We start from the raw sequence: 108,568 nt of genomic DNA, 5'->3' as shown, positions 1-108,568 counted from the left end.
AAATTAACTTTTCTGTGAGGAGTTCAACATTTGGCGTGCCTGGCACGGTTCTGAGACCGGTAATGTAAACGGGCCAATTTCTGGAAATGTAACGCGGCCAAGTGTAAACAGGGTTATAGAGTCAAGTGGCATGGTTTCCATCCCAATGGTGTAGGTGACAAGGAGCACGGTCACTTGTCCAACCTTGTGCTGCTCTGGGTTCTTCCCACTGCTGAAGGTTCATAGTGCAAGTGAATTAAAAATTGTAACATATTATGTTAGTCCATAAATGACAGTTTGTGTTGAGTGGATGTTAAACCCTATTTTTCTCTATCAAAGTAACAACAACAAAATTATTTTATAAATTTTTTTTTTTTTTTTCTACACGACTGTATTATAGTAATGGTAATAAAAATTAATGGTTATTTATTGACTATGATTTAATGATGAATTTAAATTTCTTTTGTTTTGTTTGTTGAGATCTATGTACATGTAATGTAACAAACTATATACAATGTAACGTCTAAAAATACTTTAACCATTTCTGGTTATATTTATGATATAAAAATTAATACCATTTATAAGAATGCAGAAAAATAACAATTTGTTTTTGTGCTGAATTCTGCACACTAAAAAATACCGCAAACATTATATAGACTCTGTATAGGTTAAATAACTCAACCACGAAAATATTTTTTATACTTTTCTCTTTTTCAGTCACACTGGCCTTCGAAAGCATGCATCATATAGAATACATTATAATGATAAGGTATATATTATTTAAATTAAATCCATAATGGATGACTATCCTTTAAGAGTACTACATTATTGATAAGATTAGTTGTATTAATGACAACATTTATTTTATATGTTATAAAGTTAATATGTAATACTAGAATAATATAGTTTACGTAATAAATACCTTTTCTAATTCTGGACAACTAGAATTGAAGAGAAAAACAGGCTATACATTTGCTTTAACGCTTCGGTTTATTTGCAGTTGAATCTAGGTTTAAATGTGGTTAATTATTTAGCTTTGTTTTAGCAGCAAGTTTCATCAGAGCTGAACTTATGTCATTAATGACGTCAAGATTCAATAATGGTGGTCAAATGACCAGAAATGGACATTTTGTGTTAATATGGAATGTTTTCTAGTTGCTCTTGGCAATACACATCAAATTTTGGCAGCAGCAACTTTCTCAGTTTGTCTGATACAACAAGAAAGGCAATATTATCGATCTTCTGATCACAATCTGAAGAACGTAGAAAACGGTCTGAAGCAACTCCAGATTAATTTACAAAGTATCTTTGTAAAATTTTAACCATATAATATGATTTCAACAACAATAATAATAATAATCAGGGAAAGAAACAGTACCTCATTTCATTAGAGCCGTAAAAATAAATATATATACTTAGTATTAAACTATTAATGGGAGATATATCAATCTACCAAATCATTACATTAAGACAATAATATAACAATTAAAAATTCATAAAAAATAAAAACAGGGTCTTTTTTTATATCGGGTTTAAGTAATTAAAAATTTAAAACAAGAAAATAAATCAGAGCAAGCTCATCGTCTTAAAGAACTATTCCAATTTCAGAAGAATTTAGAAATCCAAAGATCATGAAGGGGGATATTTATGATAAAAGGTGCAAGATTTCAAAGCCTGATAAACATGTTGAAACATTTTTCAAATATTTCAAATAAAATAATTGAAAACCGCTCCTTTACATGATTATAATAGTTACAAATGTCAGTCTACACAGACTAATATATGGATGTATTATCTTTTTTTTTTCCCAAAACTCTAGGGAGGTCTCTTCAAACTGAAGATTAGTCCAAGATTTTTGTATATTAAATTACCTTTTACAATTAAAGGCCACATAAAAACTGAATACCAAATAATATGTTAAATATGAACTCTGATTTAAATTATCTATGGATATACATAAAGATTGAATAAAAATTTAAGGTTTTTTTTGTTGTTTTTTTTCATTTAAATCTGAATGCTAGCATCTGTACAATCTAGAATATAAAACCAATAAATCATACTTAGTCGAACTCTCAGGAGATGTAAATAACTCTTTAAATACAATCGTAACCTCTTCAATACATGCTTTAAAAACCTCAGAATATGTAAGTTGAATAATTAATAGTACAAAGTTGAAACGTTTAGTATACTGGACAAAGATAGGGGTATTGGAGTTACTACACAAGAAACAAACAGAAAAAATAGCACTATTTAAAATGGCTACCTCACAACTAAAGCCCTACAAAAGCCAATTCAGACATGCTTGACCACAGTTTTTTGATTAGTTGAAAATTTGGTAAAGATTGCTTAAAATAAATTCATTACTTGACTGATTAAAATGATCGAATGAGAATTAATGAAATGATTCAACCACTATTGAATGATGTGATATGAATGAAATAAAGGATTATCTTTATTGGGGTGTGGTGAATTTCAGTCATCGAGGTAGTAACAAATGATAAACATAGCACAAATAAAAACATCTAATCACTGACTACTATCTTTAAAGAGAACTGGGCTTTGCCGTAGTTCTTCAAACAAATTTTGATTTTGATATTTAAATAAAGCACTAGGAGCCATAGAGGTAGCCATTTTAATTTTCAGTACCAAAATTTGGAATAAAGTTCTGAAGAAAAAAAGCACTGAAAAAAATCCCAAACCAACTCAAGAATTTCCCTTTTCAAATTCACAAAGACAGAATAGAAATATTAGAAATAGGTAATGACATTTTTTTTTTTTTTTTTTCAACAAAAAAATTGATATATTTAATATTCTTGCGATCACATTTTTTTCAGGATTTTTTATATTCAAAAATACAAAATATTCTATGAAACTAGTACTTTGAGCTTTTTTCCCTGATATATATATATGTATATATATATATATATATATATATATATATTTCGGTTTTTTTATGTTGAATTTATATAAAACTACATCTTTATATATATTTCACAATATGGAATTAATAATATATGGACGTGATAACTAGAGTTGAATAAAAATTTATATATCGCTGTTCCATCATGACTTTCCTTTTGGTGCCATTCTCATAACCATGTTAATAAATTGTCCATTTTATTAGACTGAAGAACATTTTCCACATCTTTTAATAAATCATTACTGATAGCTTCCTGAAAATAATAAGTTTTAATTAATATGAAAAGACAATAATATTTTATTAGTTTAAGAGCCACTTTCTGTAAGATTCAGGCAAGGCCCTTAAGTGACCACCTTCAAATTCTTTAATTTTTCAACATTATGTACCATTTAGTACTAAGTACTACTATCACATTTCTAAATAAAAAAATCATTATTTTTTGTCGGTTGCCGATATATGGGAGCTTGAAAATTGACACAAATTTTCAAAAATAGCTTTTGGAGAACTTTAACTGAAAAATTACAACAAAGTACATGGTTACCCATAGGTTATTTGGTTGGTTCTTGTTAACTGCTAGGAGTAGAGATGAAAAATAGTGAAAAACCTGTGGGATACCTTTGGCTTACCAAAGTGTCGTGGCTCAAAAGTACGCGAAAATGAATTTTCGAGCTTTTTCAATGGTCATTTTCTCCAAAAGCCATAGGTATCCCATAATTTTCTTTTGTGATATTGCAAGATTACCTACATAATGTCTCTAAAACACAAAAACATTCATGGGACACTAAAGGCTTTTGGATATATTTCAATTCAAAAATAATTTTTGTGTCCATTTTAACACTTTTTGTGAACCCATAATGGCTGATGCCCCGCGTTTATAAAAAAAACCCCAAAAAACACTAAAATTAAACCTAAAACATAAAAATATTATTTTTTAAGGAGAAACCTATGGGATATTGACCCACTCCTTTAAAAAATTAATCTTTTGTAACATGTTTTTACCAAAAAAAACTTTACTTTGACCTTGAACTTGACCCTGTGGTCCACATGACCTTTTATTAAAAAGTTAGCCCTACACAATATCAAAAATTGAAGGCATAATTTTAATTATTTGTCTGTAAAATCAAGGACCATTTCAATAAGGCTAGTCTCTGGATCCACTCAGTTGATTTCATATTTATACTTTTGCCATTTTATGCTTGCAATGTCTGTGGGTTTCTGTTTGTGTGTGGCATGGACCTCCTACATTTACTATAAGGTAAAACGGGGTGACTGACTTTGACATGCTTGTTGTTTTAATGTCAATTTGGAAAATTGTCAGCGCCAATTAGTCATATTATGTTTGTATGGCATAATGACCCATTATCTATGGAACTATGGAAGAATAACGTTGCCAATATTATTTCAATGTTACCAGTGCAAAATGCAAATGTCAGCAGTTCAAAATAACTATTTTAGTTTTACAATTTGCAATTTCTATTGCTCCACAATACCAATGTCAGTGTTAAAATTCAGAATACACTTTTCAATAATACAAAATACGGTATAATTGTTATTTTGCACATTACACGTCTCCATTCTGCATTTTGAATTATAGACAAATGCCTTATATGGAATCTCATTTGAATACAGAAAGAAGTCTGGATTAAGACGGAAACTAATAATTTAAGGTCAAGGTCAGTAGATGGAGGCCGAGATCAGACTGGCATACAATAAAGTCACCAATCATACAATAAGCTGACTTTCCATGTAACAGAGGGCAGCTGTCTAGTCATTCGGATGGTATAAAAAAACAGGTCCTGTGTACACATTGGTGTGCACATAAAAGTTCCGCTGGAATTCAATATAAGAGTAGGCCATAGCGCTGGTGCTCAAAGTCAAAGTTGGGTGGTACGAAACTCTTATTAAATGACGGGGTAAAATACCTGCGGGGCAAATATATTGTGTTCCTTTTCACTAAAAAGCAGGTATGTAAATAATTTTCTGGCGCATTTATATTTACATACCTTGAAAAAAAGATTAAAGTTGAAGTGAAGGGGTGGTATGAAGTAAAAAAACAGGGCTTATACTATAATAGAGGCGGATTAGCTATACTGGGAGCGAGAGAGAGAGAGAGAGATGGGGTTTAACGTCTAGTCCACTCGACACAAACTAGGTCATTTCGGGACTAACATATGGTTTAATTTTATTTCAATAATTCGCTTGCGCGTAGGGGTCTTTAGCAGTGGGAGGAAACCGGAGGACCCGGAGAAAACCCACGAGGTTGGACAGGCGACCCTACTCCTTGTCACGTACAACCGGGGATTCGAAATCACGCCAGTCGACTCAATGACAGACTTTATGATACAGCGCGCGCACGCTAACCATTCAGCCATCCACCCCCCTATACTGGGAGCATGACTTCATTGAAGTCATGGTCATTTAATAAATGCTAGCTTGACTTGCCCTTATTGCATGGCAAGTAGACTTATTGTATGGTGGTGACTTACATATTCCTGAAGCAATGGCCCGAGAAATCCCTCTTTGCCCATTGCTGGATTGGCTTCTGATACTTGAGTGTGCCTGTTCTTCCTGTTCAATCAAATCTATCTCAAGTACAGCAACTTGACAGCCGGTCGTTTAATCTGGGTCTTCCCTAAAACTTTGGACAGTGATTTAAGGTATTAAAAATGGTGAATGTATTGTTCGTCTCCAAACAGTATTGTTTACATTGTATCTGTGTTGATAGCCTCGTTTGTCACGCAATTTGTTTTTCTGCAATATTCTGTGATACACTGGTTAATTGAGCATAAATAAAATCGTGAGTTATGACGTGATGTTATGTAAACATATTTGGTCCAATTTGGAGCTCTGTTTAAAGTGTAATGATATTGTAACACAGTTAGCTATTGGTTGTTAATCGGACAATTGACCAGTCATAATTTGGAACAGAAATTTGCTTCCATTACAGCAGTGTTAAGTGGGATTAGCTCTAACCAAACAAAACACTGCGAGGAGTATGGGTGGCTTATTGTATGCCTGCTTGATCTCGACCCCCATGTACCTTGACCTTGTAGATTGATCGCGTAAATTATTAATTTCTGTCCTAGTCCAGGCTTTTTTCCGTGTGCGAATGAGATTCAGTATAAAGGCATTTGTCTATAATGCAAAATGCAGAATCGAGAAGTGTAAATGTGCAAAATAAGTATTATACCGTATTTTGTATTATTGAAAAGTGTATTCTGAATTTCAACACTGTGACATTGGTATTGTGTGGAGCAATAGAAATTGCAAATAGTAAAACTAAAATAGTTATTTTGAACTGCTGACATTTGCATTTTGCACTGGTAACACTGAAATAATATTGGCAACGTTATTCTTCCATAGTTCCATAGATAATGGGTCATCATGCCATACAAACATAATATGACTAATTGGCGCTGACAATTTTCCAAATTGACAAAACAACAAGCATGTCAAAGTCAGTCACCCCATTTTACCTTATAGAAAACGTAGGAGGACCATGCCACACCCAAACAGAAATCCACTAGACAAACCCACAGACATTGCAAGCAATAAACGGCAAAAGTATAAATATGAAATCATCTGAGTGGATCCAGAGACTAGCCTTATAAGCTAAAATTAAAAAACCCACGTTGTAATAAAATATAAAATATTAATTATTAACGAAGTAGGTCAATATTCAAGTAAGTTTCTCCTATTGAAATGTCCTTGATTTTACAGACAAATAAATAAAAATTATGCCTTCAATTTTTGATATTATGTAGGGCTAAATTTTTAATAAAAGGTCATCAAGGTCACATGGACCACAGGGTCAAGTTCAAGGTCAAAGGTTTTTTTTTTTGGTAAAAACATGTTACAAAAGATTTGTTTTTTAAAGGAGTGGGTCAATATCCCATAGGTTTCTCCTTAAAAAATAATATTTTTATGTTTTAGGTTTAATTTTAGTGTTTTGTTTTTTTTATAAACGCAGGGCATCAGCCATTATGGGGCTACAAAATTTATTTTTGAATTGAAATATATCCAAAAGCCTTTAGTGTCCCATGAATGTTATTGTGTTTTAGAGACATTATGTAGGTAATCTTGCAATATCACAAAAGAAAATTATGGGATACCCATGGCTTTTGGAGAAAATGACCATTGAAAAAGCTCGAAAATTCATTTTCGGGTACTTTTGAGCCACGACACTTTGGTAAGCCAAAGGTATCCCACAGGTTTTTCACTATTTTTTCATCTCTACTCATAGCAGTTAACAAGAACCAACCAAATAACCTATGGGTAACCATGTACTTTGTTGTAATTTTTCAGTTAAAGTTCTCCAAAAGCTATTTTTGAAAATTTGTGTCAATTTTCAAGCTCCCATATCTCGAGTTATGAAAACTCCTGAATGCTATACTATACAGGACAAAGTTCTTGGTAAAAAAAAGTTTTTCATTTGTTTATTTGGGTATAAGGAAAACCCTGATTTTTGATTGGATGGTTCATCGGGGCCTAACCAGAAGGCCTATCGTAATTTCAAATGCAATTTGGTGTATTATCAGTTCGAATGTAAGCACAAAATTATTCAGAACAGTGATGCATTAACTGCTTTTTATACGCCCACATTGAAATGTGGTCGTATATTGTTGTCAGCCCCATCCGTCCGCCTATTGATTTTCAGCGATTTCCGATAATTACTGCCAGAGGTATGGCCCTTGATCACTTCAAAATATCTTGTTGACGCTCTAAAGGACAAAGTTAATATCCGATTGACTTTATAATTTATACACAGTGTTTAAGGTCATGAGACGAAGAAGCCTATTGATTTTCAACGATTTTCGATAATAACTGCCTATGTTATGGGCCTTGATCACTTCGAAAAATCTTGTGGACACTCTAGAAGGTCAAAGTTAATATCCGATTGACTTTACATTTATACACAGTATTTAAGGTTATGAGACGAAGAAGCCTATTGATTTTCATCGATTTCCTATAATTACTGCTGGAGTTATGGCCCTTGATCACTTTGAAAAATCTTGTGGACGCTCTAGAGGATAAAGTTAATATCCGATCGACTTTAAATTTATACACAGTGTTTGAGGCCATGAGATAAAGAATCATATTTATTTTCAACGATTTCTGATAATAGCTGCCAGAGTTATGGCCCTTGATCACTTTGAAAAATCTTGTGACGCTCTAGAGGCTAAAGTTATCATCCGATTGACTTCAGATTGATTGAATCTTTATGACTGGAACAGCTAAATCCATGATGTTAAACGTTTTGTATACCAAATGTTAGCACGGGGCAGAACTTTTTAAAAACCAAACAAATTCTAATGGTTTTCTGATAATTACTTAATGAGTTGTTACTCTTAATCAGATTTGAATGTTTCATTACCGAAAAAAGTAAAAATATGCGACAATTCTTGTTGACTGCCCAGACGATATAGTTGCTGTGGGCGTATGTTTCGTTGCCTGGCAATGTTGACACTGAAACCACCGTTGTATACCTGTGTAATCCACAGCATAATCAAAAATAGGAATTTATTAATTATTGTTTTGTTTCTTTCCTGAGTTCTCATGACTGTATTTTTCTATCGAAAACACAAGTCGGCATTCATTCAGTCGTACCATGGAACGTATACTACGTCCATTGTCATACGCCTACTCAAAGGGTTGGAAGTCAGGTAGCACTAGCAGCCAATTTTATAACAATTATGAATTTCACACTGACCATCTACGCATGTTTTCACCTGTTTGTCACTAGTTTATAGCATTATGAAGTATTTATATCTCAATAAATAAAACACGTATTCCCCCAAGTCATCTGACCTAATTCTACCTTAACGTCACATGCTGGGAATGGAATGGAGATGCACACAGCTCGTTGACTGGTTTATTTAATCATTTAAAAAGTTCAAAACAATTTCCAGAAATAACGGCTATGAATAATTTATTGGAAAATATGATCAAATCAAATAATTAGGTCGGGAAAATATATCATATAAATTAATATAATATAATTTTAACGTAAATAAAGACGTGACGTTAGAAAGGAATTCCAGGGGGCGTTACATGTCTGCCGCACGAAGTTCATGTAATATAATGTCATGCACGTGAAATCGTCTTTTGATAATCAAATTAGGTTACAGTATTACGAATATTTTATAATCGGAATTCAACACCTCAATGGCAAATTCATTTAAAAAGCAATGTTGGGTACCATGATACTTATATTTGGTGGAATTTACGTGGATACGGATTATAGAATTGCACGAATCTATAAAAATAGTTTAAATAGCAAAAATAGTCATCTGCTAGTGCTATTTTTAAACAATAACGGTGCAGTAGGCTTGTTTAACCAGTCTTGCTAGTTACATTGCGCTGATGTGACCAGTTAAAAGAGTCTAAATATCAGATAACTCAAATAAGAAATCGAAAGTAATATATTTCGTCGCAAACGAACGTTATATTTAGATGTCTATGATACGAGGTCAGTTTGACACGAGTCAAAATTTTTTAATTCAATTTATGAGGTTAAAAGCAACAAATAAAAACGCTTTTACCAATTTAGATTATCTTTATTTATAAAAAAATGGAGGTGGGCGGAAATCTACTTCAAGATATTTTTGCCAGGCGGACAATATTGGTGCCGGGCGGTGCCGCCCGGTAATTGTAATAGTAGGCACATCCCTGAATGTGATATCTCCTTTTTTTTATCTGATTATGTTGGAATTTAAAATGTAAGTTTATAACCCAAAGATCTTGGTTCCTTTCGATATTTGCGCATATCGGACGGTAGCTTGTGGACCCTATGGAAGTCACAATATTATTCTGATTTAAAAAAATGTTTGAATATATCACCATTACACCTTAACAACGGTTGAGTTTGAATTTTGTGAAAATCGGACCAAAAATGGCGGACAAAATGGCCGCCCCTCGTACGCTAATAGTGTAAAAATATGGTATATCAAGGCTGTGGACTCTCTAGAGGTCACAATTTTCACCCGATTTTGATGAAACTTGAAATGCATGTTTATTTTAACCCAAAGATCTTGGTTGCTTTCGATATCTGATCGTACCTTCCTGCATTATGGCCCTTGATGTTACGAAAAATCTCTTTTTGTTTAGCTTATTCTCTATCCATCTCTTGTTATACTTTTTGTATGTTTCGAACTGGTGTCCTCTAATTGTCTCACATAACTATTCTTTGCAGGAATTACCGTGAGTATAATATTGGCTGCATCCTTTTTGTTACTCTTTACTACAGTCCATAACTAATTGCCTTTTTTTAACGTCACTTTAGGAATCTTTTTTTTCAGATTCTTGGTGTGAACTTACATTTAAACTAGGCACCAAATCCTCACTTTCCATATTGCTATCACCACCATCTCCGCTGCCAACATTAGATATGTCCATATTACCAAATTCACTTTGACCTTGCATTTTGGGTCCTACAATAATAAATAATATGTTATTTTCATTCCAGGTAACAGGCATGTAGAACTCGTATAATGGCATTTTGTTCTAGTTTTATGATGTAAACTGGCTGAAACATTGAAACCCAAAGGCTATATTTTGGAAAAAGTCGAGAGAGAGAGAGGTCATTTCAAGACTAATATATGGTTCAATTTTATTTCAATAATTTGCTTGTGTGAAGGGGTCTTTAGTAGTGGGAGGAAACCAGAGGACCCGGAGTAAACCCACGAGGCTGGACAGGCGACCCTACTCCTTGTCATGTACAACCGGGGAATCGAAAAGAGTCTATAGAACCTGTAGGCTATGCTGTAGTGTAAGACACAAGGGAAAACTCGTGCACTGTTTGACAAAGCTTACAAATACACTTAGCAGCACTTAATCACATTTTCAGTATTTTACAAACAATTCTTTCTAGATCACCTTATGCCATTTTTTTCAATGTGTTCACATAGTTAACAAATTTTAGATGTTCTGTTGTATTCGACAATGATGTAGCGCCAAATGCATCTTCTATTTTTCATGACTAACAAAAACAACCTAGCACATGACACCATCATAATAATTCATAAAGTGCACATAAGATGGGCTTGGGGACTTTTCGATACGTGTAGCCAATTGATGGTTACTATATCAACTTTACGGCAAGTTCACACCAATCTGATTGAAATTAATTCAGTTATCTTCACTCAAAGTCGTAAAAATAGACCTCTCGTAAAAACGACTTTGACAATTATCGAAAACACTCTTAATCCCCTCAGACGCCAGTGACCGAATGCATATTCGGAATGTTTATTCCTTAATTACCTACATACAGCCGGCGTGTGTATTCATTAATGCCTGACTGATTCCTTAATCCCCCTAATTAAATAAAACAATTGACTACAGAATAATTTGTTTTGCAATTCATTTTTATTTAAGATCCAATTTAGAATTTGTTTCATAATATACGGTCGCTCTCGTTTCTCACGACAGCAATTTTAATACCCTCTAACATCGTGTGCAGTCCAATCATATCGAGATACATTTTCGTTAAAAGAGTATTGTGGTTCTAATTTAAAAGAGTTCAGGAATAAAAAGATGCGGTCATGCAAAATGTATCATAAAAGTCAAACATGATTGAAAAGCGATTTTTAAATGACGATCCGTTATCATCGTACGGCGGATTTGACATTATTACTCTGAAATAGACCCAAAAATTGAAATACGAAAAAATATCTCAATAAGCTTATACGTTAGAATTAACAATACAAATAAATTTTGTTGGTAACCATCTAAATGGAATAACAGACAGATTGAGAAGGGTCATCTAACTATTTTTGTGTATTGATAATAATATGGCAATCCGAATAAAGTTATAAAGACTTGGGGTCATAAATTAATTTACATCAGTGTTAGCAGTGATTGTTAGTGGGATTAAGAATGCTGATTAGGTAATTATCTTTTTTGCGTCAGCCAGGTCAAAGACATCACTCTAGGTGGAACGTGTGCGTAGTATCCACGAATGGTAGAATCGTAAACACACACATATTAATTGTATAAAATAATTAAGTTTTACTCATCAGTTGTTTATAATTATTATTTACCCAATAATTATTGCTCACCGGTGTTTTTGTAATCAGGTAGCCTCATATTATTTGTTGACTGGCGTTTAAACAACACTTAATTGACTCGATATGAAATCTGAATATAAATTATTCAAGGAATAAACTTTTGTGATACTATTAGGTTATCTTCTTTATAATAAAAGTATTTTACAATTGCATTGACAGTTTAATCACTCACCAAACGGCATCAGGAACTCTGCGTATGATCAAGTGTATTTGATATTCATGTCCATGAATCCCATGCAATTTTCGCGCCAAAGTTTAACCTCAGTTATTACGCCCGTAGTGCATGGAACCGTACATGGCAATAAGATTCCCAGCGTTGATTGGCTGAGAAATGAGGGCGATCTATGCATGGTCATCGGAAAATTCCATATTCGCTGTGAATTTCAAATGGAGTTCTTTGTGTATAGAAATGATTATCATTATTATATATAGCAAATAATGAATATATCGACAATTGACTGGCACCATTTGTATTTCTGTACTTATAGAGAATAGTTTGGGATATCAAGTATTACGGGGTTACCGGTAAATGCGCTAATTGCTTAGGTCGTCTTCAGTTGTCACGGGGCCTATTTAAACAATGGCACCTTAAATGGATCTACGGCATGATACAGCATTTTAAATTCACTCTAAAATATTCCAATCACAAATGTGTAATCTATAACAACGCAAGACGATAATTTGGTGATTATGATTATGCCAGTCACATGTTAATTGGGCTGACACGTACACACTTGTCAACTGGTGGTGTGTTTTGTATAGATAATGTATATAATATGTGTAGTGCCTGTGACGTCACCAGCCAATCAACCGGATTAAGGTTGTAATTGAAAATTTTAAAACCGTTTTTGGCTTTTGGATACATAAACCTCAATAGCTGAATTAATTTTAATCAGATTGGTTTGAACTTGCCGTAAAATGGATATAGTAACCATTGGCTACAAGTACATTCAATTAAGATTTTTAATCTTTAAGCTAGGTTAGCAATGGAAGAACCCATAAGTTACATATGAAATGATACCCTAACCTATACTATTCAAAAAAAGTAGGGGATATTTGATTTTTAAGTGTTATTAAAGTCACCTAATGAAACTGACGAAGAAACAAATGACAAAATGAAATGAAGTTCACATTCATCGATTTATTCCAAATGATCGTTAGACTAAGTAAGGCACAGACTGACCATTATAAGGGTAAAATGATACCCGGGGTCAAACAGCAAAGTTACCACAGCATCACAACCAAGTCAGTAACGGGTAAATCCTTCTCTGTTTGCCAAACAAGCATTGATCCGACGTGGCATACTCCTAATGAGACGTCTAAGGTCATTTTGGTCCAGATTGTGCCATTCCTGTTGCAACGCAGCAGCAAGTTCTTGGACATTGGCAGGACGTTGTTGACGTTGACGTAACCTCTGTCCAAGCATGTCCCAGACATGCTCGATGGGGGAGAGGTCGGGACTCAGTGCTGGCCAAGGTAATGTGGTGATGTTCTGTTGTTGGAGGTAACCTGTAACGATCCTGGCCCTGTGACATCTTGCGTTGTCATCCTGGAAGATGAAACGGCAGCCATGACGTCGTGCGAACGGCACAACATGGACTGCCAAGATGTTGTCCCGGTAGTACTGGCCTGTAACACGCCCTGCAACAACATGTAAAGCCGTTCTTCCAGCAACAGTGATGCCTCCCCACACCATAACAGAACCACCCCCAAATCGATCATGTCTGATGACGTTAACGTCTTGGAAGCGCTCGTTTCGACGACGCCACACCCTCCTACGTCTGTCCAAAAAATCAACAGTGAACCTTGACTCATCTGAAAACATCACATTGCTCCAGCGTCGATTATCCCAGTGTTGACGATCCCTACACCAACGACGTCTTGCCTGAATGTGATGATCTCTCAAACAAGGGATCACGCGAGGACGTCAGGCGCGAAGGTGACCCCTATGCAGTCGATTCCGAATCGTCTGGCCACTCACTCTCACACCAGTGTCTGTTTGAAGACGAGCGCTGATCTGATTTGCTGTGATGACACGATTTCTCAAGGCCAAGGTACGGATAAATCGATCCTGGGCTTGAGTTGTCGCCCTTGGTCGACCTGAGCGTGGTCTGTCCTGTACAGATTGTGTATCACGGTATCTGGACCATAGCCTGCTTATGACAGACTGAGAAACATTCATCGTCCGCGCCACAACCGCCTGTGTTGTGCCGATCTGTAGCATGCCAAGGGCACGTAACCTTTCATTTTGGGTAAGCCGACGCATATCAAAATTTGTTTTCTGGTCACTAAAACAATTAAACTGATGTTTCCACCCTGGAATTCAATGCCACAATGACTGTAACATTCAAAGTCCGAGTCGTGCAAATCTTGGGTTGGACCCCCATGATGATCCCAAGCATCACCTGCATTCCATGCGGTAGCTATTGGTGCGTTTGGGCGTCACATGTAACTGAAAATGTTTCTTCTGTTAGGTTCTATAGTGACTTTTTTCGTAGTCATTTGCATATTTTAGTATTATGCCCCCAAAATCAAATATCCCCTACTTTTTTGAATAGTATATAATCGTTTTACAAGATTTCAATAACAGCAGCAATAAATCTCAAATTTATCAGGGTTTCTCCTGTCTCGCTGAAACGGCTCACCAGTAGAGTGATAGCATTTCCAGCTAGGTAAATTTTCCTTGTCAACCCTTCAGGCATCATCCCTTACAAGTGAAGGCCCAAAGACAAAGGGAACATGAATTTTTAATTCTATCCATTATTGAATTCACCTAATAAAATTCATTATATATACAAACCTGTTTACAGGTTAGCAGTTCCATTAAAGAAAGAATTGTTTAGGCAAACATACAAAAGTCATATTTTATAAAACAAACAATGAATGAAGATATTTTATGCAGTTACAATTAATTTAGTATTTAAATACATGTAATTGTTTGCTGATCTTCAAAAAACGTCAGCTTTAAATTGCCCATATCAAAATAGAAAGCTCTCTTTTCCACAAAACTTCTAGATTATATCCTTTATATATTTAAAAATATTGAAAAGATTTTGCATACCCCCATCTTGCGAATCCATTTCTTCCATATTGCCAAGGAAATCATCAGGAGTTCTTGAAAGGCTATAACTTGTCCCCATTCCACCTATAAATAAATAGATACAATCTTTAAATGTTTATGAGGCTGGTATGCATCAAGGAAGAATAAGGGTTAAGTAATTCCATCCAGAGCTGTAATTATATACACGTAGGCATACTAGCCATAATTCATATGTGCATGTCATCATATTGAACAAAGTATCTTTCAAGTATGTGCAATGCAAGATACAAACAATACAGTGGAAATATTTATATATGGTAGTCAGTTATGATGACATTGTTGTATAACTTTATGTGTCTATCTAGAAGACAAAATTTTCTATTTTCAGTCAGAACTGAGATCAGCAAACAGACTTACCAAGCCCACTGTCGGAACTTTCTTGCCTCGTGTGATCGGACGTGCCCGATTGACTCAAAAATGGATCAGTAACAGAGGTCATCTCACTGGCCTGCGAAATCACGATATCACCACCGGTGTCATTAGGTTGTATGTTGCCAGTACGGAGCATCAATTCCTGAAAATTATAAAACATATTCTGTTTGTTCAACATGAGGTATTAGTACCCACTTTACGTTGGCACAGTTCAACTTTACTTTTCTTGAATAACCTATACATCAAATTTAATAAGATAGGTTGCCAGGCATCAAAACATACGCCCACAGCAGCTAAATTGTCCGAGCGGTCGACAAGGCTTGTCGCATATTTATTCCTTTGTTGGTAATAATCAGATCAGATTATAAATTTTGTCGTTTGAGGGTTTACAAGGTTCTACAACTGAAACAAGGGTCTCAACTCTGGAAGTAATCTACAGAAATTGCTGAAATTCAATAGACCTGTTTCACAAATTTAAATGATGCATAAAAATTTCATACATATCGGATGATAACTTTCATCAATCGAGCATTAACAAGGTTTAACAAAGTGAAACAAGGGCAATAACTCTTAATAGTCCGAGCGGTCGACAAGGCATGTCACATATTTATTCCTTTGTTGGTAATAATCAGATCATACATACAGATCACATGATCACTTTTGTCATTCAAACGTTCACAATCGCCATAACTCTAAAAATTATTGACGGAAATTGCTGAAATTCAATAGACCTGTTTCACAAATTTAAATGATGCATAAAAATTTCATACATATCGGATGATAACTTTCATCAATCGAGCATTAACAAGCTTTAACAAAGTGAAACAAGAGCAATAACTCTAGAAGTAATTATTGTAAATTACTGAAATTCAATAGGCTTTTTCGTTTCACTAATTTAAATCATGCATGTAAATTTCACAAAGATCGGGCCATAACTCTAGACGTAATAAACGGAAATTGCTGAAATTCAATAGGTTTCTTCGTCTCACTAATTTAAATAATGCATATAATTTTCAGAGAGATCGAATGATAACTTTTGACGTTAGAGCGTTCACAAGGATCAATAAAGTGAAACAAGGGCCATAACTCTAGACGTAATAAACAGAAATTGCTGAAATTTAATAGGCTTCTTCGTTTCAGTAATCTAAATAATGCATATCAATTTCAGAAAGATCGGATGATAACTTTTGATGTTAGAGCGTTCACAAGGATCAATAAAGTGAAACAAGGGGCATAACTCTAGACGTAATAAACGGAAATTGCTGAAATACAAAAGGCTTCTTCCTTTCAGTAATCTAAATAATGCATATAAGTTTCAGAAAGATTGGGTGATAACTTTTGGTGTTGGAGCGTTCACAAGGTTCAATAAAGTTAAAAAAGGGCCACAACTCTAGACGTAATAAACGGAAATTGCTGAAATTCAATAGGTTTCTTTTTCTCACTTATTTAAATCATGCATATAAATTTCACAAAGATTGGGTGCTAACTTATGGCGTTAACCGCGTTCACAAGGTGCAGTAAAGTGAAACAAGGGCCATAACTCTAGATGTAGTAAACAGAAATTGCTGAAATTCAATAGGCTTCTTCGTTTCATTAATTCAAATAATGCATATAAATTTCAGAGAGATCGGATGATAAATTTTGGAGTTAGAGCGTTCACAAGGTTCAATAAAGTGAAACAAGGGCCATAACTCTAGACATAATAAACAGAAATTGTTGAAATTCAATAGGCTTCTTCGTTTCACTAATTTAAACATTGCATATAAATTTCACAAAGATTGTATGTTAACTTTTGGCATTAGAGCGTTCACAAAGTTCAACAAAGTGAAACAGGGGCCATAAGTCTAGACGTAATAAACGGAAATATTGAAATTAAATAGGCGTCTTCATCTCACTAATGTAAACAACATATATCAATTTTAAAACAATTGGATGATAACTTTTGGCGAAATTGTGGATGATGGACGGACGGACGGGGGCGACGGCAATATACGTCCCTATTTCAATGTGGGCGTATAAAAAATGCTAGGCATTATGGTTTTATTCTTACACATTGTTAGGCTAATGTGAACAGCTGTTTAATTTGGTCAACCAGTATTTATTGCATAATTAAGCCTTAACAGGAATTAATGACTCTTATATCCTTAAAGATGTTTAATCACTGCTTGATACAATAAGAACTGAAAAGTTGACCTGTGCCAAATTTTGATATTAATTAGAATTATTTTTTTTAAAAATAATAACAGTATCATGGCATCCGAACCAAGTTTCAGTCTCATGTTTCAGATTTTAAATATTATTTGTACACTTCAATACTTCAGGCTGTTCTAAACGGGCTTGTCAGTCTTAGCACCCACATATCTTGCTAAACTGATAAAACGTTATATCCCAGACAGATCAAATCTTAGGTCATCGAATACAAATTTTTTCTTCTTCAGAGAGAAGATACCAGACATACCAATAAAACATATGAATGGCAGGCCTTCTCCATTATTGCCCCCTATTTATGGAATAGCCTCCTCTCTCATATTCGCCAGTCCAACAATGTGCCTTCTTAATAGTAGCTTAAAACCTTATCTATTTAAAGGCAGATAATTCTTGTTCCTGAATAAAGTGTGGTTAATTTTAGCGAAATTAAATAGTATAATTTTAAACAACCACATGGAGCTTATATTATGTATATCCTATTTAATCCTGTTGTTTATTCTATAACTACATGCAAATACAAGCAAATATCACTGAATACAGCCATTGAATAACCTATGGTTGTATTCAATGGCTTGTACAAATACTACTTTTATCCAGAATGACGTCACTTCAGAATTATGTCAAACTGTAATGTCAACACTAGCAACCACAATTTTTGTAAAAGAAAGAAAAAAGGGCGGAACCTATGATGAATTTTAACGTTATTGGTGATTTTGTTTTTGATAATCTGGATAGTACAGTGTATTTTGAGATTTACATGTACATGTAGTTATAGAATAAAAACAGAACTCAATGACCATTGAATAACCTGAATAGCTTGTGGAATACTTGCGCAGTGATACACTCTCTTGAACCATTGAATGGTCATTGAGTTCTATCTATCTGTTCTTTAATTTTTTTGTTTTTATATTTCACTTTTTGTGCTATATTTCACCTTTTATGTACATGTATCATCCTTGTTTAATTTTTAATATGCCATTGCACAGTGATTCTAAAATGTATGCATAGAACGCTTTATAAAAATAAAGTTATTACTGGTATTATTATTATGAAATGCAAAAAACATTTTACATACAAGTCTTTAAATTTGCATGTGTTAAGAATATTTTTTTTTTCCTCCTATTCAAATGTTTAATTTTAATATTCTATCTGTTCCACACAAAAATTCAAAAATTAATGTAAAGAAACTGCAAACCTGAACTGAAAGTTCACGTTCAAATGGATAATATTTGTAATTTTGGTTGATAATATCAATAAGTTTAGGCAAGGAAATAAGCGTAGGTCATTGTAAAATAATACTGTAATTAATAATTGCGGAGAACTATTATTTTTTTTTGTGCATCTATGAACCTGTGTGAGAAGAAGAAATAGTGAACAAAACAAAGGTGAAAATGAGAATCATGTGGACGAAACATAATAATTTACAAAATATTGACTCCAGGCAAATGACGTTAGAAGGAAACATTGATAATTGGAAGGTTTGAATCATGTGGGTCAAGAGGCTGAGTATATCTACAGCAGAAGTAATTACTTGTCTCGCTAGCTCCTCCTCACGTTTCTTTAACCTCTCTCGTTCTATTTTCAACTGCTGTAGTTGTAACTGTCTGTGCCTATCAGCGTTATTGACCTGGCACTGAGCCACATTTGGTGATGAAGCTGGGCTATTCACCTGCATTGGTTGCTGCTGCTGTTGCTGCTGAACAGTTTGCTGTAAACGCATCGTTGGACGTTGTAAATGTGCAGCTGAAAGAAACAGAAATTCAGTGTAAATTGAGCAATCTTTGAAATTAGATGCTGACAAAAGTTTGGGAGATACAAAATATTTATCAATTCAGTGTTATCAAATGTTTTAGATTTCTTCAGGGTCACTATTAAGGCCTTACTGATGTTGTGCCTAAGGTAATGTGGGGATACTATGAATTCAGCTTTATGTTAGAAAACAGGATCAGTTCTGAGTCTGAGGTGAGAATGATATAAGTATTAAGTACTTACGAACAGAAGGGTGAAACCAGCTTGTTGTCCTCTCCACATGATGAATATAATAACATTCCCCTTCATTAGTAAATGCCCGTTCCCATCCTGGTGGTAATGGGATTTTATCCACATTGATAATTTGTGGGGGTTGATTTGATGAACCGCCTGCGGCCTGCTGTTGTTGCATTGCATGTTGTTGTTGTTGAGCAGGTGCTGGCTGCTGCTGTTGAGGATTAAGAAGATTTGTTGTACTCTGTGTTTTTCTTGGATCCTGCCATGTTGTTGTCTGTGTTTCATGACTGAAATGAGAAAAAGTAAAATATTCAACCTATGTATAGAAATTTATTACCGCTAGATACTGTACTTTTTTTTTTCTTAATGATTGACATCCCAAACCTATCTCATGGACGTAACCTGCTGATTTAAGCCAGTGAACACATATTATTCTCCTCAGAAATGACTTACAAAATCAACCAACAGCATTTTTGGGACGGTAAATTCCACCACTGCGCAACATAACAATCGTTACTGTGGTATAATAAAGTAGGAGCATAACAAAATATTAATCACAGAAGCACTATATACAGTTAGTTGAAAAGACAAGCTGGATATTTTAAAGTAATGGACTTGTGATGTATGGGAGTTCAGTTATTGTCTCTCTCTCTGAATAGTTATTTATATGATTTGTCACTTGTAGCTACAAGTTTCAATAGTTTTCCTAAATTTACACTTGTCTATATCATGATTTATATATATGATATATATATATACACACACTTGTCTATATCATGTTTTATATTTTTCATGATTTATACTTTTCTATATGGTGATACAAAGTTTAATACAGGTCTGAAACCTTGTAAAATCCTAATTTCTATCTAGGGTGAACTTCAAAAAATTACAGTACATGTGCAGTGTAGAGGTGTAAATATAACAGCTATACAATGTATATTTATTTATACAATGAATGAGTCATTAACCTAATTGATTAAATGTTTATGATTGAGTACACATATTACTACAATAATTATTCTATTTAAATGGCAAACATAAAATTGCATGGCTTTTAACCAACAGCCTGGGTTATAAAACAACAGCACATAGTTTTAAATGAAAATCTATCTTCAAATTAGAACCAGCGACTGCCAGGCAGGATACGCCCACATTTTTTCGAGAGATGGATAGAGAACAAGCTAAATACGCGATTTTTGTACAATCAGGAGCCATAAGTTTTTTTAAATCGGATAAAAATTATGACCTCTATAGGGTCCACAAGCTAACCAGCGGCTGCCAGGCAGGATATGCCCACATTTTCGAGAGATGGATAGAGAACAAGCTAACAAGTGATTTTTCCTACCATCAAGGGCCATAATTCAGGAAATTTCAATTCAATATGCGCGAATATCGAAAGGTACTGAGATCTTTGTGTTATAAACTTACATTTCAAGTTTCAACAAAATAAGATAAAAATTGTGACCTCTATAGGGTCCACAACCTTGATTTTTACGCTATTTGAGAACGAACGGCGGCCATTTTGTCTGTCAATTTTGGGTTGATTTTCACGAAATTCGAATTCAGTTGTCCTTAGGGTGTAACAGTGATATAATAATACAGTTTTTTAAATCAGATAAAAATTATGACCTCTATAGGGTCCACAATCTAAAAACGCGATTTTTCGTACAATCAGGGGCCATGCGCGAATATCGAAAGGAACCGAGATGTTCGGTTATAAACTTAAGTTTGACCTGTATAGGGTCCACAACCTTGATATACCATATTTTTACGCTATTTGAGAACGAACAGCGGCCATTTTGTCTGTCAATTTTGGGCCGATTTTCACAAAATTCGAACTCAGCCATCCTTAGGGTGTAACGGTGATATATTAATATGTTTTTTTTAAATCGGATAAAAATTATGACCTCTATAAGGTCCACAAGCTAAAAATGCGATTTTTCGTACAATCAGGGGCCATAATTCAGGAAGTTACGGTCCGATATGCACGAATATCGAAAGGAACCGAGATCTATGGGTTATAAACTTACATTTCAAGTTTCAACAAAATCGGATAAAAATTGTGACCTCTATAGGGTCCACAAACTTGATTTACCATATTTTTACGCTATTTGAGAACGAACGGCGGCCATTTTGTCTGTCAATTTGGGCTTAAATCGGATAAAAAAACGCGATTTTTTGTACAATCAGGGGCCATAATTCAGGAAGTTACGGTCCGATATGCGCGAATATCGAAAGGAACCTAGAAATTTGGGTTATAAACTTACATTTCAAGTTTCAACAAAATCGGATAAATATTGTAACCTCTATAGGATCCACAACCTTGATATACCATATTTTTACGCTATTTGAGAATGAACGGCGGCCATTTTGTCTGTCAATTTTGAGCCGATTGTCACGAAATTCAACCTCAGCTGTCCGTAGGGTGTAACGGTGATATAATAACACGTTTTTTTAAATCGGATAAAAATTATGACCTCTATAGGGTCCACAAGCTAAAAATGCGATTTTTCGTACAATCAGGGGCCATAATTCAGGAAGTTACTGTACGATATGCACGAACATCGAAAGGAACCGAGATCTTTGGGTTATAAACTTACATTTCAAGTTTCAACAAAATCGGATAAAAACTGTGACCTCAATAGGGTAAACAACCTTGATATACCATATTTTTACGCTATTTGAGAACGAACGGCGGCCATTTTGTCCGTCAATTTTGGGCCGATTTTCACGAAATTCAAACTCAGTCGTCCTGAGGGTGTAACGGTGATATAATAATACGTTTTTTTAAATCGGATAAAAATTATGACTTCTATAGGGTCAAGCTAAAAACGAGATTTTCGTACAATCAGGGGCCATAATTCAGGAAGTTATGGTCCGATATGCGCGAATATCGAAAGGAACCGAAATCTTTGGGTTATAAACTTACATTTCAAGTTTTAACAAAATTGGATAAAAATTGTGACCTCTATAGGGTCCACAACCTCTATAGTGTCCACAAGCTAAAAACGTGATTTTTCGTACAAACAGGGGCCATAATCCATGAAGTTTCGATCCGATACATGCCAATATCGAAAGCAGCCGAGATCGTTTGAAGATAAACCTATATTTCAAGTTTCGTCAAAATCGGATAAGAATTGTGACCTGTAGAGTGTCCACAAACAAATTGTGGACGTCCGGATGGACAGGGGCAACGACAATATACGTCCACATGAAAATGTGGGCGTATAAAAACATTTCAGATATCATGAATATGTACATGTACACTAGCAGCTAAGTTAATAACAGTTTTCTCTATGTGAATGATACAACAAAACAAATGAAGGCATAAAATACAATGAAATCTGCATTTTTATCTTTGGCCCAAATCAAAGAGGTCTAGCCATTTAAACATTTTTTTTAAAATTTCATCAGATGCAACAAAAAACTGGGAGATAAGAAACAGAGAATACATCAAATAAATATATGTGATTTATAATTAAATGTTACCTAATTAAATGATAAATATCGTTAACCCCAAAAAATACAGACAAAACATTAGAAATAATATATGAAATGAATACATCTATAAAGCTCAACAACTATTTTATTTTACACATTTAGTTTAAACTTAATGCCTTCCACTCTGTTTTCCTTCTTTGTGGTGCATACAACAGCAATGGACATTCAACAATTTAAAATATTTCAATAATGCGCTTTGAGAGAGAACTACTTTCAACAAATGTTATTGGGGAGAACAGTTTTTGTTTGCATTTACCAGCATTTTCCCCCATCACTGGTTTGTGCTGCATCTTTTGGTGAATGAACGAGAAAACGTCCCAGTACAAACAGGCAACTCATAGTCTGTATTTGTGTCCTGGTTAAGCAAACTATCACCACGAACCGGATGTCGAGAGAGAGGAAACACAAACTATTTACCGAGACAACACAAGATAATACTACGACTGTGTTCTACCATTGAAGCCAGTCACAGAAAAATGATTGCATGTTTTCATACTGACATCAGACAATGGGAATGTTCATCAAAGCTGACCTATCATTATGACCTACTGGCCAATTAATCTTAACAATTTTCATATAAACTGAAGTGATCCTTGATCTCTGCGTACATACATGAGAACTTGTTTTTCAAAAATAATAGTGTCTCTCCTGAAAATGTCTCCCCCCCCCCCCCCACCACACACACAAAAATTATCATGTGTCACTGTAATAAATGAGTCTGTTAAATGAAATAAAATCTGACTTTACTGGATGCAATTATCTCAAACAAGAAATACATATAGAGAAGTAATTACATATAGTATTAGTAACGACCATATTTCAATGTGGGTGTATAAAAATTGCATTTCTTTCCCAAGGCATGACAGGAAATGACATGAAATGGGGTTTAACGTCCTACTGTTTTGCTCCGAACTGGGCTAATGAAGACGGGCATACGCCATACAGTGTGCTATGAGGGAAATTTTGCCCGGACAGCGGCACTACGGCCTACTCTTATATCGAATTCCAACTGTACACAGGACCTCGGTTTTTCGTCTCATCCGAATGACTAGACAGCTGTCCTTGTCAGGCCCTCCGTCCTGCATCACTGACAAGGGGAAACCACGCCGGAAAATCTGGATGAACTTTCTCGGCCAATGCAGGGATCGAACACCTGACCTCCAGGCTAGCGAGCCAGCGCCTTACCTCTTTCCCAAGGGTTCAAGTTTTATATGATATAAGTTCTTACTATGAAAAGTTTTCAGTGGTATGAAAAGTTTTTCAGTATTTATGTGAATATTAATACAGAGAAAGATACTAGATAACAAACCTTATCTCTTCACCCTCCGTGTTTCAAATAAGAAATGGTGCTATTAACATCAACGTGGCACATGCAGGAGCGATTCGCACCCGGCATTTGTAAACAAAATTGACAATATTTTTAATCAAAACAACGATTCATTATTGTTATTTATAATATTTCTGCCACACTCAACTACAATTAAGCATATAATCCTACCTGAAACGGGTACAAATCCCCTCTTTTTAAAGAGATAGTAGTTTGCTTTTTCCGACATTTTAAATTTACGTCTGTAACACATAAAGGTGGGGCCTCGTGTGCCATAGCCAATCAAAGTACTAATCTGATCAGAGTTGCGCAGTAGTAATAGGCCGTAATTATGAACTTCCGAATCAATTTTGATAAAAACATCTCTTGATTTACTTTATTGTCAATATTTGCTGATAAATGAATGTTGTTTCAGTAGATTGGACTGCATATGTGTAATAAGTACTAATAGTATAAAATTAACTTATTTTTAAGATGGTACATGCATTAATAAAGAAATTGAGTTTGGAACTAAAGGCATCCAATCGTAGCTAAAAACAAGCACATCAGTATATATCTCAGCATTTTTAGTTACGTTCTCGTAGCTAAGAAAGATACATGTCCTGTCAACTCACATAACATGCTCTTTTAAGTCCATACCTTTCTCTCAACGTCAATGTATGTATGACATGAAATTCCTCTTTTAATTTTGATAGCAAATATAATTTACTAGTGGGCCTATCTTGGTGTCATCAGTAACTTAGTAAGTCACAGAGTGTCAATCAAATTCCAAAAACCTGGCTCAGTTTTAAGCCAAAACTTATCTAGGGAAAAAGAAATATTGCTTTTACTTTTATTACTTGAAGTATTCTAAATTGAGTTGACCCATGTTTCTATGTTAGTATTTACTTCAAGTCTGGAAGCTATATATAGCTACAAGACGTGTTCTAGTTGGAACATTATCAGAAAAACTTCTGTAGTTGCAGTTAAAAGTTGGTTTATCTATTATGGAGATATGCTATATCACTCTAATTATGTGCTTAAAGGAGCCATCTTCATATTCCTCCTTGAAAGAACTAAACCTCTTTGATTTTTGGTAACCAACGACTGCCAGGCAGGATACGCCCACATTTTCGAGAGATGGATAGAGAACAAGCTAAAAAGAAAGTGATTTTTCCTACAATCAAGGGCCATAATTCAGGAAGTTACAATTCGATATGCGCGAATATCGAAAGGAACCGAGATCTTTGTGTTATAAACTTATATTTCAAGTTTAAACAAAATCGGATAAAAAGTTTGACCTCTATAGGGTCCACAACCTTGATATACTACAAGGGTCGATTTTCACGATTTTTCGTACAATCAGGGGCCATAATTCAGGAAGTTACAGTCCGATATGCGCGAATATCTAAAGGAACCGAGATCTTTGGGTTATAAACTTACATTTCAAGTTTAAACAAAATCGGATAAAAATTGTGACCTCTATAGGGTCCACAACTTTGATATACCATATTTTTACGCTACTTGAGAACGAACGGCGTCCAATTTGTCTGTCAATTTTGGTCAGATTTTCACGAAATTCGAACTCAGTCCTCCTTTGGGTGTAACGGTGATAAAATAATATGTTTTTTTAAATCGGATAAAAATTATGACCTCTATAGGGCCACAAGCTAAAAACGCGATTTTTCGTACAATCAGGGGCCATAATTCAGGAAGTTATGGTCTGATATGCACGAATATTGAAAGGAACCGAGATCTATGGATTATCAACTTACATTTCAAGTTTCAACAAAATCAGATAAAAACTGTGACCTCTATAGTGTCCACAAGCTAAAAATGTGATTTTTCGTACAAACAGGGGCCATAATCCATGAAGTTTCGATCCGATACATGCAAATATCAAAAGGAACCGAGTTCTTTTGGAGATAAACCTATATTTCAAGTTTCGTCAAAATCGGATAAGAATTGTGACCTGTAGAGTGTCCACAAACAAATTGTGGACAGATGAACAGGGGCGACGACAATATACGTCCCCATGAAAATGTGGGCGTATAAAAACGAGCCACCAGTGAAGCTGATGTTCCCCCCATTCCCCTTCCCCCCCCTGCAAATCCCAAAATAAATAGACGATGCATATTAATTAATCGCACAAGTATCAAACTGATTATCAACTACATGTATACACACTCTCCATCAGTTAGAATCAAAGTTATCTTGTCCCAAAGCATCAGCCAATGAAATTGCTTAGCTTTCGTGGGAAATGTTAATCATTTAACTCAGTAAAGACATTCACCTAAGTTTAGACATTCTACCTCAATCAAAAGTTGACCAATCAAATTGCTTATCGCTACTTAGCCGAATCGAACTAAGTCAAGCAGGGATGTGCCCAGAAAAATATTCATGCCGGGCGGTAATCTTCGGCAGAAAATTATCGGGGTTTTTTTTTGATTGAAAATGCGCAATTTTATGAGTCCAGGGGTCAAAATTCACGACAGCACCGCACCGTAGTATTTAGCGAAATTACTGTAGAAAATAAAAAAGAACTACGGGCGACATCTTTAGCCGTGGTAATTTATTTAAGAATATGACGACGGCAATTTGCCAATGTTGACACTGAAACCACCGTTGTATACCTGCGTAATCCACGGCATAATCAAAAATAGGAATTTATTAATTATTGTTTTGTTTCTTTCCTGAGTTCTCTTGACTGTATTTTTCTATCAAAAACACAAGTCGGCATTCATTCAGTCGTACCATGGAACGTACATGTATACAGTCCATTGACATACGCCTACTCAAATGGTTGGAAGTCAGGTAGCACTAGCAGCCAATTTTATAACAATTATGAATTTCACACTGACCATCTACGCATGTTTTCACCTGTTTGTCACTAGTTTATAGCATTATGAAGTATTTATAATATCTCAATAAATAAAACACGTATTCCCCCAAGTCATCTGACCTAATTCTACCGAAACGTCACATGCTGGGAATGGAATGGAGATGCACACGGCTCGTTGACTGGTTTATTTAATCATTTAAAAAGTTCAAAACAATTTCCAGAAATAACGGCTATGAATAATTTATTGGAAAATATGATCAAATCAAATAATTAGGTCCGGAAAATATATCATATAAATTAACATAATATAATTTTTAGCGTAAATAAAGACGTGACGTTAGAAAGGAATTCCAGGGGGCGTTACATGTCCGCCGCACGAAGTTCATGTAATATAATGTCATGCACATGTGTGAAGTACTGAAATCGTCTTTTGATAATCAAATTAGGCTACAGTATTACGGATATTTTATAATTGGAATTCAACACCTCAACGGCAAAGTATTCATTTAAAACGCAAGTTTGGTACCATGATAGATATATTTGGTAGAATTTACGTGGATACAGATTATAGAATTGCACGAATCTATAAAAATAGTTTAAATAGCGAAAATAGTCGTCTGCTAGTGCTATTTTTAAACAATAACGGTGCAGTAGGCTTGTTTAACCAGTCATGCTAGTTACATCACGCTGATGTGACCAGTTAAAAGAGTCTAAATATCAGATAACTCTGCGCATCAAATAAGAAATCGAAAGTAATATATTTCGTCAAAAACGAACGTTATATTTAGATGTCTATTATACGAGGTCAGTTTGACACGAGTCAAAATAACTTATTCAATTTATGAGGTTAAAAGCAACAAATAAAAACGCTTTTACCAATTTAGATTATCTTTATTTACAAGAAAATGGAGGTGGGCGGAAATCTGCTTCAAGATATTTTTGCCAGGCGGACAATATTGGTGCCGGGCGGTGCCGCCCGGTAATTGTAATAGTAGGCACATCCCTGGTCAAGGTATTATGTAATGAAACTATACACCAAATTTCATCACTCTCTCTCTCAATCAAATTTTTATCTCCGTTTACCCTAAACAGAAAATGCTTATCTTCAAACTCCATCAAGGCATTCACCTAATGAATGCCTACACCAAGTTTGACCAGTCTCACTCAATTTGATTCAAAGTAATCGAGATACAAAGTCTCGACCACTCAAATTGATTATGACTCTACTTACCCTGACCAGAAAATGCTCATTACCGATCTTAGTCAAGGTATTGAGATAATGAAACTATACACCAAGTATAATCAATCTCACTTAATTAGAACTAAAGTTATCGTGTCCCAAAGCATCAACCAATCAAATTGCTTATCTCTGCTTACGATAAGCAGAAAATGCTCATCTTTGAACTCTATCAATGCAATGACCTAATAAATACCTACACCAAGTTTGAACATTCTAGCTCAATTAGAGGGAGAGTTATTGTGTCCCAAAAAGTGTGACGGGCAGACAGATGGACAAACCCATTTTAATAGTCCCCTGCTTTTTCGAAAGGCGGGGGACAAAAAAATGTTTGAAGAATGAATATTATACATAATCCTTCCTAAAAAAACCCACTAAAAACTCAGATTTATAACACATTTAAGAATGCAGGCGCTTTATAAATTCATTATATTATTATTATAATAACAGTGAGGCTGTTTTAAATCTGTTTTAAATAATCTCATTCGTGAGGACCAAAAGTGGTTTTTAACCGGGGGGGTTTATTCGGGAGAATACACAACTCTTATTTGAAATTGAAAATATTCCTGGACTAATTGTTCTTATAGATTTCGAGAAGGCTTTTGATTCTGTTTCATGGAGATTTATTGATAAAACTTTAAAATTCTTTAAACATACATTATGCAAGAGCTAAATCTGATTATTCCAAGTCTTAATTTAGGCTTCAGATGTTATAGAAATTATAAACTAGATTTTTATTTAAACAACAAGCCCAAAATCAACTCTGTAGACCCACAGATGGCTCGGCTACAGCTTGGATTTAAATAGGATTTCACTGATTGATTAAATAAAAAATGGTGCCCCATGCGGAGATTATTAACCATTACGTTGACATCATCAGTTAGATCGAGGCTAAATGATAGAGTGTACGAAGCGAGGCCGCTGTTGAGCGATGCCACATGTCAGTAAATTTGATTGAAAGTTCGATATATACGGCCTTGATATTATGTTCAGTTGTGGTTAAAATGAGAGTTTGGATGTTGGTATTATACGCTCTTTTGTCACTTGCGTTTACAGAAAAATTATGGAAATTGATAAACATCGCAGCTAACATCACCCCAGTTGAATTGCAGTCCCATTGGATCACTGTAGTGTTTCCTATTTGTCTGCTTCGGGAGTCACGTAGTCACATTACAGTACAAGAGTACATGCAGGCTAACAAGAAGTCGGCTATAATTATGCCTCATTGATTTGGTCCATTCCTTTCAAACTTTTGCTTCTTATCTATATAATAAAAGTCCTATTTTTAATTTGTAGTAAAAATAAATGTGATACGAATTGAACTGCAACCCCGTCTCAAGCCATTGAAAACGTTACTTGATAATCGAGATTATGTAGGTGGAGTTAACGTCTGTCAATCAAACGATCGGCCAAGGTGAAGATATATTTGACTACCATTTCTAGTCAAATTTTACAACGATGATAACTTTGTTCAGAATAAAGTAATTTGACTGAAATTTTCAATATATTCTTCTTTCATCGTCTACTTTTGAACTGTTATAGCAAGAATGGCCAACTCTTTATAAAAATCTCCCATAATGTATCTTTAATTTTGGACAACAAATCAGGAAATGGGTGAACATTTCTAATACTGATTTTAAGCTCTGCGTTAAACAATTTGGTAAATCGAGTGAGTTCTTCGCCATTGGACGCGGTTGTAGACAGGGAGATGCGTTATCGCCTTATATATTTTTGCTATGTGTTGAAATTTTGGGTTGTTTAATAAGAAACGAGGAAGACATTAAAGGAATTAATTTTGCGAGTAAAAACCAAAAAATCCTACAATATGCAGATGATACTGCTCTGACACTTGACGGTAGCGAAAAATCTCTTAGACAGGCCTTGGATCTTCATGATGAATTCGCAAAATATTCAGGTTTAAAACCAAACATAGAAAAATCTTGTGTTTGGATAGGATCATCGAGAGGAAGACAAGAAAGATTTCTAAATGTTAAAAAAAATTTAATCTGGGAAATATCTGAATTTACAGCCCTAGGAATACAATACACTGATATCGATAAGATAATAGACCTGAATTATAATGTTAAGTGTCAAGAAGTTTGTAACTTGGTGTCAAATTGGTCTAAACGAAATTTGACTGCACTTGGTCGAATAACTGTCATAAAGTCAATATTAGTACCAAATTGAATCATCTACTAACAAGTCTACCTTCACCGGATATAGCTTAATTAAAGAATTTAGAGAAATCATTATATAAATTTGTTTGGGTAATAAAGCTAAAAGAGTGTCTAGAAAAACTATGGTTCAAAATTTTGAAAATGGTAGATGTAAAGTGATTGATATAACAGCATACTCAAAGTCGTTAAAAATTACATGGTTTAGAAGATTTTTAAAACATCAAAACACTGCCTGTGCAAAACTGTTAGTTGCTTCTTTACCAGATAAACAGTTATTTGTTGGCTCTTTTGGGGATGATTATTTTTATAAACTATTAAAGCGTACAAAATTGTCTTTCTGGCAAGAGGTTTTTAATTATATAAGTACATGTAATGCGCTAATTAAGTTAAAACCAAAAGATAACGATATATATAATATTCTATGTCAGCCATTGTGGTTCAATTCAAATATAAAAATAAACAATAAAACAATATATTTTGATGTTTGGCATCAGACAGGAATAAAATATGTTTAATGATCTTTTCGATAAAGGCGTTTTTATGACATACGACACATTCAAATCTATTTTTAATTTCTCTCCACACTTTACACACCTGTATGGATTAAAAAAATCACTTCTGGCTAAATGGATCATTTTAAACAAAATAAATCCTAAAACAGTAGATGTCAGGTTAAAGGAGCTAAATCGCTAACATTGGGGACCTAGAAATTGACAAAAGTGGGTCGCAACGCATATAATACTGTAATATGAATGTATATAAACTGATTTACATTCAATCGTTTCCGTTTTTACTCCAATTTCAAATCAGTTATGTTCGGCGAAACAAGTCAGCAGTCTCAAGCGAGTGCAATTTTCTAGCGTCTGGTTATTCCAGTCTACATACACCGTTTGATTTGGTGCAATGTGTCTAGCCTCGTCCCTCGAGTCTCTTGATACAACTGGGGCTGAAGCGCATTATGGTACACGATTCATGTACCAATGGTAAAATGTTTATTTTGTCTTAAATATTGGATATCAAAAGCCCATCCTTTTCCGGTAAGATCACAACATGAATGTTGATTTAATTTGACAAATAAATCGTGTTTTAAATGTTGAAGATTTTGGATGATATTGAGTTAGAGACTTAGCTACTTTAATACTACCCATTTACCCTCAAAATATTGAATTTATCTTTATGTTTGATACTGGGGCAAAACATTTCTATACACATTTCTTAGATAAAAAAACCTCAAAAAGCTAAATCTGAAAACTTGTGGGAATCAGATCTGGGAATGAACTTAACTCTAGAAGAATGGGCTTGATTTACAAGCAAACCTTTGAATTTACTGTCGATACTAGGCTAGAATAATTGGTACAAATAAATTTTTTAGCTAAAGTTGGAATTATTAAATCAGACCTATGTACCTTTTGCAAAACAGAAACAGAATCATTTATACATCTTAATAACAGCTGTGAATATGTACAAGTATATTGGCAAGAATTATAACCTGGATTAAACTAAAGGCAAACAATGATTTTGATATCACCTTGATAACATGTTTATTTGGCATTGATACTGATGATAATAAAATTCCAAATTTGATATATAGTTTAGCTAAGTTACACATCTATAAACAAAGGCTTAGAGAAAATAAACCAATTTTGAATGTATTTATAAAAGAATTATTATACTATTTTGAGAGAGAACAAGCTAACAGTGAGGCTGATGTCCCCCGCCGAAATTCCAAAAGAAATAGATGACACACATTAATTAATCGCACATTTACATTTTTTTCAAAAGTATCAAGCAATCAAACTATACACTAAGGCCATGTTGAACTGATTCCTTGTTTCTCCTCATCCACGCGCTTAGGTCGTGGACCCCGAAAATGGTGCGCTTACGTTTTTAACACAAAAAAAAATATTCAAAAAATTACGTTAATAACATCTAAATAAAATTCTACCAAACATCTGAAGTCAATTCTCGTTGTTTATTCCTCGTTACGAACTAAATAAGTAAGTGCAGGAGGACCGCACTACACGTAAAACAAAAATCTACAAGATAAGCCTGCTGACAAGACAGAAAATAGACATTGCACCAAATAAACAAATATCAAATCAAGTGAATGGATCTGGTTGATAATACACATGTAGGGGCCCGCATACTATGGAATAAGTTACACAAAATTTGATTGGATGAATTCGGCAAAATGGCGCGTGTAGCAGTCATTTCGGCAAATGAGAAAGCATATTATAAACTGTAAGACAGTCGCTAATATTCAACCGCGAACCTGAATCATCAATTTTTTCATTGGCTAAAATTATAACGCATGTCATTATTATTCAACTATTACCCAATCATATCTTGTGTAATAAATAACGCACGCCTTACAAAATGGTGAGCTATGCCGGGACATAAGTAAATTCGCGTACCGGTCGGCCTAATTTATTGATGTTCAAGGAAATAAGTGGTCCCGTTCCTGGAGTTTAACGAACAAACGAACGGAACCACTATTATTTCCTTGAACATCAATGAATTAGGCCGACCGGTACGCGAATTTACTTATCTCGATTCGACTTTGGTGGTGGGTATTCCCAGCACTTTCGTGATCGATGATATTGTCGAAACCATCTATAACTCAACAAGCGAATCAAATTTCGTCCAACTGGAATGTTTCCATTGTATTGTAGCACAAGAATACGGAAAATTTATATCAAAATATGGTTATTTCATTTTTTAAAAAGTTAAACAAAGAATTAAGCCACTTGTTACTAAATTTTAGTTTGTTATTAAATTTATTCAGTTAAATATTATCTGTGTTTTTATTCTAACCAATAATATAACTAGATTATTTATAATATTAAAAATGGTACACAACCCTCAGACTATATAGGTATTTGTTGAAAAAGTCTTAAGTGTTTCGTGAATAAAACTTTAATCGGAAGAAAACAAAAGAGGTTACAGCATAAATTAACAAAATGTGATGAAACTTAAAGTTCAGTTGTCAAACAACAATGATGGTGGCGCAAGCAGTACATAGAACGAAGTGAGCAGACAGCACACCACCGACAAAGCAATACGCCCAAAACTTGGACTTGGATCTCAATGTCTAAATAACGGCAGTGGACATCCAGCCACTGTAACACAAATAACATAGTCACATTCGCTAAGAGTGCAATATTTCTAACACTCCTCCTCAATCGCAAGCGAATTGTCAATTCACAGGCAAAATTCCGGCCATATTTCGAAGTTTACAAAATTGAATAAAGTTCAGTCCTTTAGTAAACATATCTGCAATCATGTCTTCATTTACAGTATTTCAATTCAATAATTCCATTGGATACTTGCTCACGAACAAAATGGTACTTTATGTCGATGTGTTTCGATCTTCCATGAAATTGGGGGTTCTTGGACATACAAATGGTTGATTGATTATCTTCGTTTATTAGAGTTCCTTTTACAGGCTTGTGTCTCAACTCTGTTAATAGTTGTCTTATCCAAATGGCTTCTTGTGCTGTGCTCGATAAAGCCATATATTCAGCTTCTGCTGTTGATAACGCAACACAAGTTTGCTTCTTACTTCTCCAACTAATTGTTGCTCCACTCATTTGAAATGTGTAGCCAGATGTAGATTTTCTGTCATCTAAATCTCCAGCCCAATCAGCATCAGAATATCCTTCCATTTGGTTTGTTTCAGTCTTGCTATACAACAGACCTAATTCTCTTGTACCATTTAGATATCTTAATATACGTTTTACTGCAGTCCAGTGTTGTGTGGTAGGTTCAGAACAAAATTTAGCTACAGTGCTTACGATATAAGCAATATCGGGTCTTGTTCTGGTAGATAAGTAAAGTAAACTACCTACTGCAGACTGATATTGAGAAGGATATGTCATCTTCTTCTTCAGCTTTTCGCAATTTTATACTAACATCAACTGGTGTTCTCATCGGTTTCAAATTCTCCATTCCAAATTTCTCTATAATATTGGCTATATATGTTGGTTGACCAATCCAGATTTGACATTTTTTTGGATTCTGAACAATTTTTACACCAAGGAAATGATGTAATTCTCCCATATCTTTCACTTCGAATTCACGACCAAATAGCTTCTTGATTTCTTGAATTCTGGTGACATTTCTACAAACTAAAAGTATATCATCAACATTATAAACATTTCACCAATTGTGGCTGTATAAATACAAGGATCTCCAGTAGTTTGAGTAAATCCCATTTTCTTTAACTTGTCATCTAATACTGTATTCCAGCATCTTGAAGATTGTTTTAAGCCATAAATACTTCTATTTAATTTACAAACTAGATGTTCTTTCCCTTCAACAGCACAACCTACAGGCTGTTTCATATAAACCTCCTCCTGCAGTTCACCATTTAAGAAAGCAGTTGTAACATCCATTTGTTATAATTTCAGTCCATATTGGACAGCCAACGCCATTCCAGTTCTAATAGATTCAAATCTTACAACAGGACAGAATGTTTCAACGTAGTCCAGACCAAAATTCTGAGAATAGCCTTGCGCTACCAATCGAGCCTTGTAACGTTCTATTGAACCATCTGTGTCGGTTTTAATTTTATAAACCCATTTACTACCTATAGCTTTTCGGTCTTTTGGTAGTTGAACCAGATCCCAGACATGATTATCATGCAGCGATTTTAACTCCTTTTCCATTGCTTCTTCCCATTTGGCTTTATGTGGAAGTGATAATGCTTCAGTTAATGTTTTAGGCTCTATCAATTCAGATTTAGCCAGAGTTATCCATTCACCATATAACTGGGGTTGTTTGGTCTCTCTGGTTGATCTTCTTGGTTGTTGATTTACTACCGGTACGTCTTCAGTTTGATCTAAATTAATTGTACAATCAAACTCAATGAGGCTTTGACTATTTCCTGTAGCCTCATGTTTTGTACTGGTTTCTTCAGTTTCTATCAAACCATGTATATTTGTTTCATTAAATTTAACATCACGGCTGTGAAAAACTCTTTGACGCTCAGGGTTATACAACAGCCTGTAACCTTTGGTTGCTGCTCCGTAACAAAGGAATATACATTTTCGAGCTTTTGAGTCCAATTTCTTCCTTTCATCTTTGGGCACATGTGAATGTGCTGTACTTCCAAATTTACGTAAATGATTGACATCAGGTTTCTCATCAAACCAGGCTTCATAAGGTGTCATATCCTTTACAGCTTTTGTTGGACTTCTGTTTCTAAGATAAACAGCTGTTGACAGTGCTTCAGCCCAAAATTTATGTGGTAGCCTTGCGTCAACTAACATTGACCTCGTTATTTCTACTAGAGTTCTATTCATTCTCTCAGCTACACCATTTTGTTGTGGCGTCTTTGGTATAGTAAACTCTTGTCGTATACCTTCATTCTTCATGTATTGTTGAAATTCAGTAGATATGTATTCTCCTCCATTATCTGAGCGTAGGCATTTCAATTCTTTACCAGTAGATTTTTCTACCAAAGCCTTCCATTCTACAAATTTCTGGAATACTTCATCTTTATGTTTGAGAATATACACCCATACATATCTCGTTTTATCATCAATCAAAGTGAGGAAATATTCACCTCCACCCAGGGACTTTGTTCCCATTTTACCACAGACATCACTATGTATCAAACCAAGTGGCTGATCAGGTCGTTTCCCTCCATCGTTTACCTTCAACACAAGACGTACAAAAACTTGTGTCTTCTGATGGATTAAAATCAAATCCATGTACCATGTTATCTTTAGCCAACTTTTTCAGGTTTTGTGTACCAAGATGACCGTAACGTCTATGCCAAATGTCTTCTTTGGTCTCTTGTGTTGGTTTCTCGATCGCAGCATTCATCTTCTGACGATTCTTGCAACAATTCAAATAGTATAAACTTTCTATTCTTCTTGCAGTAGTAATTAACTTCCGGTTTACATCTCTAATTTGACATCCGGCGTCGTTAAATTCAAATGCATTTCCTGATTTTGTTGCTTTAGATACACTCAGTAAATTATACGCCAACTTTGGTACATAAAGTACATCACGAAGCTTGACTTTCTGCTGCTTGTCATTTTCAGTTGTGACCATTAATTTGACCGTTCCTTGTCCAGTTGATTCTACTGTGTATCCATCTCCCAACGCGATTTCTATTGGCTCTTTCAAGGTACAAAATTTGACAAATAGGTTCCTGTCATTACTCATGTGGCAGTTTGCACAAGAATCCACGACCCAGCTATCCTTCTCATCTACGGAGATTGCAGATAACGCATGACCGACTACTAATCCTGCAGCACCCCCACTACTACTATCAGAACTACTATTGTCTCTTTGTTTCACTCAAGCTTTATTCGCTTTGTGCTTTTGTGCACTTTCTTTATGGTAGGAAGGTGTGTCATTCTTGCTTATCAAGTCTTTACAGGTTGCACCAGAATCCACGACCCAGACAGACAGACAAACTCATTTTAATAATCTCCTGCTTTCTTTGAAAGGCGGGGGACAAAAATTAATAAAGAATTAGGTTTATCAGATCTGTTATTTCGATTAATGTTTGACCAAGCGCTATTTTGTTAAAATTTGAACACCATATTAATTATATATATCAACACTGACATAAAATTGTGACAGATTGTCATCTCACAAAACAAATCACCATATAAAATAATCAATACATTTTTAATGGGGCTTATTTCTTTTATTCTTATTTATCCTGCTGGTATAAAATGTCTGATAAATTTAATTAGTTCATTATTTACCGAGCAAAATGGGGATTTTTTTTAATATGGAAATGGAGGTGTAAATATTTTAGTAGACATTTGAATTTGGGCTCTGTAGTTCTTTTATGAACTTATAACCTTTATAATAAATTATAACCAATATACATGTAAGAGAGATGGTCAGTTTTCTGTCGTTATCTAAATTTCATTCTCCCCCCCCTGAAAAATCCTGTATCCGCCCCTGGTTTCATAGCATTGACCACTGTAAGATAAATCCACATCTCAACAAATATCATTCTAAAGATGACATAGAGGTGGTGACTCTATGGTGGTTACATATAAATTAGTCATATATTTATATTTGTTAATTGGTTTTAAATTTAATTAGATTATGGTATTTACATTATGTCATATTGCTGTAAGATATAAACATATTGAATATTTCATGTGTCACACTACATGTTTCAATTACCTCCCAAATATTTAATACTTGTCATTTCAAATGTTTTCTATATGATGTCATACATGTATGGGGTAATTGGAATGTGGTTAGTTCTTCAAAGGTTTTAACAATATTTGAGTTTTTTACATTCTGTGTTTATAAATTTGTATTTATTCCTGAGTAACTTAGCTTAGTTTCATCATTTTCACCCAATTAGAATCAAAATCATTGTTTCAAAGTCTCAACCAATCAAATTGTTTATCACTCTACCCATGATCAAATTTAAGTCAACACTTATACCAAGTTTGAACATTCTACCAGTACCTCAATCAGAATAGAAGGATAGTTATTTTTGTTTCAAAGTCTTGACTAATCTTATTTTTAAGTCTTTACTTACAAGAAAATGCTCATCAACCTTAAACACGGTGTATAAATTTAAATGTGGGCGTAAAAAAAACTAGGTTAGACGCCATCTTGACCTCAACGTTTATGGATAGAAATGATTTATTTTTTATTAGTTGACCAATTTCTTAAGACAAATAACAATGGTGTCATGAAATCAACAGGAAGTAATGGGAACATTAAATGGCCTAAATCTAATCGATTTTCATAATATTTAGACCAATTTTTAATGTGTCCAGACGGAAGATATAGATTTGTCTTTTAATCTGGAATACATGTAACTACTGTATGCTTTTTAAAATTTGAGAATATATTTGATTCTAAAATATAAGTCTAGCATTGTGGTTTAAATATTTTGTTGGGCTCTGTTCATGAAAAACATATGTACATGTAGGTTACTTATATGTCTGTAAAGGAGGCCATAATAATCTAACATTCTGATATTCTCAACTCAATGCATTAGGTTGAATAACAAACAATTAGCATGCCTATAGAATTTCAAAATTTCTGTCTGTATAATTTTCAAAAGTGCACTACCAACTGTTAAACCTGAAAAAATGTTATTTTCTGAATAGTGTAGGCCTATTTTGAATAACAATAATAGGCTGCTAAAAATTTGTTTTTAGTAGTCAATTCAACAGCCAAGACGAAGAAAAGTTATTTCAAATTATTTTAGAAAAGCATGTTATTTTATGGAAGTGTAGAGTCGGTTAAGAATGTGTAAAAAATATTTTTTAGAATAACATTGGTGACTATTTAACATAGCATATGAGAAACAAACTGAAGTATGTTTATTCTCTTACATACATGTACTGTGCATGCTGCTTCAGGAATTTTAATCTGTTTTCTCCAATTATTTATGAACTTTACCTCCCAAAACATGATCAAGTAGAAATGAAATGAAATGGGGTTTAACGTCCTACTGTTCTGCTCCTAACCTGGGCTAATAAAGACGGGGATACGCCATACAGTGCGCTATGAGGGAAATTTTGCCCGGGCAGCGGCGCTATGGCCTGCTCTTATATCAAATTCCAACTGCCAAGGGCTCTTTTACGTGCAAGCCAATGTGTACACGGGACCTTGGTTTTTCGTCCCATCTGCACGACTAGACAGCTGTCCTTGGCAGGTCAGGCCCACCGTCCTGCATCCCTGACAAGGGGAAACCACGCCGGAAAATCGGGATGAACTTTCCCGGCCAATGCAGGGATCTAACACCCGATGTCCAGGCTAGCAAGCCAGCATCTTAAACACGTGATCCCCTGATCAAGTAGAAATACACTACAGTGCTGGAGTTTGGGACTATAATCGCAGAACACCGCGGAAAAACACTCTATTTCACGGTGGAATCTTGGAGAATCGCTAGCGAAACGGCAGCTAGCCAAATCACCGTGAAATAGGGTGTTTCGCGGTGAATTATGGGGTTTCGCGGTGAAACATGGTGAATCGCTTGAGTGCCGATATCATCCCGATGTAAGCATGTTGACGAAAAATGTAATTTATTTAATTTGAATACAAGATATGTTAACCGTTGGCAAGGCAGCTACGGTCGTATTTCTAACACACTGTACATGTATAACGTGGTGCCACAATGTACGTGTATGCAAACAATGAATAACTTACAATTTTTTAAACGTATCATTTCATCTTATTGGCTGCAATCAAATCCAAACTTTAAATTATATTCGATGAGATTTTACACATAACTTCATTACTCGCAGCTTCAGTTAATCTAAATCAACCAATCTAAATCAACCATTCATAAATCACAGTGCCATACATGTAAATCACTCCGCAATGCGGTTAACCGTACGTCACGTGGTCAGAAACGCGCGAAAACATGAGATGTTGGGTTCGACACAGGGACTATATATTCTTACGGTGTGTTACTTGGCGAAAAGTATTTAGCAAATCTTGACTGTCACCGGTATATAATAATAATGTATTATGACGTATTAAAATAATATGGGTGGGAGGGGGTACACTGCGAAAGTCACAAAAGTGACAAATAGAACTTGCAACGGGAGTCGAAAGCGCTTTCAAATCAGACATAAGAAGCTCGTACTTACCGCAAAAATGAAATGAACGCGACACAAGTCTCTGATGTCAGAGAAAAAAAATAAAGTATAACCGCTATCAAATCCACACAAAAATCCAAGGCACTCATTTTATTTTTGAAAAGAATAACTGTAGGCTCAATAGAAGAGCCTATTCTTCATGAACCCCAAACCAATGGTAACTGTCAACTTGTATGTTGTCATTCTCGTGCAGATTTGTTTGAATAACGGAAATGTCCCGTGTATCAAGATCAAAGAATAAAATCGCACCTAGCCACTCTTTGTTGTTTTTATGCGAATTCAATTAATCTAAAAGGGGCTCCGGCGCAATTTAAGGAATTATTTTTGAGCCAATATTAACCATCGCCAATTTTTTAAATCATGGGATAAAGTCAATTAACAAACAATACAGTCTTCTTTATAATAAAAACATTGGTGAACTTACCATTTTGTCTAAAATCATAACGCTAATAAACAAACAATACTATTGTTCTTTATTACAAAAACATCGGTGAACTATATTGTTTTTGTACATATTGTATTTATCTATTTGTTTGTACTATATGTTATACCTGATGAGTATTTGGCTTAAAGGAATAAAGAATTTGAACTCGAACTAATCGCTGTCGGGATGGCGAGCCAAGCTAGTTGATTATTAGGTAAATAAAACAATATAAACAACCAATGAGTAAAAGTGATCTATTCTAATCAATTAAATAATATACAAGTCAAGTACTGGTATTACCTTAACCGTGGACGGGTTAACGGACACTCAACTTACAAATATTAAATCATCGCCGTATTGGCACTGACTGACGGTACTTCGTGCACGGAATGTTGAATTCTCGTTTAATTTATTGTGTTAATTTCACTATTGTTTAAAATGTAAACAAAATCTTATCTCGAGTACGTAGTACCGTATATCGAGCTAGTCTAGTAAGTAGTAGGCTAGGTTAATCCAGACTAAAACGAAAGTCTTTTTATTGTATTAATAACATTGGCTTCTGGTATACTCGATTGTCATCTAAGGGATTATATTTTCTTTACGCGGTCTATTTATAGAACAGTAAAACGATTGTAAATATTGGCGCGATAAAAATTTAATTATAAGTCCAAGCTATTGTTGATAGAAAATAATAATGATTTACATGTATCATAGATAATATTAAGTAACAATAGAATGAAAATACTGTTTGTTGTTTTTCGAGTTTTAGGCCATTATTACTTATTTTATCCATATTTTGGGTATGAACTTTTTTGGACCAGTAAAATCTCATTCGGTCCAGCAATAGTTGGAATAATACCTGCCCAAATGTCCAGTAAAAAAAATATCATTTCGCATGGACTGCAGGGTACATATATATGCAGTAGGAAATCGACAAGTTGGACATACAAAAGAATGGAATCATTCAGAAAGTGTACTCAAAATAAGTAAATTATAACGGGGTGTATAAATATATGAGGCGCATGTAATGTACACGTATGTGTGTGTGAAATGGCTTTATTCAATATCTGCTCCCACCGAAATGAATTGGGTGACATAAAGTAGATGTATATTGTCACAGCGGATATTATTCGCCGAGTAAAACAGCGTAAGAATATACATGTAGTCCCAATCTTTTGGCGCGTTTCTGACCACGTAACATACCGTTAAGCGACCCGCGGAGTGATTTACTGTACGTGCTGTATGGATGATTGATTTAGATTAACCGAAGCTGCGAGTAATGAAGTAATGTGTAAAAGCTCATCGTATATAATTTAAAGTTTGGATTTGATAGCAGCCCCAAATTGACGGAGTACATCTAAGTTATAAACGAAGATGAATTGATATGTTTAAAAAATTGTAAGTTGTTCATAGTTTGCATACATTTTGGCCGGCGTTATGTATGTATAAAGTGCGTTGGAGAAAAAATCCTAACCAATACAGAATGCCGATAAATGTCTTCCCGAGATTACCTTACTCATTTGTTATTCAAACCTGCCTGTACATTATACATGTACACGTTTCCCGGGAGCATTACTATATTACAACTCCTTTAATTTATTATAGACAATATTAGTTCGACCCTACATGTAGCTTAAGGTAGGCTCGCGAATTCCTTGCGGGAAGCACGGCAAAACACGATGTATTCTTATCGAAACACGGTGAATTCCTAGAGAAACACGGCGAATTCCTAGAGAAACACGGTGAATTCCTAGCAAATCTTAGAGAAAAATCGCCGCGGAATCAAGCGAAATTTCACCGTGAAATCTAAGAGAATTCTGAGAGTTTTTTTTTTCACCGCATAGCGGCGATTTCGGTCCAAAAAATTTGGCAGGAACTGTAAGGGAAACACCCAGGTCTCACATAGCAGCCTAATATTTCCAAGTTGAGATACCATAAAATTGATTAGCTATGCGAAATCCTCAAATAAGAAGAATAATGTTCAATTTTATTCAACATAGATCCCCTGTGGAACAAATGTATGCTGGTTGCTGGAACACAATGCCGGGCAAAATTATCTCCTCCCATCCCCTTTTAAACTTTACTGGCCAGACAACAAACCATTGACTAGTTCAAATAGTCAATAGAGACTGTTAAATTGTTATTCTGTACGTAAATGAAAGCAAAACAAGCCAACAGTGAGGCTGATGTCCCCCGCCGAAATAGGAAAATAATTGGAGGACACATATAAATTTATCACAAATTATCTTTTACAAAGTATTGAACAATCAAACAGTATATCTTTACTTATAGTCTAAGCATAAAATGTTTTTGATGGAATAATTATAGCATATTAACAGGAAAACATGCTCTATGCCTACAGATCTAGAGTTTGGTTGTATCAACGGGTCTATTTTCCATCTTGCTGCAAGTTGTGCAAAGTTCACTGTTTTCTTTCTGTCATTAAATGTCAATTCATTATTGCATACTACATATTTAATTAATTTATAATAGTTTCTTTTTCAATTTGTTTTTTCCATTTATTTGTTTATTTACCTTGCCTATATTCATTGTATTGGATTGTATTGGAATTGCTCAATTGATGCTTTTATCAATACCTGGTTATAATATTATGACATGTAATGTGGCAAGTTGAGTCGGGACATGTAGGCTATAAATACTATAATGTAACCTAAATGTATACATAAGTGGATTTCGTTTCATTTTTTTCGAAAATATTGTACAGATAAAAGAGGAGGAATTACAGGGGTAATACATTGGAAAGCTTCTTCAAGAACTAAAGCATAAACTATATAAACGAGCTTATAAAAAGGAAAAGTTTGTATAAAGACGTTTCGTTTGCACAACTGGGTGATGATAAATCACGTTTTGTCTTTCTAGCAGACGACACTGTTTTACGGCGAAAGCACGCGCTCTATTTGTGACGCTTAATTTATTTTATTATTCACTCGACGTCATCACTTAGTAGACTTACTATTTTTAATATGTTGTCTTCGGTATAAAGCTGTTTATGCACAAAACCAAATACTATGACATAGAATATTTTGTTTCATGGTTTATCGGCATTCTATTTGTCACTCATTCTATCGCTATTTATAGAATAGGCTACCTTGGTTACACAACTACGGTACCAAATGTATCTATTAATAAACTGCTCCCACTCCCAGGCTACAATTTGTACATGCTGTGTCTGCTAACAGGTATTTCCTAGATATCAACGGTCAAATTTCCCCGAATATTATTTTACATTTCTGTGATATGTGAAAAGGTTTGTTAAAATTAAGTAGGAGAGTTATTGTTTTCCAAAGTCTCGACCAATCAAATTGCGTATCGCTCTGCTTACCCTGAGCAGAAAATGCTCATTATCAAACTTAGTCAAGGTATTACTGTAATGAAACTATACACCAAGTTTCATCAATCTCACTTAATTAGAACTAAAGTTATCGTGTCCCAAAGCATCAACCAATCAAATTGCTTATCTCTGCTTACCCTAAGCGGAAAATGCTCATCTTCGAACTCCATCAAGGCATTGACCTAATCAACACATACACCAAGTTTGAACATTCTAGCTCAATTAGGAAGAGAGTTATCGTGCCCCAAAGTATCAACCAATCAAATTGCTTATCTCTGCTTACCCTAAGCGGAAAATGCTCATCTTCGAACTCCATCAAGGCATTGACCTAATAAACACATACACCAAGTTTGAACATTCTAACTCAATTAAAAGTTATCGTGTCCCAAAGCATCAACCAATCAAATTGCTTATCTCTGCTTACCCTAAGCGGAAAATGCTCATCTTCGAACTCCATCAAGGCATTGACCTAATAAACACATACACCAAGTTTGAACATTCTAACTCAATTAGGAAGAGAGTTATCGTGTCCCAAAGCATCAACCAATCAAATTGCTTATCTCTGCTTACCCTAAGCGGAAAATGCTCATCTTCGAACTCCATCAAGGCATTGACCTAATAAACACATACACCAAGTTTGAACATTCTAGCTCAATTAGGAAGAGAGTTATTGTGTCCCAAAAAGTGTGACGGACAGACAGACGGACGGACAGACAGACGGACGAACCCATTTTAATAGTCCCCTGCTTTCTTCGAAAGGCGGGGGACAATTAATAAATTGTAAATATGGCATGTTTTATTATAAAGTGTACCAGTGGGTATCTAACAAATGTAATGGTTTTATTAGAAAAGAGAAAAAGAGTTTTTAAATATTTTTTCTTATCTTCAAAATCAGCATATATTGAACATATATATACTATTCAAAAAAAGTAGGGGATATTTGATTTTTAAGTGTTATTAAAGTCACCTAATGAAACTGACGAAGAAACAAATGACAAAATGAAATGAAGTTCACATTCATCGATTTATTCCATATGATCGTTAGACTAAGTAAGTCACAGACTGACCATTATAAGGGTAAAATGATACCCGGGGTCAAACAGCAAAGTTACCACAGCATCACAACCAAGTCAGTAACGGGTAAATCCCCCTCTGTTTGCCAAACAAGCATTGATCCGACGTGGCATACTCCTAATGAGACGTCTAAGGTCATTTTGGTCCAGATTGTCCCATTCCTGTTGCAACGCAGCAGCAAGTTCTTGGACATTGGCAGGACGTTGTTGACGTTGACGTAACCTCTGTCCAAGCATGTCCCAGACATGCTCGATGGGGGGAGAGGTCGGGACTCAGTGCTGGCCAAGGTAATGTGGTGATGTTCTGTTGTTGGAGGTAACCTGTAACGATCCTGGCCCTGTGACATCTTGCGTTGTCATCCTGGAAGATGAAACGGCGGCCATGACGTCGTGCGAACGGCACAACATGGACTGCCAAGATGTTGTCCCGGTAGTACTGACCTGTAACACGCCCTGCAACAACATGTAAAGCCGTTCTTCCAGCAACAGTGATGCCTCCCCACACCATAACAGAACCACCCCCAAATCGATCATGTCTGATGACGTTAACGTCTTGGAAGCGCTCGTTTCGACGACGTCACACCCTCCTACGTCTGTCCAAAAAATCAACAGTTAACCTTGACTCATCTGAAAACATCACATTGCTCCAGCGTCGATTATCCCAGTGTTGACGATCCCTACACCAACGACGTCTTGCCTGAATGTGATGATCTCTCAAACAAGGGATCACGCGAGGACGTCGGGCGCGAAGGTGACCCCTATGCAGTCGATTCCGAATCGTCTGGCCACTCACACCAGTGTCTGTTTGAAGACGAGCGCTGATCTGATTTGCTGTGATGACACGATTTCTCAAGGCCAAGGTACGGATAAATCGATCCTGGGCTTGAGTTGTCGCCCTTGGTCGACCTGAGCGTGGTCTGTCCTGTACAGATTGTGTATCACGGTATCTGGACCATAGCCTGCTTATGACAGACTGAGAAACATTCATCGTCCGCGCCACAACCGCCTGTGTTGTGCCGATCTGTAGCATGCCAAGGGCACGTAACCTTTCATTTTGGGTAAGCCGACGCATATCAAAATTTGTTTTCTGGTCACTAAAACAATTAAACTGATGTTTCCACCCTGGAATTCAATGCCACAATGACTGTAACATTCAAAGTCAGAGTCGTGCAAATCTTGGGTTGGACCCCCATGATGATCCCAAGCATCACCTGCATTCCATGCGGTAGCTATTGGTGCGTTTGGGCGTCACATGTAACTGGAAATGTTTCTTCTGTTAGGTTCTATAGTGACTTTTTTCGTAGTCATTTGCATATTTTAGTATTATGCCCCCAAAATCAAATATCCCCTACTTTTTTTGAATAGTATATTATAAAATACTTAATACCAGCTTTATTGGTGTATTTTTTTATTAAAATAAGTTTCAAATTTTTTAATGAATTACATCATTTAAGACGGACATTTTACCCATCATTTTTTATCAAGATTTTAGAATACATTGAAATAACATTTGTTTTAAAATTTTTAATTTATATTTGTATAATTATAATGGCAAGTGTGTCGTCTTTAAAACAGACTTAAAAATATACTGATGAGAAAAATAACAAGTTCCGAAAATTGAATTGTTCAAACCCCAGTGAAAATTTGACTAGTCTGTCCATCCACTACATTATTGAAGTGGTCTTATTTTCGTTTTGTAAACTTTGTATTTTTATGTCACGTGTAAATAAATTTGTCCCTTTGTGGAATGGCTGTTTATGTTTTAGTATATGCCATTTAAAAAAAGCAGGAAAATGGTTTGGAAAATCAAATTTCCATGCTTATATATATTGCTAACGTTTCGTCCAATTGATGCCTGTCCAGTTTTAGCGAAACGTTAGCATTATTTTCGGCTTCATATTACGTGATAGAATTTGAATAACCGCTGCAAACGAAGCGTGCGTGTAGTCTCGATCTTCCACACAGGATACAGATAATTTGACATTGATTATGCCATTTTTACAGTTGTCTGTCCGAAAATGTTAACGTTAGCACTCTTGATACGTTAGCACCACTAATTCGCCATTCACAGCGTTATTTACTCAAAATGTATCACTTTCTTTACGGCCTTTAGAAAAGAAAACCGGCTTTCCGATTCCCGATGCATAAACGTTATTTACTCAAAATGTATCACTTTCTTTACAGCCTTTAGAAAAGAAAACCGGCTTTCCGATTCCCGATGCATAAACATGGCGGTCGGCATTCTCGCCGTATTCACTTGATCAAAATGACTTTGACCCCCGCAAAAAAGTGCTAACGTGTCAATTGTCAGACCGATTAAATAAACCGTCTTAAAACTCACCCAAGGGTAGAAATACTATACAATTTATTAATACCTTTCATTGCGGACTATTTGAATTTTTAGTTAAAAACAATAATTCAAGTAATACAGTTATTTATAAAATGTCCATGTCTGTCCTTATGTAACGTTATCAACAGTTGCATGCCCGATAAATGTTTAAATTTTAGGTTATCAAAATATATGATTATATTTATTATATTAATCTTAAATTCTTAATATTAATATTATGCTTTATTTAGCATGTAAAAAATCTCAGTAACTACTTACATCAACACTATAAATAGAAATTTTCTTCAAACTTTAGTGCTAATGTTACAAATCTGCCAGAATGTCTGTCCACATGTAACATTAGCAATACAATTAATTTTTAAATTAAAAATTAATTTGTAAATCATATCCCATGAAACTTCAGATTTAGATAATGTATTATTACATTAAACTTTTGTTAATTTCTGAAAGGAAAATATATGTGCCATGCGTCTGTCCAATTCAAAAGAGACATTTTATATTTACTAAAATGGTCATCTTTACTGTCTTAATTATGAGCCAAAAATAACAGCATCTTCATTCATTTAACATAATTCAATGTATATTCTACCTATAGAGATTGCTATTTATATGAATTTTAATGTGCATTGTTTGCATTTGATATAATTTCATCTAGAGTGATACGATTAAAAAAATTTCAATATGTTAGGTATAATGTTCAATAAATAAATTATTTTGCGAAAAATTATCTTTTTTAAAATATATTTTGGAAGAATATGTATCAATCTTCCCTGAGACAGGGATTTTGTAAGAGGAATTGGAATTTCATAATTCAGATGGGATTGGGAACCTATGGTACACTTTAAAAAAAACCATGCCATATAGCTGACAGTAAGTTAAAAAAGAATCCCATGAAATAATCAAGGGCAATAACTCTAGAAGTAATTATCAAAGATAGGTTGCCAGGCAACGAAACATATACGCCAACAGCAGCTAAATCGTCCTGGCAGTCAATAAGAGTTGTCGCATATTTTTACTTTTTTCGGTAATGAAACATTTATAATACACACTAAAATCTGATTAAGAGCAACAACTCAGAAAACCATTAGAATTTGTTTGGTTTTTATAAAGTGCTGCCCCATGCTAACGTTTTGTATACAAAACTTTTAATATCATGAATTTAGCTGTTCCAAGTCATAAAAATTCATTGAAAATCAATATAGTTGTTCGTCTCAAGATCTTAAACTCTGTGTATCAATCTGAAGTCGCAAGATATACAAAGATAGGTTGCCAGGCAACGAAACATACACCCACAGCAGCTAAATCGTCCGGGCAGTCAACAAATGTTGTCGCATATTTTTACTTCTTTCGGTAATGAAACATTTATAATACACTAAAATCTGATTAAGAGTAACAACTCATGAAGTAATTATCAGAAAACCATTAGAATTTGTTTGGTTTTTATAAAGTCCTGCCCCATGTAACGTTTAGTATACAAAACTTTTAATATCATGGATTTAGCTGTTCAAGTCATAAAAATTCATTGAAAATCAATATACTTGTTCGTCTCAAGCTCTTAAACTTTGTGTATCAATCTGAAGTCAATCGGATGATAAATTTAAAGCGTCACAAGATTTTTCAAAGTGATCAAGGGCCATAACTCTGGCAGTAAATAACGAAAATCACTGAAAATGAATAGACTTCATCTCATGACCCTAAACACAGTGTATAAATTTAAAGTCAATCGGATATTAACTTTAGCCTTTAGAGTGTCCAAAAGATTTTTCAAAGTGATCAAGGGCCATAACTCTGGCAGTAATTATCGTAAATCGCTGAAAATCAATATGCTTCTTCGACTCATGACCTTAAACACTGTGTATAAATTTAAAGTCAATCGGATATTAACTTTGGCCTTTAGAGCGTCCACAAGAGTTTTCAAAGTGATCAAGGGCCATAAATCTGGCAGTAATTATCGGAAATCGCTGAAAATAAATTTAAAGTCAATCGGATATTAACTTTAGCCTCTAGAGCGTCCACAAGATTTTTTGAAGTGATCAAGGGCCATAACTATGGCAGTAATTATCGGAAATAGCTGAAAATCAATAGGCTTCTTCGTTTCATGGCCTTAAACACTGTATATAAATTTAAAGTCAATCGGATATTAACTTTAGCCTCTAGAGCGTCCACAAGCAATTGTGGATGCCGAACCGACGGGCAGAAGGACCGGGGCGACGACAATATACGACCACATTTCAATGTGGGCGTATAAAAATGTAATAATATATGAATGTAAATAAACTGATTTACATTTAATTGTTTCCGTTTTTACTCTAATTTCAAATCAGTTGAGCTCGGCGAATTACACCAGAACGTCTGGTTATTCCAGTCTACACCGATAGAATTTATTGGACATGCTCTCCAGATAAGAATATGGTGTCATGGTTTGTCACGACTTGTGGAATATGTCTAGCCTCGTTCTTCGAGTCCCTTTATTACAAAAGGCGCTGCCACGCATTATGGTACACGATTCGTGTACCAATGGTACCCATCTTTTCCTGGTAAGATCACAACATCAATGTTGATTTAAATTGACAATCCGTGTTTTCAATGTCAAAGACTTTGGATGATATTGAGTTAGAGACTTAGCTACTTTAAAATTACTCATTTTATTCAGAATAGTTTTAACATTCAGATATTTTGTTAACATTTACTTTCAACTGATATTTATTTACTTCTGACCATGTTGTATTTATTCGTAATTTGTTTATTATTCATCGTTTTAAAATTAGTTATTTTATTTTAAATAATTTTATCATTCAGATAGATAACATTTACTTTTGTAAATGTAATAATAAAATAAGTCCTGAAATCTCTATCAATAATACTTTCCGCCTCTTTCAGTAATTCTCTATAATATAAATAAATAATTTTTTTATGTGCTTACTTTCACCTTGTCTGTTCAATTTTGTCTATCTATAAATAGCCAGATTGTGTACTATTATAGATAACCTTACTGTGAAGTGAAGCATATCACTAGAGTTAGTTTATATGCATGTAAACCTTTACAATAGATTGTATTGTGGAGAGGAGTACTGGGTACTGTCTCACACCATTACAACAAGTTCAACTACCTGATCTCCCCATCAAATAAACACTCAACTATTAATAGAACCATTATGGGTCAGATCACTGCCTTCTTCAAACCAGTAAAGTCTACACCTTAATTCTTCTTCTTAACCTTAATAGTGCATAGTTTGTCTACAATCATTTTTTTCTAACAAGTTACTGATAAAATCTATCCAATGATGTGTTTTGATGAGATATCATCTAAAAAGAAGACTTTACTTTTCAAAAACCATAAAAGTTCAAACCAGCGGCTGCTAGGCAGCATACGCCCACATTTTGCAAGAGATGGATAGAGAACAAGCTAAAAACAAGAACGATTTTTTGTACAATCAGGGGCCATAATCCAGAGAGTTATGGTCTGAAATGCGCAAATATCAAAAGGGACTGAGATTTTTGGAATATAAAGATATGTTTTAAGTTTCATCAAAATTGGATAAAAATTGTGACCTCCTAGAGGGTCCATAACCTTTGAATTACATACTTATTATATACAATTTGCATACATTACAAAGAGCGTTCATTTTGTCGGGCAGTTTTTCCCGAAATTCCAATTCAACCTTCATTATGGTGGAATGGTGATATACCTAAATGGTTTTTAAAATCGGAAAAAAAATTGTGACCTTTAGAGAATCCACAAGCTAAAGATGTGATTTTTCGACCAATCAGGGGCCATAATCCAAGAAGTTACGATCCAATATAAACATGCATTTCAAGTTTCATCAAAATGGGCACAAAATTGTCACCTCCAGAGGGTTCATACCTTGATATGGGTCATTCCATGAAGTTGACACTTTGTTACCTACGATTATCAGTGTGATGATAAAATACCCAAGAAATAGAATTCAATAAATGAATTGTTGATAATTATTTTGGGGGTCTGATGTAAAGATAATATTAAAATGTCATTTTGTGAAATAAAAAGAATTCACCTGAAAAAAAGATGTGTCAAATGCATTTTCTCCAGTTTGACATGCACCAAAAGTGTGACATTTTCATACTCCTGAACTTTGATTTGATCTCCACTTTATCTTATGTTTTTAAATCAACTATCCAAGGTGCAGTTGCAAAGATTTAATGTTCAATTTTTCAAATACTGCACAACAAGGGCATCGATTTGGCTATTTGTTAAGATACCTTCTCCCAAAAATAATGAAATAATCGTAATTGTGTCGGTCAACTTTGTTACGTACGCTAATGACACGATTAGACGGAGCGCTATTGTGTGACCTACTTAAATAATGTCATAAAATGTAACCACTCTTATTTCATCTTAGAAAAGGCAAAATGTTTATCGGCTATACTTTTGAAATGTTTTAAACTGTAGTCATTACGAAAAGTGTTGCTTGTCGGTCAATATTACGTTTGCGCAATTTCCTTCTTTTTTTATGCCGTCGAGAGTGATTAAGAATTTAACGACATCATACAACTCATTTACAGCATAGACGACTTGTTAATGGCATCATGGCGGGAAAAGAAGTGGAAAATATAGAATTCGGTAAGGAAAATGGGATTTGTCAATTAGTTACGTACATTTGAATCGCATGTGTCAAGTTACGAACAACATATGAATACTTAAATCAATATGAATTTTCCTTTTATTTATTTACATAATTATAGAATACATTTATTCAAACTTTTGGATAATAAGGTCTGTCATTGAGTCATGTGCTGTGGTTTCTATTCCTCGCTTGTACGTGACAAGCAGCAGGGTCGCCTGTCCAACCTTGTGGGTTTTCTCCGGGTCCTCTGGTTTCTTCCCACTGCTAAAGACCCCTACATATAAGGGAGTTATTGAAATGAAATTAAGCCACGTCAGTCCCATAATGACCTAGTTTGTGTCAAGTGGTTGTTAAAACCCATTTTTCTCTCTTTGTTTCTTGGTTTGATATCTAGTAAATTTTAATATCTGGGTCATTCCATGAAGTTGACACTTTGTTACCTACGATTATCAGTGTGATGATAAAATGCTCAAGAAACAGAATTCAATAAATGAATTGTTGAAAATTATTTTGGGGGTCTGATGTAAAGATAATATTAAAATGTCATTTTGTGAAACAAAAAGAATTCACTTGAAAAAAAGATGTGTCAGTTTGACATGCACCAAAAGTGTGACATTTTCATACTCCTGAACTTTGATTTGATCCCCACTTTATCTTATGTGTTTAAAAATCAACTATCCGAAGTGCAGTTGCAAAGATTTAATGTTCAATTTTTCAAATAATGCACAACAAGAGCATCGATTTGGCTATTTGTTAAGATATCGTCACCCAAAAATAAAGAAAAAATCGTAACTGTGTCAGTCAACTTTGTTACGTACGCTAATGACACAATTAGACGGAGCGTTATTGTGTGACCTACTTAAATAACGACATCATACAAATCATTTACAGCATAGACAACTTGTTAATGGCATCAGGGCGGGAAAAGAAGTGGAAAATATGGAATTTGGTAAGGAAAATGGGATTTGTCAATTAGTTACGTACATTTAAATCGCATGTGTCAAGTTACGAACAACATATGAATACTTAAATCAATATGAATGTGCCTTTTCTTTATTTACATAATTATAGAATACTTTTATTGAAACTTTTTGTCCGCAAAACAAATGGTTGCCCTCGCCAATCTCGGGAACAAACCGGGATTGGATTGGTTGGTAACTTGACACGGTTAAGCTTTCAGTTGAATGTCAAAATTACTAACAACCCCTGTCTGGCAGACTTATTTAATTATTTGTTAGATCTTTACAAAACCAGCGGCTGCCAGGCAGGATACACCCACATTTTCGAGAGATGGATAGAAAACAACCTAAAACGAAAGTGATTTTTCCTACAATCAAGGGCCATAATTCAGGAAATTACAATTCGATATGTGCAAATATTGAAAGGAACCGAGATCTTTGGGTTATAAACTTACATTTCAAGTTTCAACAAAATCGGATAAAAATTGTGACCTCTATAGGGTCCACAACCTTGATATACCATATTTTTACGCAATTTGATAACGAGGGGTGGCCATTTTATCTGTCAGTTTTGGGCCGATTTTCACGCAATTCGAACTCAGCCGTCCTTAGGGTGTAACGGTGATATAATAATACGTTTTTTTAAATCGGATAATAATTATGACCTCTATAGGGTCCACAAGTTAAAAAAAGCGATTTTTCGAACAATCAGGGGCCATAATTCAGAAATTACGGTCCGATATGCGCGAATATCGAAAAGAACCGAGATCTTTCGGTTATAAACTTACATTTCAAGTTTCAACAAAATTGGATAGCAATTGTGACCTCTATAGGGCCAACAACCTTGATATACCATATTTTTACGCTATTTGAGAACGAAGGGCGGCCATTTTGTCTGTCAGTTTTTAAATCGGATAAAAATTATGACACCTATAGGGTAAACAAGCTAAAAATGCAATTTTTGGTACAATCAGGGGCCATAATTCAGGAAGTTACGTTCCGATATGCGCGAATATCGAAAGGAACCAAGATCTTTGGGTTATAAACTTACATTTCAAGTTTCGTCAAAATAGGATTAAAATTATGACCTCTATAGGGTTCACAAACTTGATATACCATATTTTTAAACTAAGGGCGGCCATTTTGTCTGTCAGTTTTGGTCAGATTTTCATGAAATTCGAACTCAGTTGTTCTTGGGGTGTAACGGTGATATAATAATACGTTTTTTTGAATCGAATAAAAATTATGACCTCTATAGGGTCCACAAGCTAAAAACACGATTTTTCGTACAATCAGGGGCCATAATTCAGGAAGTTACTTTCCGATATGCGCGAATATCGAAAGGAACCGAGATCTTTGGGTTATAAGCATACATTTCAAGTTTAAACCAAATCGGATAAAAATTGTGACCTCTACAGTGTTCACAAGCTAAAAACGTGATTTTTCATACAATCAGGGGCCATAATCCATAAAGTTACAGTCCGATACATGCCAATATCGAAAGGAACCGAGATCTTAGGGTGATAAACCTATATTTCAAGTTTCGTTGAAATCGGATAAAATTTGTGACCTGTAGATTGTTCACAAACAATTGTGGACGGACGGACAGGGGCGACGACAATATACGTCCACATGAAAATGTGGGCGTATAAAAATTGTGACCTGTAGAGTGCCCACAAACAAATTGTGGATTGACGGCTGACGGAAGACAATATACGTCCACATGAAAATGTGGGTGTATGAAAATGAAAAGATAGGTTGCCAGGCAACGAAACATACGCCCACAGCAGCTATATCGTCCAGGCAGTCAACAAGAGTTGTCGCATATTTCTACTTTTTTCAGTAATGAAACATTTATAATATATTAAAAGAGTAGCAATATACGACCACATTTCCATGTGGGCTTATAATAAAAATGCATTAAAAGTTGATTAATATTGCATTGAAAGGGTATTGTCACCGTGGTAATTCTCCCTTTATTTTACTATTGACTGTGCATGGACATATTCTCAAAATGTTGAAAAAATGACCGACTAGTTTTGCTGCGAATTGAAAACTACTGAACGGATTTCAATATTTTTTTCGCTGAAATGTTCAAGTAAATGAGAACAAATGATTAACACAATCATTTTCATAATAATTAAAGTCAAAATTTATCTTGACCTCCCTACTGTAGTTCTTGAATGAGTTCAATTTTCGTGCATATCTGCCCCTGTCTTTTACACAAAATGTGAAATGTGAATCAAGTTTGTGGACCTTTCACGTTGAAACTTAAACTACAGTAGAATCTGTATGAGCAGCCACTCCTATTTAGCAACATCTCCTTGTAAGCAGTCACGATAAATTCCCCCCGTAAAAATTCTATTGATTCATCTCTTTATTCAACGGTCACTCCTCTAACGCGGCCAGCAATCACTATTTTACTAATAAATTCAACAAAACATCGCCCATTCAACGGCCATTGTTGAATGATACCATCTTGTCGTTCTTTGTAACACCTCCACTAATCCCGTGAGTAGTAGTTAATTAACTGGACTCCCACTGATCAGGTAAAAAGAAATGTAAAAATAACAATCAATCCGGGATTATCTGTTAATTAATCTTTTGTTTTATTAAACGACGAAACTGATCATTGTTTTCATGCGTAACGACACATTATTTCATACTGATTGAATAAAATAAAAGTACCGAGTTTTGTCACGATCATCTAGTATCTCTTTTCCATTGCCACTTTGTTGTTAAACATACGTTTTAGTGCCTCCTATAATATTACATACAGAGTTACACCCCCTATAAATGGCTGATAAAATCAGCGATGGTTTTTTGTTCATGTGCTCTTTTAGTAAAATAAACTTAATTCATCGATTTTCTTCACAAAAATGGATAAATATTATCGAATGCATCACAATGGTAGACAGTAGTATCGAAGGTTGGTACAAAATGACAAGTTTACAGAACTTATCCGAGACTTGAGTAAAGAATTTTCGTTCGGCGCAAGATTCAGCGATTGTCAAATTTACTGATGCAAGTATTGATGTTCGCTTCCAATGCATCCAAGTGTAATATTATTTTATGTCAGCACAAAAAGCACCAAGATTTTATTAAGAGGCCACTCCCGTTAAGCGGTCAGTCGTGAAAATTCCCTTGGGTGGCTGCTTAATGCAGATTCTACTGTATGTGTTAAGAATCAAAAGTTCTTGGAGGAGTTCGACTTTGGTACGCATCAGACCTTACATTCTAAGCGCTATAGCCCCTGCTTTTCAGCCAAAATTTGAAATATGTATGGATTTTGTAGGCCCTTAAGATACTCAGTAAAATTTTAATATGGTAAATATTCACCTTTTTTTACTATTATAGTGCACTTTTAAAATGACATAGGATCAAATCTATTTAGTTGAAATTACAAGAACATAAAATTTCGGATGTTAGTAGCATTTTTTTTTATTTAGGCTCACATACATGTATCAAGGGTTTCATCTACATGTATATCATAAGTCTTCATGTTTTTTCTGATAAGCTTTACTTTGAACATGTGTTTGGGGATAGCTAACTAGATTTCCATGGCAACCAAGATCCCCCTGGCTCTACAAGAACTGCAGAAAACTGATAACAATATAGTAAGCTTGTGGAATAAAGTTTTTAGGTGTGTTGCCTAAATTTGAGATTTTCATTTCATTTTTTTACTGATGATATTTTTACAGAATCTAGAGAATGTACAAAGCTTTCTTACATTGTAACACTCAATGTACATGTATTTTAAAAAGAGAGGGGAACAACTACATTGTATAAACTAAATGGCTCTGAATACATATAAGACAATTTTGAAGACCTTAAAAACTACTGAAGTACAAATGAAAACAAATGCATCTATCTTACAGATATACAGTAAACTTCGCATAAGTCTGATCCACGTGGACTGACCAATTTTATCCGAGTTAAGCAAAGAAAGATCTGAGTTAGCCGAAGACCGAAATTCAATCTTAGCTCGATTAGAAATAAACTGCAAGAGCCGGATAATAATTGATTGAAAGGCACATTTCAAGCTTTTGTTCGTATGTGCGAGTAGGTAACTCCCGTTTGGTGCGAAGTAGATAACTTCCGTTTTGTTGCCATCTTTGATAAATGTCCTAAATTTTCCTGGAAAGTGTCTCGTACAGCAGACAGCGAGTTTTCCGGGAAAATTCTATTATTATGTCGCGTCAAATAGGCTGATTTGAGTCAAAATGAAAGGGAAAGTATTTTGGGGCTCTGTGCATGGAATACCTAAACGCGTTTTAGACCATCGGGATGAAACTGACTTAGTCAAATTCTGAACATACTGCCGATCCAGCTTAGGCGAAGGAAAAATCCGGAATTAGAATTATATCAAATGGACCAAACATTTTGATCCGAGTAGAGCAAAGATCCAAACATTTTGATCCGAGTTGAGCAAAGATCCGACTTAGAAAATACAACTTACGCACATAAATTTAATAAGAAAAACGTGCAGGATTAAATGTTTTAATCTGTTACATGGGAATTCACCATCCCATTTGCCATCACCGCACTGGCAACCCTACCCTATGCATGTGTAGGTACATGACAGGTTTCACTTGTGCCCCGTTACCCATGAACATATGTCACTTCCGGTACCGATGAAACCATCAAATAAAATGTACGCAGAATCAACCAAATCCAGCAATATCAATTCATTGTATACATTTGTTACATGTAAGTGATCCTGACAAAATTACATTACTTCCGGTGGTAATGAAAATGTTAAATTAGTTTTATGAAATCAGAAATAGCATGGTGAAAATTTTATGTAAATCGAATAACAATTGCCACTTTCATAGACCAAAATCCTTGTAGTGACTTGTAGAAAATCGTCTATTTCTCTGCAACCGTACAAGTTAGAAACCATTTTTGGGTATCTGTATGATCGTATGGGTTCAATCTATTTGTTGATTGGAATCATAATTTTCAAAACATTACAAATCAGACTCATTTGAATAAAATATCTGTTTTAAAGGCTAAAAATACAGTTTTTGCCAAAATGATGTTACTTTCCGTGATAATCAAAATCTTAAATTACTTGAATGAAATCGTAAATGGCATTAGGTATCATGCGGTGAAAATTTTATGAAAATCGAATAATAATTGACACTTTTATGGACCAAAAACCTTGAAAAGTTACCTGTTGAAAATCGTCTATTTATCCGCGATTGAACAAGGTAGAAACCATTTTGTGATATCTATATGATTGTATGGGTTCATTCTATTAGTTGATTTGAATCAAATATCAAATTTATACCAGATTTGAAAAAAATAATATTTGCTTTCGAAAAATGGTACCTAACTGTCAAAATTGTAGTTTTTGGTAAAATTACACCACTTCCGGTGCCGACAGATAACTCTGTTGGTAACAAAAAAAATGGCAATTGAGACAACGGAGCATATGAACTTTGGTTTATACAAATCGAACAATAAATATTGTGTAAAACACGACTAAAAAATATTCATAAATAAAAAAGTTTTTTGTAAAAATTTAAACGCAGAACGTTCAAAATAGCTTTATCCTCTAAGTCACACCCACTTTCCCAGTAAAACCGAAGAAATCGTAACGATCCGACAAGCAGTTCCTGAGATCTAATCAAAATGGAATTGGAATAATAATAAGAAGAATAACTAGATCTGCTAAGCAGATATGAAAGCTTTCATATTCACAATCACTTCCTGTCACATGTCAAGGGTCATATAAAGAATCTCAACAAGATAAAAGATAGGTTGCCAGGCAACGAAACATACGCCCACAGCATCTAAATCGTCCGGGCAGTCAACAAGTGTTGTCGGATATTTTTTTACTTTTCTTTGGTAAAGAAACGTTTATAATACACTAAAATCTGATTAAGAGTAACAACTCATGAAGTAATTATCAATCTGAAGTCAATCGGATGATAACTTTAGCCTCTAGGGCGTCACAAGTTTTTTCAAAGTGATCAAGGGCCATAAGTTTGGCAGTAATTATCGGAAATCGTTGAAAATCAATAGGATTCTTTGTCTCATGACCTCAAACACTGTGTATAAATTTAAAGTCAATCGGATATTAACTTTAGCCTCAAGAGCATCCACAAGATTTTTTGAAGTGATCAAGGACAGTAATTATCGGATATTGCTGAAAATCAATACGCTTCTTCGTCTTATGACCGTAAACACTGCGTATAAATTTAAAGTCAATCGGATATCAACTTTGGCCCTTAACAGGGCATCCACAAGATTTTTGAAGTGATCAAGGGCCATAACTCTGGAAGTAATTATTGAAAATCGGTGAAAATGAATAGACGTCTTCTTCTCATGACCTTAAACACTGTGTATAAATTTAAAGTCAATCGGATATTAACTTTGACCTCTAGAGCGTCCACAAGATTTTTCAAAGTGATCAAGGGCCATAACTCTGGCAGTAATTATCGGAAATCGCAGAAAATCAAAAGGCTTCTTCGTCTCATGACCTTAAACACTGTGTATAAATTTCAAGTCAATCGGATATTAACTTTAGCCTCTAGAGCTTGTGGACGCCGGACGGTCGCGACGACAATATACGACCACATTTCAATGTGGGCGTATAAAAACCAGCGGCTGCCAGGCAGGATACGCCCACATTTTCGAGAGATGGATAGAGAACAAGCTAAAAAGAAAGTGGTTTTTCGTACAATCAGGGGCCATAATTCAGGAAGTTACTGTCCGATATGCGCGAATATCGAAAGGAACCAAGATCTTTGGGTTATAAACTTACATTTCAAGTTTCAACAAAATCGGATAAAAATTGTGACCTCTATAGGGCCAACAACCTTGATATACCATATTTTTACCCTATTTGAGAACGAAGGGCGGCCATTTTGTCTGTCAGTTTTGAGGCGATTTTCACGAAATTCGAACTCAGTTATTCTTAGTGTTTAACGGTGATATAATAATACGTTTTTTTAAATCGGATAAAAATTATGACCTCTATGGGGTCCACAAGCTAAAATCGCAATTTTTTCGTACAATCAGGGGCCATAATTCAGGAGGTTACGTTCCGATATGCGCAAATATCGAAAGGAACCAAGATCTTTGGGTTATAAACTTACATTTCAAGATTCATTAATATAGGATTAAAATTGTGACCTCTATAGGGTCCAAAACCTTGATATAACATATTTTTACGCTATTTGAGAACGAATGGCGGCCATTTTGTCTGTCAGTTTTGGGCTGATTTTCATGAAATTCGAACTCAGCCGTCTGTAGGGTGTAACGCTGATACAATAATACGTTTTTTAAAATGGGATAAAAATTATGACCTCTATAGGGTCCACAAGCTAAAAACACGATTTTTCGTACAATCAGGGGCCATAATTCAGGAAGTTACGGTCCGATATACGCGAATATCGAAAGGAACCACGATCTTTGGGTTATAAACTTATATTTCAAGTTTCAACAAAATCGGATAAAAATTGTGACCTCTATAGGGTCCACAACCTTGATATACCATATTTTTACGCTATTTGAGAACGAGGAGCAGCCATTTTGTCTGTCAGTTTTGGGCCGATTTTCCTGAAATTCGAACTCAGCTATCCTTTGGGTGTAACGGTGATATAATAATACGTTTTTTTAAATCGGATAAAAATTATGACCTCTATAGGGTCCACAAGAACCGAGATCTTTGGGTTATAAACTTACATTTCAAGTTTCAACAAAATCGGATAAAAATTGTGACCTCTATAGGGTCTACAACCTTGATATACCATATTTTTACGCTATTTGAGAACGAATGGCGGCCATTTTGTCTGTCAGTTTTGGGCCGATTTCCACGAAATTCATACTCAGCCGTCCTTAGGCTTTAATGGTGATATAATAAAACGTTTTTTTAAATCGGATAAAAACTATGACCTCTATAGGGTCTACAAGCTAAAAACGCGATTTTTCGTATAATCAGGGGCCATAATTCAGGAAGTTACTTTCCGATATGCGCGAATATCGAAAGGAACCAAGATCTTTGGGTTATAATCATACATTTCAAGTTTAAACTAAATCGGATAAAAATTGTGACCTCTACAGTGTTCACAAGCTAAAAACGTGATTTTTCGTACCTTCAGGGGCCATAATGCATGAAGTTACGATCCGATACATGCCAATATAGAAAGGAACCGAGATCTTAGGGTGATAAACCTATATTTCAAGTTTCATTGAAATCTGATAAAAATTGTGACCTGTAGACTGTTCACAAACAATTGTGGACGGACGGACAGGGGCGATGACAATATACATCCACATGAAAAGGTGGGCGTATAAAAACAATTAAAATCGGTCAAAAACTAAAGGCGAAATTCGAAATTTTGAAATATTCAAATACCAAACATGATCCAGGCTATCCTGAAATGAATTAATTTCGGTAATAGGAGACAGATTCTCTAAGCCACGACCAATTGTGTATGTTTTCAAGCCCATTAATGTGGATTTTTCACTAATTTTCATTTTCAATTCAAAATAGCGTCCATCAGTTGACCTAAATCAAAATACTAATCGGATAGATTTTTAGGCTTTCCTTCAAGGATTCAGAAAATTTAACTCTTATGTCATGTCAGTAAGTAAAATATTGCGAAAGCCTTATGGATTTTTCACGTTTTGAGATGGTGGCATATTTTGTGTACACATCAGTACTATCTTAGCTAGTACAGAAAAAAAAATTTCAAGGCAATCTGACCTATATTTCGTCGATTTTTTTGAAAACTTTGATCCTTAATTTCATCAAGGGGAGACAATTTAGAAAATTTCTAATGACATCTTTCAAGTCCCATCGGTAAGATCTACTTACATACTAAATTTCATGAAAATCGTGCAACTATTAAAGAAGTTGTCAAGTTGGTTTCAACTTCCGGTTCGAAATCACAGCGACGAATTTTCGAAATTCGAAAATCCAAAATTGCAGATTTGAAGTAAATGTTTCAATGTATTCAAAGAAAAAAAAATATAGTAAAATAGGTCAAATAGTCACAAAGTTACAGCAATGTAGGTCAAATGCATTCGTTTGTAAAATTCGGTGATTTCGGATGAGTAAAACGTTTTGAAAATATATTAATTCCAAAGCCACCACCCATTCTTGGGGGGGGGGGGGGGAGGTCAAAGTTTCAGAAAGATCCTGAGATATAAGATTTGCAGGAAAAACCCAAAAATAAAATAATAATAATAATCTTAACAGAAACAATGAGCTTTCATATGTAATACATATCAATTTCAAACAGATTGGTTGATAACTTTTGTTGTTAGAGCGTTCACAAGAAGTGACAAAGTGAAACAAGGGCCATAACTCTAGATGTAATTAACGGAAATTGCTGAAATTCAATAAGCTTCTTTGTTTTACTAATCTAAATGATGCATATCAATTTCATACAGATCGGATAATAACTTTTGTCGTTAGAGCATTCACAAGGTACAAAAAAGTGAAACAAGCCATAACTCATGGCGTAATTAACGGAAATTGCTCAAATTCAATAGGCTTCTTCGTTTCACTAATTTAAATGATGCATATCAATTTCAAACAGATCGGATGATAACTGTTGTCATTAGAACGTTCACAAGATTCAACAAAGTGAAACAAGGGCCATAACTCTAGATGTAATTAACGGAAGTTATTGAAATTAAATAGGCTTCTTCATCTCACTAATGCAAACAACATATATCAATTTCAAAACAATCAGATGATAAATGTAGTCTGTAGAGTGTTCTCAAGAAATTGTGGACGACGGACGGACGGGGGCGACAGCAATATACGACCACATTTCCATGTGGGTGTATAAAAATGAATTGACTGCTGGATTTGGTTAATTCTGCATCCATTATATTTCATGTGTGCAATGCTTATGTGGAACCTGTTTAACGGTTTCATTGGTACCGGAAGTGACATAAGTTCAATGGTAACGTGGCACCAGTGAAACCCGTCATTACTGCTTTGCAGTTCTAGTTAATTTTTAAAACTGTTGGGATGTCTCTAGACATTCTGATAATGAAAATAATGTTGTGTACATTCACCAAAAGCTGTTTTCTTTTTGCAATGAACATAATTTAATTCAACAAATATTAAATCTATGCATAGGCGTACGGGGAAATGTTTGACTGGGGGGGCGGTGGTGGTTGGTGCCCAAAAAATGTAGTTAGGTTCTTAATATGTTACATAATAATAATAAATTTGCTGTTAAATTGGCCACATTCAAGAACACAATATTTTTTTATACAACTGTGTGCCCAAATTTTCCCAGCATTTGGTGCCCAAAATGGGGGGGGGGGGGGGGGGCGCCCCCCCAGCTCGTACGCCTATGTCTATATGTTTAAGGACTGAATGTCTGATAACTATAAAATCAAGCCAGCCAGCTACCTGACTTAATATGAAATAGTAATTTTTACCTAACAAAAGTTTCCAACTTACAATATTTACTAATCAATATAAATCTATTGAAACGATGTGTGTGACTGTAGTTAACCCTAACAGCAAAAATTGATCCATTAGTATTAGACGCAAGTTGTAATTGAGGTGGCCAGGCTATTCTATATTCACAACATAGACACAACTGTCACTTTCACAGTGTTCAACATACATCAACATAAAGCAAATACTATCTACTGTCTGTTCCAGGTGATACTCCACTCGAAAAATGCTTGCCATGCCTTCATTTTTTAATTAAAATGGCTAAAACTTTGTGACATACCTGGAATTGTCATCCCTTTGATTTCTTTCCTTAGAATTAAGGACTAGAAGTCCGATAAAATCCAGTATTCTCTTGTAAATTTCATATATTTCGACATTGTCACTTTCTCAGAACATAAACATTTCGACTACGCGTCCGTTAAATGGGGCACTTGCATTTCGCATTAGGCTAGACAGGTACTTCACAAATTTGGTGCATTCGGTTAGAAATGTCTAGTGAAGGAGATTTTGCCCGTTTGTTTCGCGACAATAATACTTATTAGGTTTTCACACTTTGAAGCTTGTTTGAAACAATATTGTTTTTGTTCAAATTGATATGTTTTTTTTTCTGTTTCCACCTTGCTTATTTCGCACAAAAATTCTCATTGGATAATTTTGAGTGACTTAAAGATTAAAGCTATTTTGAAAAGTCGGCACATGTCAGAACCATGCAAACTCTCAGAAATAAGTAAATTGGTGTAGAAGGTTAGCCCTTATTTAAATTTGAATAAATATGTTGGTTAAAATGATTCCGAATTTTATTTTCTGAGACTTTATAGCTCTGATTGAGAGAAACAAGTTCTTTTTTTTTTTTACCTTTTCGGAACACTTTTAGGGGTTAAAATTTAGCTGCTGTTGTAAATGAGCAGAGCAAGACTGAAACAAATTTTTGAATTTCGTTTTCATGCAATTTAGATCTTAAGGCTGAAACACAACTATTTTCAAAGGCATATATAAGTCATACATATGTAAGAGCAAACGAAAATCCATAGATCATTTCAAATTTTTGACATGTCCGGGAAATAAGCAATTTTTTGGGAATCACTTTTCAACTTTTTATGCTCATAAAAGAATAAATAGTTGTTTGATTTTCATAAAAAATTTGCAGCATTCTGTGAATATTCCTTAGATGTAACCAATTGGTCACTAAAAATGACATCATTCTGGCAAAAATTATATTTTTGCGAATATATACATCAACAGCGAGTTCTTGGGCTTTTGATGCACGGAACTGTAGGTAAACCACTAGAAACGTTAACGCTGATTGATTAATCAATGTCTGATGTCATAAGATCAAAAGTCGCATTGTTGACCTCCGACGTGAACTTCCACTATAACTTGTCAGATCTTCAAGTAGTGTAGGCCATCGAAAGTATAAAAACGAAACGAAATATAGATCGGATTGGAATAGTAACCTTTGGGATGAAGTGGAAAATATTTGTAAGATATCTCAAAATTTTTGGGATTTACAATAGTTTCACATACCGGTATTCCTTTAAATATAGAACTTTAGATTTAGGCACAACAGATTTGTTTCTGATGTTGTAGTAGAAAAGAAAACAAATATAGTCATTTAAATAATAGAATATTGCTATGCACAATTTCAAGATAAAAATTACGCGATATGTCAAGGAATGTGTCAAACAATTATATTACTGTAGTTATTTGAGAAATATAATACAGTAAATTATAAACCAATGAAAAGTTTTAAAAAAAATATTGCCTACGTTCTAAATATACGTAAATTCTGTGTACGTGGCTCTACAAAGCCGGATTGCAAATTAAGGATGGTTAAAAACTGCTTACCAAAATTAGATACATTGGACCTGACCAGTTAGCGACCATCCACAATCTACACAGTAATGGCTCGTATGTAAGTGAATTTCTTTTAAAGATGAATTATGTAAGACTAGTAAGAGCCACATTTGCCTATTGCATGTCTTTTCTTTTAGGCCCTAGATGTTATTTAAATTATTAATTATGTAAGACTAGTAAGAGCCACATTTGCCTATAGCATGTCTTTTCTTTTAGGCCCTAGATGTTATTTAAATTATTAATTAGACATTTATTCTCATGACCAGTAGGCCTACATAATCAACTCTCTAAAGCATCAGATGGTTGTGATTTTTAATGGAGTGAAATGGATAATCGAGAATATCTTTATTATCGTAAAAATGGTAGCAACATACATGCCAACCTGAGGAGATTGAAAATCAGAATGCCTTGTATTGAGGGTAGAGCGAGGACTGCAGGTCCAAGTATGATCGGTGCGAAGCACCGTGAGTGCTGGAGGCGCCGCAGGCGCAAGAGGCTTGAAGGGCGTGGGGCTTGGGGCCCCCCTTAAGGGCCCCTAGAAAATTTTGAGAAATTAGCACCTTTTTAAAGCAGTACCTTGTATTATTGGATAAAAACAGCTGGTGATTTAGGTCCATGCATCTGAGTTTTTTTTACCTATTTATATACGAAAGACTAAACAAAATGCGAATTCGTCGCTCTACGCGAGGACGTAATCGTTCCTGGAAATTCTTTGCCGTAAGTTTCCCGGTATTTTTGTCTGACATTTGTTTTGGAAGCCATTTTGTTTGTCTTGACGACCGACACGGAAGTAGAAGTCGTAAATTATTTATACTGGGTTTTATTTATAATTGTAATTTGTTTTTTTTTTCACACATGGAAAACAGCTTGAAAACATTTTTTAGCAAGTCAGAAGGAAATATAGCTAAGAAAGAAGCAACAACTTAACTGGCAACTAACAGTAAACCCGCCGTGTACTGTCCGAGTGTGTGTATGTGAGAATGGCTCCGCGTAGCAAATAATTTCCGCGAAGCAAATAATATCCGCGAAGTATACAAATTAGGCACGGCCTTTGACGAAATAACCACATGACATATTAATCTCGATTAGTCCAGACATATTAGCTTATTCCATTTTATATTAATAATAATCGAGAAAACTGGAGACATGTTTTCGGCTATTTCCGTCGTTTTACCGCGAATTATGCAAATTAGACACGGCAAATGACGGAAATAACCACATGACATTTTGATCTTGATTAGTCCAGACATAATAGCTTATTCCATTTTATATTAATAATAATAAGGAAAACTTGACACATGTTCTCGACTATTTTCGTTGTTTTACCGACTCATACTACGACAAACAGTATCGCCATCAGATTCACAACAAACAGCGAGAATGCTAAGACAGTCGTCAATGTAAAAATAAAACGAGAGGGATTTTATCAATCAAAAAGGTCAGGCATGAAATATAATAAATTTCTTCCAATAAATTTAAAAAAAACGGAATTATAAAGAGTAAAATCGGAATTCAGAATTAGACTCAGAAAATGGAATGATTCCGACAAAATCGGAATAGTTGGCATGTATGTAGCAATGGAAATAGAGACTGCGCTTTTCTTATCAAAACTCCCAACATTTATAGCTTCGCTCAGAATTATGTAATTTGACTGAAGTGTCTATATATATATTCCTTTATCATTATCTATTTTTAAACTATAATATTTAAACTATCAGCTCTTTATCTTAATCTTTAGATAACAGTCACATATGTCATGTTATTGATTTAATAACTGACTAAATGATCTTATATAATAGTAGTATTATTTTTGTTGAAGGTTTCATTAGGAATTGCGCTGCATAGAAAATTAGTTGATCACCATGCCAGTCTTAGCTCAAGTTTAAAATTTCCAACAGTTCTCAAGGCAAATTTTAAGCCTCTGAATAATGCAAACTGCCATAACCAATGGACATTGTGGACCGAGTTACGTTTGAGTATGTCTTGCAGCCTCCTTCCACAATTCCATCACATGTCAGCATGGTAGCAGGTTAAAATTTGCATGTAGCTTATATCGATATCAAAAAATTACAACCTCCGGACGAAGGGCAATTAAATATTCAAGTTAGTGGGACAAACAACCGTGGTCTGAGATTCAGTAAATAACTCTTTGAAAAGAGTTATATTCTACTGGACCGAAACAACCACCAATACATCCAAGTAAGGTGAAACGACTTAAAACAAACCCAGCACCCCTTGTCCACTTAGGCTCCTCCAGATAACTAGGCCAAACATGGTTGTTTCCAGTAGTAAGATGTCAACAAACTTCGATTTTACAAAGGAGAAAGGCTATAAAACTTGACCTGAACTTAGTTCTCACAAGAAAGAAAGCAATGGGGTGACAATTCGGGGTATTTCACGAAGTTTTAGCCATTTTAATTAAAATTTGAAGAAATGACAAGCAATTTTCGAGTCATAGCTTTACCTGGAACAGACAGTAAGTCAATTTTAAAACATATTACAAAGAACACAAACCATTGTGTAGATTAATATTTTTTTCTTCTTCTTACTGCATGTTTAAATAAATTTTGGGATTAGTGTGTACCATCAACATGCATGGTGCCTGCTGTTTTACTAACAAAATTTATGAACCACACAGTTAGAAATAGGGCAACAGTTGTTTTTTCTTAAAATTTTAACATGCAAATGGTGAGGCAGTTTAAATTAAGGACAGATTAATCTGATACTTGATATATGTATTTATGGGTAGATTGTTACAGTGTGGGTGTATTTCTATTGTATAGATATCTGTTACAGAATTAGAATGAAAACAATAATACTGAATGGACGAACCAGTCAAATATAATCACAGTGCACTATTGACCCTGTACATGACTATAAAATATATGTGCACAATATTACACACCAATGGCTTATTATAAAGACTAGACTCAAGTTGCAAAAACTTGATAAAATAAGTCTTTGGAAAGAAAGTAAACGAGAAGTAACTTATGCCATGAAAAGAAATCCAAATGTGAATCTAAAGACTAAGAAGTAAAGATATTGGAGCTTAAAACCTATAAACACAAGTTTTATGGTGTAAAATGAAATTAAATCCAGTGGATGTGTTTATTCATGTAGTAGGATGGCTGATAAGAAACAGGGAGTGGCTGTACAAACAACAGATAAAACATCAACATCATAACTAACACTTGGCCTCAATTGTGGGGGTGGACGAAACAGATATATGAAGGTAACTGTCAAGAGTTCATGTTCCATAAAGTTGGTTATATAGAATTACTTCATCTCAAACATTATCCAGGCTGGAGCAGACAATAAAAACAAAATGCATTTTCAAAATAAACAAGCCAACGGTGAGGCTGATGTGCCCCACTGAAATCCCAAAATAAATAGATGACACATATTAATTAATCCTACATTTATTTTTTTTTTTCAAAAGTATCAAGCAATCAAATTATACACTAAGTTTCATCACTCTCTATCAGATAGAATCAAGATTATCTTATCCCAAAGCACTGACCAATGAAATTGATTAGCTCTGCTTAGCTCCAGCTCAAAATGTTAATCATTGAACTGTCAAGACATTCACCTAATGAACATCTACATCAAGTTTAAACATTCTACCTCAATTAAAAGCAGAGTTATGTTCCAAAGTCTTGACCAATCAAATTGCTCATTTCTCCTTAGCCTATGCAGAAAATTCTCACCATCGAACTTAGTCAAGGTAATGATATAATGAATCTATATTCTGAGTTTCATTGCTCTCACTTTATTATTACCAAAATTATCGTGTCTCAATGCATCAACTAATCAGATTGTTATCTCTGCTTACCGTAAGCAGACAATGTTCATCATCGAACTCCATCAAGGCATTGACCTAATAAACACCTACACCAAGTTTGAACATTCTACCTCAATTAGAAGGAGAGTTATTGTGTTCCAAATATAAGACATTAATATCAATGCAGTTTATATTCGACATCTTTATTAGTCCCATAGTCAGTACTCAAAAACCATGTGGACACAGCTCACCAAATATTTCTACGCCGTCACCCACGAAACAAGGGCCAAAGTTATTTTTAGTCTCTCTCTCCCTTTCCCTTCCCTTTTGCATGGCGATTTTTGTTGACTTTTTGGTGTAGAATCGAAAAAAAGGGTTTGAAAATACATTTTCTGCCAGGTTTTGGTGAATATTCATAATTTTGAGGCGGAAGGATACAAGAGTTGTGAGGTTGGTTACGTTGAAATGTAGGGCCGGAAATTGCATGTTTACTTGTCTCTACTTCCAACTTGTGTATCTCAAGTTTTTCATGGTGAACCTCATACATGCTTTTGGGCAAGAGTTTGCCACATGTTGCTCCATCTGTGGCAGAAAGCGTTCTACCCAACGAAAATTTGGGAAAAAGTTAGAGCCGGTCTAAGAGACGAAAATTAACATTAAAGTCGATGGGGAAATAATTAGTGATCTGTGGCCATGTTCTCAACAACTTAACCATTACACCTCCTACCTGGAGAGCCTTCCTCAAGGGGTATAACTTTAACAACTATATCAACTGCATAATGGATCAGACAACAGTTAACAATCCAATCCTACTTTCTTTACAATGAAATGAATAATTATGTTGACTGAATTATTTGAAATACATAACATATATATAACATACAGAATGATTAAGATCTTATAAAATCTTTTAAACTGATAATTATGTTCAGAATGCCAAGTCTGTATAACCCCTGTTCAAATAAAACAGAAGTGTCTGAGGAGATGTACCCCGTTTTGTCAAGACATCTGCTATTTGATTACATGCAGCTGTCCATGAAATTTCGCTGATCATTTAACTTCCAATCATCTCTTTTAATGAACTTATTTCTAATTTGAGTCTCTGTAACATGTTTGTTTGAATGTAAGGCTTCATATAAGTCTTTATTGTCCACAAAACATTTAATTGGAATTTGATATGAAGTGTTGTCAAATAATAGTTCACCGAGTAATGCGCCGAGAAATATTCCATTATCTACAGCATCAGCTAAAGAGAGAGTTTCAGCAGCCAAAGTACTTCAAATTCACATTATGGTTTTCAGATTTCACTTTTCTTATAATTTTGTTGACTTCATAAAACTGGGCAATGGTAGAGTTCTGTATTGAACTGAAGTGGAAAGTTGACAGACATCAAAACTAATATCGGGTCTGCTTAGTTTCGAAATCCACAACAACTGTTCAACTTTACCACGGAGTAATGTCTTTTGTTTTTCATTAAGTTGCAAGCTTTTACATAATTCGTGACCAATAAGTACTGGTTCAATTTTGTGAGCATATTCACTCTGATTCATTAAAATTGTCTCTCCATCTTGTGTTATTCGAAGTCCAACATATTTGAAATTTGTAGTTTCTTCTTTACCAATGCTAAAATCTATTTTACTTCTGTCAATGACCACTTTCTCGAACTCAGTCGTTCCAGCCCATTGGAAATCATCTACATGTACTGCCAGAATACCAACAAGATAGGTCTGTCTATGCCAGTAGAATACAGTCGGATCTACCTTTGATATTTTTGCTCCACTTCTTATAAGAATCTTCTTCACAGTTCCATACCATTTCAGTGAGGCATCTGCCAACCCATATACACATTTGTTCAACAACCATACTTTATTTGGGGACTTGGCTTCAAATGGAGGTTTAAAAAATATTTTTCTGGAAACATTTTCGCCCTGAAGAAAGGCAGTTTTTATGTCCATACCATGCACATTCCATTGTTTTTGACTTACAACTGACAAGATTACCTTCAGTGATTCTCTAGAACAGGTTGGGGAATCTTTCTGGAGATCATTTAAGCAATCTTCTTCAAATCCGCAAGCAACAAGTCTAGCCTTTTGAGTGAGTTGACCATCTTTTTCCTTAGGACTAAGAGTGCAGACCCACCGAGTACCGTAGAAATGAGTTTTTGACCAACATCATCACATTCAGTATACACATTCTGTTTCAACCAGCTATCTAGTTTGGCTTGCTTAGCTTTATCAAAATTAACATCAGTGAGAAATACGTTTTCTGAATCATAGCAATCTTCTGTTGACTTTATATTCAGATTATTTACTTTTGTAAAGTCAATGGAAACACTTTTACCCTTCATACTATCAGGTTGACTATACTGAATGTTGTACCAGTTTCGTTTGTCTGTAGTCACTTTACCAGCTCTTCCTAGTGGCTTCATGGGTAATACCTTCATTTTCAAAACTAATGGATTGGCCTTTATTCAACTTGACCCCCTCTTCTTTGCTTTTCCTCTGAATTATTTCCTTTCTATAATGACTTTTATCTTTCTCTGCAGACTGACTTTTATGAACTGTAGTGGCCCGACTTTGATTTTTTTTCTGTAGACCGACTGCTATTTCTATTTTCCTCTGTAGATGAACCTCTATTTTCCTCTGTAGACTGACTTGTAATTCTATTTTCCTCTATAGACTAGCTATTAACTGCTTGGCTTCTATTTTCCTCTGCAGACTGACTATCAACCTCTTGACTTCTATTTCTATTAACCTCTGTAGACTGATTTCTATTAACCTCTGTAGACGGATTTCTACTTTCCTCTGTAGATTGACTATTAGCCTCTTGACTTCTATTTCTATTAACCTCTGTAGACTGGTTTTTATTCTCTAATTTCTCTTCTGACTGACATCTGGCCAAACTTCAATCTTTATTCGTACCGGTAAACCAACTTCTGTCCTCATTAGAACTGTTATCAGGTTTTAAGGTACATGTAAAATCACTGTCTGCTCGTCTTAATCTTGAAGTATGAACTCGAACGACTAATCCAAGCGCTGAAATAAGCGTCCGGACACGGACAATGTCCGGGCGAATTGACCCCTTTTGACAGGCCAAATTGCCTTTCGTCCGGACATAATTGTCCGACCGTGTTTTTGTAAAACATTAAGTCAAAAATATTCGAGTCGATCGCTATTTATTATTAGACTCGAAAGTCCAGAACCAAAAATATCAATGACCCAAGTCATAGTGAAAATGTTACTATTTATATCTCGGCCGCGTGCAGATAAAATCTTCAATAATTTTTAGAATCGACTCTTTTACGCTGGTTATATCAACGACCCGAGTCATAGTAAAAATATTACTATTTATACATGTATCTCTCTCGGCCACGTGAAGATAAAATAATGAATAATATTGAGAATCGGCTCTTTTACACTGGTTATTCGAGTCTCGTAGCTAGCTTTGCGTTACTTTCGTATATGATTAGCTCTAAATCACACCTAACATGACATGTAATTATATAAATTATTAGTAATAAAAGTAATAATATTTTAAAATTAGTTTACAAGAAAATGTCCAAGTTGACTATGGATGTAATTAGGGACAGACTTTTTATACGAAAATATCTCACTTTGTTGGACACTTCCAATGTGAATGTAAATAGAAGAGCCGTGAAAACATGTCGAATAAAATAACTTCTTACTTTTCCCAACCCTCGGAAACGGATATCCCGGCTAGTGGGACCGTTCCAGAAAATTCAAAGACTGGTACTGTGTCTTAATCTTATGTCTCTCATAAAGACACTTCTAAACGGGGGCCGTCGCCGTCACCAGTTCGAAAATTACAAACACGAACCGTAGAAAAGTGGATCAAAAATGACTTGGCAGATTCTGAATACGACAACTCAAGATGTCTATTCTTTAGTTAAATTTGAATCTTAATCAGAGTTTTTAGGATTTAGTCCCCAGCCCCACCAAAGAGATTAATGACATTATTATATGAACTATAAAGTTGTATTCCATATACATATAAAAACTTAAAACTCCAGGTTGTATGTGAGTCATCAATTTATTTTATTAATAAATGTATGTATAATAATATATATAAACATAGTAAATTTCAACAGTTTTTTGGTTTAATATACTTTATAAAGTATTTGTCAGGCTGAAAATCTAAAATGTCCGGCCGAAAATCAGTTCAGCCTGACATGATGTCAGGCTGAACCTTAGCAGTTATTTCAAGGCTTGGACTAATCCCCCATGTCGACAACATTGTCTTGCCCTAGTACCCACCTTATCACCACATAAAAAGTGTTCACCAGGCGGTCATACCTATTTTCGGAGAGCTCTTCTGATGATTCTGCAGCCATATATGCCTGTCGTGCTGCATGTAGAGCTTTCAAATTCTGTGTCATAACTTGCGACATTGTAATTCCTTCTAATGCAGGTGGACAGTCAACGATAACTGATGGTAGATTTGGATTTTTGCCAAACACAATCTGATGGGGACTGTATCCATGTACGTTATGTAGACAGTTCTTTGCAGAAACTGCCCAGCTCAGAGCAGTTTCCCAGGAAACATCCATGTCTTCTCTCAATTTCAATAATGCTTGAGTCAATGTTGCATTATGTCTTTCGACCACTCCATTGGACCATGGACTGTAAGCGGCTGTTGTTTTAACACTCATATTTAAATTCTGAGCAATATCTAAAAAATATTAATTGTTGAACTCTCCCCCATTGTCACTGTATACCCCCTTAGACGGTGCACGGAATAAACACTAACCCATATTTGCATGAATTTCTCAATTATAAGTTGAGGATCTTTTCTTCTGATTATAGAAGCAGCACTTAGACGACTAAAAACGTCTATAATATGTAGGTACCATAAGTTCTTGTCCAGCTGATGTAAATCCATTGATACAATTTCATTAAAGCTCGATGCCAAAGAGAAATCAACAATAGGTTTATTGTGTGGTCCCTTATGATTTCTACAAACTGAACATTCTGAACATATCTTAAATAGATTTTACATGATTAGTTACATATCCAGCACTTTTTAACAAACTATAAAGCCGATCAAAGGAAGCATGACCAAACTGAACATGAAGTTTACCTACAACTTTTTCTATTTCTTTAGAATTCATATCATTATTAACTATTAATACCTCATTTTCAATTACATGCTCTACCTGATTATTTACATAATTTACGGTTTCATCATTAAAACCTATCACTGTAACATTGGTACCGTTTAATCTAGCATAAATAGCGTTAATTTCTACTCTGTGTGCAATTATTCATAAATATTGTTGAATTTCGGCGAATAGTGCTCAATTTGTACTTCTATCGAATTTCAATCTCACTGTTTAATTTTGATTACCAAGCGTCTAATTAATTAGTGTTTAGTTTCTCGACACGTGTTGAATTATAAGCGTCCCGTCTAATTAACATGACTGTTCAATAATTAGTTGGACCGTTCAATTTCCCGAGCCGGGATTAAAATCAGTCAAGGTGTCCAATTACGCAAGGTGTTAAACTTTGTTTTCAAACATCTAATTTCACGTGCGATGTTCAGATATTACGATGTGTTTAGTTGTTGGTCATCGTTCAGTTTTGCAGCACAATGTTGAAATATTGTAATAAGTGTTAGTTTTAGTACTGACCTGTTGCGATACGGTGAAATATTATTTTTCAGGATTCATAAGACGGCAGGTATCTGTAATGCCTGTCATTTTCCGGGGATTATTTTTCAAGATCACTACGGTGAAACAGATGTTGGATTTTTAATGGCGACGGGACTGTTCCGAAGCAAAGCTTTCTTGAGATGCACATACCGTTTCGTCCACAATCATAAAACGTGCATTTATATATCCATTTAAAACAGTATTTCCCACACTGACAACACATCCACGAATGATAAATCTCACGCATCTGATTTACGTGTGTACACGTCGATTCCCTACCCTGATTAAATCCTTTTTGTTTAAATGTCTTCGCAATTAAGACTAACAGCATGGGTATTGCACCAATCTTATATTACATAATATGGGATCTATAGAAAGCATTTTGGGTTGAAGGGTAGTGCGATTATCTCGGGCAATAAACACAGAAGGCTTGTAAAATTAATACACATGTGTCAGAAGCTAACAATATGTCTATTGTGTAAGATAAAACATGAAAATAAACTAATAATTCAAACTCTTTATTTCTTTTTATTATTATAGAACGACGACCATTTTTCGCTGAAGATCAAATAAAACCTACTTAATACATTTCATGCTTATATGTAACGCATAACAGGCCTCGGTGTAATTTTACATGCAAAATTAACGGTATTTATTTATCATAAACAATCAATGTCAAAACGATAAACTGCCACAATGTTATGAATGTTGAATATTTTCGCTAATAATACGGACGCGTTAGTCCACGTTGTATAGTGAGAAACGCGTGTTCACATATTCTGCACGATATATATGCTGTTATATTTCCAACCAGTCATGTAAAGCTACATGTCTAGAACATTTTAAAGCACACACATGCATAAGACTACACATGTATTACACAGTTTAGATATTTATTAGCATTACCACATCAAAATTTCAAATAACAGATGATGTGTTTTTCTCTGTTTTAATGCATGCAGCCTGCTTCAAACATGAAGAAACTTTAAATTTTCAAAATTGGTTAATAAATAAGTTTTCTATGAACATTTTTCTCATCGCAGATGGCAACATTTTTCTGACAAAAAGTAATAGACTTATCTATAGGCAAAACACGCCCTTGAAATAGGGCTTTTTGAGGCTAAAATAGTCTTTTAAAGATCCTACAATAACTCTGGTAATATCAAAAGCAATAAGTTGAAATTTTGAAACCCAGATTAAAACTGGACGACGAATTCAATTCTGTCTTCAAAATGCCTCTGCAACATACGCGTTCCGTGAGATGGTGGCCATCTTGGATTGCGGTTAAAAACGCCATTAAAATGTACTGCAATTATGAGGTCAGCATCAAATGACACTACACGGATGTTAAAAATGCTTCATTCTGCACTCCGTAAAGTAAGTTTGATCTACTTCATGACTTCAAAGAAAAATGGCAGCCATCTTGGAATGATGGCCGACATGCCAGATTCTGTCACAATCGGGTGTCATTTATTCGGTGCTCAAAGTATGGGTTGTAATATATCATTGGAAAGGTATTGAAGAGGGGATTACAGTTTCCAAATGTCCAATACCCACCAGAGAACATATTAAATAAAGAAGTTGTTTTTAGACATTGTTTATTTTGTTCAATATTTCAAAGATGAGACGTGGAATGTCGAAAGTTGATGTGCCTTCATGAAACTGCTTGCATCTTTCACCAATATCTCAAAAATAGGTTTCAAAAGTTTTATATGATATAGGAATGCTAAATTCCCACACATATTATAATCGGGAAATGAAATGAAAGATTATACTATAATTATTTACCAAACCTTTCATCAATAATCAAGTAGTCTAGCTTATACTAGCTTATATAGGCCCAGTAAACTTTACTGACAATCTAACATGTAAAATTAACTAATTTTAATTGAGTTACATTTTAATAAAAATAATAATATTAATAGGCCTACTAGATTATAGTTTTCCATAATTTTACTAATTATATTAATATCTAAAATTAAACCACTTTTATTGCGTTACATTTTAATCAAAATGATAATATTAATTAGCCTACAGGATTACTGATAAAATGATTGGTAAATAATTGTAGTTTTACATAATTTACTAATTATATTAATATCTAAAATTAATCCATTTTATTGAGTTTCATAATCAAAATGATAATATTATTTGATAGGCCTATAGAATCTCTAGACTACTAGTACTTGATTATTGATGAAATGTTTGGTAAATAATTGTAGTATTATCGTTTTACTAATTCGATTAATATCTAATATTAACTAATTTATGGGACATACATGTTTGTCATTCGGTTCCAGGACAACTGTCAAGTCAAATCCATACATAAATGTCAAAATAACAAGTGTTTTGTTTACATGTATATCGTGCGTGAAATAGCATCCATGGAAGGATTACCCGCCTTCCACCCCCTACAGCTGAAATGGCATGCGAGTTTGTCCAATCAGACCCAACAAAGACAATCACGTGATGTCAACAGTGCTCGTCATAGGGGAATACCATTTTGCGATGAATGGAATCGCCCGTGAATTTTTCGCCGTCAGAACTCGGCTTGGCAACCAAACTTCTGCGGCTTATTCTTCTATGAAAACAGTTTTTATTACCGACGACACATATATCATTATAATCTACAATATTTCATAAAGGTACTTTTAAAATTCCAGCCGCAACATTGAGTTTTAGAAATGTTGGTCAACAACATTCACAATTTTTATCCTTTGTTAGTGAAATGTCTGGCTAAAGTTTGGTTGGTAGCTTTAGTAACATTCAATATAATAAAAAACCCTGTCCAAATCTAACATTTTTTTTACACTGAAGTCTGTGGGGGTTTTTAATTATGGTCTGAGACCTGATCAACCACGAGTTGCCTCCCTTTAATTCCACATGGTTCAATTTCAGCCATTTTACGAATTCCTACAGGGGATACGGACTTAACAAACGGTCAAACTAAGTAGTTTATGAATTGGGCTTTCCAAATATACCAAATTCTTGAGCGTCGAGGGCCTTTTTCAAAAATTTCTCTCAACTTCAAATTTTCAATTCATGAAAAATATCAGAAAATCTTACCTCAGCTTCTCAAAATCCTACTCGACAGCAAGTTCATCGATTTTTCTCAATTGTAAACATCACGTGGTCATTGTTTGACACTCTGAATATTCATGACAAGGCGTAACAGGGCGTATACTTTTCTCGGTCAACTTTTTGTGATGTCTGTAAATAGTACAGCCAGTGCTCCTAGCGGCGTTTAGCATCGCTAGTTTCACCGTAGTGATCTTGAAAAATAATCCCCGGATAATGACAGGCATTACAGATACCTGCCGTCATATGAATCCTGAAAAATAATATTTCACCGTATCGCAACAGGTCAGTACTAAAACTAACACTTATTACAGTATTTCAACATTGTGCTGCAAAACTGAACGATGACCAACAACTAAACACATCGTAATATCTGAACATCGCACATGAAATTAGATGTTTGACAACAAAATTTAACACCTTGCGTAATTGGACACCTCGACTGATTTTAATCACGGCTCGGGAAAATGAACGGTCCAACTAATTATTGAACAGTCGTGCTACACTACAGTGCTGGAGTTTGGGACTATAATCGCCGAACACCGCGGAAAAACACTCTATTTCACGGTGGAATCTTGGAGAATCGCTAGCGAAACGGCAGCTAGCCAAATCACCGCGAAATAGGGTGTTTCGCGGTGAATTATGGTGTTACGCAGTGAAACACGGTGGATCACTTGGGTTCCGATATCATCCCGATGTAAGCATGTTGACGAAAAATGTAATTTATTTAAGTTGAATACAAGATATGTTAACCGTTGGCGAGGTAGCTACGGTCGTATTTCTAACACACTGTACATGTATAACGTGGTGCCACAATGTACGTGTATGCAAACAATGAATAACTTACAATTTTTTAAACGTATCATTTCATCTTATTGGCTGCTATCAAATCCAAACTTTAAATTATATTCGATGAGATTTTACACATAACTTCATTACTCGCAGCTTCAGTTAATCTAAATCAACCATTCATAAATCACAGTGCCATACATGTAAATCACTTCGCAATGCGGTTAACCGTACGTCACGTGGTCAGAAACGCGCGAAAACATGAGATGTTGGGTTCGACACGGGGACCATATATATTCTTACGCTGTGTTACTTGGCGAAAAGTATTTAGCAAATCTTGACTGTCACCGGTATATGATAATAATGTATTATGACGTATTAAAATAATATGGGTGGGAGGGGGTACACTGCGAAAGTCACAAAAGTGACAAATAGAACTTGCAACGGGAGTCGAAAGCGCTTTCAAATCAGACATAAGAAGCTTGTACTTAACCACAAAAATGAAATGAACGCGACACAAGTCTCCGATGTCAGAGAATATTAGTAAGGTATAACCGCTATCAAATCCACACAAAAATCCAAGGCACTCATTTTATTTTTGACAAGAATAACTGTAGGCTCAATAGAAGAGCCTATTCTTCATGAACCCCAAACCAATGGTAACTGTCAACTTGTATGTTGTCATTCTTGTGCAGATTTGTTTGAATAACAGAAATGTCCCATGTATCAAGATCAAAGAATAAAATCGCACCTAGCCACTCTTTGTTGTTTTTATGCGAATTCAATTAATCTAAAAGGGGCTCCGGCGCAATTTAAGGAATTATTTTTGAGCCAATATTAACCATTGCCAATTTTTTAAATCATGGGATAAAGTCAATTAACAAACAATACGGGTCTACTTTATTGCAAAAACATTGGTGAACTTACCATTTTGTCTAAAATCATAACGCTAATCAACAAACAATACTATTGTTCTTTATTACAAAAACATCGGTCAACTATATTGTTTTTGTACATGTTGTATTTATTTATTTGTTTGTACTATATGTTATACCTGATGATTCTTTGGCTTAAAGGAATAAAGAATTTGAACTCGAACTAATCGCTGTCGGGATGGCGAGCCAAGCTAGTTGATTATTAGGTAAATAAAACAATATAAACAACCAATGAGTAAAAGTGATCTATTCTAATCAATTAAATAATATACAAGTCAAGTACCGGTATTACCTTAACCGTGGACGGGTTTGCTTGTGGACGGGTTAACAGACACTCAACTTACAAATATTAAATCATCGCCGTATTGGCATTGACTGACGGCACTTCGTTCACGGACTGTTGAATTCTCGTTTAATTTATTGTGTTAATTTCACTATTGTTTAAAATGTAAACAAAATCTTATCTCGAGTACGTAGTACCGTATATCGAGCTAGTCTAGTAAGTAGTAGGCTAGGTTAATCCAGACTAAAACGAAAGTCCTTTTATTGTATTAATAACATTGGTTTCTGGTAGACTCGATTGTCATCTAAGGGATTATATTTTCTTTACGCGGTCTATTTATAGAACAGTAAAACGATTGTAAATTTTGGCGCGATAAAAATTTAATTATAAGTCCAAGCTATTGTTGATAGAAAATAATAATGATTTACGTGTATCATAGATAATATTAAGTAACAATAGAATGAAAATACTGTTTGTTGTTTTTCGAGTTTTAGGCCATTATTATTTATTTTATGCATATTTTTGGTATGAACTTTTTTGGACCAGTAAAATCTCATTCGGTCCAGCAATAGTTGGAATAATACCTGCCCAAATGTCCAGTAAAAAAAATATCATTTCGCATGGACTGCAGGGTACATATATATGCAGTAAGAAATCGACAAGTTGGACGTACAAAAGAATGGAATCATTCAGAAAGTGTACTCAAAATAAGTAAATTATAACGGGGTGAAGACGAGAATTAACACACTCGTGGATATTGTATAAATATATTAGGCGCATGTAATGTACACGTATGTGTGTGTGAAATGGCTTTATTCAATATCTGCTCCCACCGAAATGAATTGGGTGACATAAAGTAGATGTATATTGTAACAGCGGATATTATTCGCCGAGTAAAACAGCCTAAGAATATACAAGTAGTCCCAATCTTTTGGCGCGTTTCTGACCACGTAACATACCGTTAAGCGACCCGCGGAGTGATTTACTGTACGTGCTGTATGGATGATTGATTTAGATTAACCGAAGCTGCGAGTAATGAAGTAATGTGTAAAAGCTCATCGTATATAATTTAAAGTTTGGATTTGATAGCAGCCCCAAATTGACAGATTACATCTCCGTTATAAACGGAGATGAATTGATATGTTTAAAAAATTGTAAGTTGTTCATAGTTTGCATACATTTTGGCCGGCGTTATGTATGTATAAAGTGCGTTGGAGAAAAAATCCTAACCGATACAGAATGCCGATAAATGTCTTCCTGAGATTACCTTACTCATTTGTTATTCAAACCTGCCTGTACATTATACATGTACACGTTTCCCGGGAGCATTACTATATTACAACTCCTTTAATTTATTATAGACAATATTAGTTCGACCCTAGCTTAAGGTAGGTTCGCGAATTCCTTGCGGGAAGCACGGCAAAACACGATGTATTCTTATCGAAACACGGTGAATTCCTAGAGAAACACGGCGAATTCCTAGAGAAACACGGTAAATTCCTAGCAAATCTTAGAGAAAAATCGCCGCTGAATCAAGCGAAATTTCACCGTGAAATCTAAGAGAATTCTGAGAGTTTTTTTTCACCGCGTCGCGGCGATTTCGGTCCCAAAAATTTGGGAGGAACTGTAAATAGATGGGACGCTTATAATTCAACACGTGTCGAGAAACTAAACACTAGTTAATTAGACGCTTGGTAATCAAAATTAAACAGTGAGATTGAAATTCGATGGAAGTACAAATTGAGCACTATTCGCCGAATTTATGAATAATTGGACACAGAGTAGAAATTAACCCTATTTACGCTAGATTAAACGGTACCAATGTTACAGTGTATGTTCACACAATAATGACCACTGGAGGTTAAATGGACATCAACTGGTTTGCCAAACATGAAAATTTTATCATTATTTTAAAAATCAATTATTGTATTGGCTTTCTTTAAAGTTTCTTTACTTAAAAGCAAAGGAATATTTCTGTTTATTACTACACAGTCAATAATAACATGATTATCACAAATTCTTGCTGGTATTTTAACCATATACATGGAAATTACTTGGTCACCATCACCAAATTTAAAAGATGTATGACTAGGATATGTTTCTACAAGTACTTTATGATCAGAATTTAATTTATTTATACATGATGTGAGCTATTCCTGCCCACATACAGAACTTTCACATGTCAACACTTCATTACTTTTAATTTCTGAAATGATGTTCACATTTTCCATTGAAGTCTGATCGGTGCATAAAGCCGAGTGATTGAATCGTCTATTTTCAGGACAATACTTAACCATTACACCTCCTACCTGGAGAGCCTTCCTCAAGGGGTATAACTTTAACAACTGTATCAACTGCATAAGGTATCAACTGCATAAGGTATCAGACAACAGTTAACACCAAAGTCTCGACCAATCAAACTGCTTATCGCTCTGCTTACCCTCAGCAGAAAATATTCATAATCGAACTTAGTTAAGGTATTGATGTAATAAAGCTATACAACAAGACAAGTGTCCTCACTCTCACTTAATTAGAACTAAAGTTATCGTGTCCCAAAGTATTCACCAATCAAATTGCTTATCTCTGCTTACCCTAAGCAGAAAATTCTCATCTTCGAACTCCATCAAGGCATTCACCTAAGACACCTACGCCAAGTGTGAACATTCTAACTCAATTAGAATGAGTGTTATTGTGTTTCAAAGTCTCGACCAATCAAATTGCTTATCGCTCTGCTTACCCTGAGCAGGAAATGCTCATTATCAAACTTAGTCACGGTATTGATGTAATGAAACTATACACCAAGTTTCATCACTCTCACTTAATTAGAACTAAAGTTATCAGGTTCCAAAGCATCAACCAATCAAATTTCTTATTTCTGCTAGCCCTAAGGCTGACCTTAAAAATATCTTTGTTTCACCAAACCCGACCCACAATCGAGGAGAAGGGTCGGTAGGTCGGTTTTTTTTCAGATTTTTTTTTAAGAGCTAATTTGACAGCTTGATAATTTTCCGGGTGCAAACATTCGTCTTTTTTTATTGGCAAACAAATCAATGACATCGGGATTTTTCGTAATGCACGATTTGCACACGAATTGCCACAAACTGACGTTTGAAACTCCCTCAACACGTTTTATAACGATCGTGCGGGTTGTGCCTTCATTTTTCTCGAAAACGGATATTGAAAATATCCGTTTTCGAGAAAAATAGAGGCAGAATCATTTCGTGGGAATGGACGTGTTTTCGTCTGCAACCATTTTGTTGAGAAGCGACACCTATGATGCTTTCGTCTTGATCAACCAGTTTCAATAATGAATCAAACCATAGCCATAGTAAAGGGAAATAACTCTCGTGATATATTTCAGGTTGACACACAAAATAAAATAAAAAGATCGTGGAAAAGTGCAATAAAATAATTTAAGTCGGGGGTGGTTTTAGTTAGTCGGTCGCGTTAGGCGAAACAAAGATATTTTTAAGGTCAGCCTAAGCAGAAAATGCTCATCTTCAAACTTAATCAAGGCACTGACCTAATACACGCCTACAACAATTTGAACATTCTAGCTCAATTTGATAGAGAGTTATTGTGTTCCAAAGTCTCGGCCAATCTAATTGCTTACCGCTCTGCTTACCCCGAGCAGAAAATGCTCATTATCGAACTTAGTCAAGGTATTGATTTTTAATGAAACTATACACCAAGTTTCATCACTCTCACTTAATTAGAACTAAAGTTATCGTGTCCCAAAGCATCAACCAATCAAATTGCATATCTCTGCTTACCCTAAGCCGAAAATGCTCATCTTCGAACTCCATCAAGGCATTGGCCTAATAAACACCTACACCAAGTTTGAACATTGTAGCTCAATTAGAAAGAGAGTTATTGTGTCCCAAAAGTGTGACGGACAGACAGACGGACGAACCCATTTTAATAGTCCCCTGCTTTCTTCGAAAGGCGGGGGGACAAGAAATGCTTATGATGAAGAAAGTTTATTTATAGCATCATACATGTTTGAAATCAACTAAAGATAGGTTGCAAGGCAACGAAACATACGCCCACAACAGCTAAATCGTCCGAGCAGTCAACAAAAGTTGTCGCATATTTTTCTTTTTTCGGTAATGAAACATTTATAATACACTAAAATCTGATTAAGAGCAACAACTCATGAAGTAATTATCAGAAAACCATTAGAATTTGTTTGTTTTTATAAAGTTCTGCCACATGCTAAGGTTTTGTATACAAAACTTTGCATATCATGGATTTAGCTGTTCAGGACATAAAAATTCATTGAAAATCAATATACTTGTTCGTCTCAAGATCTTAAACTCTGTGTATCAGTCTGAAGTCAATCGGATGATAACTTTAGCCTATAGAGCGTCACAAAGTGATCAAGGGCCATAACTTTGGCAGTAATTATCGGAAATCGTTGAAAATCAATAGGATTCTTCGTCTCATGACCTTAAACACTGTGTATGAATTTAAAGTCAATCGGATATTAACTTTGGCCTCTAGAGCGTCCACAAGATTTTTTGAAGTGATCAAAGGCCATAACTCTGGCAGTAATTATCCTAAATCACTGAAAATCAATAGGCTTCTTCGTCTCATGACCTCAAACACTGTGTATGAATTTAAAGTCAATCGGATATTAACTTTGGCCTCTAGAGCGTCCACAAGATTTTTTGAAGTGATCAAGGGCCATAACTCTCGCAGTAATTATCAGAAATTGCTGAAAATCAATAGGCTTCTTCGTCTCATGACCTTAAACACTGTGTATAAATTTAAAGTCAATTGGATATTAACCTAGGCCTCTAAAGCGTCCACAAGATTTTTCAAAGTGATCAAGGGCCATAACTCTGGCAGTAATTATCGGAAATAGCTGAAAATCAATAGACTTCTTCGTCTCATGACCTTAAACACTGTGTATAAATTTAAAGTCAATCGGATATTAACTTTGGCCTCTAGAACAACCACAAGATATTTTGAAGTGATCAAGTGCCATAACTCTGGCAGTAATTATCTGAAATCACTGAAAATCAATAGGCTTCTTCGTCTCATGACCTTAAACACTGTATATAAATTTTAGGTCAATCGGATATTAACTTTGGCCTCTAGAGCGTCCACAAGATTTTTCAAAGTGATCAAGGGCCATAACTTTGGCAATAATTATCGGAAATCGCTGAAAATCAATAGGCTTCTTCATCTCAAGACCTTAGACACTGTGTATAAATTTAAAGTCAATCAGATATTAACTTTGGCCTCTAGAGCGTCCACAAGCAATTGTGTGCGGCGGACGGACAGACGGGGGCGACGACAATATATGACCACATTTCAATGTGGGCGTATAAAAAGTAAAATGTCTTTCATCATGTAAATCATGGCTGAGTATCACAGTTGAAAAAAAAGTATTGCAACATATACATGTATTGTAGAATGTACATGTATATTATATTTCTACTTACTGTACATGTATTTCAATATCTCATTAATAATAATAATATATATATTGCAATCTATAAGATGCTGTTTCAAACTTTTTACCTCCTACATGTACTGGATTGGCAAACGTATAAAAATTGTGTAATATTTTTTATTTCACCAGAATAATGTGCATTTATAAGTCTAAAATAAAATTATTCTGATATGAACAAAAGACCTGTTAAGTACATGTAACAACTGGGCTACATAATATTCACAACTGTGAATTGGATATTAACCAACAACAATCAGTCAAATGATGGCGGTTCTCTGTCACCTGCAGAAGCACTGTTTGGGAAAATTAAGATTTTGAAAATTAAAGATTAAAATACGTGATTCATTAAGCAGGGATCTTAATCGGCTGTTTATTGTCGGCTTTAGCCGATTGATCTTTCATCTAGCCGATTGGTAAAACAATGAACCAACCACTAAGGTATCACAAATCAATCTACTTTCAGCCAATTTACAAAGAATTAATTATCAGACCGATTGGTAAAAAAAATGAACCGGCCACTATGTTATCATAAATCAATCTAATTTCGACCGATTACAAAGTATTAATTATTACTCGCCGATTAAGAAACCCATCAAAGAGTCAATCATTACAATGAATAGCTTCGGCTTAATTGAGGTACATGTAATCATGCCAAGTAAAAGAATGTATATAATCCAATGTCGGTTCATTCATTTCTATCAAACACAATGTTGAAGTACATGTACTTGAACACCTCGCAGAATGACACCAGGAAACGTAAACGAGATTTAACTGAAGATAGTGATGGCGCCGTTGACCTTGAACTTCAAGCATGCACGTCGTCAATGGAAGTTCCAAAAGTCGGAGATCCTCCCACGTCCAATATAGCAATATAGGTCAACCAAAGTCGAAGGCCGGAAGATATTTTAGATCCGAATGGTTAACTACTTTCAAATGGCTTTCGTTCGACAAAGATTCAGAGAAAATGTTTTGTCTCATAAGTTATTAATTATTACTTATTTTATTAGTAAGGTAATAAATAACCTACTGACCCTAAATAACCTATTGATCCACTATGAACCGAGAAATAAGCGATCGAAAGTTCCACATAGCCTTGTTCATCATTACAACAAAAATGATATTCTTGATTATCCATTTAATCGTTAAATCGAGAAGGAAAGTTATGCAGCAAATCAGTTCACAATCGAACTAATATCGCAGGCTAGCGTTGGCATCAAGAGTAGATTATGGTCTGGATACGTTAATTTATGTCTAATTAATAGTTTATACATTTCAGGCCTAATGCATGTTTAACAGCTGAAAAATTAAACTGAATCTGCAAATTATATGCCCAGTAGCATCAACATTACATACATGTACAATAATATTATGTAATTTACATGTACATGAACGGAAATGCACATGTAATAGTAATACACGTTGAAAGATTGAGAGTGACGACTTGTATAACTTCTCTACTTATGTAAAAAAAAAAATCTTATGTGAGCAATATACATTTGTGTACGGTAATAATTTCAGTCCACCTGATCAAGTACGTTGTCAAGAAAATTAGGGAAAGATAACAGTTAAGCGAAAACTGATAACGGTATATGGACACAGATCACCAAATATTCCTATGCCGTCACCCACGAAACAAGGGCCAAAGCTATTTTTAGTCTTCCGCTCCCCTTTCCTTTATCCCCCTTTTGCATGTCGATTTTTGTCGACTTTTTGGTGTAGAATCGAAGAAAAGGGTTTGAAAATACATTTTCTGCCAGGTTTTGGTGAATATTCATCATTTTGATGCGGAAGGATACAAGAATTGACAGGTTGGTAAGGTTGAAATGTAGGGCCTAAAATTGATTACATGTCATTTGGGACTCGCGTCATTTGGGACACGCGTCATTTTGGACTAAAAAAAATATGACCACAACTATTGGGACTTTGGTATACGACGTTTGGGACTTTGGTATACGTCGTTTGGGACTCAGGTATACGACGTTTGGGACTCGGGATAATTTATTAGAAATAGGCCAATTCAAAACACGAAAGAAAATATTTATTAACATGAAACACGTGGTTAGTAAAAGGCTCAACCAAACGATAAGAAATGGCAATGATCAAAGCGGGATAATTAAAGCTGATTAACTGATAATCCCGATGTTATTGCAGTATGTTCAAAGAAATCTAACGGTTCTTTGGTGGATGAGGAAAAACGTGAGTTGTCAATCATCGAGAATGGCGGCCGTGTGTTGATTGCAGTTATACCGTTTCACGAAAAAACATATAGCAGTGGTCGGTCAATCAAGCTCGTTTACTATTTGATAAAAGAGAAACAACGAAGTATTACTAAATATACACAAATTTTCAACAATATATTATTGTCAAGTTTTATACGCACAGATAAAACAAAACAAAAGAGAAGTTTTATACTCGCAGATAAAAAAAAACAAAGGAGAACTAGCAGTGTTAATCGCGGTCTCAACAATCGCCGATCAACTAAATAAAACGAAAGACAACTAAGACAGCTCTTACTATATATCTCATAAAATAGTCCCAACTGTCGTTTATATTGAGTCCCAAATGTCGTTTGTGTTGAGTCCCAATTGACGCCAATCAAGTCCCAAACGTCATCAACTGAGTCCCAAACAGTCCATGCGAAATGATATTTTTTTTACTGGACATTTGGGCAGGTATTATTCCAACTATTACTGGACCGAATGAGATTTTACTGGTCCAAAAAAGTTCATACCAAAAATATGCATAAAATAAGTAATAATGGCCTAAAACTCGAAAAACAACAAACAGTATATATAAGGGGGAAAATACTTTACTTTATTACACTACAGTGCTGGAGTTTGGGACTATAATCGCCGAACACCGCGGAAAAACACTCTATTTCACGGTGGAATCATGGAGAATCGCTAGCGAAACGGCAGCTAGCCAAATCATCGCGAGTGCCGATATCATCGCGATGTAAGCATGTTGACGAAAAACGTAATTTATTTTAAGTTGAATACAAGATATGTTAACCGTTGGCGAGGCAGCTACGGTCGTATGTTTTATTTCTAACACACTGTACAGGTATAACGTGGTGCCACAATGTACGTGTATGCAAACAATGAATAACTTACAATTTTTTAAACGTATCATTTCATCTTATTGGCTGCTATCAAATCCAAACTTTAAATTATATTCGATGAGATTTTACACATAACTTCATTACTCGCAGCTTCAGTTAATCCAAATCAACCAATTCATAAATCACAGTGCCATACATGTAAATCACTCCGCAATGTGGTTAATCGTACCTCACGTGGTCAGAAATGCGCGAAAACATGAGATGTTGGGTTCGACACGGGGACTATATATTCTTACGCTGTGTTACTTGGCGAAAAGTATTTAGCAAATCTTGACAGTCACCGGTATATGATAATAATGTATTATGACGTATTAAAATAATATGGGTGGGAGGGGGTACACTGCCAAAGTCACAAAAGTGACAGTGCCATGTATTTGTTATTTTACAAATTCTGTATCCATAGTAGTAGTAGTATCCTGGTGTTTAACGTCTGCTTCTACATATGTGATATCGCAGACAAGAAATAAAAGAGCCGAAGCTGCTTCCTGTTTTTAGAATATGATTTTGCAATCTTTCCATTTTCGGCCTTAGGCCATGGCCCATGGATTGGGTTTTGTGGGAAGTTCTTCCCTTTATTTAATAAAAAAAAACTATTTATTTAATAGAATACTGTACATTTAAATGCATTCAACAAAGGGATATTCTTACGACAAATATCCACTGTGACAATATACATCTACTGTGTGCCGCTCATTTCAATTCGGTGGAAGCGGATATTAAATAAAGCCATTTCACATATACACAGACGTGTACAATACATGCGCATGTCATATATTTATACAATGGCCACACGTGTGTTAATTCTCGCCTTCACCCCGTTATAATTTACTTATTTTGAGAACAAACGCTAATACTTCTCAACAACCAAGCTAACAGACAAAGGCTTTCGACAAATCTACAGGAAGCCATTTCATTCTTTAAATTTGACCCATTCAGGTGGTTAATACAGTGTAATCATCAGATACAATACTAATATTAAGCAGGCTCTTTACAAAAACAAAGTCTGGCTCCCTAAGAAAACATCCCTTTTCAATTCTTAATCGTGGCTACAATTGATACACTATTTGTTTTAATTGTTGTTTTAATAATTGATAATTGTGTTTGTTTTAATATGCATCTGCTTTCTTTGAAATAATAAAGCATTATGTACTTACCCGTGGTATTGTTTCATCATGAAGCCCATCAAAGAAAAACAATTAAATTGTTGATGTAATAAAGATAAATATTTGCTAATATGTACTTACCGGCAGCGGCCATTCTTAAGCTATGAATATACTCATCTATAAATTATTCGCCTCTTTGTATTGTGATTTAATCATAAATAACATATTGTCTGTATTATATTTTTAAAATGAATAAATCAAGCCTAATAATGTAATTTAATTGGTCCGAGTGGTTCTTTGGGTTTGTCCGAGTAGCAAAGATAAATATGGGTCCGATATTATGCAATATCGATGCGGTTCAACCACGAAACTTGCGTATTCACCGTCTAGTATAAATTTCGAGCTTCTGATATATCTAGATTTTAAACGCAAACATACATGTATGTATAAGCTTGTTGTTACACAGGATACATGTATATGCAGTAGGAAATCGACAAGTTGGACGTACAAAAGAATGGAATCATTCAGAAAGTGTACTCAAAATAAGTAAATTATAACGGGGTGAAGACGAGAATTAACACACTCGTTTAGGACTTCGAATTTTGTCTTTAATGGTTTGGATTGTTCATACTTGGTTTTATTTTATTTATAAATATATGAGGCGCATGTAATGTACACGCATGTGTGTGTGAAATGGCTTTATTCAATATCTGCTCCCACCGAAATGAATTGGGTGACATAAAGTAGATGTATATTGTCACAGCGGATATTATTTGCCGAGTAAAACAGCGTAAGAATATACATGTAGTCTCAATCTTTTGCCGCGTTTCTGACCACGTAAAATACCGTTAAGCGACCCGCAGAGTGATTTACTGTACGTGCTGTATGAATGACTGATTTAGATTAACCGAAGCTGCGAGTAATGTACACGTATGTGTGTGTGAAATGGCTTTATTCAATATCTGCTCCCACCGAAATGAATTGGGTGACATAAAGTAGATGTATATTGTCACAGCGGATATTATTCGCCGAGTAAAACAGCGTAAGAATATACATGTAGTCCCAATCTTTTGGCGCGTTTCTGACCACGTAACATACCGTTAAGCGACCCGCGGAGTGATTTACTGTACGTGCTGTATGAATGATTGATTTAGATTAACCGAAGCTGCGAGTAATGAAGTAATGTGTAAAAGCTCATCGTATATAATTTAAAGTTTGGATTTGATAGCAGTCCCAAATTGACGGATTACATCTAAGTTATAGACGAAGATGAATTGATATGTTTAAAAAATTGTAAGTTGTTCATAGTTTGCATACATTTTAGCCGGCGTTATGTATGTATAAAGTGCGTTGGGGAAAAAATCCTAACCGATACAGAATGCCGGTAAATGTCTTCCTGAGATTACCTACATGTAACTCATTTGTTATTCAAACAGCCCTGTACATTATACATGTACACGTTTCCCTGGAGCCTTACTATATTACAACTCCTTTAAATTATTATAGACAATATTAGTTCGACCCTATCTTAAGGTAGGCTCGCGAATTCCTTGCGGGAAGCACAGCGAAACACTATGTATTCTTATCGAAACACTATGTATTCTTATCGAAACACTATGTATTCTTATCGAAACACTATGTATTCTTATCGAAACACGATGTATTCTTATCGAAACACGGTGAATTCCTAGAGAAACACGGTGAATTCCTAGAGAAACACGGTGAACTCCTAGAGAATCTTAGAGAAAAATCGCCGCGGAATCAAGCGAAATTTCACCGTGAAATCTAAGAGAATTCCGAGAGTTTTTTTTCACCGTGTCGCGGCGATTTCGGTCCAAAAAATTTGGGAGGAACTGTACAAAGATTATCTATTGTATAAGACTTTTTCGCACACTTCCTTAATTGTCATTTTGTGTTAATGATAACAATAAATAGACCGCACAAAGAAAATACAATCCCTTAGATGACAATCGAGTCTACCAGAAGCCAATGTTAATAATACAATAAAAGGACTTTCGTTTTAGTCTGGATTAACCTAGCCTACTACATGTACTTACTAGACTAGCTTGATATACGGTACTACGTACTCGAGATAAGATTTTGTTTACATTTTAAACAAGAGTGAAATTAACACAATAAATTAAACGAGAATTCAACAGTCCGTGCACGAAGTGCCGTCAGTCAGTGCCAATACAGCGATGATTTAATATTTGTAAGTTGAGTGTCCGTTAACCCGTCCACAAGCAAACCCGTCCACGGCTAAGGTAATACCGGTACTTGACTTGTATATTATTTAATTCATTAGAATAGATCAGTTTTACTCATTCGTTGTTTATATTTTGTATATTTACCTAATAATCAACTAGCTTGGCTCGCCATCCCGACAGCGATTAGTTCAAGTTCAAATTCTTTATTCCTTTAAGCCGGACTCATCAGGTATAACATATAGTACAAACAAATAAATAAAATATGTACAAAAACAATATAGTTCACTGATGTTTTTGTAATAAAGAACAATAGTATTGTTTGTTGATTAGCATTATGATTTTAGACAAAATGGTAAGTTCACCAATGTTTTTGTAATAAAGTAGACCCGTATTGTTTGTTAATTGACTTTATCCCATGATTTAAAAAATTGGCGATGGTTAATATTGGGTAAAAAATAATTCCTTAAATTGTGCCGGAGCCCCTTTTAGATAAATTGAATTCGCATAAAAACAACTAAAGAGTGGCTACGTGCGATTTTATTCTTTGATCTTGATACACGGGACATTTCTGTTATTCAAACAAATCTGCACGAGAATGACAACATACAAGTTGACAGTTACCATTGATTTGGGGTTCATGTAGAATAGGCTCTTCTATCGAGCCTACAGTTATTCTTTTCTAAAATAAAATGAGTGCCTTGGATTTTTGTGTGGATTTGATAGCGGTTATACTTTACTAATATTCTCTGACATCGGAGACTTGTGTCGCGGTAAGTACGAGCTTCTTATGTCTGATTTAAAAGCGCTTTCGACTCCCGTTGCAAGTTCTATTTGTCTTATTTCTATTTGTAAGACCGGTAACCTAAATACCGTTATAGTTTGCCATTTTAAAGTCTATCTTTGCCGTGATTCGAGAGTAATTCTTAACTATGCACTCTAAACATGTATAGTCTTATGCATACGTGTCCTTCAAAATGTACTAGACATGCAGCTTTACATGACTGGTTGGAAATGTAACCGCATATATCGTGCAGAATATCGTGTTGAAAATCGGTTCGAAATTTGTGATCCAAATACGTTTGTTGGCTATCCGAATACTATTCGGATAATTCGGAGACGTGAAATTCTTGAACAAAATTGCATCAAAAGTTCATATACCGGTACTCATAATTTCTTACTTGTTTCAATGTTTATGAGGGTCTGTGTATGCCGAGTATGAAATCGCACTTTCGATTTGCAAATTGTCTGAGCCGCGAGGAAAAAAACGTGCCTACATTTAGCTGTAATTATTAAGACTATCTATGACATCGGTCTGACATCCCAAAAAATCAATGAGGTGAAGGAATTTGTATAGTATAACTACTTGTGTTATCCGCACCCTCCCACTTATCATTTTGCTCAATCAACACGAAAGAAAAAAGTAAAATAAAAACATGTGCCATTTATTCTGGCAAGGTCGTTTGATTCATTCTGATAATCTACTACTATTGAACCAATCAGTGAGTGGGAATATACGTGACCTAGGTTGTTATGAATAAATTTCATTGTGGGAAGTCAAAACACGGTCTAAACTCATACGACGTAAACTAGCGCAGGGAATGAATGAATATTTTTTTTATTTAGACTACTGTTTTCGTTACACTGCATTAATAGTTAATTATTAGTTACTATCACTAAATAATACACATAATATTGACATTTAGGCTCAGAGCTACGTATGTGATCAATTGCATTGGGGAAAATTTCAAAGTAATCAGACGTAAAAATGGCTAAATATAGAGCATACGGAATGTCAGAATATATTGTAACAAATAGTAAACGGATAGTAAAATGATTCGGATAACCCTTATTTTGTATCCGTTAACGAATATCCGAATAGTAGTTTCAACACTAGTGCAGAATATGTGAACACGCGTGTTCTTACTATACAACTTTACCTAACGCGTCCGTATTATTAACGAAAATATTCAACATTCATAACATCGTGACAGTATATCGTTTTGACATTGATTGTTTATGACAAATATAACCGTTAATTTTGCATGTAAAATTACACCGAGGCCTATCGTGTCCCGCGACTATCGTGGCACATGATAGCGACTGCTACACTGTACGTACTCGAGATAAGATTTTGTTTACATTTTAAACAAGAGTGAAATTAACACAATAAATTAAACGAGAATTCAACAGTCCGTGCACGAAGTGCCGTCAGTCAGTGCCAATACGGCAATGAATTAATACAACCAGCAGTCAGTAAACCGGGTCCAGAATCTTTCCGGACAACTGGACCGGTATTCACGAGAGCTATTTTATCGGTAATGACCGATGGTCCGACGGCTTTCGCATGGACTGGTCCCAAATGTTGTTTATGTTGAGTCCCAAATGACGTGATACCCTAAAATTGCATGTTTACTAGTCTCTACTTCCAGCTTGTGTATCTCAAGTTTTTCATTACTAAGAACCTCATAAGATACTGCTTTTGGGCAAGAGATTGTCACATGTTGCTCCATCTGTGGTAGAAAGGGTTCTACCCAACGAAAATTTGGGGAAAAGTTAGAGCCGGTCTAAGATAGAGAATTAACATTAAAGTGAATGGGGAAACCTTTAGTGATCTGTGGCCTGTCTTATCAACTGTGGGAAGCCATAGCTAAAGCCGAGTAACGGTAATCACAAAAGCGGCCATAGCTGTCAAAACATAATATTTTAAAATAGCTTTGATGTTGCAAATTAGATTCAACTCAATTACGCTCGGTAGCTTCACGTATAACATTTTATAGGTCTACCTGAAACTATTGACAAAACTGAAACGTGGAAAAAAAGATTTGCACCTTTTGACACCTTCAATTAAAAATTCAACATGGCGACCATGCAGGTAAATTGCTAATGAGAAAGTACAGGTACTTACTTTAAAAAGTATCTTTGCCCCACTACAGTAACTCCTATGCTCCATCCAGGCGGTAACGGTTCTTCGGCGAGATCGTAACTATGTTGTCTCACATGTTGTGAACATGGGGGAGGGGGAGCAGTACTCAGGGTCTGTGTCTGCGATAAACTGGCTGGGGACGATCTAACTCGTGTATGAGCTATGGAAAAGTTCGGTGTGCTAGTCGTATTTGATGCGGAATAACCCGTAGATTCTGCGCTGCCTTCTTTACCAGTTTGAAGGTGTGGCTCGGGTGGCTGGAAGAATGAAGCTGGAAGATTGCGCATCCGAAGTGGAATAGATTTATTTGTATCCGATGAAGGGTTTATGGCATAACTAAATAAAGCTTCTAAGTCACTGTCACTATTTTCACGTACATGCACAATTTGCGAACCTTTCCGTTCCGACCGGTCTTGAGACATTTTGACGGCTAAGTCCTTTTTCAGTTTATCACACACACCCTTAGGGCTCTTTTTCTGTTGATTTGTTCGCTCTTTAACGAAAGTTATTTAAGAAATCCTGAAGTTTCCCTGGCTTCTTCTTGATATGGGAGGACACCATTAAAGTTTAGCACGAAAATTAGGTTTACCCAGTGTGTATTACTACGCGTTAAAGACGTTTGGTTGTTAACTTTGCAAAGTAGTCCTTCAGGTTTTAACATATAACTCCACTTTGTGACTTTAACAAACTAAATCGCGTTTATTACAAAATAGGCTAACTATCCCTTTTCATTATAGTAACGATAATGTATCAAATCAAAGCATGCGAGAAGTTTTTCGATAACTGCGGTATTATTCCAAGGCGGATATGCACAGGGTCGCTCTGACGTCACCCATCACGAATTGGGACAGTTGCGTTTACAGTGAAGTTCTAACGGTAAAAGTTTAGACTACGGCTAACTTGGCAGGATATCTGGTGTTATTGCTAGATTTAAGTTTTTGAAGAAAGGCAAGTAGCTGTGTATCAATGAAATTGCATGTGCCATGGGAAAACAAACAAAATCGATGATTGGTCAATACCTGTATTTTTATCGATGGCTTTGTTGAGTAAACTAAATGTATGTGGGGCAAATAAAACTATGGGGTTATTTCCTGAATTAGACCTACGTCACAAACACCCCCTCTACCTTATATGGATTGAACGGCGGCGACATGAAAGAAAAATGATGTCAATCATCAAATTATGAAAGAAGGCGGGGTGTTGAAATTTCTACAGGCTTATTACATTTACAATTAAAATCTACCGAATATTAATTACAACAAAAGGTGGCTGATAAGGGACATGAAAAATAATATCATTTATATTTTTTAATGGCAGTGGCTATTTGCCACATGTGGTAAGCAATTAGAATTCCAAAATAGCCTTACGACTACAGACCGCAATAATTGTTACCCAATTTTAATGAAACTTACAGATTATGATAACATTGATAACATCTCAGAGTAGCCAAACTTTCGGCCACTTCCGGTTGGCGATTTCCGAGATATGGGGGTTAATACCACACATTTCATGTGGCACGGCTACAGACCGCAATTATGAGCCGATATCCATGATGATTAAACTTACAGAATATGATAACATTAATAATATCTCAGAGTAGCCAAAATTTCGACCACTTCCGGTTAAGAGTTTCAGAAATATCAGGTTACCACACATTTCATGTGGCACGGCTACAGACCTCAATTACCAACAAATTTCAATGAAACTTACAGAAAATGATAACATTAATAATATCTCAGAGTAGCCAAAATTTCGACCACTTCCGGTTAGCGGTTTCCGAGATATCAGGTTACCACACATTTCATGTGGCGCGGCTACAGACCGCGATTACCAATCGATTTCAATGAAACTTGCAGATTATAATAACATTAATAATCTCTCAGAGTAAGCAAAGTTTCGGCCACTTAGCGGTTTCCCAGATATCAGGTACCACACATTTCATGTGGCACAGCTACAGACCGCAATTATCAACCGATTTCAATGAAACTTGCAGATTATAATTACATTAATAATATCTCAGAGTAGGCAAATTTCGACCACTTCCGGTAAGCCGTTTCGAAGATCCGATTCCATTCATATTCATAGGGTTTGGTCATGCCCATGAGACTACTCGATAGCCAAAACTGCCGATCTCAGAAATTGACCCTAGCCGAGATACGGCAGGCAGGTGTTTTGGGGGCTTTTTTTTCATTTTTTCGTCAATTTTAGGCAATGTTAGCTGCTGTTTTTCAGGTTGTAAATGAGTACTTATGAAACAAATGATGATTCGATATATTAGGCTAGGTAGTAATGTTTAAAAAAAATGAAGAAAGAAAAATCTATATTTCCACTCAGGGGTGCCATTTGGTTATTCTTAAAGTGTATAAATCAAACCTTATAAAGTACCCTAACTTTATGCCGCGATATCTCCACTGCCGCGGGGTCCCATGAATTCTTTTTGTGGTTGTTAGTAACTGGGTATCATATTTCATATATGTCTATAACTACACTCTCAAAAATAGTGGGTAATTTTGACAAAAATCGGATAAATTCGACAATTTTACGAAGCTTTATCCCCAATATTATCAAACTGATATTCAAACGAATGTAGTATAATACAGATGCCTTCACAGCTGCTATGTTTTCGCAACATAATGTTCGTATGACAACAGCTTACTGCAACTGGAAGTGAAAATTTGCTAAAATTCGCATTATTTCACTCTTAAATCTCTTGATATGTACAGATCTTATTATAAGCTGCAATTGAGAGAACTGTCATAGCTCACAGTAGTCATTGAATAGTAAAATGTAGGCCTAAATCCACAAGATTGGAAAATAAATTCTACACTCTAAAAAGTTCCAGTTCAGCACAACTAAAAAGGCAAGATTTTTTCTTTTCTTTCAATTTTCAGGACCGATGTTATCTTTACCTCTACCTGCGACCAACAAGTTAATCATCTATATTTAGACTATACCCTACCTACAAGTAGTAGTCCTACACTCTTAAAGTACAGTGATTATCATCTTCACAAAAGTCCCAAAAATAAACAAAAAACTTTTTTTTTCAATTGGCTTAATGTAGCAATATATTATATTAGGTGTACGTATATATCAGAATATTGAACAGCAACAATTGGTACTAGTAGTAGAGTAGTTTTATACATGTTGGTCTAACTCGTAACATTTTTTTTAACTTGTTGTATGTAAATCCTTAATCCTCACAAAATATCAAATATATACAAAATTTACTTTCGGGAGGGAATACTAATCCTTACAAAATATCACATGTAATTACATTCATGAACCCTCACAAAATATCAAATGTAATACAAAAACTACGTTCATAATTTTTCACAATATATCAGAGACATTCAATGAATCCTTTCTTTACAAAATATCAAATACAGTATTATACAAATTTACATTCATGAACCCTCGCAAAATATCATACAAAATTTACATTCATAAATTTTTACAAAATATCAGAAGGATAAAATAGTGGAAGTACCTCAGGAATCTAATCTCCTCAATATATATATATCAGGATAAATCAGCAGGACGGTGTTACTATCATTGACAAATAGTAAATATCATCAGGACGGTGTTATAATCATTGACAAATAGTAAATATCAGTAGAACAGTGTTACTATCATTGACGAATATGTAGTAAATATCAGCGGGACGATGTTACTATAATTGACAAATAGTAAATATCAGCGGGACGGTGTTACTATCATTGACAAATAGTAAATATCAACGGGACGATGTTACTATCATTCAAAAATAGTAAATATCATCAGGACGATGTTATAATCATTGACAAATAGTAAATATCAGCAGGACAATGTTACTATCATTGAGAAATAGTAAATATCAGCAGGACTGTGTTACTATCATTGAAATATAGTAAATATGAGCAGGACGGTGTCATTGAAAAATAGCAAATATCATCAGGACGGTGTTATAATCATTGACAAATAGGAAATATCAGCAAAACGGTGTTACTATCATTGACAAATAGTAAATATCAATGGGACGATGTTACTATCATTGAAAAATAGTAAATATCAGTGGGACGATGTTACTGTCATTGAAAAATAGTAAATATCATCAGGATGGTGTTATAATCATTGACAAATAGTAAATATCAGTAGAACGGTGTTACTATCATTGAAAAATAGTAAATATCATCAGGACGGTGTTATATTTACTATATCAGCGGGACGATGTTACTATCATTGAAAATAGTAAATATCAGCAGGACGGTGTTACTATCATTGGAAAATAGTAAATATCAGCGGGACGATGTTACTATCATTGGAAAATAGTAAATATCAGCGGGACGATGTTACTATCATTGAAAAATAGTAAATATGAGCAGGACGGTGTCATTGAAAAATAGTAATTATCCTCATGACGGTGTTATAATCATTGACAAATAGTAAATATCAGTAGAACGGTGTTACTATCATCCATATTTTGTCACTATATTGATTAGAACATATCATATCAGATGATTCAATAGCAAAATTGTCAAAACTTAGACAATGTTATCGCGCATGCGTATGAAGATATATGGAATTTTATTTTTTTAATCGAGAGACCTTGTACCCATTTACTAACAACCACAAAAAAAATTCATGGGACCCCGCGGCAGTGGAGATATCGGGGCATAAAGTTGAGTACTTTATAGGGTTCGATTTGTACCCTTCAGGAATAACCAAATGGCACCCCTCAGTGGAAAGATAGATTTTTCTTTTTTCATTTTTTTGAAACATTACTACCTAGCCTAATATATCGAATCATCATTTACAACCTGAAAAACAGCAGCTAACATTGCCTAAAATTGACGAAAAAATGAGCAAAAAGCCCCCCAAAACACCTGTTTGCCGTATCTCAGCTATGGTCAATTTCTGAGATCGGGGGTTTTGGCTATCGAGTAGTCTCATGGGCATGACCAAACCCTGTGAATATGAATGGAATCGGCCGACCCCTCACCTTCCCGATTTCTGCATGGTTTTCTCGTGGACTGGCACTTAAGTATGTAAGTAGATCTTACCGATACAACTTGAAAAATGTCATTAGAAATTTTCTGTATTATCTCCCCTTGATGAAATTACGGATCAAAGTTTTTAAAAAAAATCGACGAAATATAGGTCCGATTGCCTTGAAATTGTTTTTCTTTACTAGCTACGACACTACTGATTCGTACACAAAAAATGTGAAAAATCCCTAAGGCTTTTTTGATATTTTACTTACAGACAAGGCAGTTATATTTTCCGAATCCTTGAAGGAATGTCTAAACAATGTTCGACGCAGAATTTTGATTTAGGTCAACTGATGGACGCCATTTTGAATTGAAAATGAAAAATAGTGAAAAATTCACATTAATGGGCTTGAAAACATACACGATTGGTCGTGGCTTAAAGAATCTGTCCCCTATTACCGAAATTAACACATTTCAGGATAGCCTGGATCATGGTCGAATGTTTGGTATTTGAATATTTCAAAAATTCGAATTTCGCCTTGTTTTCCGTGCTGACAAGGTTGTTTTCGAGTTTAGCTGGTTTTGACTTCGTACGTGCGCTACGCTGGAACCAAAGGTACCATGAGTACCAAATTTCAGGATAGCCTGGATCATTGTCGAATGTTTGGTATTTGAATATTTCAAAAATTTGAATTTCGCCTTTGAAGTTTTCCGTGCCGACAAGGTTGTTTTCAAGTTTAGCTGGTTTTGACTTCGCACGTGCGCTACGCTGGAACCAAAGGTACCATGAGTACCAAATTTCAGGATAGCCTGGATCATGGTCGAATGTTTGGTATTTGAATATTTCAAAAATTCGAATTTCGCCTTGTTTTCCGTGCTGACAAGGTTGTTTTCGAGTTTAGCTGGTTTTGACTTCGCACGTGCGCTATGCTGGAACCAAAGGTACCATGAGTACCAAATTTCAGGATAGCCTGGATCATGGTCGAATGTTTGGTATTTGAATATTTCAAACATTCGTATTTCGCCTTTGAAGTTTTCCGTGCCGACAAGGTTGTTTTCAAGTTTAGCTGGTTTTGACTTCGCGCATGCGCTACGCTGGAACCAACGGTACCATGAGTACCAAACTTCAGGATAGCCTGGATCATGGTGGAATGTTTGGTATTTGAATATTTTAAAAATTTGAATTTCGCCTTTGATGTTTTCCATGCCGACAAGGTTGTTTTCGAGTTTAGCTGGTTTTGATTTTGCGCATGCGCTACGCTGGAATCAAAGGTACCATGAATACCAAATTCCGGTGAGGAACTTTTCACGTTGGTAACTAGGTACCCTGAAAATTTCAAGGTGATACCTGCATTCGTTCAAGTGGTTTGTTCTTGGCACGGCTCCTGGTCTACTGCCGTTCGTTTTTTTTTTCTAAGTCAATTAACGGCTTCTATAAGTAGTATAAGGGGAAAAAAGTGGAATTTTGCCGCAACACCGGCACCGATTGTCCGAAAATCATGAAATTTGGACACAATACGCCCATTACCACCCCGGACTCTGTGCTTTACCCCCATTTTGATCACATTAAAAAAAAGAGTTTTAGCAAAAAACCAATTTTCGGAATTTAATATTGGTTTTAATTAATTTTGAAATTGCAAATGCAAAGAGATTTTATCGCCTCTTCCGTATGTGATTGGTATTAGTACTATACACATTATCCTTAAAAGACAATTTTTTAAAATGACCGCAACGTTGTTTCGACACTAGAAACCGAAATCGCCTATTTTGACCTATTTTGACTGCTGGGGCATCTTTCCGGTGGTCCAAATCTCTGGAATTTCTAGCGGTTGGCTACGCCGCTATGATATTTATCACATATTAAAAGGAGAAAATGCTGAGATATCAAGAACAATAAAAATTCGATAAAATACGGCAATTTTTTAAACAAAAAAACTTTGATGGGTAAGGGTGGGTCTCGAATTTATTTTCAACGTTCTCGGAATCCCACACTCTTCTATTTTTAATATGTGATAGCTAGAATCCCAAGGTACAGTCTGTGCAAATTTGAAGGCAATCGGACCACCGGAACGTTGCCTGGGCAGTGCAAATCAACCCCGGTCGCGAAAATTTTCTCATTCTTCAACGCTTATTATAATAGATCAATCCGGGTCCCCGATCCACCGTCACATACCAAACCACTCCGAAATATACCCCAAATCCCAAAATCGACCGTAATTTCTTTTGACTTCGCGCATGCACCACACTGGAACCAAAGGTACGATGACTACCAAATTCCGGCGAGGAACTTTTCACGTTGGTACCTAGGTACCCTGAAAATTTCAAGGTGATACCTGCATTCGTTCAAGTCGTTTGTTCTTGACAAGATTCCTGCCGTTGTTTTTTTCCGCCATTTACGGCTTCTGCAACGGCGAAAAAAGTGGAATTTCGCCACGACACCGGCACCGACTGTCCGAAAACCATGAAATTTGGACACAATACGCCCATTACCACCCGGACTCTGTGACTTACTCCCATTTTGATCAGATTAAAAAAAAGGAGTTTCAGCAAAAAAAAACCAACCGATTTTCGGAATTTAAATTTGGTTTTAATTAATTTTGAAATTCCAAATGCAAAGGGATCTTATCGCCTCTTGCGTATGTGATTGCTATTAGTACTATACACATTATCCGTAAAAGACATTTTTTTAAAATGAACGCCACACCAAAAACCGAAATCGACTATTTTGACTTTATCATACATTAAATATTATATGCATGCGGTTAATTTTTATACGCCCACATTGAAATGTGGTCGTATATTGTCGTCGCCGCTGACCGGCCAGCTAAAGTTAATATCTGATTACTTTAAATTTATACACAGTGTTTAAGGTCATGAGACGAAGAAGCCTATTGATTTTCATCGATTTCCGATAATTACTGTCAGAATTATGGTCCTTGATCACTTCAAAAAATCTTGTGTACGCTCTAGAGGCTAAATTCAATATCCGATTGACTTTAAATATATACACAGTGTTTAAGGTCATGAGATGAAGAAGCCAATTGATTTTCAGCGATTTCCGATAAATACTGTCAGAGTTATGGCCCTTCATCACTTAAAAAAATCTTGTGGATGCTCTAGAGGCCAAAGTTAATGTCCGATTGACTTTAAATTTATACACAGTGGTTAAGGTCATGAGACGAAGTAGGCGATTGATTTTCAGCGATATCTGATATTTACTGCCAGAGTTGTGGCAGCTGATCACTTCAAAATATCTTGTGGACGCTCTAGAGGCCAAAGTTAATATCCGATTGACTTTAAATTTATGCTCAGTGTTTAAGGTCATGACACGAAGAAGCCTATTGATTTTCAGCAATATCTGATATTTACTGCCATTTCCGATAATAACTTTCAGAGTTATCGCCCTTGATTACTTCAAAAAATCTTGTGGACACTCTAGAGGCTAAATTCAATATCCGATTGACTTTAAATTTATACAGTGTTTAAGGTCATGAGATGAAGAAGCCAATTGATTTTCAGCGATTTCCGATTGAATCCTTTGAAAATCATACCTAACTCTAAAACTAAAGGCAAGAAACGGGCCAGTTTACATTGAAGCACAACTAATTCCTGTCCTGCGTACTCTGTATATAATATACGGTTTTCTAAATATGCCTTGGATGGTAGCCACAAGTCGACAATTTTTGTTTTGTATTTTTCCCATTTTGTTCATAAGGTAAATGTAATTTTTCAGATACCTGATGACAGTCAATCTGATATTAATTTCAACCTCTGGAACATAAAGACCTTAAACACTGCGTATAAATTTAAAGTCAATTGGATATTAAAAGCATAAGGCGCGACGACAATATACGACCACATTTCAATGTGGGCCTATAAAAAGTAAATCATTGCTAACAGAAAAGACCCACCCTCCCTCAACAACCACCATGTAATGCACTAGCTATAATGGCAATTTTCTGGAACACGGCGAAATGGGTCTTTTAAAATTTTCACAAGTGTATCATAAGGAGGGTTTGCTTCTTCTCTATGGGACACTTGATAGTATGATACCACTTCTCAACGAGGAATTCAGTCACACAGCCAACACATTTTTGTATGTTTGTGTAATCTTTATTCAGTATAAAACAAGTAATACAAATTTTTAAAAAATACTTGGATTGATGAAAATAATTTTTAAGAGTTATTCATACATATCATAATTATTCTCATTTTCAAAAATGTACATGATTACATGTTTGTCATAAATAACATAAAATAAACAATCATATTTCTTCACCATAACAGTAACAGTATAACAATTGTATGAAATATTATTTTCCTTTCTTATTTTACCCACTTGTCCAAGAACCGGACTAGATTTACAATATATTTCAGGGTTTTTTTTTTTAGAAAGGCCACTTCTTTGGTTTAAAATATATCATAAATTATAGTTATCTATATACTTCCATGTAGTCTTATAACTAACAGAGAGTACATGATATACAATATCAAATTGTAATCTACCAGCATTCCTTGTTTCAGTAATTTAACCTTGTGTTATTCCTGTATATATGTGGGAAGAGTGAATAAACTATCATGGGTTGAAACAAATATCTTGGACTAGAAATAAACATTGTATATGGGTTTGTAAATAAATAATTGGTACAGATAATGCAATGTCACACAACATACTTTTTGCATTCAGTACAATTACAACCTTTTTATCATAAATGAAAATAATGTGATTTCAAAGCAAATGAATAAAAAAACATTGCTTATATAAAGTACATGTAAATTGGTTACTTTAATTCACTTTGTATCTATAATATACATGTAGTATTAAACAATAAATATATTGATTAATGCAAATTATATACAAATCTCCAGGTATTTTCACTTTAGCATGTTAAAAGTTTACATTAGTGCATTTTCTTGAGATGTTTAGTATGTTGTTACTTCATTGATTAAAAGTGTTTCATAAAATGCAGTTATATCTTATAATACCGGGACAATTAAGTACCCTGTCACATTATACAATTTACTTTTTGCATTTTAATACTATTACACCGTATATCTAGAGGATTGACAAACCAATGATGGACATTGAATTCAATCAATTTATATTTATATAATGTAGTATCAACAGAATTAATTATTGTATATAAACAACATCAATGCTTATTTCATAACAACATTTTATACTATTCTTATTAAAGTATTTTCCGTCTTTATTAGCAACATCAGTGCAAAACAGTATGATGTTAAACCCAATTTCATTTATAATAATATTCATTTAGAATACAATATGACTAATTATATTAGTAAGTTACTAAAAAGAGATAACATTCATAAATAGTATATTATTTATTAACATTATTTCTATTCACCACCGAAATCATTTGGATATTTCTATTAAATTACTATCATAGCTCTGTCTATTGTACATCATCATTATATGGTTGACAATTGAATGAATATTCAAAAATATGGTAATAAGATCAACTTTAAAAAAAACTGTAAAAGTATCTAAACAAAAAGTTGTTTAATATTACAAATATTGTAGGTATGGCCCATAAGTTAACCTTAATGTGAACTTATCTCCCTTATATGTACAAAACATGGATGAACGTGTACAAATGTATTAAATCAGTAATATTTATATCAGTGAAAATAAATAAATATTATTAAGTCTTTAAAAACATTACAATGTTGTATTATTGAATAAATATTCTAAAAAAACAAAACAACTCTTTTAAATAGTTTAAAATACAGTACAAATAATCTGAGAATAATCATTATATCAAGAATATCAAAACAAATCTATTTAATTTCAATAAATATTACAGTGTATCCACACAAGAATACTTTGCATCCCATCCCATCCCACCCGCAGTGGGATCCCGGCATAAGATGTATCAATATGAAAAAAAAAAATATTTCACAATACACAATGTTTAAATATTTACACATCTGAAAATCTAAATACCACATCTAGCTAAATGTTTAATGTGTAGATAGTATGTGAATAAATGTCTAATTAATAATTCATATAACATTTACGCCAAAAGGACCCGTCAGATTTAGCTCTTACATAAGAATCTATAATAAGTATCATCAGTACTTTCGTCTTCATTAAATTCATTTATTTAACTTTTTCTTAATCGATTTCATTTATTTAACTTATTCCAATGGCAATGGCATTATGATAACTGAAATATGTCTGCAATATTCTTAGCCTCCAATTACTGACATTAAAATTCTTCACAAAAATAAGATCTAAAATAGTATTTCCATCAGTTGTAATTTCTGTGACACACTGCTTATAAAAATTCCTCTCCATACATTGCTGTATTCCAGCTTTACCTTTTAAAATATCTTCATTAAAATCACCCATTATCATGAAACTACCTCCAAAATCATCAAGTTCATCTAATAATTTCTGTAAATATGTAACAAATAAATCAGTTTTATAACATGGTGGCCTGTATATGACAACTATAGTCAAATTCATGTCTCGTAAACCAAATACAACATGCTTTTCGCCTTGATGTTTTCCGTGCCGACAAGGTTGTTTTCGAGTTTAGCTGGTTTTGACTTCGCGCATGCGCTACGCTGGAACCAAAGGTACCATAAGTACCAAATTTCAGGATAGCCTGGATCATGGTCGATTGTTTTGTATTTGAATATTTTAAAAATTCGAATTTTGCCTTTGATGTTTTCCGTGCCGACAAGGTTGTTTTTGAGTTTAGCTGGTTTTGATTTCACGCATGCGCTACGCTGGAACCAAAGGTACCATGAATACCAAATTCCGGCGAGGAACTTTTCACGTTGGTACCTAGGTACCCTGAAAATTTCAAGGTGATACCTGCATTCGTTCAAGTCGTTTGTTCTTGGCACGACTCAAGGTCAACTGCCGTTCGTCTTTTTTTTTTCTAAGTCAATTTACAGCTTCTATAAGGGGAAAAAAGTGGAATTTCGCCGCGATATCCGGCACCGCTTGTCCGAAAATCATGAAATTTGGACACAATACGCCCATTACCACCCCGGACTCTGTGCTTTACCCCCATTTTGATCACATTAAAAAAAAGAGTTTTAGCAAAAAAACGATTTTTGGAATTTAATATTGGTTTTAATTAATTTTGAAATTGCAAATGCAAAGAGATTTTATCGCCTCTTCCGTATGTGATAGGTATTAGTACTATACACATTATCCTTAAAAGACAATTTTTTAAAATGACCGCAACAATGTTTCGACACTAGAAACCGAAATCGCCTATTTTGACTGCTGGGGCATCTTTCCGGTGGTCCAAATCTCTGGAATTTCTAGCGGTTGGCTACGCCGCGATGATATTTATCACATATTAAAAGGAGAAAATGCTGAGATATCAAGAACAATAAAAATTCGATAAAATACGGCAATTGTTCTCGGAATCCCATACTCCTCTATTTTTAATATGTGATAGCTAGAATCCCAAGGTACAGTCTGTGCAAATTTAAAGGCAATCGGACCACCGGAACGTTGCCTGGGCAGTGCAAATCAACCCCGGTCGTGAAAATTTGCTCATTCTTCAACGCTTATTATAATAGATCAATCCGGGTCCCCGATCCACCGTCACATACCAAACCACTCCGAAATATACCCAAAATCCCAAAATCAACCAGAATTTCTTTTGACTTCACGCATGCGCCAGACTGGAACCAAAGGTACGATGACTACCAAATTCCGGCGAGGAACTTTTCACGTTGGTACCTAGGTGTACTGAAAACTTCAAGGCGATACCTGCATTCGTTCAGGTCGTTTGTTCTTGACACGGTTCCTGCCGTTCGTTTTTTTCCGCCATTTACGACTTCTGTAAGGGCGAAAAAAGTGGAATTTCGCCACAACACCGGCACCGATTATCCGAAAACCAAGTGGAATTTCGCCACGACACCGGCACCGACTGTCCGAAAACCATGAAATTTGGACACGACACCGACTGTCCGAAAACCATGAAATTTGGACACAATACGCCCATTACCATTCCGGACTCTGTGACTTACTCCCAATTTGATCAGATTAAAAAAAAGGAGTTTCAGCAAAAAAAAAACAACCGATTTTCAGAATTTAAATTTGGTTTTAATTAATTTTGAAATTCCAAATGCAAAGGGATCTTATCGCCTCTTCCGTATGTGATTGCTATTAGTACTATACACATTATCCGCTAGTATACACACTGGTAAAACTAAGCTTTATAACATTTCTGACATTATAATTTCCGTCCCAGTGATTTGCAGAGGCTGCCGTTATTGTAGACAGGGGCAGTGTCTAGTCGTTCGGATTGGACAAAAAGCCTTGGCAGCTGTAATTCGTAATAAAAGTATAATATTTCTGATATTATTAGTTCTATCCCTGAGATTTGCGGAGGCTGCCGTTATTGTAGGCAGGCACAGTGTCTTGTCGTTCGGATCATACGAAAACCCCTGGCAGCGCGTAATTCGTAATAAAATTAGACCGTCATGGGGGCGCTATTCGGGCTAAATTCATTGGTGGCACACTGTATGGCATATGTCCGTATTAATTAGCCCAGTTGGTGTAGAAAAGTAGGGCGATAAACCACATTACATTTTGGTTTTATTTCGTCAAGAACACCGCTATCTATGAAATTGTGTATCGCTTTATGCAACTTGAATAAACATTGTCGGAAAAACACTACCATAAAGTTAGTCAGGTCGGTAAATGAAGGAATCAAAAAGAATGAAAAATTGTTGTTTAGCTTATATTTGAAAATAGTATTTGCCAACCGTATCACGCCCGATGTTGTTTTCAGTTTCAGCATCGATTCCCCGGTTGTACGTGACAAGGAGTAGGTCGCCCGTCCAACCTGTGTGTTTTTTCAGGATCACCCGGTTTCCTCCCACTGCTAGACCCCTACGCGCAA

At 35.0% G+C, this 108,568-nt stretch overlaps 1 protein-coding gene across 3 annotated transcripts; it reads right to left on the bottom strand.

Annotated features, from left to right (window-relative positions):
• Window positions 1-332: 332 nt before the first annotated feature.
• Window positions 333-95,299, bottom strand: LOC126807773 (transcriptional coactivator YAP1). 3 transcript variants are annotated; one of them, XM_050532570.2, is made up of 7 exons: window positions 94,684-95,299; window positions 19,637-19,917; window positions 19,176-19,387; window positions 15,422-15,599; window positions 15,026-15,109; window positions 10,217-10,329; window positions 333-3,152 (listed from the first exon to the last, which is right to left on the bottom strand). In XM_050532570.2, exons 1-7 carry the CDS (start codon window positions 95,121-95,123, stop codon window positions 3,069-3,071), a joined length of 1,392 nt encoding a protein of 463 aa, XP_050388527.1. In that variant the 5' UTR covers window positions 95,124-95,299; the 3' UTR covers window positions 333-3,068. The 3 variants fall into 3 exon arrangements, with proteins under 3 accessions (XP_050388527.1, XP_050388537.1, XP_050388548.1); XM_050532580.2 differs by having other exon boundaries at window positions 15,422-15,578; window positions 94,684-95,298; XM_050532591.2 differs by having other exon boundaries at window positions 15,422-15,578; window positions 19,314-19,387; window positions 94,684-95,298.
• Window positions 95,300-108,568: the final 13,269 nt, after the last annotated feature.

This window comes from Patella vulgata, chromosome 1, assembly GCF_932274485.2.
Source record: "Patella vulgata chromosome 1, xgPatVulg1.2, whole genome shotgun sequence".
Taxonomy (NCBI): Eukaryota; Metazoa; Mollusca; class Gastropoda; family Patellidae; genus Patella; species Patella vulgata.
The sequence above is the reverse complement of the archived record's forward strand: the minus strand, read 5'-3'. Positions and strand labels throughout refer to the sequence as shown.

Excerpts from the sequence above, each read along its gene's own strand:
- LOC126807773 (XM_050532570.2), bottom strand. The coding sequence starts at position 95,123 with ATGTCTCAAGACCGGTCGGAACGGAAAGGTTCGCAAATTGTGCATGTA. Across the intron at positions 19,388-19,636 it reads CTGGTTTCACCCTTCTGTTC|CTGCACATTTACAACGTCCA; the intron begins GTAAGTACTTAA and ends TGTTTCTTTCAG. Across the intron at positions 15,110-15,421 it reads AAGTTCCGACAGTGGGCTTG|GTGGAATGGGGACAAGTTAT; the intron begins GTAAGTCTGTTT and ends ATTTATTTATAG.